At 52.6% G+C, this 121,896-nt stretch overlaps 6 protein-coding genes across 10 annotated transcripts in view; 4 read left to right on the forward strand and 2 right to left on the reverse strand.

Annotated features, from left to right (window-relative positions):
• NPTXR (neuronal pentraxin receptor) overlaps positions 1–4,928 on the forward strand; it is a 20,731-nt gene extending 15,803 nt beyond the window's left edge. The window contains exons 4-5 of the mRNA XM_032346254.1: positions 2,418–2,597; positions 2,964–4,928. Coding sequence (XP_032202145.1) covers positions 2,418–2,597; positions 2,964–3,188 — 405 coding nt within the window. The 3' untranslated portion in view covers positions 3,189–4,928. The remainder of the gene's footprint in view (positions 1–2,417; positions 2,598–2,963) is intronic.
• A 13,450-nt stretch (positions 4,929–18,378) lies between these two features.
• DNAL4 (dynein axonemal light chain 4) lies at positions 18,379–30,086 on the forward strand. 2 transcript variants are annotated; one of them, XM_032346255.1, is made up of 4 exons: positions 18,379–18,482; positions 26,037–26,247; positions 27,841–27,924; positions 29,278–30,086. In XM_032346255.1, exons 2-4 carry the CDS (start codon positions 26,179–26,181, stop codon positions 29,440–29,442), a joined length of 318 nt encoding a protein of 105 aa, XP_032202146.1. In that variant the 5' UTR covers positions 18,379–18,482; positions 26,037–26,178; the 3' UTR covers positions 29,443–30,086. The 2 variants fall into 2 exon arrangements, with proteins under 2 accessions (XP_032202146.1, XP_032202147.1); XM_032346256.1 differs by having other exon boundaries at positions 26,160–26,247.
• An 18,035-nt stretch (positions 30,087–48,121) lies between these two features.
• Positions 48,122–67,650, forward strand: SUN2 (Sad1 and UNC84 domain containing 2). Of its 2 annotated transcripts, none has more exons than XM_032346258.1 (18): positions 48,122–48,380; positions 51,162–51,320; positions 52,167–52,357; positions 52,718–52,846; positions 53,418–53,513; positions 53,903–53,996; positions 54,969–55,039; positions 58,135–58,259; positions 60,201–60,455; positions 60,826–60,903; positions 61,283–61,326; positions 61,869–62,034; positions 62,384–62,605; positions 62,910–62,994; positions 63,394–63,509; positions 63,659–63,826; positions 64,183–64,275; positions 65,977–67,650. In XM_032346258.1, exons 2-18 carry the CDS (start codon positions 51,199–51,201, stop codon positions 66,088–66,090), a joined length of 2,169 nt encoding a protein of 722 aa, XP_032202149.1. In that variant the 5' UTR covers positions 48,122–48,380; positions 51,162–51,198; the 3' UTR covers positions 66,091–67,650. The 2 variants fall into 2 exon arrangements, with proteins under 2 accessions (XP_032202149.1, XP_032202148.1); XM_032346257.1 differs by lacking the exon at positions 48,122–48,380 and adding an exon at positions 49,252–50,574.
• Positions 67,651–69,778: 2,128 nt separating this feature from the next.
• Positions 69,779–96,075, reverse strand: GTPBP1 (GTP binding protein 1). 2 transcript variants are annotated; one of them, XM_032346260.1, is made up of 13 exons: positions 95,701–96,075; positions 93,054–94,416; positions 89,832–89,943; positions 83,179–83,359; positions 82,243–82,591; positions 78,889–79,012; positions 77,944–78,058; positions 75,881–76,025; positions 75,570–75,752; positions 74,634–74,769; positions 73,841–74,019; positions 72,338–72,538; positions 69,779–71,435 (listed from the first exon to the last, which is right to left on the reverse strand). In XM_032346260.1, the coding sequence occupies exons 2-13, from the start codon at positions 93,243–93,245 to the stop codon at positions 71,343–71,345; spliced, it is 2,010 nt and encodes a 669-aa protein (XP_032202151.1). In that variant the 5' UTR covers positions 93,246–94,416; positions 95,701–96,075; the 3' UTR covers positions 69,779–71,342. The 2 variants fall into 2 exon arrangements, with proteins under 2 accessions (XP_032202151.1, XP_032202150.1); XM_032346259.1 differs by having other exon boundaries at positions 95,610–96,075.
• A 71-nt stretch (positions 96,076–96,146) lies between these two features.
• JOSD1 (Josephin domain containing 1) lies at positions 96,147–115,443 on the forward strand. 2 transcript variants are annotated; one of them, XM_032346261.1, is made up of 5 exons: positions 96,147–96,261; positions 96,525–97,363; positions 112,271–112,399; positions 112,505–112,699; positions 113,353–114,278. In XM_032346261.1, the coding sequence occupies exons 2-5, from the start codon at positions 97,179–97,181 to the stop codon at positions 113,450–113,452; spliced, it is 609 nt and encodes a 202-aa protein (XP_032202152.1). In that variant the 5' UTR covers positions 96,147–96,261; positions 96,525–97,178; the 3' UTR covers positions 113,453–114,278. The 2 variants fall into 2 exon arrangements, with proteins under 2 accessions (XP_032202152.1, XP_032202153.1); XM_032346262.1 differs by lacking the exon at positions 96,147–96,261 and having other exon boundaries at positions 96,346–97,363; positions 113,353–115,443.
• Positions 115,444–116,362: 919 nt separating this feature from the next.
• On the reverse strand, positions 116,363–118,351 carry TOMM22 (translocase of outer mitochondrial membrane 22). The gene is made up of 4 exons (XM_032346263.1): positions 118,198–118,351; positions 117,833–117,951; positions 117,263–117,380; positions 116,363–117,082 (listed from the first exon to the last, which is right to left on the reverse strand). The coding sequence occupies exons 1-4, from the start codon at positions 118,312–118,314 to the stop codon at positions 117,008–117,010; spliced, it is 429 nt and encodes a 142-aa protein (XP_032202154.1). The 5' UTR covers positions 118,315–118,351; the 3' UTR covers positions 116,363–117,007.
• Between the last annotated feature and the right edge of the window lie 3,545 nt (positions 118,352–121,896).

Consider the following 121,896-nt stretch of genomic DNA (forward strand, 5'->3'; position numbering starts at 1 on the left):
CCCCTGCACTGGGCTGGGTCCCAAGCATATGGGCCCTTTACATTCTCCTGCTCAGCAGGGTCAGCACATGGGAAATGCCTACTGAATGCCAGGCTGGGTTCTGGGGATACAAAGACAAACCAGACCTAAGGCTGGCTGAAGACGGGCTTGTAGCCAAGAGAGGCTGTAAGTGATGGCCTTTCCATTTACAGAGGAAGCTCATGGCCCTTCTCCAGTGACCCACCTGTGTGAGCATGGCTAGAAGGGTCTGTTCCAGGGCTCTGCTCATTCTCCTGGACAAGAAGAGAAGAGAATGAGGTCCAGGGACCTACCTAGGGAGGGAGTGCTGGAGGACTCCTCGCCCCTCTTCTTTCCTGCGGCCAGCCCCTCTGCCCCTTCCATCATTCAGAAAGTAGAATGGTGCCACGGTCAGGCCTGAATACTGGATTCGAACCCCAGTTCTGCTACTTACCTACTGTGTGACCTTAGATTGGTCATTTATCCTTCCTGTATCTCAGTTCCCTATATGCCAAGAAGGAAAAATAATAGTCTCTGCCTCATGGGGTCATGGTGAGAAGTGACTTAAATACATGTAAAGGGCTTTGGGCAAGCCTGGCATTTAGCAAGCTTGATACATGTGAGCTGGTATCATTCCATGCCTGTGCCAGTAATCACTTTACCCACATTATCACCCTCGACCCTCCCAATAGCATGGGGAGGTAGGCAGCCTTATTGTCACTGTTTTGCACATGGAGAAGCTGAGGTTCAGAGAGGGCAAAAATGCGCCCAGGCCACACAGCTGGCAAAGGGCTGGTGATATGGTTCATGGTCTTGGGCTGCAGAAACCTCCTCTTCACCTCTTCACTGTCCTGGCCTTGGGCACCCATTTTCCCCATCCCCACAGCCCTCCCTGGGCCTGTCCACAGATTAGGACTAAGACATGGGGGAAGTGGTGTGGGAGGGGCATGTGATTGAGCAGGAGAAGAGGGAGTATCTTAACATTCTCACTCTCCCCAGTATCCTCCTCAACCTGCCATACTGCTTTGGGATTTGCAGGCATGGTGGTCTTTACACCACAAATCACACCCACTCAAGACCAGCCCGCAGCCACATAGAGTTGCTAGGCAGCAGCTGTCACCCATCAGAAGCCAGCTCAGCAGGTGTCTTTCATGGGTGTCCTGAAGGAGGAGGAAGAAGGAGATGGGCCCAGGGGACAGTGAGTTTCTCTTGTAGCCCAGTAGGTCCTAAGAAGACTGGAGTAGCTGAACTACATCTAGATCCTGCTGCCATGTCCCCTTCACTCACCCCCTGGCTGCCATCCTTGGCCCTGCCCAAGCTCAGCACTCTGCTCTCCGTGGAAAGGATTCAGCACCCTGGACAGGGCCCACAATGGCCCTATAGCATCTTTTAAAAGTCGGCCTCCCAGATTACTCAGTTTTCCTTTTATTCCAGCCTCTCAGCCTTTGCTCCCGCTGTGTCCCCACCTTGCCTTGACTTGCAATGGAACACTCAGATCCATTGTCCTTCCCCCTGTGTTTGAATACCTCGTCTGCTGTCCCACACCTCCCTCTTCCTCCGGATCTCCCAAATGGCCCCGGGTTATTTTGCCTTATATCGCCCCTGAAGTTCTTCCCTCCCCTGCAGACTCAGCTCATTTATAGCTAGGGCCAGATCCACAGTGTCCAGAACAAGCCTGGCACTAAGTGGACCTCAGAGAATGTTGTATTAAAGCGTGATCTCACAGAACTTAGGAGATGAAAGAGCCCTTCGGGAGTCCCAAATCCACAGGCAGCAAGTACCTTTCATCTCACAGGCCAACGCTAATCAATCACCAGCAGCTTCCCAGAGCACTGTGGTAGGAAAGATCCCAGGGCTGAGCATGGGTTCATGACTGGTTAGCCGTGCCTGCCTTGGGTGGACGAGGCAGAGGTGGCTGTGTATTTGCCGCCCTTTGCTTGACCTTTGCATACTTTGCATGAGGAACTGAGACCCAGGGAAGAGAGAGCAGCCTCCCCAAGGTCCTGCAGGAGGTTGGGTGGCAGAGCCAGAGCTGGATACCAGTGCCCAGGCTCTGAGTCCAAGGCTGCTAGGACTCCCTGCGCCCAGCTGTGTGCCAGGCGCTGTGTGAGGTGTTCAGAGGCTGTGAGATGTGGCTCCCACCCCACATGAACTGACAGGCCTGTGAGGGGTTAAATAAGGTAACTGGAAACACCCCAAAACCAATATTGACTAGTCCCTTGCAATCCGAGAGAAGCTGCCTGGTTAAGTTGTGGGGAAAGAGGAAAAAGTGGTCAGAAAGGCACAGGGTTGAGAGGAAGGGGAGGATCAAGCCTTGGCTCAGTCCCTGGAAAGGACACGGGTCTCCTGATCCCCACCTCACTGGTCCAGCCTTGGGACTTATGACACCTCTGACCTGGGGTTGCGGGACCTATGTCCAGGTGGCCCAGCTGCCTCTGAGCCTGAAGGACAATGGCTGGCATCACATCTGTGTCGCCTGGACCACGAGGGATGGCCTGTGGTCTGCCTACCAGGACGGGGAGCTGCAGGGCTCCGGTGAGAACTTGGCCGCCTGGCACCCCATCAAGCCTCATGGGATCCTCATTCTGGGCCAGGAGCAGGTAAGCCTCAGGGTGCTGGGAGGGCTTGAGGCCTGAGTAGATGTCACACTCACCCAGGGCCCCTGGGAAGGAGGAGTTAGGTAGAGGGACCCTGGAAAGCACAGCAACGATCACTCAGTCTGACCCAGCCATTCTGCAGATGGGCAAACTGAGACTCAGAATGAGCAGTGACCTGCCCAAAGGGCTGGAACCTTGGGGACAGAGCTGGAGGCTTGGGGCGGAGCTAGAGCTTGGGGCGGAGCTAGAACTTCAGGGGCGGGACTTCAGTGGGACCTGGGGCCTGATTGAGTCTGTCTGCCTGTCTTTGCCGATGGCTCACTCCATGTCTCTCTTCTCTCTCCTTTTTCTGCTGCTCTCTTGGCCCAGGATACCCTGGGCGGCCGGTTTGATGCCACCCAGGCCTTCGTGGGTGACATCGCCCAGTTTAACCTGTGGGACCACATCCTGACACCTGCCCAAGTCCTGGGCATTGCCAACTGTACCGGGCCACTGCTGGGCAACGTCCTCCCCTGGGAAGACAAGTTGGTGGAGGCCTTCGGGGGTGCAAAAAAGGCCACTTTTGATGTCTGCAAGGGGAGGGCCAAAGCATGAGGGGCTGCCTCATCCAGGGTCCCTCCCTTGCCTGCCAGGGGACCTTATGGTGGGGGCACACATTCCCTCCTCGGCCTACCCACACACTGGCCTCCCCTCTCGCCCCACTCCTGGCCATGCCACCTGTTTCCCCACCTATACCCACACCTCCAGAATGTCCTGCCCTGCAGCGCCTGTCCCCTAACCCCACTTGGATGGGGACAAGCAGCTCAAGCCAACAGGCCAAGCCTGGGGTGAGTCCAGGGCCTGGTGGGGGGTGGCATCAGAGCCCCCCCCCCAGCACTGCCCACCTTCTCAGCATTACACTGGAGCTCTCTCTTACCCCCACCCATGCTGGCCCTCAGCCACGTCTGATTCCACTGATCTCAACAGCATGTCCCACGGGGTCGTGTATGAGGGAAGGACCCACTATCTCAGCAGCAGGCTTGGCTATCTGCCCTCCTGTCCCCCATGCAACAGGCCTGGCCCCTTCCCCTTCAGGGCCACAACAGACTCTAGAGCTGTCCCCTGAGCTGAGAGGGGATGACAGAGACAGGAGACTCAGACTCCTCCCTCCTCCATCTTTCCACCCGTGGCCAGCGAAGGGCCACGGGATCTTGACGGAGCCTCCTGCCCCTTCTCTCTTCCTCTTCCCTCGTTTCTATGTGTGCAGTGGTTTGAGTGTTGGTTCCATGCCTGGCCCACCCCCCCACGTCGATTTCCAGGACATCCCCTTCCAGCTCCAGCCTGAGGGACAAGACCCTCGGAGGCCCAAAGGCCATAGTCACCCCTTGTGCCCACCCACACGTGTGCTAACTGGCAGGTCACCTCTCCATGCCGAGGATGGCCTGGGCCACTTCAGCCTGGGCTAGGAGCAGTTTGTGTCAGAGACATGTGCCCAGGGGACCCAGGTTACAGCAGAACCACATTACCTACTCCCTCTGCATGGCCCTGCAGCCTCTGGGGAAAGAGGGGAGAAACCAAGTAGGCAAAGAGGGGAGAAGCATGGAGTGGTGTGCAGAGCACTGGATGAGAAGAAGCCCATGGTTCCTGGCTAGCCTGGCTGCTAACCTGCTGTGTGGCCTTCTGTGAGTCCCTGCCCTCTCTGGCTCAGCCTTCCTCATTTGTAACCCTTGCTTTGGTCATTCCGGAGAGCTCTCCAGATCAGACGTGAGGTGGTCTGTTGTTCCAAGTGGATCAGATGGGGCAAGCCCAAAGCTGCCCAGGAACCAGAGGCAGATCCTGAGAGTAAGTAGCAGATGGGATCTGGCTAGGCATGGGTCAGGATCAGCAGTGGCTTCCAGAAAGTCAGGGGCCGGGGCAAGGGCGAGGGACAAAGCGGACCAGCCTCATGCACAGATTGTAAAAACCAGCTTTTCTGGATTCCCCCCACCACCACCACAGCCTGGCACCCTTGCCTGTCTGAAAGGGCTGGTGGCTTCCAGCTCCCCACCCTGAGTCCTCACCAGCTCCCCCAAGAGAGTAGAAGAATGTAAAAGCTGAGAAAAACCACTCAGTCTGACTTCTTGCTTGTATAGATGGGGAAGAGCTCCAAGAGGTCAAGTGACTTGCACAGGATCACGCAGCACAATGTGGCAGACAGGACTAGAACCCAGGGCTTTTGACACTACCTTCAGTGTTTTTTTCCCCCTACACCATACTGCCTGGCCATGAGTGTCTTCACGTCCAGCCTTCACCTGAGAGGATGGACATTTGAAAGAGATCAGAATGCTTTCCAATATGAACATCTTCCTTTATGAAACACACAAATATCTTGGCATCCAGCCCCCCCGCCGCCACCCTAGGAAGTAGGGGGAGGAAAAGGTGATCCCCAGGCACTCTGGCAGGAATGGAAAGCAGGTGTCCTCTCTGCCAGTCACCTACAATGAGGTGTCTGGGCAGCTGCAGACTACCTGACTGGAGCAGGTACTGACGCATGTGCCCTGCTTTCTGCTCCCTATTTCTGCCCCCCACCACTACTCAGCCTGGGGCAGGAGGCAAGAGAGCAGCAGGCTGTGGGACCCATTGCCATGGACGCCTCCCCAAGACTTGTTGCCTCCAGCCCCCAGATGCTTGTTGCCAGTTCAAGAGCACAAATAGACCTTTCAGCACAACAGCCCCAACTCCCCCTAGAAGCAGCAGCTATGGCATGGCGTGCTTCCGCCAGAACCTGCTGAGACCAGGGTTGCCCTGGTAACAGCCAATGACATCAGCCCAAGTGCTGGGTCATGCATCTTTTAATGACATACGCTGTTGCTGGGGTGACAGCGGAATTTGGAACCCAGATTCTGGGGACACCGGGTTTTATTGGGTTTCCAGTACTGGTTTTAAGGAAGCAGGTTTTCTGGAGGCCTTGGGGGAAAGAAAGGGTCTAGGAGGGAAGGGACAGAACTTGAGCCCACCCAGAGGCATCCTCCCAAGTCCTTTATGCGTTGTTTTGGTGATGATGAGACATCAGACCTTGGTCCCCATCTGAGTCACCCTGACCAGCCCTCCAGAGGGCACAGGAACAAATTAGAGGCTTTGAGGTGCAGGCTGTGAGTCTGGGCCATTGGTGAGTGGCCTGGGTGCCCGTTTCCATTCAAGGAAGGTGAAAACCTGAAAGTCCCCACCCTTCCTTCCTTCACTAATGGTTCTTCACCTTTGCCGAGCACCTGCTGTTCGGACTCCGGCTCTGGTCTTGTCCAGCTGCTCCTGGGCACAGCCAAGAAGATGGGGAAAGAGGAGCTAGAAACGGTGCTCACTTGTGTCCTTGAGCTACCCTGGCTAACGGTGATGCTGGAGTCTGTTTGTTCCATCTTTTTAAAGTATCAGGCCTGTGCTGAGCACCTCACAGGCATCATCTCATTTATCCTCACAACACAAGCTGGGACTGTTCTCAGCCCCTGATCCAAGGGAGGGAACTGGGGCACAGAGAGGTTAAGTCACCTGCCCGGTGTCAATCAGCTGGCAGGTGCTGGAGTCCAGACTTTAAGCCAAGGCAGGTTATAGCCAGGACCAAAGGGACAGGCACCCCTACTCTGTGTGGAGTGAGACTCGAGCATCATTGCTCCCAGTGGGTTTTGTCCTAAAGAGATGTGCTTGACCCCATTCACTACCCTCCCAGGTTTGGTGATGAAGAGGCCCAGGATGGGCTAGCCCCAGGGCCAGGGTCCCCTTGGGTGAGGCCGTGGAGGGGTCTCTGCAGTGTGTCTGCTGCCTCAGCCCTTCTCCAACCGGCTCGAGTTTCCAGGAGAATCTAAAGGGAAGAAGAAGCTGGGCGGTCTCCCAAGAGTCCCAGGCAGGGAAGAGGGGAGATGATCTTTCTCAAAATTCTGCTTTGGTCAAGCCCTGCGCCAGGTGCTTCACAGCTCTGATCTGCCAGATTTCACCCCCCTTTGTGGCATGCTGTACCTCCAGTCAACATCCTGAGGGAACAGATCATCTTGCCACAGTTGTGCATGACCTAGGACCACAGCTTTGGGCAGAAAGGTTTCTTCAAGAGGCCCCAGCCTCGTTTTATAGATGAGGATGCAGGGGCCCCCGGAGGGTGAGTGGTTCTTGGGGCCACCCAGCCAGGACTTCTGGAGACCTGATCTCAGTTTTCTGACTCTCCACAATGCAGTGGTCCTCCCCCACAACCAAGAACTGGGTCCCTGGTTCCTCTCCATTTCCCAGCACCTTGCCTTGAGCAGACTGGGGAAGGGGTCCCCTCCCAAAGATGGGATCATTCTCCTCCCCTCTGTCCCAGCTGCCTGCCCCCCCCAAAAGCCCACCTCGCCCCTGCTGGGTAGGGAGGGGGCTCGCGTGGGCCCACGCTGAGCAGTGAGTGAGCACGTCCAACTGTCTGACACTGTGAAATTAGCACATCCCCTCCTCCTCCTCGCCCGGTTTTGTACATAAAGTGACATGAGATGCAACATGTGTGCGTATGTGTGTATGTGTATGAGATGTGTCCTGGTTTTTGTTACTTTTTTTGTTTTTGTAAATTTGAATGTTCAAAATAAACAATGTTTACTCTGAGGCTCTTCTTGCAAGGGTGGACCTAGCCTGGGGGTGCGGGGCTGGAAGGAGGCGGCTCCTTGGGGCAGGGCAGCGGGCAAAGACACAGGAGGCACCTGGGTGCTCCGCAGCCTCAGCACTCTAGCCTCTCACACTGATCGTTCTGCCAGCTCCCGGCGCAGACATACCCCGTTCGCCAGGATTTATGCAGGATGGATGTATAGAACACAAGTCCCACATGGAAAGTGTCCCAGTTCCGATAACTGGGTTTTGGCCTCATTCCCAACACCCGATCCCCACCTTGTGCCCCAGTTCTGGGAATGAGGTCCCTGACTTGTTCCCGGACACCCAATCTGCCTGAGTCACTGGACCCACTGCCTGGACCCCCAGAGCATCGCCTCCCTTGGGCCCTAGAGAGAGGGAGGGACTCTGGTGTATTTCAACCTGTCCCTGCTCCACAGTCTACCTGGTCCCTCTGACTTTGGCCTCTAGGCTGGCCTCTTTGGCCGTGTCAGGGTCTGCTACCCCTGCCCAGCCCTGCAACACCCTTCCCTTCCCTAGGAGGTCTTGATCTGGTCCCCAGCCCTCCCTACCCTCACTATCTTAGGGACACAGCCTCCGTCCTCCTGTTCCATCAATACTGTTTCTGCCTATCGTTGGACCGTGTCCTCAGACAGCCCCTGTGAAAATGCCAGGGGGTCCAGCAGGTCAGAGGGTCATGCCGGTAGGACAGGCTTCCAGAATTTTCTGAAGTTTCCCAAACTTCCCCCCTAAGTGAACTCACCCCATGAAGACCAGGGTGTATAGCTAGCAGGAAGCAGCCGTTGAAACAGGAAAAGCATATCTGAAGTCTACCAAGTTATCCAAAAACTTCGTGTGCTTGCTTCCTTCTCCAAAATGAATCCAGATTTGTTTTAAAATATTGCTTTTGATTACTTACCACGGAGCAAAATTAAGCTGCAGGCAGATACACTTTGTTTATCCTCTCTCACACTGATTTACTTAAAAACACCCTCTCTCCCTCTGTCCCGCTCAGCTGGCAACGTCCAACCCTGCTTTAATCCCACCATCCACCTGCTTCGCGCCAGCACCTGCCCAGCTGAACACTGATGCAGAATAGCTCAGGGCTCTGATGGGTGTTGAGATCTCCGAGGGGTGTTTCCGCCTGCCCCGCCATCTTAGCACTTTCCTTGTATGAGGACTTGTTCCCCTGAATAGCTAAAAAGCAGACCCTTTCTCTCCTCAGACCTCCTAGAGTCCTCCACAACCCCCCTCCTGCATGCTCAAGGGTGACCTTACCCCACAGTCCATTGAGGAAACAAAATGAGCATCGCTACACCAAATCTGTCTATGAACCCACACGTTCTCTAACTGCCCTCCTGCCACTCAGAACAAGTCATCCCTGCTCCTACTGGAGGCCCTTGTGACCTGGACCCCGTCCCCTTGCCGCCTCAAGAACATCTCTCCTGAGTTACCAACTCCCCCTTGTCTACCTTATCATTCCAACGGGCTTGCGATGATGTCTTTCTGGCTCCTCAAACCAGATCCCCCCACCCCAAGCCAGTACATACCCCCAGGTCTCATTCCTTCTCTGCTCCTATCACTGCAAGACTTCTCACAAAAGCAGGTGTGGCAGGGTCCCCAAGACCACCCTCAGGTTTGATGACACACTAGAAGGGCTCACGGGCCTCCAAAAAATTGTTCTTCTCATGGTTATGGTTTATTACGGTGAACAAATGCAGAGGGAAAAGGCACATTAGGGCAGAAATCCAGGAGAGACCAGGAGTGAGCTTCCAGGTGTCCCTTCTGGGGGGTGGGGGTGGGGGAGTCACGGACAACGCTCCCTTCTCCAAGCAGTGATGTGTGACACCTGTGCAGAAAATCATCATCCAGGGAAGGGGACGTGAGCCTGGGTGTCCAGGGGGTCAGTCATGCGGGCATACAGCACCTGTGAGTCCTCACTACTCGGGCTCCAGCCCCCACCCCGACAGGTCAAGCTGACACAGGGTGAAAAAAAAAAAAGGCAGGTGTTTTCTGTAAATCACTTTGTCAAAGGAAATCATCTGATATGGCCCGAGGTATATAAAAATACCCTTACCAGGTAGGATATTTGAAGGGCTCAGAAGTTATCTACCACCCACTGGTCAAGGCTCAGTTCTTTCTTTGGAATGGATGGGGTTTGAGCACCCTAAGCTGGCTGAGTTAACCCTTGACTGCACACGGGGTCGATAGCCTTCCCCACGCCCTCCCTCTCTCATTCACTCCTTCTCCAGCTCCCACTCTGCCACTGCGCCCACGGCTCACCGAGATCACACTCGTCAAGGCCAAGAGTGACCTCTACATTATGAAACTTCACGGCCAGGCCTGTGTACTCATCTGAGTTGCGCTTGCAGCTGCACGGACACATAATTAACCACTCCTTCCTTCTCTTAAGATTTCCTTCTCTTGCCTTTCAAAGCACACGTTTCCCCAGTTCTCCTTCCATTTCACTAGTTTGGCCTATAGTGCAATCCAAGACTGATGTCTGGGCCTCACCCCTGGTGTGTCTGAGGCAGCAGGGCTGGGGGTGCAGCCTGACATTCAGCACCTCTAACAAGAGCTAGGCGACGCAGTGGCCGCTGGTCCCTGGACGGCACTTTGAGAACCAGAGTTTGAATTCACTGGCTGCTCCTTCTCAGGCTCTTTCCGATTCCTCCTTATCTTCCCAACCTCTAAATCTGCAGTACCCCAGGCCACAGCCCTGCATCTCTTTATCCTTGCTATTTAGACACTCTCTGTTGGAAATCTTATCCAGGATCATGGCTTTAGTTATCATCTGATGACTTTCAAACCAGGAATCCTTGCCTGATAGGAATCTCCAAATTAATATATCCCAAACACCCGATCCCCCTCGACTTCTGCCCCAGCCTTCCACTTACTAAACAGGCCTATGAGCTGCTAGTTGTTCAAATCAGAAATGCAAGAATTATCGATGACTTCCCTCTTTCTCTTGCATATCCGTCTTCTGACTCCACCACTAACACGGATCTCCAGCCTGCTCACTCCTCTCTAGTTCCGCTACTGCTCTGTCCAAACCATCATCGTCGCTCAACTGTCTTCCTGCAAATCTCTCTCTAAATTCATTCTCTATACAGTACCCAGAATGATCGTGCTGCCATCAAAATATGTCCAAATTCCCCTTCACAAAACTCTGAAGCATGCCAGCACATTTAGAATGAAATCCATACAAAGCCCTATGGGATCCGACTCCCTCCCACCTCTCAGGTCTCATGCATTACCTCTCTCCCTTTCCCCACTTATGCTCCGGGACACTCAGGCCTTTCTCTGTTCCCCCAGACTGCCAGATCTGGGGAGGTTGCCTATGTTCCCTCCCTTCCTTCCTGGAAGGCACCTTCTCCTAGTTCTCAGAGGACATGCTCCTTCTGGTCATTCAGGTCTCAGCTTGCCATGCAACAATCGCAGATGTTTTGCTGACTCCTCAGCCTTAAGTCACTGCCTGGTCGCTTTCTGCCACTTGCTCAGTCCTCTCCTCCATGACCCCAGAATTGGCAACTGAGCCCTACTGACTCATCTTGGACCCAAACCTGTCAGGGTCACCTTCTCTATCATCTTCTCTTTGATAATGATCTTGTTTACTTACTTTTAATTGTGAGTCACCCAGAGTGTCAGCCCCGTGAGAGAAGGGACAGTATCTGTCTTCCCCACCACACGATGTATCCAGCATCTGGAAGAGCGGGGCTTACTGAGTATTTGCTGAATACTAATAACTGATCTATATTAAGTGCTTACTGTGCACTAGACATTTGCTGCTCTGATCACTTGACACCTCTTAGTTTATTTAACCCTGGGAGGGAAGTACTGCTAGAAAACAGGCACAGAAAAATGAAGTGCTTGTCCAAGGTCAGCCAGCTGCGAAGTGGCAACACTGGGATATAATCCTGTCTGACTCCAGCACAATCCCTCAGCGGCTGCATTATATGATCTGTGATTTTGGATTCCCCTTCACCTCTCAGGGATGGCAAACACTGGTTTGAGAAACAACGGCTGAGGTAGGAGATTTCTGTTGCAGATTAATTCTCCCCTGGAGAAAAGCTAGAAAAACCAAACATCACATCTGAAACTTCCAGGCATCACGGAAACATCAAGAGAGGTGAGAGAGTTAACCAGGTCCCACGGAGAACAGAAGCTCAGAGAAGTGAGCCTGATTGCGGGGGGGGGGGGGGCTACAGTTTTCCTCTTGAGGCACCTGCCCACTTATGACAAATGCCCACGTTGAACAGAGAGCAACAGTTGAGCAGCTTGTTAATAGAGTCAAGAGACTGTATGACAAATAGAGGTAAAGATTCTGGCTACAAATTGGAGCTCAAGATAAAGGGCTCTTGGTAAATGATCCAGACTTTCAGTGAGACCCCAAAAAGAGAGTCAGGTAAATTGGAAATATTCCAGCCCTCCAAAGACTGAATCTCAGCATCCAATCCTCTCATTCACTGATTGAATTAAGGTGTCTGCTCTTTCACCAACATCTTGCCAAAAGCAAAAGTAAGTTCTCTCTGGAGGAAGGATAACAACATCATTCAAACTCACATTACATTTTCGTTACACAAGGCTTGGCCTCATCAGACATGTCTGAAAACAAAACTGAATGACTAAAAATCAAGGGGAGAAAAAAATTTAAAGGCAAAAGACCCACACATGTGATAAAATTGCATGGAACTAAATACACACACATACACTCGAGTACAAGTAAAATGGGAACTCTGAATATGATTGTGTCAATGTCAATATCCTGGTTGTGATATTCTCCTATAGTTTTGCAGGATGCTATCATTGGTGGTAAGTGGATAAAGGATGCATAAGATCTCTCTGTATTACTTCTTACAACAGAATGTGAATCTATAATTATCTCAAAATTAAAGTCTAATTTTGAAAAGATATCTTTAGGGAATCCATATGGTGCAGTTGTGAAACATAGACCTGAAAATAATTATGGTTAATACATTTAAGAACTTAGATGACAAATAGAATTTCAACAGAGAACTGTAAACCCTGAAAAATAATGAAATGGAGATCCCAGAGCTGAAAAATGCATGAACTGAACTCATGAACTCAACAGATAAATCTAGTAGCAGGTTGGACACACCTGAAGAAGGAATTGTGAACTCTATTAATAGAGATCTCAAAAGAAATGAGCCAGAGCAAAAACTGAGGAAAAAGAATAGAAAGTGCTAGGGGCAGGGAGAGGAGGGAAGCAAAAGATTAACGAGCAACATGGTGAAAAGTTCTAACAAGTAAGGAGCCCCAGAAGGAGAGAGAGTAAATAAGGCAGAAAGAGGATTTGAATTAACATCTGAAGATTTTCTCCCAACTATTGAAAGACATGAAGCCACAGATATAAGAATCTCAGGGAACACCGGGCATGAAAAATGCCAAGAAAACCACAACAAGGACTTGGACGGTGAAACAGATCTAAAACCAAAGACAAGAAGAAAACTCTTCCAAGGTCCCACAAAAGAAAGATGCATTACTTTCCAAGGACCAATGGCTGGAATAACAACTACCTTCTCAGTAGAAGGAATGAGAAAGGAGGACAATAAAGTGATGATAGCTTCAAAGTGCTGACATAACCCCATTCTAGAATTCCCTATTCACTGAACAGTCTTCAAAAATAGAGGTGGCATAAAGATGTGTTCAGACAAAGAAAAAAGAACATATTCATCACCAATGGGTTTTGTTACCAACAGAGCTTCTCTGGAGGACAGACTAAAGGAAATCGTTTAAGAAAAGGGAAAATGGTCCTGAAAGGAAGCATGGAAATTCACAACAGAAAGGGGAAGCATGTGGTTAAATCTAAGTTAACACCAGGTGAAAAAAAAAATAACAATTATCTTGTGTGAAGCTTAAAATTCATAACAACAGAATAAAAGGTGGGAAGAGGTAAATGCAGTTAAAATGTTCTAATTTCCTTGCATTGTACTGGACATACTAAAAGTATTAATTTTATACTAGACTTTAATACCTCTAGGGTCAACATTTTATTTTCCTGGGTTATGCTAAAAGGACTGTAAAAGAATGTGTAACTAACAAGTACAATAGAAGAAAAAATAGAATAATAAAAACAATTCAAAAGAAGGCTTAAAGGGAAAGAAAAAAGGAACACAAAAAGGGCAGAATAAGTAGAAAATGAATAGAGAGTTGACTGCTTTAAACCTACATGTAATGGAAGTAGGTAATTACATTAATGTTAAAAGGGAACTAGACCAATAAAAATATTAACCTTGTCAAACTGGTATATAATAGGTTGAAATTTATTATTTTTTTTTAAAGATTTTATTTATTTATTTGACAGAGAGAAATCACAAGTAGATGGAGAGGCAGGCAGAGAGAGAGAGAGAGGGAAGCAGGCTCCCTGACGAGCAGAGAGCCCGATGCGGGACTCGATCCCAGGACCCTGAGATCATGACCTGAGCCGAAGGCAGCGGCTTAACCCACTGAGCCACCCAGGCGCCCAATAGGTTGAAATTTAAAAGACAGAAAAATATGTATTAACACAGCTTCATAATATATAAAGTAAAAATTGACAGAAACAAAAGTAAATTTGACAAATCCACAGTGGTAATGGGATATTTGAACACACCTCTCTCAATAACTTATAAAGCTAGCACACAAAAAGTTCAGTATGAGTATAGAAAATTTGTACAAAATGATTAACAAACTTGACCTAACAGAGCAACGAAAAGAATAGATATTCTTTTTAATTACATGGGAAAAATTCACCCAAACTGGCCACAGGAGGTAGAAAAATGGTCCCCCAAAATATGTCTATATCCTGATCCCCAGAATCTGTAAATATATTTTATCACGTGGCAAGGGGAAATAGGATTACAGATGGCATTAAGGCTGCTAATCATATGACCAGAAGATAAGGGGATTAACCTGGATTATCTGGATGGACCCACTGTAATCACAAGATTTCTTAGACGTTAAGGGGAGGTTGAAGAGCCAGGGTCAGAGGAATACAGAAAGTCTCTAGAAGTAGGAAAAGGGAAAGAAACAGTCTCACCTATAGCCTCAGGCAGAATGCAGCCCTGGGAACACTTTACTTTTAGCCCAGTGAGACCCATTGTGTCTGACTTCTGACTCCATAACTATAAGATAATAAATTTATGGGGTGTCTGGGTGGCTCAGTCAGTTAAGCACCCAACTCTTGATCTCAGCACAGGTCTTGATCTCAGGGTTGTGAGCTCACACCCCACAATGGGCTCAGCACTGGGCATGGAACCTATTTTTAAAAAAAGAAACAATAAATTTATGTTTTTTTTAGTCACTATTTTTCCAATGTCTCTTACTCGCAGCTGATCCAATTGCTAATTGATTCCAGGGTGTCCCCATTAGCCATGAGGAACAGCAGGAGCAGTACATGAAATGGTGTAGCTGGTGTAGCTGGAATATTGGCTGAATCTTGAGGATTGACAAGAGGTGAGTCTGAAGTAGGGTGAGATCCTATCCACTTCTGCGTACAATTGTTCATGAAACATTGAGTAAACACCTCCTCTCTGCTAGATCCTGTATGTAACACATTGCTTTAGAGATCAATGGGACAAGGTTCTTGCTCTCCAAGAGCTCACAGGGGAAGACAGAGAATTAAACCATGGAGAAGAGCAAAGACAAGAGCAGGCACCAGAGGAGATGGGAGCACAGAGGTCTCTTCTAGCTGCCAGTGATGGAATCCAAGTGTGGACAGTTTAGGCCAAATATGTATGTGCTCATATAGCCAAAAGGAGGAAGGCCAGAGAGAGAATGTGGCCAAGCAGATGTGTGAGCAAAGGCAAGGTGAGAAACAGGTTGGAGGGTGCGGAGGGCCAAGAGGGCTGGTGTAGCTGGGGTACAGAGCACAGGGGAAGGAGTAGCAAGAAGAGATGGAGGCACCCATAGACCACACCATGGGGGAGCCTCAAATGACAGGTCATAGGCCACACCATGGGGGATCCTCAAATGACAGGTCATGGCCTCTGGATATCACCTGGCAGATTATGCGGAACTGAGGAGAAAAGGAAGGAGTTATTAAAGAGAGGAATGCAGTGGTGAAATTTGGGGTTTAGACACATCACATTGACTGTGACTTGGATGATGTGTTGGAAAAGGGCAAGACTCAGGGAGTCCTTTTAGGAAGTTGTTGCAATAATACAGATGGGATCATACTGTACTGATCTCCATGCTGTACACATGGGGAGTTCCATGAAGATAGCCAGAAGGGGCTATAATCAGGACATAGGAGCCAAAATCAGGAGACTTTTGATTGACTTGATGTGGGTGATGGCAGAGGGAAGTAAGTAAGTATGAAGGACATGATCTCTGGTTTCTGAAGGAAGCAACTTGGTGCCATATATTGAGATGGGGGATACAGGGAGAGCAAGTTGGAGGGAGATGATTAATTCAGTTTGGGGAACATTGACTTTGAAGGGCTTGTGGGACATTCTGGTGGAGATGGCCAGGAGCAGCTGGATATTTAGGTCTGGGGCTCCAGTGAGAAGCCTAATCTGGAGAGAGAAACACAAGAGCCATCAGAATCTAGGACATTGACAACAGAACCATGGGAGTAGATGAGATTCCCCAGAGGACAAGACTTAAGGCAGTTAATTCTCAACAAGGTATGCATGGGATGACATATGTCCCTGGGAGGGTTTGGAGTCACCAGAGGGGCTTTACCAAAGCACCAACCTTCAGTTTCAGTAAATACCCTAGGAAGTGTGACCAAGAGAAACTCTTGTTGATGAGGATGTGACCTGGGGTAGGAAGAAATTTGAGACCCTTGGTAAGAAGAAAATAGAGTCAAGGTGGGCACAGACAGCAAAGGAAAAAAGGAGCCAGAGAGGAAGAGAGGTTTGAGAAGATCCGAGAGAATGCGGTGCCCCAGATGACAGAGCAGTGACTCTTATGAATGTCATAAGGAGCACTTATAACACGGATTCTTGTCCTTCACTGTTCTGATGCCATGGGGCCCTAGAATCCACATCATAAAGAGTCCTGCAGGCACTATTTCTGAAGTAGAGAATTTCACGAAGACAGGTGTGGTGGACAAGCTTACACCCCCAGAGGGGATGGGTCCAGCAAGATAAAGATCTGTTGGATTCCACTCTTCAGGAGGTCACCGGTAACCATGGAAGAGGTAATTTCGGTGGTGGCAGCGTGGGTGTGGAAGCCAGATTGCAGTGGGCTGAAGACCGAATAGGAGGTGAGAAACAGAAGACGGCAAACGTAGACCCCTTTTAGAAGTTTGGATGAGAGGCGGAGGCGAGAGCTTCAGCCCCCTCAAAGGCCAACTTCCATCTCCTGGAGAAACTTGGCAAAGAGGATTAGGGAAATCTGGAGGCTGAGTCAGACATTCCATGGACCTTAAGAACGCACCAGGAAGGCAATTTGGGAATCGGCAAGGGCCGAGCATACCTCAAGCTGCCAAATCACAGAACCAAACCCACTGTGCCCTCCTTCCGTCTACCCACTCCAAGTGAGTTCCACCACATTCACCACCCAAGTGATCGTTCCGTGACTCATATCTATCTTTCAAGTAGGGCACCTACTTGAAACTTCCCAACAGCTACTTTCCTCACTCTCACCCAAGAGAACACCAGGGAACACTCCCAGGGACTACCCAAGTCCCTGACCTTGGCATTCAAACCCCTTCTGACTCTGGTGATCACTTCTTCCCTCTGCATCTTCACCCCCACCTTCTTCACTGTCATCTCCCACTGTACCACATTCACCCTGAACCCAGTCTTCATGGAATCACTGGCAGTTCCCCAGTGAACTGTGCTCTCCCGCCCTCATTAGCCTACTAGTCAGCTTAGACACAGAAAACTCAAGTACCACCTCCTCTGAGAGTTAGTTACTCCCTCCTTGGAGAGATCCAGCACCTTGCCCACACCTATACCAGAATACAGATAAAAAGAGTCTTCTTATCAATTTGTACACAGCTGCCCCTCACTGGACTGTGTCTTCTCTGGAACCAAGAACCTCATCTTACTCTTCTCTGAATGACCAGCATCTGGCCAGGACTGAGTTCCCAGAAAGTGCCAGTAATGGGGCACCTGGGCTGCTCAATGGGTTAAAGCCTCTGCCTTCAGCTTGGGTCTGATCTCAGGGTCCTGGGATAGAGCCCCACATGGAGCTCTCTGCTCTGCGGGGAGCCTGCTTCCCTTCCGCTCTCTCTGCCTACTTGTGATCTCTGCCTGTCAAATAAATAAATAAAATCTTTAAAAAAAAAAAAAAGTGCCAGTGAATGTGAAGTGGGGTTTCACCTGAAGTACCCATCATGATAAAGTAAATGTTGAAATTACGAAGTCACCCTTTGATCCACCAATCAAGTAATTGAATCTGAAGTTTCTTCTCTCTTTCCCCTTTCCCTTCTCCCTAGTTGTACTAATACTTTCGGATTAAATTTTCCCTCCTAAATATAAGAAAAGGCAGGCTCTGGACAACTGTGTCTTTATTTTATTTTATTTTTTTAAGATTTTATTTATTTATTTGACAGACAGAGATCACCAGTAGACAGAGAGGCAAGCAGAGAGAGAGAGGAGGAAGCCGGCTCCCTGTGGAGCAGAGAGCCCTATGCGGGGCTTGATCCCAGGACCCTGAGATCATGACCTGAGCTGAAGGCAGAGGCTTTAACCCACTGAGCCACCCAGGTGCCCCACAACTGTGTCTTTAAATTAGATGGTACAGCGTCTCGTATGGAGCTACCGTGGAAAGGACAGCTGGTTCCATCTCAGGAAATTTTTCTTTAATTCTTTCCTTTAACAGGCTTCTTAACCTCTCTGAACCTTAGTGCAAATGGGGTTACGAATACCGTTACCTTAAAAAAAATTGTGAGAATCTGGTCAAAGACTCCTTGCAAAGCCTAGTTTTTGTCACGCTAGCTGTTATTAGGCTTCTGAGATCCCAATAAAGTAGTATCTCAGTATCAGGACACCAACAAACTGCATTTGTAATTTCAAATGGCCGAAAGATGAGCCAGGGTAACACCGCCCTTCCAAGTTCGTTTCTCTGAAACACGAACTTCTGTACCTCCGCGGGCTCCTCAGGCCCAGTTAAGACGACTATAACTGAAGCTCCGCCTCCATAGCCTCTAGCCACGCCCCTTTCCGTAAAGCCTTACGTTGTAGGGGCCTTTAACATTGATTGACACTTTTGTTCACCAATAAAAAGTGAAATTCCCGTCAACGTCCGGTGAGGGGGCAGGACTTCCTTGTTGTTGCTAAGACACTCTTGTTTCGCTCCTTGACAACCCTGGCGGGGGTGCGCTAGCTGCGGCCCCGGCTCCGGCCCCCGCGGGAGCAGGTGAGGCCCCGGGGCGCGGCGGGGAGCCGGGCGGGGAGGGCCGGCCCGAAGCGGGGCAGAGTGGCGTCGCGGGGCGGGTGGGGCCTCGGCCTCCGCGGAGGCCCCACCTCAGTCTCCTGCCTGCTGGTCCTGGTCCCAGATCCTCCCAACCCCCACCCCCACACTTCGGGGACCTGCGAACTCGGCCGTGACAGATTAGCGGTGGCGACTCTGTGGGCTGCTCCTTCCCCCACACACCCGAGGCCCCGTCCCGCTGCGCGGTCCCCCATCCTCCCCGACCCGGCTCCCCCCAGGACCTTGATCCCCACCCCCCGCAACCCCCACCCCAACACACACGTTTCGCGGAGTAATTCCCCCCTCCCACGGCTAGACGGGTGGTCGCCGTCGCATTGGCTCAGACTGCTTGACTTGGACAGTTGGTGACTTGCTAGAACTCCAGGCTGGTCAGCTCCTTCTTTGGGCCTCAGTTTCCCCATCTATAAATAGAAGCTGGGCTTCGTAAATAGAAGGCCTCTTCGACTCTAAAGTTCTAGGATGTGATTCTTTGACCCAGCTATCAGCTTCCCTGAGGATGTGCTACCCATCCTCAGTTACCGGGTGTAGTGAAAAGAACTTGGCAAACCCAGTTTGGATTCCCAGTTACAGGACCTTAGCAAGTTATCTAACCTCCCTGGGCTCCAGGCTGAGTTTATATGGAATCGGGGATACAATAGGGTATCTCCTTGGGGAATTTTGAGGATAGTAGGAATTGAAGTGTAAAGAGCCCAGTCCAGTGTGAATTTACTATTTGTTATTTCACTTCCTTTGTCTCTTACTTCCTCACATTCTCCCCCTCTGAGAAGTGTCACCAGTGCCCTTAGTGTCAGCTGTCATTTCTTCATGTGACCCTCAAATCCAGATCTCCTGCTCTGATCTTTCTCCAGGGCTTCAGTGGTTAGGGATGCTTTGGGGCGGCGGGGGCGGGGGGGGGGGTGTGAGGGCAGCCCGAGTTATATTGCTGTGCTGGTTGGACTCAACAGCTTCCCTTCTGTGACCAATGATCTGTGATTTGGTGATTGCCTCCTCCTCACAAGACACCTCTATCTGCATGTCTCACCAGCCACGTAAACTCAGAGGTTCCAAAATCAAACTGGCCCCCTTCTTTACTTGTCCATCTGTTCTATGTGACTTGCCCCGTCTTTCTCAGTGGCGAGGCCATCGTCTCGCTCACTCGGCCACTCTCCTCACACTCGGGCGGTTGTCAGTTTCCTTCAATTCTGCCTCCTCGAGGACTCCCCATCTTCTCCATTCCTGAAGCTGCCATCTTGGCTCAAGTCTTCAGTGCCTGTCACCTGAGCCAGTGCTGTAGCTTCCAAGCTGGTGTTCCCTACCTTTAGTCTTTTCTGTTTACCCATCCCACCAGAATAATTGTCTGAAAACAATGCAATGCCACCAACCCCAAAGAGACCTCCAAAGGGGTTCTCGTTCCCCACTAAAAATATCCACACTTCTCAAGCCTAGGTTTTAGAGCCCTTCTGTACTTCCACAACCCAACCCCAACATTTTTTTCCCAGCCTTCTTTCCCCGTTCTGTGCCACGTTCTGTCCTCTAGCCAAACTGGACCATTGGGCTGTCCCAGAAAATGCTTTGAGCTTACTGCTTGGTTGTCACTGTGTGTGTTCTTATCTCTGCCCCACCTTGTCCACTTGGCAGGATTCCCACTCAAATGCTGCCCCTGCCACCAAGCTTTTCTTGCTATCTTCTCCCCCATCCCTGCCCCTTCCAGAACTCTCCTCCTCTCTCTGTCTCTGCATCTGCCTTGTGACAGGTACTGCTTTCTGCCATGAAGCAGAGTTGGTTCCTGTGTATGTGTGTTGGTCTCTCCGACTGTAAGCTCCTTGAAAGTAGAAACTCTCTTGCTTGTAGTGGAGTCGTTGAAAAGGCATAACCTTCAAGTCCTATACACCTGAGGGACTCCTAGCTCCTCCGTTTGTTAGCTGGGTACAAAGTCCGTTTCTTTTTCTCAGCCGTCATGGTCATGTCTAACAGAGTACCTGTTTAACAGAGTTATTGGCAGCGGGGGTGGGGGGCGGACAGCAAATAAGATCCTGTATGTAGGACGTCCATCCTGTTGCCTTGCTCAAGGTCAGTGTTCAATAAATATCGAATGGATTTGATAGGTCCTCTCCCTTCTCAGGGGGCCAAATGAAATGTAACTTAATCACAAGATAGATATCTGATGGGCTTCTGCCATGTGCCAGGCACTGGTCTTTGTGCTCTGGGGGTCTACAGGAGAATAGATGAGGTTCTTCAGCCTCGGGGTGATTGATTGTCTGGACTCGCGACACATGGGTAAGTCGTGACTGGTTGTGAGATGTCACAGAAATTATCAATTGTGAATGATAAAAAAATATAATAGGGCACCTGGGTGACTTGAGTGTGTTAAGCCTCTGCCCTCAGCTTAGGTCATGATCTCAGGATCCTGGGATCGAGTCCCGCATCAGACTCTCTGCTCTGCCGGGAGCCTGCTTCCCCCCTTCTCTCTCTCTGCCTGCCTCTCTACCTACTTGTGATCTCTCTCTGTCAAATAAATAAATAAAATCTTTACAAAAAAAACATAATGAATCAGTGCTAACTCCCAATTTATTTCTGTAATAATGTCATTCTTAGTCCCTTACATTCAAATCTGTTCTCTCGAGTGGGAAGGAGGGGGTGGGAAACTTCGTAACCCACTGTCTGTGGGAAGTGTCTGTTCTTGTGTAGAGTTAATAGCTGTGACGGTTATGACTTTTTGCTGTACTTTGTATCTTGACCAAAAATGTTTGGGATTTCATCCAAATTTGGATATGTTGGTGAGGGGGTACCACGTGAGTCAATATTGCTTATCATATCAGTTACACATAGAGAAAATGTCTTCATCTCTTCATTTCTTTCTCTTCCTGCTTCCTTCCTTCGTCTTCCCTCCCTCCCCTTAGTCCAAGGCATAGCAAAAGTGTTCACTGGACCTCAGTAAAATAAGAAAAAATAAGGGCAGTGTTAAAAACACCAACAGCGGCAACATCGTGTATGTGTGTGTGTGCGCAGACGCATGCGCATCCGTGCTCCTGCATTTGTAAAGGTAAATGGCTTTTCTGAGGACTCTCCTTTTTTCTGCAAGCATCTCCTCCTAACTCTTAAAATCTTCCTTTTTAGTAGATAATGTGTTTAATGCTCTAGCTTAGCATAATTTAAGAATGCAATCCTGCGTTTGCTTTCCCCTTTCTAGACTGATCTGTGAAATGCAGATCTTCCATGTTGTTTCCTGACCGCACCATCATCTTGGGTGAATGGCCACAGGCCCTCAGGTTCTTCTCTCTTCCTCTTGCCAGCTTTGCTCTATGTTTGCCAGAAGGCAGAGGGTAGACGTGGCCCGGAAAGGCGGGAAGATGACCAAGGTACACAAGTGTGTATCCCAGATACGGCTGGAAGCAGGAGGTGTGCCTGGACAGGTGCTGGACTGGGTGATGCTGAGAAGTGAAGCTATTTGGATTTTGGTCTGTCTCCTGCTTGCTTGTGACTGGGGGAAATCGGTAGAGAAGGTAGAATTAGAAGATACGGGTTTGGATCCTGACTCTGTCATTACGGGTTGTTGTGGGGGAAATGAGACCTGAAGGAGAACGCCCAGTGCACCCACACCACTAGCGCCGGCCCCAACTTGTTCTCCAGAATTTCCTTGTGACTTTTGTCCATCTGTGCTAATGCTGTGGTTTGCAGGGTGACAACTCAGTAAGTATGGGTTGGTTTGGCTGAATGTTCAGATGTTCTGTGAGCCCGCATAGAGGCAGAGAGAGAAGAAAGACTTCGCAGGTCCCCTTCCAAGTGCTCCAGTAACAAGAGCTGACATTTACTCTGGAATAGTCTATGCTTCAGCCCCAATTTCTAGATGAGAAAACTAAGGCTTAGAGAGAGAAACACTTGTCTAAGACATGCGATGTGAAATCAGACCTGCCTTTGGAGCCTATACCCTGCCCCCGCTGTGTCCTGCTCTGTGTCTTCCCATCTCTCAGATCCTGGTGGTGGTACCCAGAGGCACCCCAGGGTCCACAGGCCAGGAGTGTTCTGGGCATTGAATGGCTGGGGACACCCCCAGGGAACTGGCAGACACTTTGGGCCTTCGTCTTCCCCATCCCTCTCACATCCCCTAGCCCTCTTCAGGATCCTTCTGAAATGCTTCGGAAGCAAAATAATACATAGCAACTGAGGTCAGTGTCACAAAAGAACAAGGCACAGACAGCAGGACAGGGGCAGGCACTGGCTGTTTCGAGGCGATGACAAGAAGAGCCCTGTCTGTGCCTCCTGTTGCCTGGGGGAAGCCTCGCAGCAGACACGAGCGAGGCTGGGTGAAGCTCACGGAGGCGCCCTGGGGCGGGGAGAAGAACAGGGGGCTGGAGAGAAGGCACAGCTGCTCCTGGCTTGGTGCACCAGGACGTCCTGGGACTGGTACCCAGCAGATTCCAGGACCCTGGCCGTGGGCACATGTGCATTATTAAAGGACTCTCTTTTAGGCCTGATGGGATGTCTTTCTGGCCTGGAGCTGTCAGGCACATACTCATTTGCACGGAAGATGGATAAGGTTATTAAAACCTCTGGGTCCGCTATTCTTGGTAGCGTTCTTCCAGCCGGGATTTAAATCGCGGCGGAATGACTATAGCTGTACTGTAATGATACGGCATCATAAAAGATTCTCTTACTTTTCTGTATTTGGCAGCATATCATCTATAACTGTTCCTTTTTATTCTGCAAGTCTCATCCCTTTTGGATCCCCAGAAGTACAGGTAGTGGTTAGGGAAAGCCATTTGCAATCGTGGTCCTTCGTAAATGTGCTTGGATCATGTTGATGATCTGGCAGGGCGGCGGTAAGAGCCAGGCTGTGAGAGTAGCGCGCAGGGCTCTGCCACTTCCAAAGGCTCAGAGGCCACTAATGGGTGCTCGCGCGCATCTCTGAGAACGAGAAGGTGGGTTGCTCCCATTTCACAGAGGAAGAGACCAAGGCTCAGGTTGAGTTACTTGCCAAGGCTACAAAACAAGGGAGAGAGCAGAATTCATTTTGGTTATAAAACAGGCATTCAACCATAAATACTCTGCCTCACGGTTCTCCACACTTCCCCGCCCCCCCCCCCCCCGCCTCCAAAAAATACCCGTCCAAGTGGCTTTCCCCCTTGGTTCCTGAAGAGTGGACTTTGGTAATACCTCCGACCCATCAGGATTCCGTATTCTGGGATCCACAGAATCCAGCCGCTGCCACCCTGGCCCGCCCCCAGGGCGCACACGTCCACACTCGCCTCTGGATTCCCTTCCAGGCCAGTCCAGGTCCGCACTTGTGAGCCCCGAGGAGGAATTGAATCGAATTGATATATTTAGGCAGAAGAGGCCCCAGCAGCTGCCGAGGACCTGGTGTTCAGCATTTGCAGCTGAAAATCTTGGGAGGTCAACAAACCTGAAAGCCCTTTGCCTTTGATCATTGCTGCGGCCGTCACTTCTGTCAAACCTGGATAATGTGGGGGTGGGGGTGGGGGTGGGCAAGCAAGTGGCCTTGGGGAAAGAAAGCCGGGCAGAGAGGATGGAATTGGAAATGGGCTTCATATTAAGGAGCAAAGACCAAACAATTCCCTAGATTTTGGGAAATAAGAAACTCGAGCAGAAAGTACAATGAGGTGGTGCCTGCTCGTTGGCCAGCTTCTATGTAGAGACAAAAATTGCTAATATCTGAGCACTCCAGATGCGCAGACTTGATGAGGGAGGAGGAGCCGTCTGTCCATGGGGAAATCGGGTGGCGGAGTCGGTGGCAGGCTCCCAGCCTTGTATGAGGGAGCCCACCAGATGGGGCCGTGCGGTTGGCCTGTGAGGCATCAGAGGGAGGAAATGGTGGGCGTGGCCCGGAAAAGCTCAGCACTCGGCCATGCAAGGGTTGAGTTCACGTTAGAACCCCGGTCACGGACAGACCGGACATCAAATGTGTACTTCCTGGCTAGGGTCATGGGAGCCGTGCTGCTGGCAGCTGGCTGGAGGCGGGTTCGTGGGCACCTCCCAGGCGACAGCGCTGTGAGGAGGGCACAGGCCGGAGACGGGCCCGGAGTCAGACCCCAGCCTGCTGCTCACTAGCTGAGATCTTGGGCCGACGACAGAATGGCTTCAAGCCTCCATTCGTGCAGGCCTCCCCACAGGGTCCCTGCAGCAGCGGGGCGCGAGGGACCGGAAGCCCAGCAGATGTCACCCATCATCACTGCCCGTTAGTTACTCTGCAAGGCATCTTCCGGCTTTGGAGGCTGTGCCATGACAACAAACCTATCTGGGACTGTGAGACGTGCTGGAGTAACGTTAGCGGGCGGTATCTGTCCAGCCTGGATGGTTAAATAGGGCTTGTAGCATGGTGGTTTAGATGCGTTTAGATCACTACTTCTTCTTCTCCACCCCCCCCCGCCCCCAAGGGGCAGAGGGAGAAGCAGACTCCCCGCCGAGCAAGGAGCCCACCGCGGGACTCGGGACTTGGTCCCAGGACCCTAGGATCATGGCCTGAGCCAAAAGCAGACACTTCACGAACTGAGCCCCCCAGGCACCCCAGATCAGTACTTCTGCTGAGATGAAAAAGTTCTTTGAATTACAGGATAAATTGAATTGTAGAATAAAGAGAAACCACCAGGATTTCTAGCAATGCTCCCAGACATTTAGGATCCAGGCTCTTCTCTTTAGGAAAAGTCCCATCTGTTATTATATAACTAGATTTGGGGGAAAAAAAAATCCAAACATATGTATTAGGTTTTATCCCTCTTAATTCATGTACACGCACGTTCTCTCATGTATGTGGCCACGTGCCGGGCCCTGTGTTGGCCGCTTTACATACATTGTCTCATCTGATCTCTTACAGCCCCAAAAGACAGATGTGACTTACCGAGTTAGTGCCGGTAAGTGTTAGTGCCGAGGCATTGGAGGCCCAGGGCCACGCTGCTGGTGACCAGTAGAACCAGCACTAATGCCCACACCTTCCACTTTCTGGACCAACTGGCCAGAATAGGGAGACCTGGGCTGGGAGCCGGCCATGCCCAGGAGGACACAGATCATCTCTGCTCCGGTTCCTTCCATAAATCAGCTCGGAGAGGGGGTGCCTAGAGAAGCTCGGAGAGGGGTGCGTAGAGAAGGAGGTACTTGCTTGTCCGCAAGACCAGGACTGTCGATCCTGACCTTGACACTTAGCTTTCTAACCACGTGTACGGGGAGGTGAGGCCCACGTGCATCAGGGTTCCCGCAGACTTGCTGCATTTGCTAATTGCCGGCTCAGGCTCCAGCCCCGGCCTGGCCCGCAGTCAGTATTTGTCTTGATAATGACAGTGTGGGCTTCTAGCAGCATACCAGTGTGTTCTTACCGGTCCCAGCAGCTCGCGTTGACTCATCCTCCCGTCTGCAGTCTTGCTGGCCATTTGGAAAAGGATGTGGAGGAGTTAAGACGGGGAGGTGTCACATTGTCAGTGAGACATTTCTAATTTGTGATGGATGGGTTTAAAGCCAACTCTCTCTCCTGGTTTTTCCTGTTTTCTACAGCACCCCTTGAGGAAAGACATTTTCTGCTCCCACCCAGTTGGCAGGGCCAGCTTCCTGAATCTCCCGGGTGTGTCTTAACTGCCAGTGCCAGCGCCTCCTGAAAGCCCCACTCTCTCCCTCCAGTGGTCACAGTGGAAGGATCATGGGAGAAACAGAAGGGAAGAAAGAGGAGGCTGATTATAAGCGACTGCAGACCTTCCCTCTGGTCAGGGTAAGCCGCAGGGGAGGGAGGCAGGGAGGCCGGCAGGGCCCGCACAGCCTCGGAGTGAGACAAGGAGCTCGTTCCCCGCAGGACAGCAGGAGGTGGAAGTGAAAGGCTCTGTGGGCTCGGGTCTGGAGGTCTGGGGGTCAACAGTGCTTCGTTCTGTCATCCATTCATTCATTCGACAAGTCTTTCCTGAGGCCCCCTACTACGTAGTCTAGGCACTGCAGTGAACAAGCCAGAGAGGCCTGGGTCACATGAAAGAGAGGCTTAAGGAACATAACTCAGGTAATCGGTGCTGTAGAGAGAAATAAAGCAGGTGTATGGAGCTAGTGGAGAGAGGTTAGCTTCTGGAAGGAGTTCTCTGATCTCTGACTTGAATAAAGCTGGGGAGGTAGCCTCGCGGATATCTGGGGAAGAGCATTCGAAGCAGGGAAAACGAGCACAGAAAACCCTAGGTGGGGGTGAGCGCAACATTTTGGAGAAACAGAAAGATGGGAGTGCTGAGATGGGTGACGGGGCGTGAGGCCAGGCCTCACAGGCGGGCCGGCCACCCCGACAGACACAGTGACAAATGTGGATTCTGTCCTGACTTCACAGGCGAACAGTGGATGCTTTAAACTGAGGAGTAACGGGATCCATTTGTTGTTCTTAAAAGCTCACTCCAGCTTCGTAGGAATGGATTTTCGGGAACAGAGTGGAAGTGGAGAGACCGTCACCGCAGACTGCACGGGCCCAGAGAGATGAGGGGGTGGCTGGGTCCAGGTCACGGTGTGGAGGTGCACATGGTCGCACTCAGGACCGATCTTGAAGGTCGAGGCAGTAGAAGACACTGGCGCCTTGGGTGGCAGGCACAAGGGCACGCGATAACCCAGATAACTCCCAGAGTTGGCTTTTTCTGGAACTTAGGAGAGAAAATGGTGTCAGTTACCAAGAGAAGGAAGACGGAGGAAGGGTAGGCTTGTGGGGAGAGTCGAGTTATCTTTTAGACATCTCAGGGAGTTGGTCAAGTAGACAGCTGGACGTCGGAGTCTGGAGACCCCGAAGGAGGTTGTAGCTGGAAATGAAAATGTGGGAACCCTCCACATGTAGAAGATGGAGTCACAGGATGGGGTGGGAGATTGTGGCGAAGAGAGAGGGCTGGAGATGAAGCCCAGGACTGTCCTGCAATCAGGGTGGTCAAGGGGAGATCCAGCAAAGTTGGCAAGAAAGAGCAACCATGGGAAGAAAAATCAGAACCATCGAGAGCAACCGAGGTGTCTCTTCAGGCTTTCAGAGTGAGATCCAGCTGCATTCTGGGCCTGCTTCTAAGTTATTTTCCATAACCCGCCTCTCTCCTGCCCGGGCCAGGCTGCTGGCTGGAACGCGGTGTTCATGAAGCTTCATGCCCTTGCAGAGGGGCCTGGGTGTGAGAGCCCGCTTGGTTCCACTGGACTCCACACCCCAAGTCTGGAGATGGGTCACCTCTCTGGGCTATGCCCAGGGCTGTTCTGGGGCAGCTCCCCAGTATCCGTGCCTTAACCTTGGGACAGAGAGGCCCAGACCACAAGGCCAGGTCATGGGCTAAGCTTCTCTCTGTTTGTCCCCCTGCCCTGTCCCTAGCACTCGGACATGCCAGAGGAGATGCGAGTGGAGACCATGGAGCTGTGTGTCACGGCCTGTGAGAAATTCTCCAACAACAATGAGGTATTGCCGTTGGTACAGGCGGCCTCTTGTGCCTTTGGTGACCCCCGTGGGTGAATCAAGTGGCCCCTGTCCCCACATCCAGCTCCAGAGAGCCATAATGGGACCTGGCTAGCACCTTCCTTGGAAGGATTTGAAGCCCGTGGAAGGCCAGGAAGGGAAGGGTCTGGTGCTGTGTCCCGGCACTGGTCTGCTGGTCACAGCCAGCCCTAGAGGGCTCTCCGTGATGCCCCTGCCCATGCTTCCTGCCTCAGGCAGGTGTTTCTCTGCCCAGTAGATTACCTTTTTTCCCTTTGGCTCCATCCCAGTAGAGAACAGGACCCAGCCAGGCATCAATTCATGTATCCACTCATCCATTCCGAAAAGATGTCAAACGCCATTTCTCACACTAGTTGCTGTTCTAGGTGCTGGGGACATGGCCAGGAGGCATTGACGTAGGAACGTTGTTCGTCAGTCTGGTGATGACTGAGAAAGTAGCATGGCAGCCGAGAAGAAGCCAGGCCCTGGCCAGTGAGAGCCTGGGTTTGAGCCAGCCAGGCCTAAGTTCAAATGCTGTCTCCAGCCCTTGCTGGCTCTTTAACCTGGGAAAAGCCATTTCTCAGCTCTGCGCCCCGGTGTCCTGATCTGTAGTGGGGAGTCAGATGCTGTGTTCGTGCTGGGCACTCGGGAGGAGGTGTGTGCCGAGGCGGCGCAGGCCAAGCGCCTGGCACGCTGCGGGGAGGCGCTCAGCACACAGCTGAGCCTGGGACTCCCCCAGGCTGCAATCAGGGTGGGTCCTCTGCCCCTCCCTAGACTTCTCAAAAGAAGCTTCTTGAAAGAGCCAGCACAGAAAGGAGTGGGGGCTGTTGCCATCAGTGAGGGAAGTAGTCCAACTTCTCTTCCAGGAGCCCCTCAAACCCATTAGGGGAAAGCTTCTCTGTTCCCTGAAGACAAAGCTGGCGGCTCGCAATGCTGACAGTCGCATACAGTCTGCGGAGTGCTGTCAGGCATGTCACTGCTCAGTGTCATGTCCCCAGCGCAGCCTGCCGCTGAGGACACCAGAGACAAGCACTAAGTGGCAGAGCCCACACTCGGACCCCCGGCTCTGTCTGCGGACCAGTGTCTGCTTCCCCTCCCTCTCCGGTGTCTTCGTGATGCTTGGGGTCATGTCTGTTCTTCTGTTCCTCTGTAATAGCCCTGCCAGTTGGGGGGGTGTGCTGTGCATGTGGGGCAGTGTGGAAACCCTTCCTGAAGGTTCCAGGAGCAGGAGAACAACAGTAGGGCATCGGGCTCTGCTCTTGCCAAGATTCCCAGAGAGGGGGCTGACCCGTGCCCTCCCCTCCCCGCCCCTCCTGATGAACGTCCTCTTGACTCCAGAGCGCTGCCAAGATGATCAAGGAGACGATGGACAAGAAGTTCGGCTCCTCGTGGCACGTGGTCATCGGCGAGGGCTTTGGGCTGGAGATCACACATGAGGTGAAGAACCTGCTGTACCTGTACTTCGGGGGGGCCCTGGCCGTGTGTGTCTGGAAGTGCTCCTGACGCGGCCCCTCCCCAGCCCCCGGCCCAGGGGGGCCCAGTACTGCCGGCAGGTGTCACTGTCCTGGTCTTTATCGGCCATAGGCAGATGGCCCCAGAAGCAGCCTGTCTGCTCATGGGACACTGGCAGCGTCTCCCCTTGTCCTCTGGAGAAGTGATGCCCCCCGCCCCCCAGAAGCCCCTTCCCCGATCGGACCCCCAGGCTGAACAAACCACTGCATCTCATGGGGCTGGTAGCACCCTAGTCCCCCAGCTTTGGCCTGAGGACCAAGCGGCCTTCCCCGGTCCTCTCCTCTCCCCACCCCCAGCTGCCAGGCTGTGAGCCTTTTGTACCTGCCTCCACCCCTGTACTTGCACTTGGTAGCCCGGGGCGGAGGGTGTGGACATCACTGAGCCTCTGCGAGGCTCCGGGGCCAGGAGTGCACTCGGCCACGAGGCCTGTTTGCAGGGAATCCTGGCCTGCCGGCTACCAATCATCAGGGACCGCATGCTAATTTGTACTTCTTATCTCTGCTGGGTTTTCTATATTCTTTTTTGAGCGTGGGGAGAAGGGTTTTAGTAGAAGGGTGAATCCTATTTTACACAGCGGTCTTATTTATATAAATGTCTTGGTTTTTACAATTAAAGTAACCAAAAATGGACCTTGATCTATAGCCTCTTGAGGTTTTGGGGGGATGGGCTCAGCATCCCCGGGCCGTGGTGGGTCCCGGGAGCCTAGGGAGCCTTTGGGCTGAACAGCAAGGCTCCTGGAATGTGTGCCCAGGCACAGCCCCGCTCTCCCAGGCCCTGCTCCCTCGCCATTGCGTCCCGGCTGGGGGTCACAGGCTGTTGCTGGGGCCACGCGGACACTGACCGAGACTCCCTCGGTGGCCAGACTGAGCTGCCATCGCCATAAAGACGTTTTCAGTCTCACATGATGGAGTTTTAGTTTGAAGGTGTTCGTTCAGCGGCTGCTGAGGTCCAGGTCCCGGGGCCGGGGACCCAGGATGGAAAAGACCCAGACCCTGCCGCCTGCACGTTCCCGGTCTCACGTGGTTCTGGAGGAACACTTGAACTCAGTTGTTTCAACCAGACAGGAAAAGTGATGTGACCGGAGCTAGGCCAGGGCCCTCTGGGAGGAGGAAGGCGAGCCGCCACACCCAGCCCAGGGAGTGAGGGGGGCCTCTGGCGGCTGAGGCCTGAAAGTGACTCTTGAAGGGCGGAAGGGGGAGCTCCCTGGGGGAGGGATTGTCCCAGGCCAGGAGGCAGTGGGAGTAAAGACACAGGCGGCAGAGTGATTTGAGCACGAGGGGGGCACACTGAGGGGCTGTGAAGCCCCTTCTGCTCAGGGGCTGTTCCCTCCATTCAAGTTCTCAGACCCTCAGATACTGGGCGGAGCTGGGGCAGCCTGTCCTCTGCAGCCCTAAGTGCCCCCTGCTCAGGGGACCTTCCTGTGATGGCCCACCTGGGACCCTGAGGCCTGGCAGTGCCCGCCCCCTGCGCCCTTCTCCCTTCTGAGGCTGAGCGTGTTTGTCCCCAGGTGTGCCAGCAGGTGTGCTGGGCGGTGTGGTGCGCTCGGGCAAAGACCGCGTTGGCTGTCGGGTCGCTCATGGACATAAGTGCTTGCTGAGTCGGTGCCCCTGGGGTCCTGACCTGAGTGCCGTGGGGCAGACGAGAACTGGACGTTGAGGTCCCCGCAAAGGCTGACCCCAGGCCGGAGAGATTGGGGCGCACAGAGAGGAGTGACAGGAGAGGGGACGCCGAGGCCTGGAATGGCTGGGGTTTATTAACCCGCCGCTTTGCGTCTGTTCTCGCCTCCCATCTGCCTCCGCGGCTGCCAAGCAGGGAGGCTGGCTCAGCCTGCGACCGAGGTGGCGGGGGCGGCATTGGGGAGCGTGGGCCCTGAGGTCCACAGATCTGGCTCAGGCCTGGCCCTGCTTCCTAACCTCTCTGTGCCTCGGTGGTTTTGTCTGTAGAATGGGGATAAGAAGCACCAACCTCCTGAGGCTGTTGGGAGTCTCGGGCCTGCCTCTGGAGCAGGAGAGCCCCTGGGGCTGTGTGCGGTTCCTGTCTGCCCTCCTGATGCCCAGCCCCTCGGGCCGGGGTGGAGACTCCATGAGCTGCTCGGTCAGCGGCTGGCCCTCGTGGGCATGTGATACAGGGGTGCTCCTCGGCTCCAGGCCGCGGACCCGCTCCCCACTTGTCGCCCCACTTCTGCTCCCACAGAAGGCCTGGTCACTGTCGGGCCGGGTCTCAGGTGACCGGGCACTGTGGCAGCTGTGTCTCCCAGGGATTTCTTCCTTCTGCTTGCGGAGGCCAGCGCCAGCCGTGGTCACCCTGGCCTTCCTCGCGGGGCCCTCCCCACCCCCGGCCAGTGGCCCAGCAAGCATCTGCGGGCAGGGGCTGAAGAGGAGAGGGACTGAAGAACGCACCGTCCTTGGCAGTGAATGGCTCGAGGTCTGCTGAGGGGGACAGACCCGGAACAGAAAAGCAGGATGCTTTGAAGTCATCCACGAGGAGGAGAGAGGGGCAGCGTTCACGGACATAGAGGGTTCAGGAAAGGAAGCAATCCACTGCCCAGGGCATGGGGAAAGCTTCCGGAGGAGGGGGCATTGAGCTCAGCCCTGGCATTTTCCAGGGGTGGGGAGGCAGGGGAAGGTGCCATCTGCTGGGGGAGCAGCGTGTAGCACGCAGCCCAAGGACACCGCTGAGAGGCTCGGGGAAGGGGCAGTTGGGCTGGAGTTGCCCAAAGGGCGGGAGGGGAAGGGAACGCGCGGAAGGTGAGGATTTGGCTGGGGTTGAGGAGGACGAAAACACCGTCTGTCAAGTGTGTCCCACTTGGCAGGCACCGGGCTCCCTCCCACATAACCAAAGTGTCCTGTATCCTCGGCAGACCTCCCAGGGGCAGCCACTGTCCCCGTTTACAAATGAGGAACCTGAGGTGGAGAGGATGAGGCGTCTTGCCCCGGGTCCAGCGGGGAAGCCACGAGCCAGAAGGCGAGCCTCAGCCTGCGGGCCTCCCCCGTCCCTCCTTGTCTCTGCGCGGACTCCACTGTCTCTGCGCCCCGCCCGGCAGAGAGCTGGGTCCCCACGTCTGTCAGGGCCTCAGTCTGCCCACTGTCCAGCAGCTGGCGGCTTTCTCCCACTGGCCTCGGGCCTCTACCCGGCCCTCTGCTCAGACCAAACAGCCCCGGGCAGCTGCTTAGTGGAAGCAAGATACAGCCCTGCAGCCCTACAGCCCTGCAGCGCCGCGGTCCTGTCTCTGCTGCAGGGAACCGGGCTCACCCGCTCACACCTCCGTCCCTGCGGCCAGGCCCAGCCGGAGTCAGGGTGGGAGACGCTGGCAGCCTTGTTGAGAGGCCGGCTGCCAGGGCTCCGTCCCTCTGCCTGGGAGAGCCGCGAGCCGCGGCTGGGCCCCATCAGGCCCCTGCCGCCTGCCCAGTGCTGCCGGCACAGCCTCCAGAACCACAGGCCCTCCAGAGTGGGGGTGCTGGGGGACCATGGGGCACTGGGGCAGTGTCTTGGAGAAGATGAAGGGGGAGGACTTGGTGTGGGGTCCCTGGCGACCACCACATGCCACTTCCAAGGGGACAGGCTGCCTTTGAAACGCTCCGTGTGGCCTCATGAGAATATTTCATGTCCTCTTAGCAGGGAGGCCGAGAGGCTCCAGGAGCCCACTTAACCTACTTCCTGCCTCTCTGGAGAACAGGCAGGCAGGGGGGTGTCCCCCCGGGGTTGTGGGGTCCCAGCACAAACCAGCATAAACCCCCTCACCCCCCCAAGCAGGGGTGACTGAGCCGGGAAGCAGGCTTCCAGCTCCTTAAAGAGAGAAGCGGGCAGCCTGAGTGCACCCTGGGGACCCTCCCCCGGTTCAGGAGGGATCGTCAGGAGGGGGATCATCGCCCTGTTCTATTTTCCTTTTGTTCTCCTCATCTCGTATTTAAAGCAACCACCTCCCACTGCCAGCTGCTGTCTTCAGTCCTTCGAAAGGGCCCGCTAGGGGGTGGGGGGGTGGAAAGCGAGCACGCTCAGGAGGCGGGAGCTGAATTCGTATTAATAATATTCCCAAACCACCAAGCGTGCCAGGCACTTCCCTGAACATTTTCCAGACTCGAGCTCATTTAATTCGTCCACCCACTCTGAGGCGTACTGTCCACGCCCCTCTCTCCACATAGGCCACCGAGGCGCAGAGCGGCGAAGCTCCAGGTCACATGGGGTTGGGGAGGCAGAGCTGGGCTTCGCCCGAGGCCTGGGACCCCAGAGCTCCCACATCTAAATCTCTCCAGCGGTCTGCGCACTGTCTCCTCGCCTGCACAGCAGGGCTCACGGCCCCTGCGTGCCTCCTTCCCAGGACGACTGTCAGGCCCTAGGGAGATGCTGGCCACGGACATGGAAGTCCTTTCAAGTAGGAAGGGCCAGTCCAGAATTTGGGTCAGAGTGTGTCTGGGGTGCGGTCCTGCATCCCTGGGCCTCCCGGTCCCTGTAGACATCGGCCCACAGCCTGGAGCTTGAATCGCAGGGTAACCGCGCATGTGCACATGTGCACGTGTGCAACCACACTTCCAGTGACCAAGGACCCCAAAGAGCTGGACTAGACACTCCCCCCACCCTGAGCCAGGGAAGAGCCAGTCTCAGTGACAAGTGCCTGTGCGGGCTCCCCGGTTGCCCAAGCCCTCTCTGAACTGTGTCTGTCCTTCCAGCATTAAAACGGCCCTGGGAAGTAGGGTCCCCGCCACCACCAGCAGTGGGGAAATGGCTTCGCAGGGAACTTGTGACACGCCGGCGGCGAGGACTGGCCCCGGGCTCAGGTTTCCCTGTTGCACACCCACAGCCTGGGAGATGTGGTGAGAGTGACAGGTTCTCCGGGACACCTTCCCCACTGCACCTTCCGGATCCCCCTTCTAGACCTTCACTCCTTGTCCCCAGTGCGTCGCATCTTCTGTCACGGTGTCTACGTCTGCTACACTTTATCGACTTGATGGCAGGGACCGTGTCTTCTCTGTCCAGCACGCTGCCTGCTACGTATCGAAGATGCTTTGTGATGAGTGAGGGAGTGAAAGGATGGATGGATGGACGGACAGATGGATAGCTGATGGGCGGATGGATAATGAATGGATGGGTGGGTAGGTAAATGAGCGATAAGTGAGGCTGATGGATGGGGGATGGGCGGACGGACGGACAGATGGACGGTGGATAATGGATGAGTGGAAAAGCCCTGAGAAACCGAGGGCAGCAGGCACACGAGGCGGGCATATCCGCCATGGCTGAGTCAAGGCCCGAACCTTGTCCCTTGAGTTCTGATACCCTCTGCCAAATGTTCAGACCCCTCACGGGAGGCCGGGCTGGGGGCTGGGGGCTGGGGGGGCAGGCCGACACCAGGATGGAAGGAAGGGGCCAAACAGAGGGAGGCGACAATGTGTGGTCATTCACCAAGCGCTGGGATCGCCCGTGTGAGGAGGCGTGAGGTGCCTCAGTCTCTGAGGGCTGGTCCTCACTTTCCCCACCACCCCAGCTCAGAGCCCCCACGGAGTGGGAAGGGGCAGCACTCCCTGGGGACAGACCAGCATCTTTGGAGGTTTGTCCAGGGCTGGGGCAGGGAGGTAGACATTCTGTCACTGAGTCATCCGGAGGCCAGCTCTGCCTTCCCCTGGGCCCTTCTCTTATCAGCACTGATAACTGACCCCCCACCTGGCCAGGCCTCTCCCCCCACCCCGGCCTCCACTGCATCTCGGGGCACTTGGGCCCTCCCTGGACGACCCATCTCGGAGATGATCCCAGGCCCCAGCTGGTGGGCTCCCATAGATGCCGCCTCTCTCTGGCCAGCCTCGCTCACAGCCATCAGCGCCCCCTTCCAGGCTGTCGGCCCAGCCCAGCTCCATGGCCCTCCCATGGTTTCCATAGTGGCACCTCCGCGGCCGGGACTCGTCAGTGGCCCTGCAGCTGCGCTTGGCTTCTTCCTCTTGGGCCCCTTCAGGTGGTCTTGTCATATTCAGGGCAACCCATGCCTGGCCCCCCACCCCTGCTCTGGAGCTCCAGGAGGTCCTCGGCTTCAGGAGCCAGGGAGGCTTCTGGATTCAACCTGCCTCCGGGAGTAGAGGAGACGCCAGGCCGCAGCCTTCCAGGTGGCCGAGGGCAGACACCAGACACCCCTGTGTGGCACCCACGCCTGTCCTGGGGGAGGACAAGCTCCTCCAGGTCACCCCAGAAAGAACTTCTCGCTGACTAACAGCAAGAGAGGCGAACGGAAGTGGTCCAACTCCTGGGTGATGCCACGTTCCGCGGCCAGAGATCAAGCCTCTCCCACTGCCGCATCGGGGTGCGGAGTCTGGAGGTCCCTGTGCGGCTGGCACAGCTCAGACTCCAGGATGCGGGCTGCTCCCTGTGACTCAGGCTCCCTTCTTTGCTCTCCTCCTCGTCCCTCTTGAGTGTTCCATCGGCTGCTGAGCCCTGGGACCCTGGAAACGGCCAGTCCCTGCCATTAAGCCGTGTTCCCTACCCATCGGGGCCTTGGCCACAGACCTCGATAACTGGTGAGAGCTGAGCTTCCACGAGCTGGGGGTGCCGGGGAGAAGCCTCCATACCCAGACTGGCCCACAGGGTTTCTTGGAGGAGGTGGCGTTTGAGCGGGACCTAGGAGGCATTGGCATAGGTCCCAGGGTGGTGAAGAGGGGTCAGGCCTTGTAGCCAAAGAAGCTGGGGCTGAGGAGTGGGCAGAGCTGGGGCTAGGGCTGGGTCAGCCAGGAGTGAGCCACGGGGTGTTGGGGTGGGTGGGGTTCTTGCGGGATCGTGGCACCACGGAGTCGGGAACAGAGGCCCTTTCTCTCAGCCCTGAGGGCTCAGGAGAGGCAGCTAGGAGCCAGTAACCTGCTCTGCTCCACAGGCGCAGGAGAGCTGGGCTTCCTAACCCAGCCCCCCACCCCCATCCCACTCCCCCCGCAGCAACCAGAAGGACCACGCTACTCCCCAGCTTACCCCCACCTGACAGTTTCCCCACTGCCCCAGGATAAAGCCCAACTTCTCACCCTGGCCCACCAGGCCCAGCGTGGCCTGGCCTCACTGCCCATCAGCAGGGTCCAGCTGCCTTGACAGCCAGGGCCAGGCCTGGTCCTCAGGTTGGCAGAGCTGCCAAGCCACACCCTGGGGCACCCACCCCCACGGCGGTGCTTCCACACCTATCAGATGAGCTGTACCCCAGCACGACTGCCAGACTCCCCCTGTTGTAGGAGGTGCCTACCAAGACGATCGTGGCCTTGGCTGTGGTCAAGTCCACCTGCATGCCCCCCGCCCCACATTCCCCATCCCCCACCCCTGCCCACCCCAACGCTGTCTCCTCCTTGCAGTCTGTCTCAGGGATCCCAGCTGAAGCTAACCCCAATGTGTGCCAACAATGGTATACTGTCTTCAAACCCGTGAGGCGAGACCAGGGAGGGGAACTCGCTCTGCCACGAGCTGGCTGTGTGTCCCTGGGGCCAGCCACCCCCGTCTCTGGGCCCATCGCCTCCTCTGTGGCCAAGAGCTGATCTCCCACATAGTACAATTCAGCCCTGCTCCTGTTCAACCCCCACCACCCACCCCCAGTCCACTCCTGTGCGGTCCTATTTCTCCAAGATGCGTTTCCTCCTCTATCGCTAGGAGCCCCTCTGGGAGGCTGTTCTCCCGGGGTTGGCGGTGCGCGGCGACCTCTTGTGGCCATATGTGGGCATAACATGGCTCTGCTGGGACTGTTCCCGCCGGGTCCACACGAGGGCGCTGGGAGGGCAGGAGGGGCTCTGCCTACCCCTTGCTCCTCTCCCAGGCCCGGCCAGGCCCGCTCAAGTTCATCAGGCCCAACTGGGAAAAGATGGGGTGGCGCTGAGTCAGCTCCAACTGCCTTCTGATCGTCATTCACAGACTTATATTAGGCATCTGCTGTATGCCCTGCCTGTGTGGGTGCTGGGGCAGCGAACAGAGCAGGCGGGTCCACATACTCCCTGGAGTTAGGGACCAACGAGGCCCCAGCCCCTCAACTTCAATTTCGGAGCCCCGTATCCCCTGGAACCGCGCCGGCTCCACAGTCCCCACAGGGCCAGGCTGCAGGGGTGGGACCTGGCCCGGGGCAGACCTCGGAGATGCAGCCGTTCCCCACCCACCTGCGCCTCCACCCAGTCCCACCCCCGCCCTCCACCGCCCCTCCGTGCAGAGGCTCCTCCCAGAGCTTCCACGGAGACACCCCCCCACACTCGGAGCACCTCCTTCCACGCTGGGGCGCCTCCTTTGGGAGATCAGGTTGGTGCTCTCACTTTACCCTCCAGGGAAGGGGCCAAATGAATAGAATGTGGGAAGCTTTTTTTATGGAAGATCCTTTTGTAGAGCGAGGGAGCACTCTAAAATTTATCTTTTCAGCCCCTTTGGATTTTCTCCTTAGAGGGTTCCCCCCCCACACTCCGGCCAACACAGACAGAGGGCTGGACACAGAGGAAAATGAAGGCAGGGTCAGCTCCTCACAGTCCCCAGGGAGCCCGCCTGGAGAGCAAGAAGGGAGACCCCAGCACGTCTCCATTCCGTGCCTGGAGCGTTAACTCCAGACCAGAGACCCCCCCGCCCTGACTCTCAGTCCCCCTGGGAAGGGACATTTACCAGGCCCCACGTTCTACCCACAAAAGACCAAAACAGGGCTTTTCTTCCACAGCCACTTGCATATCTGTGATTGCACCTGGAGAGGCAGAGTGAAGACCCGAAGGCACAGAGAGGTTAAGTACCTTGCCCAGGGTCACACAGTCACTGGGAGCTGAATAGAGGGGTGAGTCCTGGGTCTTCAGAGACCCCATACCTTCTTCGCTGGACCATCTGTCTTGACTTTCGAAAGGCCCTCCTGTGGACCACTTTTGGGAGGAAGCCAGAGGAGGGAAGGCAGCTAGCATAAGGGCCAGGCTCTGGGCCTCATTATCATTCCGTCCGCACCGTGGTCCATCAGAGATGAGGAAACGGAGGCCCAGGGAGGCAAAGTACCCACCTCCCCCCTCCACCGGCCATGCAGGTCTCTCACAGGTGCAGGATTCTGTCTCTGGTGCTGTGGTCAAGAAGCCAAGACACCCTCCCCCCACCCCCACCGGGACCAGCAGGTCTCTAGCCTAGCATGAGGCTTCCAGCTGCTGGGACCCGGGGCAGAGGGCCTTTCTGTCTCGTATCGGGCTGACCCAGAGTCAGGAGGCCCCTACCCGCCTCTGTTACTTCTCTGACTTTGAGCAGCACAGTTCGAAAGGGCAGCTTTTCTCCTGGCTAGGGGACCCTCTGTGGCCAGCTCTCTTGCAGCCCGGGGAGGGGGAGGGCCAGAGCACAGCCCAGATGGCAGGTCTCCTCAAGCTCCCCCTGCCCCTGGATGTCCCCGCCTCCCACCCTGCTCTCCCTGGGCAGATTCCGCCCTGGCGCTTGGTTCAGAGGGCGCCAGTAGAAAGGGCACCTGCTTTCAGACCCTCCGGCCTTACCATCCACCAGACGCTTACCTTGGACAAGCCACTCGGTTTCTCCAAGCCCAGCTTCCTATAAAGGTGACGATCAAACAAACCTTCCTATAAAGGTCTCAGAGTAATTTAACTGAGCTTACAGGTGTGAGGAAAGTGCGTAGGGCCTGGCCAGGGCGTGTCCTTCTTTGCCTATCTTCGGGGACAGAATCCTGGAATTCTGGAGCGTTCGCCCAGCCATGGGCCGACAGCTGAATAATGAATGTCAGGGTGATATGAGGTGGCCCTACTGACAGAAAGCTCTGCGGAATCTTCTTCACGGGGCCGCAGCCTGGGGAAGCAGTAAATCGAGAGTCTCCTCGTCTGAGCGCCACCCCCCCACACACTGTCCTCCACACGGACTGCCTCCCCCTCTTCCTCCCGGAAACCCTGTGTCCAAAGTAGACCCAGACCGCGCCCGCTCTGCCTGTGAGCCTTCCCTGCGCCAGCCCCAGCCAGATTCTTGTACGCTGACCCGTCTCTGATGGGGGACAGGGGACAGTGCCAGTAGTGAAGGCAGCAGAGGGCACAGAGTCCTGTGAAGGGACACAACCCCACCCTCGCATCTGGGGTGGCTTTCTAGAGGAGACATCATGGTCACTAGGATTTGAAGGATTTAAGAGGGTGCATGTGAATTAGTGGCATGTTAACCCAGACAGGAAAAGTGAGATGGGCCACCAGGTAGAGGTCACAAGGGTGTGGAGGCTGGCCGGTGCGGGAACCGTAGTAAGTTGCCGAGGCTGTAACTGGAAATTGAGGAGAGAAAGCAGCAGACTGGGGACCCGGACATGGGGGGAGGCCTTGGGTGGGGCTTGCTGGCCTGAGTCAGTCCAAGGTAGGGGTCCCCTAATCTTGCCTCCCAGGTAAAGGACAGGGGCCCTTTTCATGTGTCCTGCCCTGTGTTCACTTATGCCCTGGACAGTGAGCCCCAGGGGCCGTGGGAGGTGGCTGGCAGGCCATTGGTCCATGGCTGAAAAGGATCATGTGTTCTGTGGGCCATCCAGGTGTCGCCCTGTCCCTCAACTTCTTCCAGGACGCACAGGAGGCCCGAGCCGACTCCAGCCCTCCAATCAATGCCTGTTCTCACACTCAGCTCGCGCTCTGCAGCTGGCCGGGTCCAAGTCCTGGCGCCCCACTTACCAGCAGGAGCCCAGACCGCCTGTTCATGTTGTGTACTTGCTGGGTCTCAGTGTCCTTATGGGGGAACTGGAGTCAGGAAGACCTGTGTGCTGAGGCTCATAGGCCATGCTCATCGCTGTGAGTCCCCTTCCCTGTGTGGCAGGACCTCCCTCCCTACTGAGGCCAAGGGCAGGGACCTAGGCTGGTGGTGCCCTGGTGGACACAGCCGGGGGAGGAGGGCGTAGGCACAGAACCAGATGCAGGTTGGGGGGGTAGGGTCAGGGGAGGCCATGGCATCCACCCACAGGGGCAGTCTGGGCACGTAGCTGCCAGGGCTAGGGGTGGGCATCTCCCTGGGGGCCACGGGGCTGCCCTGCCAGGCAGGGAGCTCAGTGAGGAGGAGTCGGGAACCAGGAGCCCTGGGAATCCAGGCTGCGCTGCTGTCAGGGATGGATACGTTTGCTGATCCCTAGGGTGGGTGATGAGAAGGAGCGGATCCATTAGTCACTTTGCCGGGATGATCCTTCCCTCCCCTCAGCCACCCCAAGTAAGGTTATTGCGCCCATCTTACAGGCCAGGAAACGGAGTTTCACCTGCCCCTGGCCAGTTACAGAGAGCAGCCAGGTCAACAGAATCTGGGCACGGGTGTATCTGGATCTAGGGAAAGTGGCAGAAATCCGAGGTGGTGTAGAGCCAGAGCCCAAGGGAGTCACCGCTTTAGGGCAGAATGGGGGCATTGGTCCTGCCCACACCCCATCCCCAGCCATTGAGTGGGCTGAGCCCAGTAAGGGACAGGAGCCAGGCTGCCTCTCCCAGGACTGCCCCCCGCCCCCAGCACCACCTCCGGCTTTGCTCCTCCTGCAGCAAGCAACCGTGTGTACCCCTCCAACTCCAGCACAGAGCCCGAGCTGACTGGCAGCCCCCCACATTGGAGGGCACCATGAGCTTCTTTGTGCCCAAACCAGCCTGGGCAAATATGCGTGGTGCCACCCCCGGAGCAAGAGCCGGAAGGCCAAGTGAGCGGGGACAGAAGAGCTCTGGTCAGGGCTGCGGGCTGGGGGTGTCTGCCGGCCACCCCCCCTGGTACGCACGTGGTTCTTATGAGCCCCAGGGCAGGCACGGGCCAAACAGAAAGAGAAAATGTGCTCTGGGTTCAGAAAGCTCTGGTTTTATCAGTAACCGGCTCTGTGACCTTGAACAGACCAACCACGTCTCTGAGCACAAATCCCATCAGATTTTTTATCTGTAAAATGAGGACAGCGAGGCCTACCGGGGATGGTGGTTATTCGTTCCTGCTGCTGGTGTTCGCTGAGCACCTGTGATACTAGGTGCTGGGGAAGTTGCACCACGAGTCACTCTTACTAGTCAATGGTGGGCACCTTCCAGAAATCCCAGTTCCCAGATGCCAGCCAAGGGCCAGCCCTGAAGGCGGGCCATTGTCCCAGGCCTGCTGTGTTCATTCTTTTCTGTATAAGGTGGAGAGGGGAGGCCATGAGGCTGGGGAGACAGGCGCCACGCCATGGGGGCCTTCTAGGCCGGACCGGACTTGACCCAGGGTTTGATGGAGCCATGGACAAGTGGTAAGCTAGAGGCAGCTGAAAAGCTCCAGCCTGTGCTTAAGGAAGATTGTTCTGGAAGCTTTGTGGAGGCCAGCAGGAAAGTGTGGTGTGGGGGGAAGCTAGGAAGCTGCAGAAATCATTCAGAAATCAACTCTGGAACTGGGGTTCCTTGGGGACAATGACAGCATGACAGGCCTTAAGGGGCAGAGGGACTGTCCAGTGGGGGAAGGGGCGGCATGGAGCTGAGGGGTCCCAAGGGGGAAGGTTGGAGCCTGGGGAGGGGTGCTGGATCCAAGCAGTGGGTCCTGGGGGGGAGGCTGGCCGTTAGGGGTGAGGTGTGGGCTGGGGCAGGGACGCAGTTTTGAAGAGTCTGGGATGAGGGTGACAGCTGGGAGGGGCCGGAAGAGGAAGACCGAGAAACTGCCTGAATTTCAAATAACCACAGCCACTTCGCCCCAAGAGGAAAGCAGTCAAGAATCCAGCACAGGAGAAGGAAGAGGAACAGAGAAGAGAAGTGGGGGGTGAACAGGATGCAGGGGAGAAAATAGAGGAGTTGGGAGCGTTCCAGACGTGAAGGAGAAAGAGATGCGACCTGCAGGCCCCTCAGAGCCTGTGTGGCAAGAGCGTGGGAGCCAGGCTGGGGTAGAGGGAGGAGGGAGGCCGGAGCAGGCTCAGGTCAGCCCCCGACTGCTGACTCACCACATGCGATGTCCCCCGGGTGGCAGGCAGGGGACTGGGTGCGCAGACAGGTACCTCCCTGTCCGTCCTGGGGGCAGGGCAGCTTCAGGCAGGGGCGGCCAGGGCCCAGGTTGGGGGGGCGGGGGGCAGCCATCGTCAGCCAGGAGGGCCGAGCCTGGGATGGATTCTGGAACGGATGCCTGCCGTGGCCACAGGAGCACCCCAAGGCTTGCCTGATGCCATGTCATTCCCAAGTGACAGCCCGAGCCAGACAGAGGACTACATGTGGCCCCAATAGTCCCTGCCCCACCCATGTGCCACCAGAGCCAGCTGGATGGACCCCCCCCCAACACCTGGGGAAGTACAGACCTTCAGGAAGTGGGCCGTGGGGGCAGAGAGGAGCACAGGAGAGCGGAACAGACTGGGTCCCCAGATCGAAGTGCCCTCAGCCATGGGCAGAGGCTCCCGAGTCCCGCCTTCTATCTGGGAACCACACCGAGTGACTCATGATGGAATGTTCTTCCCCATGCCAGCTGCCGTGCTGACAGCCGGTTGCTGCGTGAGGAGGGCCCCTCTGAGGTTTGTCCCTGCATGTCCCCACTGTGAGCATGGCTGCCCCTGGGGTCCCGTGCAGCTCAGCTCATCCTGGCCATGGCCACCTGAAGGGCAGGGCAGGATGGTATTCTGCACCCCTACCTAGCAGTGGAGCAGGCTTGGGCGGGGGGGTGTAGCCCTGGAGGAGCGGCCTGGGTGAGTGACTAGTGGTAGAGGGTTTGTTGACATTGGGGAGGGGCTGGGGTGCTGCTGCGGTGTCTCAGGTTACCGCAGGGGACAAGAGCAAAGAGTCCAGTGACAAGGCTGGGAGAGGCGGTCCCCACACGATGTGCCTGGTGGGTCTGGCCAGGTCCTCTGAGCTGAGTGCTCCCTCTGCTGTCCCCTCTGTCCCCTGGCTACTCCTCTCTCCGATTCAGGTCACTGTCCCTGGCAGCTTCCCTGACTCCCCAAATCTGGGCGAAGGGAGTCACAGCCAGTCCCTCCCTTACACACGATAGGCACCGTGCCAGGGCCCACAACACATTTAGGGCCTGCAGACATGTCTTCATTATTTTTTCAATGAGAAGAAAAAAAAAATGAATACAAGCCAGCCCGGATGATGTTCCCTTTTATACCAACACAGCCACAAAATAGAACTTTTAATATTTTTGTGGGGGTCAAATAAATAATCTTTTTTTAAAAAGGAAAGAAAGGAAGAGGCTATCTTTCAAAAAAAAACAAAAGATATTTTTATGGAGGAAAGGGCCCAGGAAAGTGATACGGAGGCCTTGATCATAGGGGCCCCAGAGGCCTGGGTTCTGTGGGGGGTCGGGGGGGCACTGTGTGATCCGATCACTCACTTCTTTCTCCAGCAGGGCCGAGTCCTCCTCACCGGCCAAGCAGGCATGTTTTGTAAATTAAAAAGTAATGGACGTTGACACAGCACTCACTCTGTGCCCGGCAACGGGCTAGGCTTCTGGGAAGTAGACACATCGGTGTCATCCCCATTTTACAGATGAGGACACTGAGGCTGAGAAAGCCTACCTGATTGGCCAGCGCTGTTCACCGGGAGCGTCTGAGTGTCAAGCCTGCGCTCGGAACCATCAGCTGACAACGTCCCACAGCAGCTGGAGCAGCAGGGGTGGGTGTCAAGAGGCTGAGAGTCGTTTTGAGGAGAGACGACCTCATGGGGATATCAGGCCAGTCCCTGTGGATAAGCCCATGAGTCAGGAGCCGTGGAGGCCCCAGCGCCGCCCCCGACTTTCCTTCTGACCCCAGAGGCCCGGCAAGCCATTCCTCCATGCGTCCAGGCGCCGAGCAGGGGCCAATGAGTGGCCATACAAGCTTACAGCGAGGGCCGGGCACGAGCCCTGCCCATGCGCCTGTTGTCCCTAGGGGCCGTGGGTGACTGTTATTCCAATTCCAGAACACAGCGTGGGACGTGCCTGGGTAGAGGGGGTGGGGACCATGGGAACATGGTGCAGGAGCCATTGCTTCTGCCTCGGGAACTTGGAGGCAGGGAAACAAGCCTCTGTGGGAGAAGCGCCATCTGAGCCCATCCCTGAAAGCTTCGTAGTGTCTCATCAGGCAGAGAAATGGGGAAAGGGCATTCTAGGCCAGCGCAGAGCCTGAGCGAATGGGCAGGAGTGCGGAGGTGGGGAGGGGGCGGTGCACACTGGGTGAGGCCAAGGAGGGCTCAGCTCTGGGGAGCACAGGGGGGGCGCCAGGGAGTGGGGTGTTTGAAGCTCTGAAGACCGGGGAGCTGCGGTCAGGCAGGCAGTTGATGTGTGTTTATTGAGCCTGGCCCTGTGATAAGCGCGAGGGGACAGAGATGACCTCAGGCACAGTCACCCATGAGAGCCCGGCTGGCCTGATCGCTAACCTGGATCCAGCACCCTTCCTTCCTCGGACTGGCCTTCCCCTTCCCCCTTCCATAAAACAGGCTTTACTGCGCTTGTCACCAGGTGACAGAGCTCTTTGAGGTACTGGGATGAAAGATCCCATAAATATGAAGCCCTGTCGCCCGTCGGGGCAGGGTGTGGTAGGGAGCCCACATCAGATCCCCGAGCGGCCCCTGGGGGTGCAAGGGCACCAGGATGCTCTGAGGTTACCCACCCTCCCCATAGCTGCCAAACGTGTTCCTGCTGCAGGTAAGCCTGGCATTAAAGTCCTCCCCATCCTGCCCCCAGCAAGGACACTGTGCTTGGGGTGATTAAATGACAGACGCCGACACCCTGGCTGCTGACCTAGGCTGACAGCAGTGGGGAGAAGTGGAGGTGGCCTTGGCAGCAGCAAGGCAACTGGAGGCTCCACTGTCGCCCATGTGTTCCTCTGACATGTGCACATGGAGTCCCCGGCACATGAGTCATGGAGCAGGCACATAGGTACCTGGGTCATCCCACCTCCACATGAGAGCCAGGGTCTCTGGAAGCCCAGAGAAGCTCCCTGACGTGACCATGACCATGAGTCCAGGACCGACCAGCAGCCCAACCTCCTCATCTTCCCAAAGATCTCCCGTAGCAAAAGCCCTTCGTATCGAAGCAGTTTCTCTACTTGCTTGACCCCACGCATGAGGAAAGAGGCCAGGGGGCCTTGCTGACTTGCCCAAGGTCACACACAGGATGTTATTATTTCAGGTGAGGAAAATGGCTCCGAGAGGCCAAGTGGCCACCCCAGGATCACAGAGTAAGCGAGGAAGACACCCGTCTGGAACCTGGGCTGCTCCTTGCTTTTTATCATCGGTGCACTGACGTGACATTTCTGACACGAGGGGCCACCTTCTCTATTAAGCAGAGCAGGCAGGGCACGCAGAGCCCACGGAAATGTTTTCATTTTCATCCTTTTAACATCAGAAGAAAAATTCCATATAATAATAATATTTACGAATGAATCACACCTGGATGGTGGTCATCTTTCTACCTATGGGATCCTAACATACGAGTTTAAATACTTTTATTATGAAGGAAGGGGCCATCAAGGCAAAAGTGCCCCGTGACAAAGAAAGCCATCAATCATGTGGCCCCTGCTGCTGGAGCTGCGTGGTCAGCCACTGAGACCTTGTTCCAGGGACCGAAGCCATCCGCCTCCCACCCTGCCACTGTGGGAAGATTGGCCACAGGAATGGCAGCTGAGCCGGAAAGAGCCCCCGAGGGCTGAAGTTGCTGAGTGAGTCCAGGGAGACAGCCAAGGGGCCGAGAGAGTGGGGAGACGGGTCTGCGTGTGAGGACTGGCACCCATGATGAAGGTCAGGGCGGACAGAGGGGCACGGCACAAACACAGGAGAACCGAACTGTCTCTTACCTCTTTCCTGGGGCTGCTGTAACAAGTCAGCACCCATTTTGTGACTTATAAGCAACAGAAACATATTCTCCTACAGTTTGGAAGGCCAGAAGTACAAAATCAAAACCTGCTGGACGGAAATCCCAAGTGTCAGCAAAGCCAGGCTCCCTCCCGAGGCTCCAGGGGAGAATGGGGTCCTCGCCTCTCCCAGCTTCTGGGAATGGCCGGTATCCCTGGTCTCATGACAACACCGCTCCAGTCCCTGCCTCCGGGGTCATGCCGCCCTCTCCTCTTCCCTAACGCTCTGTTTAAGAACACTTGTAATTACATGTACAGTCACCTTAATAATGCAAGATATTCCCCTTATCTCAAAATCCTTCATTTAAAGGTGTCTGCAAAGACTCACCACTTTTGCTAACATGCACAGTTTTGAGGGGTTAGGACCTAATAACCTTGGGGCCATTATTCACCTTCTGCTGGCCCACGGAGGTGACATGGTCTAGGAGGGACCTCTGCCTCCAGCAGGCAGAAGGCAGGCCCCAGGAAAGGGTCCTTCCGCCAGGATCCTAGGAGAGTGAAACAGGCCTGCAGGGGAGATGGTGAGATACAGACACTCCAGTGAAACTGACAGGATTGGGGAGATAAGCGGCCGGGTGAAAAGGTGTGAGAGAGGCCCTGGGAAGCTGGCCCTGCATCTGATTTGCACTTTCATTTCACACATTCCACCTCCAGCAGATACTCAGACATGAGCCACGCCCCATGCGAGGTCCTAGAAAGCCAGCCCTGTCTTCAGGGGGTCTGCTGTCTAACCCTTGCCTTCAGGATACTACCAGGGCAGGTGAGACCCCTCTTTTCCAGGGGGAGCAGTAGACGCCCAGGAAGGGGTTTCGTTTTGCTGCAGTCAGCTTAGCACAGGGCTTCACTCTTCATGCCCCTACCCTCCTTTGCCTTCCTGTCCTGTCGCAGTGGTTTTGTAATTTCTTGTCTCTTCCTCTTGGTGCTTTAAAAGTGAAAAAAGCACAGTTACCCATAGAAGAACTTGCACAGGAAAAGACTCTTCCCGAGCAGTGCCCTTGCTACAGCTGTGAAGTTGGCTGGTGGCGGACTGCTGGAGGCGGGCAGCATTTGACTCCCTCGGTTATCTAGGTATCTATGTATCTATCTACACACACTTGAGTGAGGCCGAGGTAGAGGTAACCAGCCCTGCCTTCTCAATACCAAATGTAGCAAATTCCCTCCTTAAAGTGGACAAAAACTTCGCTGTGAAGCTTGGGGGGTGGGGTGGGGGCAGACCCACATGTGACGGAGCCTCTGGCCCCGTCTGGAATCCCAAAATCAACCCTAAAGCAGAAAAATCAAACTCACATGTAAAGAGAAGCTCCTAATCTCAATTCTGCCTCCTTCAAGCTGTGACTTTAAGCAAATCACTTAAAACCTCTGTGAACCGGTCTCCTGATCTCTAAAATGGGTGCAGAAATGCAAGGCTGAAAGGATCATTACGCATGCGCCAGGCATTCGGCAACCCTTCAACAATCGTAGGAGGATCGGTCCACTAAGGGCTAAGGACTCGCTCCCCGTCCAGATGGGCCTGAGGCCAGGGGTCTTCTACTCCCCTTACTCCCCACTTCCCCGGGCCATCTTCAGAGAGGCTGTCTCCCCCGTCACGATGCCTTTAAGGCCCTGGCACCCCGGCCGGCGGAGTCGGCTTGCGGAGCACTGGGACGCCGCGGCCAGTAGGTCACGGGTGGGACGAGGCGCAGGAGGCAGCGCTGGGAGCGGGATCAGGTGTTTAGCACCACCAGGCCCGGCGTCAAGTGCGCAGCCAGGCCCGGCCGAGCCCCCACCTGCGGGCTCCAGCAGCGTCCTCCAGATGCCGCCGCCGCCCCCGCGCCTCCCACGCGCGGACTCCAAGCAAGGCGCACGGGCCTCCCCCCCCCCCCGGCCCACGCGGCGGGCGGAGCGAACCGGAGCCTTTGTGTTCAAACCGCCCAATGGGCGGTGGCAGTGGGCGGTGACGCGGGCGGGGCCCGGCCAATGGGCCGCGGCCTGTCAGCGTTGATTGGCAGGCGCACACATACACACTCGGCCACGCGCGCGCCGGCCGGCCCCACTCGCGCAGCGCGGTTCTGCGCGGGTCGCATTGTCTGCCGCGCGGTCCAGCCCGCTGGCCTCGTCCGGCGCCGCCGCTGCCCGCGCGCCCCTGGCCTCTCACCGAGCACCGCTCGCGGGATTCCGACGCGGGAAGGGGGCGCGCCCGGGCGGCGCAGCGGGCCTCGCACGCCCCCGGCCCCGCACGGAGCAGCCGCGGCAGCAGGTAACCGCCGGCCGTGGGCCTCTGGCGGGCGGACGTGCGGGGCAAGGGCGCGGGGCCGGCCTCGCTCGCCTCCCCGCGGGCCCCGGGCTCCGGGCGCGCCGACTCCGGGGTCAGCGTCGGGCGGCTCCGGCCAGGGCCGAGCTGCCCAGGCCTGGTTCTTCCTCTCCCGGCCAAGCTGGGCCGGGCTCCAGCCCCGCCCGGCGCACGCCCCTGGGCCGGTTGGGAAGGGCCAGCGCCGCGCCGGGGCCAGCCGCCCTGACTCATCTCCGCAGCCCGCCCACTGGCCGGCGCGGAGGGCGGATGTCTCCAGGCGGGACTTCCCCGCGCAGGACCTCCCCGCGAGGAGGGGAGCGACAGCCGGGCCACCTCCGACCGGCCCAGGGCAGTGCCCGTGTTTTCGTGCCAGGCAGGCAGTTTCCAGGGACAGACAGTTCCCTGCCTCTGCCTGTCAGACTCTGGGAATAGGAGGAAGGCCCATTTTGTTCCGTTCTTAAAAAAAGAAACCAAACAAATAGGAGGCGGGAGTGTGACTTAGAACAGAGCGGCAGGGAAGGCGCGTGGTTGGTTTAAAAAAAAAAAAAATCAAATGCCTGTGGGTTCAGCCCGTAGGGAAAGTGAAGGGAGAAGGGAGTAAGCACCGGGAGGGTTTTACAGGTCCCACGAGGCAAAGTAGTGTGAAAACCCCCCCCATGGAAGATGCCGGAGGTCTAGGTTAAGTCTGCAGACTGGCAGCATCCCATCTAAGTTTGTGGCGGGGGGGGGGGGGGGGGGGTGATGGGGGAAGGTGCCGTTGAGAAAAGGATGTGGTTCAGCTCCGAGGTGGGGAGGGATGTTGTGTTCGAGGGTTTCTTAACTGGTGTGTTTGTGTTGGGGAGGGTGGGTTCTCTGCTGATATGCAAAAGATTTGAGCTCGCAGAGGCTCTTGTTTTGGAGGATTCCGGCCTTGACCTTTCTTACCTTTGAAGCCCAGACTCAGTTGCAAACTGTTTGGGGGCTACCAGAACTGCGGGAAAGATGGGGAGGGTGGAGGAGGGTGCCGTCTGCTCTGTTTTCACTAGCCCCTTCTACCCGCGCCCCCACCGCACTGGTTCTGTCTGAATATTTATATTCTTGCCAACAGCGGCTTGAGTTTGGCAGAAACATTGTTTTGTTTCTGTCCCAGGGTGCAGGCTTCATTCCCTTCAGCCTGCAGGGTTAGAAGGAGGAGCCTATCTGGGCATGTGGAGCTTTCAGGTGGGAAGGGCCGGCAGGGGTGGAATTACCTTATAAGGAGTGGAATAAGGGCAAGGACCCAGGCCAACTTCCTGCTTCTGCTACCACTGATCAGTCCCTTTGCCAACACAGGCTAAAAACCACAGAGTGATGCCAGGTGGGCATCCTACCTGGGAGGATGCCAGTAAGACCAAGACATGGAAGTGCTTGTTTTTTCAGAAGAGAACTTTCTAGAATTCTCCAGCTAGACTAACCAGACCTTCTGGTTTCCACAGTCTTGAGTTGGGAAATGCTAGAGTCGGTGCCCTCTGTAGACATAGGGAACAATTGAAGTATCACCCAGGAAGACCAGAAGGGATAATAAGTCACAGGTACTGGGGACTCTTGAGGGGGCCCCATATGTGTAACAAAAACTTTGTAACGTGGGCAGTCAAGGGCACCACATTGAGACTCTTCTCGTTGGTCATCTGGGATTTTGAATTTGGGTTTGTTTTTTTTTTAATCTCCAGAAGGCTTCTTAGTCCTCCTCGGGTTGTAGAGCGCTGCCTTTTGCCCGGTTTCCTCTCCTTGGCCTCCGCTCAGTCTTCCATATCCGTTCCAGAGCCCCGAGTTCTCACCCCACGCGCTGACTTGTTCCCTCCAGCAGAGACGACCTAATCCCACCCCGCTCTACCTCCCCGCTTTGTTTGTTAACAAGTACTTGTTGTGTGACAACTCTATCTACAGCCTGTTCTGAGCATATTTGAGGCTATTCAGGACTCTAGTTGGGGACACATGACACATTCCGAAAGCACCTTGAAAACTTGACAGTAGAGGGGAACGACTCAGGCCGTGCCACCTGTCATTCATAGGCTAGGTGACAGTGGGCAAGGTCACTGATCCCCCTCCCCCACCCCGGTGTCCCAGGATGCTCTCTTGGACGATGGCAGTAGCCGTGTCTCCCATGCTCACAAGGATCAGAGATGGCTGTGTAAGGAGCCAGGTACCTAGGAGACCTTTAACAAAGTATTTTGTCATCACCATCCCAGTCCTGTCAGGATGTTCTCACTGGGGGAGACAGCACACAGACCCCTTCAGGGACTTACTAGGAAAAAGTTTTCTCCAGTTCAGGTTGGAGTGGCACCCTGAATCAGAGAGCATAGCCACAAGGAAAAGAAAGCGTGTCCCCTCCAAGAGAAAGAGCTGGAATGAGTGTGCACACAACTCTAGGGGGAGGGCAGCATCACAGGCTGGGCGAGGGAGCAGCGATCAGAGGCATTCGGTTAGCATTGGGGTGGAGTGCCTGTCCCGTCCTGGGTGCTCAAAGGTTGCAGAAGGTCCGGTTCTGCCTCATGCGCAGCTCAGCATCCGGTTAGCCGAAAACAGGAGAAGCTTGTAGGAAGCAGTGGGAGAGGCCTCCCGGGGCCCGAGTGAGCCTGAGGCTGGGCAGGGACACCAGCAGGTTGGGTGCCGGCTGCCCCATGTCCCCACCTGTCAGGCTGGGTTGAATGCACGGGGAGGGTGGGCTGGTCCCTGGGAGCCAGGGAGGCGCTGAGGACAACCCTCACGTGGCCTCCTTTCTCTCCCAAGAGTCTCTTCAGCAGGAGGGTCCCCAGCCTACCTTGCCATGTCTCGCCGAAGCCAGCGCCTTTCACGCTACTCCCAGGGTGATGATGACGGAGGCAGCAGCAGTGGAGGGAGTTCGGTGATGGGAAGCCAGAGCACCCTGTTCAAAGACAGTCCTCTCAGGTAAGGGATTGCCCTTGTCCTCCCCTGCCCCCACCGTGGATCACGCTGAGCAGAGCAGAGGACTCGGGCAGGTCACCGCGCTGCATCTTCCCATTGTCCCCTCAGTGGGCAGGGATCAGACGCCCTCTTCCAGTTGAGCAGGAACCTTCACGCCTTTGAAGATGCCAGGACCTAGCCCTGCTGTTCCTTCTCCCTGTGTTGTGAGCCCGGCCATTGCCCTCATGTTCAGAGGACAGGACGTGGGGAGAGGTAGCTTCAGGATTGGAAACCCCAAAAAGCCAGAAGCCCCAAAAGGCCAGAAACCACAAAAGCGCAAGTGGGGTTCACAGGAGCCCCTTCTGCTATGGATGGGTGTGCCCTTCTGGCCCTTGTCCCCAGGCCCCCGTGTATGGTCTGTGGGGCTACAGCAGGAGAGGCCCGTGTCGGAGGGGCACGGTGAATGAGCTGAACCAGGCGCCTGCCCCGTCGTGCCCCGCTGACAGATAGCGGGACCACATAGCAGCTCTCAAGTCTTCTGCTAGTCCCAGGAGGCCCTGTCGGGTTGGTCTGGGTTTCTAGGGGGTGGGAGAAATTGCTACTGTGGTAAGAAGCCCAAGAGGAAACTGGCTTCAAGGTTAAGGACCTGGCTTTGAATCCGGACCCCATCACCTAACTGCTGGTGAGGCTGAGAGACTGTGGGAGAGGAGGAAGCACCAGTGGTTGGCACCTAGCTCGGAAGCTGTTTCCTAGCAACAAGGCTGACCCCCTCCCCCCCACTAGAGACGGGCAGAGTGGCTTGCTTTCCTGTTCCTCGCTGGGCTCACCTGCCTGTTTCCGGCCTCCCTGCTCCTGGTTGACCCCCCACAGGACCCTGAAGAGGAAATCCAGCAACATGAAGCGCCTGTCCCCAGCGCCCCAGCTGGGCCCCTCCTCTGATGACCACACCTCCTACTACAGCGAGTCGGTGGTCAGGGAGTCCTACTTCGGCAGCCCCCGGGCCGCCTCCCTGGCCAGGAGCTCCATCCTCGACGACCACCTGCACAGTGAGCCCTACTGGGGTGAGTATCTCTGAGACCTTTCTCCTCCGGGCTTTGCTTCTGGTGGAAACGTAAGGTCCCAAGTGTTCCCTGAGTGGGTTCCTCACCACTGTGGGCCAGAGGAGGGGTTCGCTGTCTTCAGAAACCCTCAGAAGGGGAGCCGAGTGTCTGAACTCAAAGGCCACATCAGGCAGCAAAGCCCTCATGGGGCTGCTCCTGGCCAGAGACCCTCCTGTGGACCCAGGGAGCTCAGGAGAAGCGAAAGGCAGTGCCGTCTGTCGGTCGGAGGTGCTTCTCGGGGTGTCCCCACGAGGCCCTCTGGCATAGCCTCCTGGGCGCAGCTCTCTTTCCCTGGAGAACCCCGCACTCTTTCCTGCGCAGGTGAGGACCTGCGGGTGCGCCGGAGGAGAGGCACGGAGAGCAGCAAACTCAACGGGCTTGCTGAGAACAGGAGCTCCGAGGACTTCCTGGGGTCCTCCTCCGGCTACTCTTCCGAGGATGACTTTGCAGGTAGGCCAAGGCCTGGGGCGGGGGCCGGGGGAAGGTGGGGGGTGGGGAGGCCCGGGGAAGGGGCCCCCTGACAGCCCAAGAGCGCGCGGTATCTGGCAGGCCCCTCCACAGACCAGCCGGGCATCCCCCCGTGCCACCGTGGCTCCCGAAACGCAGGCCTGGGGTGGCCCTTAACACACTGTGGCTGCCCTGTCCCCACCTGTCAGAGCAGCCTGTGGTCAGCTCCATCGTGTTTGACTTGTTCCAGCAAGTACTTCACGTGGGGCTTCACATCGAGGAGGGGCTCGAGGCCTTTGGTCTAGCTGCGAATGGCCGTCTGAAGGACAGGTGGCCAGGGGACGGACGCAGACGAGGGGCCCAAGGGAAATAAAATGTCAGAAACCTACCCCTTTGCTCCTTTAACGGGCGTTTACTGACCGAGAGGCCAGACCCGTGTGATGCTCCCGGGATGCGAAGGAGAATGATGGGGGGCTCAGCTCACAGTCTAAAGGAGACAACTGATAGGCAGTCTCCCCGCCCTGGGCCTGTGAGAGTGAGGACAGACTGAGCTGTGGCCTCTCTGTCCCGGCAGGCTACTCGGAGACGGACCACCAGAGTTCGGGTTCACGGTTAAGGAACGCCGTCTCCTGGGCAGCCTCTTGTCTCTGGACGCTTGTCACTTCTCCAGGTGGGTGCTGGCTGCTCTGTGCACCATTATTTCCATTCTCTACAGCTGCCCCTTCCCCCAGCTTCTCCCTGGGATGGGGTAGCCCATCGAGAGACCGTCAGGCCATCAGGGAAAGCTCATTCTAGAATAATCACCGGAGACCAGGAGCTGCAGTAACACTCTGGCCTTCTCAGGGTGGCAGCAGCTGTGGAGCTGGATGGAGGGCGTTGGCAGACAGGCAGGTGGGATCAGAGGAACGGGGTCACCTCGGATGACAGAGGTGCCCCGGCAGCTCAGTGCTGCGGGTCGGGGCGGAGAGGGCGGCAGGTGGACAGAGCGGCGATCTGAAACCATGACCTGCAGGCCACTGGCTCAGGGTGACACTTAGGACTTGCCGGTCCCTCTTCTAGGCCGGCTCTTTGGCCTCCTCTACTGGTGGGTTGGCACGACCTGGTATCGCCTGACCACAGCTGCCTCCCTTCTTGATGTCTTCGTTTTGACCAGGTGAGCGCGACCCCCACTTTGACAAGGAACCCAGAAGCCCAGGGACAGAAGGGACCAAGAGAGCTCCTAAACCCACGTATGCTCTCTCTGAAGGTGGTCGTCCCAGTTCACACGTAGCTTTTATCACTGAGCAGGGAGCGGACCCCCCAGAGCAGCCCCTCTTTGCCCAACAGATGAGGGGCCTGGGTCAGGTGTTGTTTTCCAAACCAAGAACTCTTCAGGGAGGATTCTGGAACTACAGGTTCCTTAGATTGTCTCTGCCAAATGCCAGCCCCCGCTGGCCACTTCCGTGTCTGCCGAGCACGGCTTTCCTCCTGTTGGTCAGGTTTTGGGCTCCAGCCAGCAAGTGGTGTGGCCAAGAAAGTTGGGCTTTCCTCTTGGCCTCATGGCAGTCTAGAACCCAGTGTTCTCTGAGGCGTGTTTCCAAAGCCAGGAGTAGGTGCTGCGTGAGGGGGGCTGTGGGTTTATTTCCCAAATCCCGGACCCAGCAGAGCCAGGAAAGACCGAGCCAGGAAGTCAGGGTCCTCTGGCTGTAATCCTGGCTTGGATGGCTGGCCAGCTGGGCTGAGCGGAGGGGCAGGGGTGGATCTGTGTCACCAAAAGAAGATTCCTCGTTTTCTGAAAGAATGTTGTTTAAGGAGTTCTGTTGTTGTTGTTGTTTTCTAGAATTGCTTGCTTAGAGAATCTCTTTGTATGAAAAGGTTTTTCAGAGACCCCCACTTCATTTGTTTTTAAATAACATCCATAAAATTCAGAGAGTCAGAATTCTCCCCATTATTCCAAGAAAGTAAAGTTCTAAAGTGTCCAATCCAGCCCAGGGAAGATGGGGCACTTCAGGGCACCCCGTCCAGCTCGAGTTTTGCACTTGGGAAAAGCCTCTGCAGACTCCCCATGGGGATGAAGGGCCCCTAATGCCCTCTTGACATCTCTGCACCCCTTCTCCCCGCCCTGCTGTCCCCTCCTATGGTGTAGGCGCTTCTCATCTGTGAAGACATTCCTGTGGTTCCTCCTGCTGCTGCTGCTCACGACTGGCCTGACCTACGGTGAGCTTGCCGGGCTTGCAGGGGCGGGGTAGGATGCGCGTGCCAGGCTCAAATGGAGCTGGCGAGCCAGAGGGGCAGGGCAGGGTGTGGGTGGGGGTGGCGCTGAGCGGCGGCGTGAGAACCAAAGGGACGGTGATGACCTACAGGGAAGGGAAGGAGGCAGGGTGAGTGGGATCAGACGGAGCCTGGGCAGCCCCAATCCCTTGGCCAATCCTGTCTGGCTCTCCCAGGCCCTCACTGACCCATGTGGCATGCGCAGGGCACCCAGTGGGTGAAAGGGAATATGCCCCGGTCCACTGATTTTTGTCCTGTTTGGGTGGCTGCGCTGGACTACCTTGGCATGTCTAGAGCATTCTTGGAGCCTTGTGGCTCGGGACCTGTCCTGGTATAGGAGCACTGTTATTAGTAGTCACTTTCCCTTTGTTCAAAAGCAGGATGTCGTCGGGGTGAGTGAATTCTTGTCACCAGTCTGGTTCAATCTTTAGCTGTCTTTGGTTCAATCTTTAGCTGTCTTTGGTTCAATCTTTAGCTGTCTTTGAGATCAAAATGGTAAAGTAGTAAAGAGAAGCTTGCCCTTTTTTTTTTTTTTTTTTTTTTTTTTTTAAAGATTTTATTTATTTATTTGTCATAGAGAGAGAAGCTAGAGCGAGCACAGGCAGACAGAGTGGCAGGCAGAGGCAGAGGGAGAAGCAGGCTCCCCGCCAAGCAAGGAGCCCGATGTGGGACTCGATCCCAGGACGCTGGGATCATGACCTGAGCCGAAGGCAGCCGCTTAACCAACTGAGCCACCCAGGCGTCCCAGAAGCTTGCCCTTTTTAAGATAGCTCGTTTACAAGACGCTTGACGTTGTTCTGGTCTCTATCCTAGGATGATCGCGTGTGTTTTACGTGGTTGTAACCATTGTGTGTATGTATTGTGTGTTCAGCTTGTAATGAATGGAGCAGCGCCACTGGGGGCCCACAGTTCCACAGGAGCTGCCTCTATGGCCTCTGGGCTGTTCCCCCCGCCCCACCCCGGCTGTTTTAATGATTGTGCCCATCTACAATTAATTGATAGAGACCATGCTTTATTCTATTTTTAGAGTTGATTTTTTAAAAGTTTTTATTTATTAGATACAGAGAGAGAGATCATAAGTAGGCAGAGGCAGGCAGAGAGAAGGGGAAGCAGGTCCCCCGCTGAGCAGAGAGCCTGATGCGGGGCTCGATCCCAGGACTTTGGGATCATGACCCAGGCCGAAGGCAAAGGCTTAACCCACTGAGCCACCCAGGTGCCCCAAGAGTTGATTTTTTTTTTTTTTTAGCTTTTGTTTATTTATTTGAGAGAGAGGGCGACAGAGGTGCGAGAGAGAGCACGAGTGGGGAGGAGAGGGAGATGCAGCGCTCGATCCCAGGACCCCGGGATCATGACCTGAGCCAAAGGCAGACGCTTAGCCCACTGAGCCACCCGGACGCACCTAGGGTTGGTTTTATAGGGTTAGCGTCGCCTCAACTTGTATTTATTGAATAGCGAGGTGGAAAATTTTTCCAAGTGTTGATTTCCTTTTTGTTTCCTGTTATAAGAACAGCTTGTTCATGTCCAGTGGAAACTGGGCATCACCCGTAAGATAATAATGATCTTTTACAATTGGATCGTGCTTTGTTCACGGGTTACCTCTGCTGAGTTTCACCGGGGCCTCGCGGGGTTGATGGAGCTGCTGTCCCAGTGGCGTCGTGGAGAGAGGCGCGTGGACAGTGTGAAAGGCCGCTGGGGTGGCCTGCGCAGGGAGGGGAGTGCGGGAACTGAGGCCTGTCCACAGGGGTTGACTGAAAGCCTGGGGGGCGTGTGCTTCCTGCTGTGCTTGCTCCCAGCCCCCGGCTGAGTGGCAGCTGTGGGCCTGCTCGGATGGACACCCATATGGCTTTTCAGGTGCCCTCACCACTGCCCCCCACACAGACACGCATGTGCAAGCTTAGGAGCGAAAGCTCCACAAGCACGTGACCCCTAAAGCAACATACACGTGTCACTGTGGCGGTGGCCGTCTTAGGTTGAAAGCACCTTCTTAGCAGGTGACTTGTTTTAGTGATTCTCAGTCACAGTCCCCATGGGTGTTCCCTGGGGAGCTTGTTTTTTGTTTGTTTGTTTTTATAAATAGGATCCCTGCCAGACAAGGAGCCCATTGCTGGACTTCAACTCATAACCCTGAGATCAAGAGTCAGGCACTTAAACCAATGGAGCCATCTAGGTGCCCTTTTAAGCTTTTAAAGACTTTTTATTAAAGACTTAAAGAGCTTTTAAGACTCACCTACAGGGGCACATGCTGGCTCAGTTGATTGGGCATCCAGCTCCTGGTTTCAGCTTAGGCCATGATCCCGGGCTCGTGGGATGAAGCCACGTATCAGGCTCTGAGCTTCCACACAGAGTTTGCTTCTCCCACTCCCAACTCCCTTGCTCTCTCTCCAAAGTATATAAGTAAAATCTTTTAAAAAACGAAAACACCTCACCTATAGAGGGAGCCCCCAGACCAATGAGTTCATGCTCTAGAAAGTGGGGCCAGATATTTTGTATTTTGTTCTTTTATTTTTTTAAAATATTTTACGTATTTATTTGACAGATCACAAGTAGGCAGAGAGGCAGACAGAGAGAGAGGGGGAAGCAGGCTCCCTGCTGAGCAGATTGCCTGTTGCGGGGCTGGATCCCAGGTCCACGAGATCATGACCCAAGCCCAAGGCAGAGGCTTAACCCACTGAGCCACCCAGGCGCCCCGATTATTTTGTATTTTAAAAGCTTCCTGGGTGATTCTGATGGCAGTTGAGGGTGGCCCCTGGTTCTATCTGGGATCATTCCTAGCTCCTTACAGCCACATTCTCTTGCCATCCAGAGAAAGATGAGGGCTCCTGAGGGATGTGAGAATGCACATACTCCGGGACAGTGCAGTGGAAGCCTCCATCTGAGAATGACGGGAACCTCCATCCCGCATCCTGATTTCCAGCAGAAAGCCAGCGCACAGGAACGGCAGGCTACCAGGAACCCATATTGACTGGGCCGTCGTCTCCAGCAGCTTGTGCCTTCTTGCACACGGCCACTGGCCCAGATAACCCCCTCTCCTCTGTGTACAGGTGCTTGGTATTTCTACCCCTACGGGCTGCAGACCTTCCACCCTGCTTTGGTTTCCTGGTGGGCTTCGAAGAGCAGCGGCAGGCAGCAGGACGTGTGGGAGCCCAGAGACTCCTCCCACTTCCAGGTAAGGATCTGGGGGTCCTGGGTCCTCGCCCCGCCTGTGTGTGTGGCTGATTTCCCTGCAATTAACACTTTACGGGGCTCTGAGAAGGGGCATGGTCCACACGGGTAAACTGCTTTGTCTCCCAGGACCCCCCTCTCTCTACTGTCTTGGGTGCAGTACGGGGGGAGCCGTTTGCTTGTGCTTCAACAGGACTTCAAACTGCCCCGAAGGTAGTTGCCATCTTAAGCACCGAAAACCGAAGGAAAAAAAAATGGGACAAATCGTTTTGTCTATTTTTGTTCCTTTGCGGTATAATTTCATAAATATTTACGAAGCATCCTTTACGAATAAGGTGATCATGTTGGTCAGTTACCACAAGTAAATCACCCCTAAAATCAGTGCCTTAAAGCTACAAGCATTTGATTAGCTCCTGAGTCTGTGGCTTCTCTGGTCTGAGCAAGGACAGGCTGGTCTAGGCAGGGCTCCCTGCTGGGTCTGCAGCTGGCCCGTGCATCAGTGGGGCGGACCGTGCCCCACACGTGCTTCCTCCTTCAGCTCGCCTGCGCTTGTTCTGTGGTTCCAGGAGAGCAAAATCAGGCCTAGATTCAGAACTGTCCCTTCTGACACATTCAAGGCCGAAGGCCATCTCACAGCCAGTTTACATTCCAAGAGGGGGACAGAGACCCGACCTCTTGTTGGGAGCGCCTGCAAGGCCACACTGCAGAGGGTGTGGATACAGAGAGGAGGGTAGCCTAGGGGCCGGTTCTGCAGCCCAGGCTGTGTCCTCAAGGAGGCTGCAGTCCAGTGGGGCAGTGGCGGGTGGTGACAAGTGCCCAGATAACCAGAATGTGTGCATGCGACAAGGAAAACTTAAAATTCTTTAGTCCCTAAATCTATTTGAATTTTGCTTGTATCTTGCCAAAGCTGATTGGGGTAACCATTTATTTTGGTAGATATTACTTTCCTGACCATCATGTTATCATTTCATAAAACAATGACCTATTTTGGCATTAATAACTTTCCCTTTTGTAATCATTAGTAAAGATGTTAAATACAATTTCAGCACCAGCTTTTCTGTGAAAAGGGAGAGGAGATCCTTGTGCTTGCTTGTATGTGCAGAGACAGGACTGAAAATCATTGCTTTGTTTGGGAGTGGCTGGTGGCTGAGGGCACCAGGTGGATAGGGACACAGGTTAAGAGAGTGACCTCTTACTGTTTGCTTTTTGAGTCCTGCACATGTACGGCCTACTTAAAAAAATTTAAAAATCAGAAGCAACTTCTGCGCTCAGGAGGCTCCTGTCTTTAACTGACAGTTGACAGATTATATCTTCCCTTGACAAAGCTTTTTGTTTTTAAGCCAGCAGGTTTCTCAGAATTCATGGCACGCTATCAGGAACAACCCCCAAATGACTCCAAATGACTTCTATTCTGTTTCCTTTGTGGGCCTTCTAATTAAAGAGAAGAAAGCAAGCCTTTTCAAATTATTTTGTCTTTTAGCCCCGGTTCTCTTGGACAGACTTAGTGGGAGCTGCTGAAGTCAGCGGCTAAACCCCTCAGCCCCTCACTTTCTGGCATGTTGTGCATCCATGCAGCAGAGGGAAGGGGGCTGGGGTCAGCCCGGCAGGCCACCCAGCCCCTTGCAGGTCCCTCCTCACTATGTCCCCACTCACCTGGCCGATACCCACTCCTCCTTGGGGACCAGACCCTTTTGGGCCACGTGTGTCCGGCATCCTGTGCTGAACGGTCGCCACATGTCAGCAGCTTTATGGCACCCCAGCTGCCTGCTGGTGTCCACCCCCCCCCCCCCGCCCCCAACTGCAGGGCACAGAGCATCCTTGAGCCAGTCCTCTGAGCCAGCAAGGGTTCACATTCGCACGTAGCTGGGATTCTCTTCCTTTCCGTTGGGGAAGCTCTGCGTCCCAGGTCCCTCACCTCCATGGCTTTCCCTCCCCACCCCACCAGGCCGAGCAGCGCATCTTGTCCCGAGTCCACTCTCTGGAGCGGCGCTTGGAAGCTCTGGCCGCAGAATTTTCCTCCAACTGGCAGAAGGAGGCCATGCGGCTGGAGCGGCTGGAGCTGCGGCAGGGGGCCGCCGGCGGGGGGGGCCACGTGGGCCTGAGCCAGGAGGACACGCTGGCGCTTCTGGAGGGGCTGGTGAGCCGCCGTGAGGCTGCCCTGAAGGAGGACTTCCGCAAGGACACCGCCGCTCGGATCCAGGTCTCTGAGCGGGAGCGGGGAGGCGCGTGGCTGGCACCGTGGGGGTGTGGGGTGGAGGGGCGAGGCCCTGCGCAACCTGACACGACAGCCAGCACTGTGCCAGCTGACAGCTAGCTTGTCTAACTAAGCCTTAGTTCCCTGTAAAACGGAGGCGCTCCAGGAGCGTGAGACTGTAGAGTGCCAGGCACAGGAGGTGTGCGGTAGACATCAAGGGAGATGCGCGGGTTTCCAAGGGGCACCGGAGCAGAGAGGCTGGGGCTGAAGTTCATGGACAGGCCTGGTTCAAGTTCCAGTCCCACCACGTTCTGGTTGTGAAGTTCCCTCCGCCTGTATCTCTGGGAGTCCTGAGCCGCTCTCCTCTCTCCGACAGGAGGAACTGGTCACCCTGAGAGCAGAGCATCACCGAGACTCCGAAGACCTCTTTAAGAAAATTGTCCAGGCTTCCCAGGTCGGTGGGGCCCTTATCCTGTTCAATGTCTGCCCGTGGCCTGAGACAGCATGGGTCTCCCGAAGGGGCTGCTTAGACACCAGCCGGGGTGGGGGCCGAGCCCATGGGCCCCGGAGTGCTTTGCAGGGACATGCTGGGGCACACTTGAGGAAGGGTGGTTTTCAGGAGGCCTCCTGTGCTGGGTATGACGTGCCGAGTGCATGAGTGAGTGAATGAATGAATGCCGAGGTGTGCCAGCTCGGGGGTTCTCCTAGGGACCCTGACCAGGCGGTTTAGGTTTGCAGGGGTGGGGCTGTGGGGAAACAAAGACTCCTGCCCTGGGAGACCGGTCGCTGTGAGCGTGGCATTCACTGCATCTGTGCCTTCTTCCTGCTTACAGGAGTCTGAGGCTCGACTCCAGCAGCTGAAGTCTGAGTGGCAAAGGTAATGGGTGCTGCCGTCTGGCTTAGGCCTGCCCCTCCCCTCCCCGCACCCAGGCAGGCCTGGGGAAGAGCGCTTCAGAGCAGAGTGGGGGTGGCTGAAACCTGGCTCAGGAACAGCTGCTGAGAGCCTGGCCTCGGGTGCGAGAGAGGTTGGGTAGGGGAGGCACCGCAAGAAAAGTGAGATTTGTGGGCTCACGTGGAGACTTAACGTTTTTTTTTCTGCACACACGTGCAGGCTGCCTTCCCAAGCCCCAGACAGCTGGATGTGTGGAGGGTGGGAGAGGCCGAGGCAGGGGCTTAGAAAGGGAACAGGATAAGAATTCATTCCTTGGGATCGTAGGCACCGGGGCTGTGCTCTGCAGCCGGGGTCCCCAGGTGTTAGGCCTCACACGCGCCCGCGGGAGGTGGGCACACACTTCTGTCGGGAGCCGGGCACACACTTCTGTCGGGAGCCGGTGAGGGGATGCTCTTGTGTTCTTCGTCACGGCCCCACCCCTCACCGGAGACCCAAGGCTTACTCTTCTCTCCTCTCTTTGGGAGTAGGATGACCCAAGAGGCCTTCCGAGAGAACTCTGCGAAGGAGCTGGGGCGGCTGGAGGGCCAGCTGGCAGCCCTGCGGCAGGAGCTGGCGGCCCTGAGCCTGAAGCAGAGCTCGGTGGCAGACCAAGTGGGCCTCCTGCCCCAGCAGCTGCAGGCTGTGAGGGATGACGTAAGTTGGAACCAGGCAAAGGCCCTGCTGAACAGCCTGTCCCCTGAGGGCGCCAGTCCTAGGAGCCCGCACGGCCAAGAGCCCGATCGTCCCGCCGGCCCCTGCTGGGGACCTGGCACAGATGCGGGCTTGCTTTGACCGGAGTTCTTCCTGTTTTGTCTTCAGTAACGTGGACGGTTGTGCCTGACTCTTCCCCCGTCGGTCAGCGGGGCGTGCTGGGCCGGCCCTCCCCTCCCAGGCTGGCTTGTGCTCCTTCCCTACCCCCTCAAGCCGGCTGCCGCCCTGGCCTGGGCCGCCAGAGCAACAATGTCCCTGTGAGCTCCTCAGAGACCTTTTCTTCCGTCCCTAGGTGGAGTCTCAGTTCCCTGCCTGGGTCAGTCAGTACCTTCTCCGAGGTGGGGGAACCCGCGCGGGGCTCCTGCAGCGAGAGGAGATGCAAGCTCAGCTGCAGGAGCTGGAGAGAAAGATCCTCGCCCACGTGGCCGAGATGCAGGGCAAGTCCGCGAGGGAGGCCGCGGCCAGCCTGGGGCTGACGCTGCAGAAGGAAGGCGTGATCGGGGTGACGGAGGAGGTGAGGACTGGGTGGCCCCCGGAACAGCCCCACCCCTGACACAGCGGTCTCTTCCCTGGGAGCCACCCACCTGCACAGTCCCACACTGTCGGCTTTCTGGTATGTTCCAAAGCCTAAGGGACATGCGAGAGGCTCTCACGTGGGCTCTCATGTGGGCTTTGGGACTGGTCGGGGGGAACATCTAGGGAAGTGGCACATGTGGCCGGACGCCAGTGTGTGGTGCAGGCGGGGAGGGGCCCCCAGGCATGGGCGCTCAGGTGGACAAGTCTGCAGCTCTTGGCAGCCGCCCTGGGGCTCCCTTTAGCAGGTGCAGCGCATCGTAAACCAGGCCCTGAAGCGCTACAGCGAGGACCGCATCGGGATGGTGGACTACGCTCTGGAATCGGGAGGTGCGTGGGACTCCCCACCCTTGGCAGAGCCGGGTCCTCGTGCTGGCGGACCCTCTGGCATCGGCCCGGGCAGCCGTGGTGCTGGGGCTGGGCCTTGAGATCAGCACACCGTCACTCACAACAAAGGCTAGTTAAGAAGCTTGGAGAAGTCTGGGGGAAGAGAACGCCGTTGTTGGCCAGGGAGAGGCTGACGCTCGGTTACTCTGTAATCGGGTAGAGCTGAGTGGCACAGCCGGGGCCCGGGGCACGTGCCCGCCATCCTCAGAGAGCACCTGGCAGTAGCCATCCCCACCTGGTGCCCTGGGCTGGCGAGGTGCGCTGGTGTCTGGGTCTCCCACCCTCCCTCTGCTGCTGGGGTCCCGCTCCAGGTGCCCACACTGCCTTGCTTGCCTATCCTAGGGGCCAGTGTCATCAGCACCCGGTGTTCGGAGACCTATGAGACCAAGACGGCCCTCCTCAGCCTCTTCGGCATCCCCCTGTGGTACCACTCCCAGTCCCCCCGAGTCATTCTCCAGGTAGGCACCCAGAGAGGGCAGCAGCGGGGGACCCGAGCAGAGTCACCCGGGTAGCTGGGGGACTCCCGTCTTGGATCACCATGAGCTGTGCTCAGGGTGGGCTGTCCTGGTCACCGGCCCTATGCTGACCCAGCTTCCTTCCCCTCCAGCCAGACGTGCACCCAGGCAACTGCTGGGCCTTCCAGGGGCCCCAGGGCTTTGCCGTGGTTCGCCTCTCTGCCCGCATCCGCCCCACTGCTGTCACCTTAGAGCATGTCCCCAAGTCCTTGTCGCCCAACAGCACCATCTCCAGTGCCCCCAAGGATTTCTCCATCTTTGTGAGTACCTTTTGGCGGGGGGCGGTGGCAAGGGGGTGGGGGACTGAGAGGGTACAGGACCCTGTCAGGCTCTACCGAGGATAAAGCTGGGATCTGTTCTTTGGGAGGAAGGAAGCAGGTTTGGAAGAGAGTAGCAGGGTGCGAAATGGTACCCCACTCCCAATTACCTTAGGCTGCACTGGAAGAAACCAGGTCCAGGGCTCAGGCCACCTACAGCCCCACCAAGGCTGCTGCCTGATCTGCTGCTGTGGGAAGGGACCGGTAGGGGAGCAGGAAGGAGAGTATTGCTTCCTGGGGGGAGCCGAGGCACTCCTCTAAGTGCAAGATTTTTCCTCCATCCCTTGTTCTCTTTGTAGGGGTTTGATGAAGACCTACAGCACGAGGGGACACTTCTTGGCCAGTTCACCTATGACCAGGATGGGGAGCCCATTCAGACCTTCTACTTTCAGGTACAGGACTCTGCTGTGCGAACGGACATAGCCTGTTCACTTTCTCACCCACTCAGCAGACAGTTTCTGAGCACTCAGCCTGGGCTTGGCACCGGAGGTTTGGGGCAAGCAAAAGTGCAGCCCCCGCCTCCTGAGAGCTCCAGGGAGAAAACAGGGACAGCTGTCCAAGGTGGCATCGGAGAAGTACCAGCTAGATGTCAGCACAGGGGAGGGGCCCAGCCCAGACAGGGAGCATGGAGAAGGCTGCCTGGAGAGGGCACGTATCTGAGGGCGGCCCAGCCGGGCCTCAGTGCAGCAGGACTAGGGCGTTTAGGTGGGGCATTTGCCTCAACCTGAGTGGGCATCAGTCTCCCTGGCCCTTGTTAGAAATGCAGACTCCCAGTCTACACCCCAGGAGGTAGGCTGCCGGGTTCCAACGGTCCTAAGGAATCAGTGTTCTGTTTTGTTTTGTTTTGACGGTTTTATTTGAGAGAGCAAGCGAGCATGAGTGGAGGGAAGGGGAGAGGGGGGAGAAACAGACTCCCCGCTGAGCAGGGAACCCAATGTGGGGCTCGATCCCAGGAGCCCGGGATCATGACCTGAACTGAAGGCAGATGCTTAACCGACTGAGCCACCCAGGCGCCCCGGGAATCCATGTTCTAACGAGCAGCCCCGAGTGAATGCCGTGCAGGGGGCTTGAGAGCTACAGCAGGGGTGAAGAACCAGACAAGGGGGCAAAGGGACGGTGGCGAGAAGGGAGGCCGGAGAGAGGCAGGCCTGGCTACCAGGCCAGACACCTTTGGCTCTGATGGGCACTGCCATGTTTCAGGCAGAGAAGTGACCAGACCTTACAGTATCACTGTGGCCGTGTGGAAATGGTGGTTCGAGGGGACAAGACCAGGGAGGAAGTGGCTGCAGAAAGAGGGTGTGAGGAGGGAGAGGTGGATACACAGTCGGGAGGCCAAGGGTCCCGGTGGACAGAACTGCAGCAGAGGCGTGAGGGGCATGGCTCCAGGAGCCAAGAGGCAGGCTGCTGCAACAGCGGCTTTGGCCACCAAGTCTGAGGCACCTGTGGGCTGGTCCAGTGGAGCGATCAGGGCAACTAGACACAAGGACTGAGCGGTCAGCCCCAGGGAGGTAACTGAGGCAGCGGAGTGCTGGGGACTTCACAGGGTTGGGTGCAGACGGAGCCTTGAGAAGGTAGAGGACGGGGGGCTGTGTGGAAGGCCAGAGGGAGACAGGAAGAGTAGGACAGCGCTGTGCCTACTGGCATCAAAGCAGGAGAAATTTGTTCCAAGAGCTCGCTCAAAAATTGTGGCTTTTTGAGCATAGAGGACAGAGGCCTGATGAGAACTTGAGAGAGAAAAATCCTGCCCAGTTCAGAGTAAAAGGATTCTTTTCCAGCATCAACATCAAACCTTTCATGAAGGTAATTCTGTCCACTGACAGGAATAGCTCCTGCGAATGTGTCAGTCTGGGATGAACCCCGCTGGTCCTCAGCTACGAGGCCATTTGTACATGGCTGTGGCTCAGTGGCCCCTGGAGGACCTATGAAGCTCCTGGGGCACCGTGGCTCGCAGGCTGGAGGCTCTGCTCCATGGGCTGCAGACAGGAGCTCTGAAGCCCACTTTTCTGTAGAGGCTGACGGGGCGGGGGGCTGTCTCCCTTCCCACCCTCCTGTCAGTGAGGCTTGAGGACTGAACCCCTTCTTTCTCTACCCAGGACCCTAAAATGGCGACATACCAGGTGGTGGAGCTTCGGATCTCGACTAACTGGGGTCACCCCGAGTACACCTGCATCTACCGCTTCCGGGTGCATGGGGAACCCGCCCACTAAGCCTTCTCTGTGCTGCGGCCAGCCAGCTGGGAGGCCAGCCCCTCAGCGTGTGCCCCTTTCTCTGGGAGGGGGAGAGCAGCACCCCTGCCACTTCCCCACATGCTTGACCAGCACACAGACTTCCAGGAGCAGGAACCCCTGGCCTGATGGAGCTGAGAAGATGCAGGGCTGTCCTAGCAGCAGGACAGCTCGAGGGGGACAGCAAGCTCCAGTGTCCCTTTTCTTTGTCTTCTTTGTGCCAGGCACTGGGGGTCTACTTCCCCCTCTTGGAAGGGTGTATATATGTAGCATATCGTGGGGGATTGAGAGACAGGGAGAGAGGCAGTGAGTGGACAAGTTCCAGCAAAGGTGGGTGAAACCTGTCTGCCCTTTAGCCAGGGGCTGGCACCGAGGGAGCTGCCGTTGGTAGGCGCGTGCATAAAGCAGGTGCCAAAGCCGTGGGTGGGCTGTAAGTGAGGGCCTGGAGCAAGTGAGCTGCCCCCAGCGGCTGGCGGGGAAGTGAGGGCCTCCAGGAGGAAATGTGCTCGTGGTACAGGTTAGGATTGAGCCCCAGGCGGGCAGCTCCTTGTACAGGGTAGCCGGGCTCTTCCAGAAGTCTAGTGCCATCAACCTAAGGGAGCTTGACCCATGAGGTCCCCCAAAGGCCTCGCCACACTGTACTTGTTCTGGGTCAAAGTGGGCCCTTGGGCTTTCCATACCCCTCGAGGGTCTGGCTCCTGTAAGCCTCTGAGGGGCGAGGGGGCCGGCCTGTCCAATTCCCCCTCTGCTGGGGCTAGTTGCTTTCTCTCTCCCGATGCTGAGACCGAGGTCCACTCTGCTCCCCATTCCTGCTAGGCCTGCCTGTGTGCCAGAGCAAGCTTGTCACATTCCCCCAGGGTGCAGGGAGCCCAGACCAGTTTTTTGAGGCCAGAAGCAGCTGCAGTCAGCTTAAAAGGGTGGGGAGCAGGGTATGCCCCCAGCTCTCATGGTGGTCCCACGAGTATGATAGTGACATTGAAGGTGTCACGGTGGCAAGAGGTCTGTCTGCTGTGGGTCCCCATCCTAGTCAGGCCCGAGTGTAAGGGCCCTAGTTCTCAGCTGCCCCCTCGGGACTCTTCCGGCTCTTGCTCAGTTTGTTTCCTTCTAGCTCATTTTCTACGGGGGTGGCGGCATTCAGGGGTGGTGGGCTGGGGGAAGAGAGGGCTCTGCTGTATTATGTATATATTCTTCAAGGTCTGATTCTTAACTGAAAAGCTTTGGGCTTGATCCCTAGCCCCGCTGTGTGGGGCACGGGCTGACTCAGCTCCTCCTTACCCAGCTGCCACAAGGGGCTGCTGTGGAGGCAGGCGCCCTGGGAGCAGGGCTAAGCCCTAGATGGGCTCCTGGGGGAGGAAGCTGGGAGGAAGCTGGGAGTAAGACGAGGCCCGAGGCCACCTGCAGCCCTCTGGCAGCAGCCCCAGCCCTGACAACCAGGTTTCATTTTGCGCTCTCCTGTCACAAATGCTGCACTATCGGTTCTGAACTTTTTATCTCCAGATTCTAATTTATGCCTATGCAAAAAAAAATAAATTATGCCCAGGATTCATGGCATGTGTAGTTTTTATCTGGCCCTGGCACAGAGACTCTGCTCTTGGCAAAACAAGAGAATGAACACTGAACCAAAACAATGCCCCAAAGACTGATCCCGAATTTCAGAAACCCTGGTTTCTCCCCTAAAACCCAGCTGGGTTGGGGGAACGGGGCCTGAGGCTGGCTCTGCTCTGGGATGCTGGGCTGGGGGGTGGGGGGGGCGATGTGGAGAAGGAAGGGAGGCGGCTTTATTGCCCCCCGTGCCCGGACATCCGGTATAAGTACGCAGCTTTGCCTGCATCTCTCGCTGCCACTTCAGCGGAAGGTAGAAGAATTTACCTGTCTCACTACTGACCACGTCTGCCTTCAGTGTGGGACTGGTCTCCACCGCGGTAACTGGACATTTGCCCCTTGTACTTATGCTGGGATGGCATAAGGAGATGGGTTCCCTGAAGAGCCAGAAGCTGCCAGCTCCAAGGGACAGGTCCTGGCCCTCCCTTTCCAATGTGTCCCCAGATTCAGTGCCTCCGAGGATCTGCCTGAAGGGCTGGGGTGCTTCCACAGCCACACTTTCCAACATACTCTGCTTCTAACCATGGCACCTGATCCAGGGCCGGTGCTCACCACAGCTGAGAAAACAGGCTGGGACAGGTCAGTAGGGAGGGGCGGGCGTGAGCGGCCGCAGGAGCGGGCACTGGGCGTGTATGAATCCGCACTGAGGCCTTGGGCCAGGTAACCCCTCAGCCCTCCGTGCCAGGAAAGAGCTGGTCCGATGGCTCCCTCCAGTGACCGCTCCATTTTCGTTACTTCACTCAACACCTGCTCTGCATCTAGAACAGTCAACAAAGGAGATATCCCCCAGCTGCTCCCCGAAACGGCTGCCTGGGACTGAACACAGTCAAGGCTCAGTGCCCCTGCTTGTGTGCTCTAGGCCGGACGCGTACCCTCTGCGCATCTGCACGTGTTCAAATCCTCCGGACCCTCGAGGCACAGCTCTCACCCCGTCTGCCATACCCCCAAACCCCCCATACCATGGCCTATTCCTGTTCCCTTATTCTGTGCCAGGGAGGCCTGTAAGCCATAACAGGGGTCCTAACTGAACTGAAGATACCACAGATGCTAGCTGTACATACAGAAGGGTCAGGACTGGCCATTCGAGATGATTAACAACTTTATTCTTTGTCAGCTACAAAAGGGCTGGTGTTTTGTTCCAAAGTGAGAGTTGGTAGGGCTGACACCCCTAGAGGACCTGTGGAGTCCCAGTGAACCAGAGTAACACGCTGTATTGTCAGCCCCCGTTAGCAGGCCAGACCAACCACCTACATGTCTGAGGGCAGAGGCCAGAGCGGAGACCAGTTTCCAAATGTAAAGAAAGTGGTTACTCTTAGAATTCAAACCAAACAAGGTCCCACCCCGGTGAAATCCTGGGGAAACACGGACTCCACAGCACCTGCCACGGGGACCAAGAGCAGAGGGGTGCGCTGTGCTGGAGCCTTCCTCGTACAACGGCACCAGTGGGCAGCAGCCCCTCTAGGGAGAACCAGAGTCAAAAAGCAAGAAGGAAAGAGCACACAAAGGCTGGGGCCAAAGGCCATGGGGCAGAGCGGCCACACACCGCGGATGGGGTGGGTGGGTGGGGTGCTGGCCCCGCTGCTCTGAGCTTCAGCTGCCTTCACTAGGAAAACCGACTGCCACCTGTCTCCTAGATGGTGGCTTCAAAATCAAAGCGCCTAAGTGAGGGAGACACCCAGCAGAGACATGTCAACAGCCCCTTTCTCCCTGCACAATAGCCCACGGCCTGGGGAAGCAGCAGGGGCTGGGTCAGTGGCGCCTCCCACAGGCGGACGCCTTGAGCCTCGCCACACACTCTCTCGCAGAACCCTCGCAACCCCCACCACACAGGCATTTTGTTTAACTCTCGCTCCAGATGAGGAAGTAGGTTCGGGGAAGACTGGCCACTTGGCCTGTGTCACATGTGCCACAGAGGCCTGTGTTCTGAAGCCATGCAGGCCTAAGAGAAGCTGGGCTCGTCCTGCCCCTGCCCTGCACCGCAGCAGGGGGGGGCTCTGGGGCAGGCACAGCCAGCGCTCCCGGTGGTGCACCTCCACCTGGAGGGCCTGGGCAGGGAACAGGACACCATCAGCTTGAAACAAACTTTTATTTTTTGTGCTGGTCTGGTCAGTCCATGGCCATGGGTCAGTGGTAACTGGAAATAGTTGGAAGGAGGGGAGGTGAGGGGACCAGCAGTCCAGAAGCAGGAAGAATGGAGAAGGGTTAGGAATGGGAGGGAGGCAAGGCTGAGGAAGGGCCCAGCCAGCTGGGTGTCTGCCCTGGCTAGGAAGAACATCTCCACCCACCAGTCCACCCTAAACCTAGGGCTTCTGGCCACAGTTCAGGCCAGACTGGTCTGGGCCCCACAATGCCCTCACTGGCCTGAGTGATCCCCACTCCATCCCACCCCAGGAAGTGAATCTTCCAGAGGTTTTAATGCTCTGCGCTGGGCCTGGAAGAACCTTTTCACTACCCCTACCTGCCCTCTCACACCCCAAACGGGGCCCAGGCCCTTCCCTGTTGTGCTCCTGTAGCAGCCATGATGGGGCAACATGGCGGGGCTGTAGTGGGGAAGGAGGGGTTCCAGTCCTGGCCTGGCTCAGCGGAACCCCTCGCACCCCCACCAGTAAGAGGTGCTGGTGACCGGGACCCAGAACAAGCCAAACCCAGTCCAGGTCATCAGTGCCCCAAGGCCCAGGAAGATTCCTATCATATAAAGTTCGAGGACCAGAGCCTCCAGCTCAAAATCAACACCATGGGAGTTGCCCTGGCCTGGCCAGGCAAACACAGGATTGTCTCCATAGGGAAAGGAAAACCACCAGCTGTCTTTGGGTCAGTGGCAAGGGTCAGAGTTAGGGGCAGGGAGGGGTCCTACAATCCAAGTGCCTCTCTCCTCCACACATCTAGAGGCTACAGTTTAAGAGCTTTTGGCATTACCTGTTTGGGGATGTAAGAGGGGGAAGGAGAAGAGAGAAAAAGGCCAGCACTCTCCATTCTGTTAAAAGCCCCCCAGTCCCAGAAGGAAGGCTCCCTGCTCTGGCAGAACTTCTGAAGCCCCCAAGCCCTGAGTCCGGCTTTGTGGAGGGCCCTGGGTGCAGAGGAGTGAGCACAGGGGAGGACGGTGAGCACAGGGGAGGAGGGTGCTCTTTAGCTCCTGAAAGCCCCTAAAGGTTGTCACAGAGACACACAGACGGATGGACAGATGGGCAGGCAGCCAGCTCCTAGAGGCTGGTGGCCAGCCACAGAGGGAAAAGGGAGAAAGACTGCCAGGGCCCTGACCGGCTGCACTTCCGCACCACCATCCTTCTGCACGCACACACACACACACACGCACATACACACACACACTAAAGAGAGAGAGAGAGAGATAATAAAAAGAATAAAAACTAAGGGCCCAGATGTACAAAAAATCTGAGTTAAGGAAGAAGGCGGGGAAGAAGGTGGATGATGGTCAGTCCTCCGGAAGTCTGGCCACCTTCCTCAGCTTATAAATTACAACCCCCCTGGAAAATGGGGGTGGGGGCGGGGAATGATGAGGCTCCAGCTGTGGCCCGGGGGGGGCGGGTGGTGGTCAGAGCTGCTCTGGCCCATGTGGCGGAACAGTGGCCCGAGTACAAGGATCCCTTGGCTGGTGGGGGTGGGCCAGGGAGATTTCAGCAGCCGCTGGCAGGAGTCACGCAGGCCCCCTGGGACTTCACTTTGTGCCGCTGGCCCCCCCGTCGCCGGCCCCCGCTGCTGGGCTTGGGCTGAAAGGGAGAAAGAAGGAGCTTGAGAAGTAGTGGCCCACTGGGAGCAGGGTAGGACAGCAGAGGGGCAGGGGCGCAGGAAAAGGGGTAGGAGAAAAGCAAGCAGGAAGGACGGTCCTAGCCTAGCCTGAACAGTCATCTACTACTATGTGACTTGGAGCCAGGCACACCCCCTCTGTCAGATGGGAGCCAGCACCCAGCCTGCCTTCCTAGCAAGCGGGGCGCACATGATGATGGGCTGAGACAGAGGCGCTGCAAGAAGCACTAGGACAGCAGAAAGCACCACCTGCCCCCGCGGAGAGGTGGAAAGAGAAAGGCCCAATGTGGGAGAGAGAACAGAAAGGACAGGTCCACACAGGCGTTTCCTTCTCCAAATGGGGGTCAGAGAGAGATGACCCCGGAAGGAGCAATATGAGGGGGCAGCAGGACAGAAGCAGGGGACAGAGCTAACAGGAGACGCTGAGTGCGAGCCGCACGAGTACGGGCCCACGGCCTCCTCTACGCCCACCCAGGAGGACCGTCTTCACCTTTCCGACGACCTTCTGGACCGCCACACACACATCCTAGTCCCACAGGGAGACCACGCACTCGCTCTTGGGAGATGGAAACCCAGACATTTTCTATTGCTTCATTATCAAATGCTAATCACGACCGACTAAATCAGCTTTATGCAGGCCACACCTCACAGGTCAGAAAATACTGCCCTAAGAGACAAACAGTGCTCACTTGGCACTTATGTGCTGAGAGTTGGGGGAGACACCTTCTATGCTCTGCAGACGTGGGAGCGAGACCCAGGCTGCCTGAAGCTGTCCTGTCACCTCCACCAACTAGAGTATCAGTCACCCTCCTACTCCCACCCCGAGGTGGTCAGGGGACCAGCCCAGCCCGAGCCACAGACTCACCTGTGGCTGGAGACTGCTGGACACAGCCGGCTGCACAGTCCCCAGAGAGCAAGCTTCATCTCCAGGTGGGGGCGCCCCTACTGCCGGCCCTCCAGAGGGACCTCCGTCTTCTCGTTTCGTTAAGGGACCCTTTTTCGTTGACTGCATTTTAATTTGCTGGGGCTTTGAATTCATCGGGGAGTTGTTGGTGGTCTGGAGGAGCTGCGGGAGGCGAGGAGTTAAGGATGAGACCGGAGCTGCAGGCGGTGGCATCGGCTCGGCTGCCCAGGCCCCAGGCCCTGGCCCCCGGGGACTTCCCACGCCCTGGCCCCTCTGGTCCTGAGCAAGGTGGATGGCAAGGGGGCCATGACAGGGGTGGTGGGCTAGAGAGATGTCTTCATCCCCATTCAGTGTCCCAGGGCAGCCCCTTCCCCCGCTGAAGTCTCACCTGCCTCAGCCCAGCCCGCTCCGTCCTAGTGCCTGCCCCAGCTGCTCTGCCCACTGACAGCCTGTGCATCTTGGCCATCTCCGACCTGGCCAAGCTCCTAGGCTCGAGTCTGGCCCGCCCAGAGCCTTGGAAGGACCTTGAGGCTTCCCTGCTAAGCTGGCTGAAACTCCTCAGAGCAACAACTCCATCTCTCCCACTGCGCCCATAACAAGAGTCTGCGGCAATTTTAACTTCAGGCCTCCCAAAGAGACCAAGTGAATGTTCGGCATCTAGAAACATTTAGAGCGTGGCTATCAGATATCCTAACTGCTACCACCCAGGAGGGACTGATTTAGCGCCTTCCCTTGTGGCCCAGGTTCAATCTCAAAGCAGGAGGGGGGACTGCCATACCCCCAAGGGCACTACAGCACGTGCCGGAAGCTTCTGCCGCTCTCAGTCAGTCCCAGAAGCAAGTGGCCTTCAGGGACATGATCAGGTCTGCATGGAAGGGCCTGAGGAAGGCTGTTCTGGAGGCAAGGCCACCCTAAGGCTGATCCCAAGATTTCACACAGGCTGTTTGGAGTAAGAGTCAAATCACTCTGTCAAGCGCCCCTACCCAAAGCCACGAGTGAAGTCTGCAGAGGGCATGAAGTGGGCTCCAGGACACACAAACAGCTCAAGCCCCAAGGGAACTCACGCCTAGGCCCCCCTGCTGTCCAACATTCACTCTGACCTGACCCAGTGCTGTAAGGGTAGCACCCCAGCCAGGCCACTGGAGCCTGCACCTGGGGCATCTCAGAGGCCAACCACAGCCACGTCCAGATACCACTGTTTCCTATGAGGACAGACAGGCCTCAACCCCACCTGCTCTCCTCCAGGGTCACCACCAAAGCCCAGGGAGACCTCTCAGGGGGAGACAGAAAACGGCACTGAGGCCACACTTCAGCACTGTTCCAACTCTCCTAAGGCAGGAACTAGCACTTCTGTCCCTGGCAGTTAGGGGCACTTTGTAGGGCTTCCCCTGTTGCGCTCACAGTCTGCAACTGCCGTGACCTAGTGCTTCCTGGGGCTGGGTGAGGAGGACTGCCTGGCCATACCTTGGTGATGGTGCCCACAGCCTTGGTGCGGCCTTCTCGAAACACCAGCCGCTGGTCTATGTGCAGGTACTCAGGGGTCTTAATGAAGCGGAAGTGCACAGTGGCCTTGTCCCCGGTGCGTAGACAGTCCTTGTCCATGCTCAGAATGGTGGCCGTCTGCCTGATGCTCCCACAGTGCACTGCCAAGACAACCAGGGGGTCACCACAGAGCTGATAGAGCCAGGGGGTCACAATAGAGGTCACTGAGCTCCCCAGTGGCCTCTGGGCAGGAGAGACAGGAGTGAGAATATAGAATATGCTGGAGCTGTGGTCCGCTAAAGGCTTCAGGGGGCCGCGTGTGGCCAAGTGAGTTGGAGGTCCGCTCTCAGGTCTGATCCTGCCCTACACACCCAGTTAGCCCCTGTCCCGGGACCCACGGTCCTGGTTCTGGAATACAGGGCACTCTGTTCACATGTGTGCCTTCTCTAGACTGTTGGCTTCTTGATGGTAGATCCCCTGCCCAGCACTGTGTCCCCAGCGTCTTAGCAATACCACATGGAATACAGCAGCATTTTGAAGATGTTTGCTGAAGGAATGAAAGTGAGGTTCTGGGGGCAAGACTGGGTCTCCAGAGCCCGGCCAAGCCGGCACTTGGTTAATGTCTGCAGAACTGAATAAACACGGCAGCTTACGGGCAGGAGAGGGAGACCCGACTCTCGGCTGCAGCTGAAAGCTCGGGGTTTGGGTAGCTGCAGTACTCTGCTGGGAGAGCTAGAGCAGAGGGCCTCTGCTGACAGTGCCCTTCGACACCTACCCATGGCCTGGTAGCGTGGGCTAATCGTGGTGGGGTGGTGGAGGACAAGGATCTCGGCCTCAAACTCCCAGGATGCTTGGGGATTCAAGCGTGGGGAAACCATCACCATGCCCTTGCGGATGGACGAGCGCTTGATCTGAAAGAAAGAGGGAATGCCAGACCTCAGGGGCAAATAATGCCCAGGGCTTCTCTCCTCTGGTCCCAGAGGACCAGGAGTTCTTTCTGGGAATGGAGACCACCCCAACTCAGCCTTGACCTCCTACTGCACTAGATCACAGGCCTTTTAGGGTGGATAATGCAGGGCCGACCTGAGTTCTGAGTGGGAAGCCTAAACACCGCTACTGAGGATCAGGAATGGCTTTGGGCAGGAGCTGGCACTTCAGCCAGGTTTTGAAGGATGGGTAAGAATTAAGCAGCGGTGAGAGGGCAGAGGTAGGCAAGCGTTCAAGTGGAAGGGACAGGGCGAGCATGATATGACTGTTGGAGAGGATAAGGAAAGTCCCACTCTGCTGGTTAATGTGGTTGGCAGGGAAGTAGGTGACCCTAGAGCTAACACTTACCCCAATTCCTGAGGGACAGAGGACTGACTAGGAGGAGGACTTGGCATGGACTCCAAGGATCCTACCTAGAGTGACAATCTGCACAGGAGGGTGGTGTCTTTCTGATCTTACCACTGAGCTTGGAGCACCTATCTCAGGCACTAGGAGAAGGAAAAGAGTTTTTAGAAGGCAGGCAGGCCTGGGCTCAAGTCCTGGCTCTAGAACTTACTAGCTGTGTGTTCCTGGGCAAGTCACTGGGACTCTCTGAGCCTGAGTTTTCTGACCTATAAAAGTGAGGTCAGTAATCCCCGCCATATGGAACAGCCAGGATGACTAGAAATGGCCCCGAGTCTAATGTAAGAATCCGAGGGGAGTTCTTGGTATTCTGGGCACTCACCTTCTTCAGTGCAAAGGAGGCTGTCTGGCCCCCTCGCACCTCCTTAACAGGCATGCGCTTGCGGTGGATTGATTTGACAGCAATGGACAGGAAGTTACCCAGGGGATCTGGGCCAAGCAGCAGTGTGTCATTCAGCTTGATCAGGCCTCTCAGTGTTGTCCCCGACACCACTGTCCCCACACCCTGCAGAGAAGGCCAGGGTCCAGTCAATCGATCCCACTTAGGTCCTCCCCACGACCTACTTGCCATGATGTCCCTGCGGGAAGCACCCACGCAGCCTCCTACTGTTCAGTCCTCCAGAAGCTACTCACCGGCACAGAGTAGGTGTCATCGATCTGAAACTCGGCAGGCTCTTCCTCCCGGTAGCTGGTGCGGGGGGAGAGGAGGTTGAGGAACATCTTCAGCAGATCAAGGTTCTCACCTGTAACGTTGGAGATCTGGAATATCGGGCACATCCTAAGTGGAGGGTGAAGAAAGACAAAGGAGCTCAGGTGGCCAGCTCCTGTGGGACAGGGTGGGAGCAGAAGACCTTCTGGAACATGTGAGGCAGCTAAGGGCCCCGCTGCCCCCTCACCAGCCTCCCAGGCCTGGGCTCCACTCCCTGCCCCAGCCTTCCAATTGCTGGCCAGACCACTCTAAGGCCTTCTTCTTCTTCTTCTTCTTCTTTTTTTTTTTTTAAAGATTTACTTATTTATTTATTTGACACAGAGATCACAAGTAGATGGAGAGGCAGGCAGAGAGAAAGAGAGAGAGGGAAGCAGGCTCCCTGCTGAGCAGAGAGCCCGATGCGGGACTCGATCCCAGGACCCCAAGATCATGACCTGAGCCGAAGGCAGCGGCTTAACCCACTGAGCCACCCAGACGCCCCTCTAAGGCCTTCTTCTTTCATTCAGTTTTATCTCTAACATCTGTCCCCTTGTCTCTGTCCCTCTACCACTGCTGTATTTGGGGTTCGTATGGCTGCCTCTTCTTCCTAAAGCACACACATTTTCTTTCTTTTTTTTTTTTAAATTTTATTTATTTATTTATTTGAGAGAGCTCACGCGCATGTGAGGATGTGAGGGGAGGTCAGAGGGAGAAGCAGACTCTCCACAGAGCAGGGAGCCTGATGTGGGACTCAGTCCCGGGACTCCAGGATCACGACCTGAGCTGAAGGCAGTTGCTTAACCAACTGAGCCATCCAGGCCCCTGAAGCATACACATCTTAAAATTCTTAAATTGGCTTAGTTCCGCCTTTCCACTGCAAAGAAGTCAGACAGAATTTCCTCTTCCCAACATTTCTGCAGGTTTATTCCTCTCAAGTTCCTGTCTGCCAGGCAGACCAGAGAATCCTCTCCTCTCCCAAAAGCTTAGTACTTTTTTGCTTCCCGGGTATTTCTTTATTCTGATCCTGCTGCCTCAACTCCTTCCCTCTTACCCAACTAACAAGTCCTCCAGGGCCCATTTCCAAGGCAGATTTTTCCAGGAAACCCTTCTCTGATGGACACTCCTGACTCCTCCCAGATCTAGGGAGCACTTTTTGCATTTCTGTTACACATAATTACACCTGATTTTCCATCAGTCATCACAACAGTCTCTATGTCTCCTATCCAAGGTTAATCACACTCTTCAAGATCAGGAATTGTAATACTCCCCACTGCTCCCAGAATAGCACCTGCACAGAACAGGCCCAAGGAATGAATGGAAACGCACCCCCTCTGCTGGCCGCTTGACGGTACTGAAGGCAGCGCCGGGACACTGCCACAGGCCAAAACGCCGGCCTGCTCCAGGTGCTGCATACCCACCAAGCCAGGAGGCAGATGGCTCCAGAGCACCCCAAGACTCTGGGAAAAGGAACAAACTTAACAAAGTTCACTATCATCAAGAGAGTATCTCTGACCAAGGAGGTGACCACCTTGAGGAAAAGGATTATACCTGAGTCCACTCTGAATCCTCAATGCCTCAAAGACCTTAGTACAGAACATCTAATAAACACGTATGGAACCAAAGGATTCACTAATGAATAAATGCCAAATGCTACTCTGTGATTAGAGAGTTTCTGAGAGACAACAGTATAAAAACTTATAACAGTTATAAAAAGGGCTGTGTATGTATCACACGGCAGCCAGCCACAGTGCTAAGTGCTTTATACACATCGTTTCTAACACTTCTGAGGACCCTGTGGGGAAGGGAATACTGTTCCCACTTCACTCGTAAAGACACTGAAGCCTCAGCCAGAATTCCAATTTCAGCAAGGCCAGCACGTCAGAATCTGGGTTGCCTGATGCAGCTCCTAGGCAACATTGCCAGCATGGGAGAGCTTATACTGAGACCAGAATCTTCTATTCCAACCAATCTCTGCCTGCTCAGCAGTGAGTGCTCCCTACCCCATTACCTCTCAGAGCTGAAGTTGGAGGCCGTAACGATCACATCATCCTTGCTCTGTACCAACACAGGGATCTTCCGGCAGCCTGGAGACTTCAGCAAGCGCTGTAACAGCTTCAGGGTTTCTTAAAGGTTGAAATGGAACACAATTAGGGGGACACAGCTTTCTCTCTGGCCAGGTTTCCAGGTCAAGACTGGTCCACTCCTTGCTGAGAGAAGCAGGGGACAGACGGACCAGTGTTATGCCATGCCTGGAGAAGCAAAAGGAGGATCAAAACTTGGGGTGGGCACATGCTTGCTAGAGGAGAAGGAACACAGATACGGCCTGTCTGGTAAGGTTACGAGTCTGAAATTTGTCATATTTCTCCAGAGTCTCTTAAAGACCCACATCCTGTAAGAAAGCGGGTCCATGGGAAAGGCAATGTTCTTCTCAGAATGCTCTGCTTCCTGGATAAAAAGTCATCCGACAAAGGATCTCTAGGATATTTACACATCTGCAGAAGCCCTTATGAGGCATTCCAAAAGGACACCTCTCCGTTTCTCTTCTACTATCTGTAGGAATGAGGGAGAAATGTGAGGCTTTTCTGAAACATTTGTTGGTAGAAGGCAATCAGACCCTCTGCCCAAATGCCTCCGTATATATACCATTCAGATGGTAAAACCCAACACCCTGGCCCTGGGACCATCTGAAAAAAGATGCCAGATTAGGAATCTCAAGGATCCTATATTTGGAACCAGAAGGAACAAAGAGCAGGGGATAATTCTAGGGTGCTTAGACCAAGAGCTAAACAGGGAGGAAGCAGAAAATTCTGGCTTGATGAAAACTCAGACCAAGGTCTGAGCACAAGATAAAAAAAGCAGAAGATTTGGGCAGAAGCCCTGGCAGCACCACCAAGGAGCCACAGTGGGTGACAGCCCCAAACGGAGATTGCTACTAGCCGCAGGCTTCACTTACCTTGCAGGATGTTGGCAGGACACATGTCAATCTTGGTGACCACCACAAAGACAGGCACATTGAGTGCCAATGCCAAGCCCAGATGTTCCTTGGTCATCCCCACGATGCCAGCATTGCTGCCCACCTGCCCCAACACAGAAGGAAAGGTCAGGACAAGGGAGACAAGTTGATGCTGGGTGGGCACAGGGCCTCAGAGAAGGCTGGGTTAAGAGAGAGCTCTCCTCTGAAGCCCATCTGAGGCCTCCATCAGAACAGAACACATGGAGCAGAAGTCTTAGGCCAGAAACAAAAGATCCGTTGATGAAAGTGTGGCTGGGCACAGATGGCTTTAACCTCTGATTTAATGATGTGGCCTGTCAAAATCTGAAAAGACTTGGAAGCAATTAAAAAAAAGACAAACCCAGACAGTCCAGGGAAACAACTGTCTAGCGTCATCAAGGCAGATTCAGTCTAACGCCACTGGCCCCCAGTTTCCCCATCTGTAAAATGGAGGAATAATAACATCCCCTTTAGAGGGTCTCCTGAGGTTTAAGTGTCAGAACGTAGGTCAAAGGTCCTGTGCATGCCCAGCGTGATTTAGATACTTAGGCAATGGCAGCTCTCTATTCCCTCCCAGAACAATAAATGTTTTAAAATATCACCATAGGGGCGCCTGGGTGGCTCAGTGGGTTAAAGCCTTTGCCTTCGGCTCGGGTCATGATCCCAGGGTCCTGGGATCGAGCCTCACATCGGGCTCTCTGCTCAGTGGGGAGCCTGCTTCCTCCTCTCTCTGCCTGCCTCTCTGACTACTTGTGATCTCTGCCTGTCAAAGAAATAAACAAAATCTTAAAAAAAAAAAAAAAAAGATAAAATATCACCATAAAGGTTGGCTAAATAAACGCGGGCATGGGTGTAAGTGTGCCATACAAAATGTACAAAATGTGCCATACAAAATATACAGACAAAAAAGAGGAAACAGGGGCACCTGGGTGGCTCAGTGGGTTAAAGCCTCTGCCTTCGGCTCAGGTCATGATCCCAGGGTCCTGGGATCAAGCCCCGCATCGGGCTCTCTGCTCAGCTGGGAGCCTGCTTCCTCCTCTCTCTCTGCCTGCCTCTCCACCTACTTGTGATCTCTGCCTGTCAAATAAATAAATAAAATCTTAAAAAAAAAAAAAAGGGGAAACAGATATCTATTGACATGGGATAATCCCTAAGGTATGTTTTTAAGAAAGGAAAAAAAGCAAGGTGTATAGCATGCTACCATTAAAAGGGTGTAGAATGGATCACTGTTTGAAAAAGCGGTTGTGAAGAGCTGGAAGACATCTGGGGAACATCTGAGATCATGGAGGCACGTACAGCCTAGATATTAGGGAACTCTTGTTCATCTTCCCGGCCGCTGTACCAGCAGGAGATAGTTCTTATTTTTGGAGCTGTGTGCTGAAGGATTTGGGGGTCAAGAATCACAACTCCTATAATCTATTTTCAAACGATTCAGCCCAAACAAAACAAAAATAAACATACGCATCCGAGACATAGAAAGATGAACAGAGCAAACGTTAGTGATTGCTGAATTTGAGTGGTGGGTCTATGGGATTTATCATATTATTCTTCCAACTTTTCTGATGGTTTTGAAGCTGGATGGAGAGAATATATCCTCATTTGCTGGTATGATTACAAAATCTCTTGAGGAATACCTAAGAAACCGGAAATAATGGTTGCCCTGAGAGGAAACCGGACAAGGGAGGAAGGGAAACTTTTTACTATAAGCCCTTTGGCATCTTTTTGTTTTGTAGCACATGAATACCACATGTACCACATGAATGAATGTTACAAAAACAAAACTAAAGTTGCCATAACACATTTATATAGTATTTAATACATTCCAGAAGGTTTTCAAGTGATGTTCTCACTTGATCCCAAGTCACAGGTGAGCTGCTATCCCTCCAACACCAACGTCCCTTGCATATTCCCTTCTGCCGACACCAAGATACCTCCTCTCTCTGCCTTCTAATTCTTCTTGTTTCTTCCAAACACCTTTCCTATCCAACCCAGACTTGCTTTTGTTCTTCCCAACTGGGATAAAAGAAGTCTCTATCACTCAGTTGTCTATATATTTTAAAGCTTTTTTTCCCGCTCTGGAAATTGATTGTCATGAGGCAATAATAATTTCAGTGTTTTCTACAGAAAATGTTTAATATTTGGATTACTGCCTAAAAGTCAGATAATACAGAACATTTCATCTAGGGTGAAAGTATTTCCTTTAATTGGCTTCGTTCCCTATAGCTCAGTTGGAAAAATGCTCATTTGAGACTGGCTTCTGAACCTTTCTTAATACAAACTTGACAACTGCCCCCAGTACACCCTACGGCTCCTCCTCTGAAATCCCTTCTCATAGAACCACTTTCCTTAGCCAAGTTGGTGGTGGCCCCTCGAAATGCTCAAGGATATGGGAGATGAAATCGTGCTGAGATCCCAGGAACCTTGGGCAGAGCGCTGACAAGAGCGTTCGCACATATGCTCGGCCTCCTTACTCTCCAGTCTGGGGAGAAATTGCCTGAGAAGCCGTGTTTGTGGGGCAACTTGATCAACTCCGCTCTCAACAGATGCCCGTGTTTACTACACTTATTAATACAGGCAGCTGGAGGAACTGGGAAATGGGGAAAGGCTTGGAGAAGGACTTGTCAAAGGAAAACTTGCTCACTTGTGCTCTCCGTGAAAGCTGTGAAGCTGCGTGCAAGGCTGTGGCCCCCCCAGACTCCCACTCTCTGTCCACAGAAGATGAGTGGGACCCGAAGGGAAGCTCTGCGGCATGATCCAACATGGAAGCCTCCGCTCCCTCCCCTTCTCAGGTGAACTACAGGATGAGCTGCTGGAAAATCTTACTAGACTCAACTGCTGTATCTCCAGGCCCAACTCGGTGCCAGGCACTCAGCAGCCTCTCAACAAGCACCCTGAACTGGCTTTCACTCCTCCCAGGCTTTGAAAGAGGCCACCTCCCTGCCCCTCTTGACTGCGGTCTGTGCTCTCCTCCATGTCTTCCAAGGCCTCCCCTTCTCTGGGCAGTGCCACCTGGTGTCACCTCCACAGAGCAGCCTAACCCCAGGAGAAACGTTTCTGAAGGTAGTAAGCCAGCCCCACAAGAAACCCTCCTCTGTGCCTCTCTAGAAAATGAAAGAGAACCGCAAATGGCACCAGGAAGAGAGATCAAGGTACAGCCCTTGAGAAGGTCATAGCGCTCAGAGGACTGGGCATCCCTATAAAATGTCAAAGCCCCAAACCAAGAGGCCTCCGTCGCAGCACAATTTCTAACACTTGCGCATAAGCACCCCCAAACAGCCACGGAGCCTCCCCTCGTCAGGAGCGCCTCACGCTTACCATGAGCATGCAGAAGTCCGGCAGATGACCCGTCATGCCGAAGACCGTGGTCTTCAGGTATTTCTCGTGGCCAGCCAAGTCGATGAAGGTAATCACCTTAGTGGACTTCTCACAAATCTTTGTCCATTCCAGGCTGCCACCGTGGCTGTCCGGCTTGTTCACCACGTTGCCTTCACTGTCAAAGCCCAGAATGTCGTTGCCCACACTGCTGGTACGACCGGATTCAATCTCGTGTTTGTGGCGGAAGAGCTTCTGGCGGGCAAAGCCTCGGCCATTGTCCAGCTCCCCGTGTGTCAGGACCCCCAGAAGTGTGCTTTTGCCAGCATCCACGTTGCCTACTACTGCTACCCTGCGTGTACATGAACCCAAAACGGCCTTGTGAGAGTCAGCAGCGGAGCAAAAATGAACCCAAGTAACTGGATTTCTAAGGACAGACTTGCCCCTGAGCCCCTCCAGCTCCCGCCCCTCCCATTCATGGCTAAGCGCGTTGGGGATGGCCCTGGAAGGACACCGAGAGCAGAAAGAATTATTCAGGAGGAACTAGGCTCCTGTCCCAATGCCTTTCTCTCTTAACTTCCTCAAGCCTCTTCAAAGCTGCCAGAAAAGAGCCCAAGAACCAAGAGAGGAACAGAATGCTCTCCTCCAAGACACTGGTTTTTAGTCTTACAGGCTGACAGGTAAGAAAACGCAGCCCACGCAACGGCCACAAATGTACGGCTAGCCTCCCACTCTGACCAAATGGAAATATTTAGGGATGGGCAAGTACGGAAATAGCAAATGGGACGATCACGTCTCTGGACACTCCTTCCGTGCCTCAGAAGGGGAAGGAGTGAAGCTGGGATGCCAGGCGCCGAAGGCTCCAGCACCGTTCTCTCGAAGCCCTAGACCAAAGGTCACGCTGCAGAAAACCCCTGAACTGTTCTGAGGCCTCCTCACCTGACCTCCAGGAAGTCATTGTCTCCTACTCGTTTCCGGACCAGGTAATCACGCACACGGCCCCCAGCCTCTTGACGTTCCCGCAGGAGGATGACATCAGCCTCTATCTGCTCCGCCATGCTCTTCACCGTGGCGTAAGAGGCCTCCATGTCGGCTTCACTGAGCCCATACTCAGTCCCATCTGGTGACAAGAGCCCAGACATCAGCCTGCCAACAAGCCAGCCGGTCAACCACCCCTACCAAAGGCCCCACCCCAGGCACTGGAGAAGAACATGGCTCTCTCTACCAGACACTTCAAAAACTTGGGCATACATGGAGTTAATAAATAATCGTGCCATGGGCTTCCCTTTCAAGCAGGGTGCTCATTAAATAGTAATCACTAAGACTCTCTGAGGTTTTATGCCAAGCCTCATGCTGGGTACTGGGAATACAGGTGCCCTTGGTGAGCTCCCAGCCCAGCAGGAGAGACAGAAAATTAATTAATTGTAATACAGCTTAAGTGCTTTACTATAGAACTGTACAAAAAGAATGTAAAGCGTGAGCAACTGGCATTGCCTGAGGAAGCCGAGGACAGCTTTGCAGGGTGCTGACTCCAAGCCGGGTCTCTAAGTATGGAAAACGGACCTACAGAGAGAGGAGTAAAAACATCCTAGGCAGAGGAACGAAGCATGGAGCGTGGCAGATCACGGCACATTCAGGGACCAGTAAGCAGCTCGGTATGTTGGGGAGCAGGATGTCACGTGGTGAGAGACCACACAAGAGGTGGGAGCTGTTAAGCAGAGACGTCAGAGAGCAGCAAAACACAGCATGTACCAGGCAGTGGGAAGCCTTGGGGGTTTAGGCAGGGGAGTAACATGACCAGATTGCTGTGGGTTACGAAGATGTCTGGAGCAGCAATATAAAGGGTGCGCTGGCAAGCGAGAGACCAGAAAGGGGGAGCCCAGTTAGGGGATAATACTAATAATCCAGGTAAGAGATCAGGAGGACAGGAGTCAAAGAAAAACGGGAAGAGAATTTAAGAATGATTTTAGTTAGGGACAGATTTTTTAAAGGAGGTAGCTCAGGTGACATATCCAGCAAGCGGCTGAAAAAATAAGTCTGAGCTCAGGATGAGGAAGGGCGTCCAAAGGAAAGTCAATGGACCAGGCACTCCCTTGAGTGCTTACTGTAAGGCAATCCCGGCAAGGTGCCCTCCACATGGTGTCATTCAATTTCCACAACTGCTCCCTCAGCTTTTCCTCCAGGCTCAGGCTCTGGGTCTCACAGAGCACCTCCACTGCTTCCCTAGGCTGACCCCCGCAGCATGAGCCCAACCTCTCTTCTCTTATACTGTCTCCCGAACACCTTGCAGTACCTTTTCTTACCTCCTCTTCCCTCCCTCCATGCCTCCCCTTCGAAATGAGCTCATTCTTAAACCACGAAAAGGAAACCCACCCCCTCTTCCCTTGCCCCTGCTTACTAAGCTACCATCTCCCCGGTTCCTCCTCTTCCCGCCAAGCATCTCAAAAAAGTGACTGCACCTGCTGACTATTATTTCTGATGACTGCAGAAGAAACTGGTTTTCAAGATATAAACGGACTTCACCCGCTCATCTAATGCCCTTTTCTTGACCCCTCCAGCATCCGACACCGCCGGCTATCCCCCCCCCGGCTACCCTCCCTGCTATCCCCCCCCCCCCCCCCCCGCTATCCCCCCCCCCTACCCTCCCGTAACCTTTGCTTCTTGAAGCACTTCCCTCCCACTCCGCTTGCCTATTGCCTGAACTCTCCTGATTCACCTCTCTACCCTCTGCTTCCTTCTCGGTTTCCTCTGGCTGCTCTTCCTGCTCTGATCCCCTAAATGCCAGTCTTTTCTAGCAATTAGTCAGTGGCCCTTTTCTCTAGCCTCTAAACATTTCCCTTGGGCACCTCATTCTACGGTTCAAACTGTAGTTTTGCAAACCACAGAAACATTCATTTCTAGCACTGTCCTCTTTGCAGAGCTCCAGACTGAATTTCCAGTGGCTTGGATGGACGGTAACTCTTCGAAGCCTGGCATCTAAACTCAACCACTCCACCACCCCTTTCAAACAACAGCACAAAAACTAACAGCCCTAACAAAGCATTTGAGACCCCCGCCCCCCCGCAATCCTAAGTAGTAAGCATTACTGTTCCTATTTAGCAGTGGGATAAACAGAACCCACAGAGGTCTCAGGGTTGTTAAAAAGCCAAGGGGCTGCACGAGCTCTTGGGTCTTCTGATTCCAAACCTAGAGCCTTCTCCTCTGGCAAGGATTCCTCCTTGTGCCCGACTAGTTCCTCCCTTGCCTTCCTTCATTCTGATGACACCACCACCCTCCCGGTCACCCCAGCTCAATGCTCATCCCTCCAGTCCTGCTGATTGTAGCTTTAGGCCTCGCCCTTCCGTCCTTGTCCTTGCTCTCTTGTTACCAATCCAGTGCCACCAGCCTGATTCAGGGTCTGTTCTACCTCATCCCTGCAAGACCCCCAGCTTCTCCTAGAACACCTGGGCTCAGTTCCCTGCAGCCCAACCTCCATACACACAAGCTTAAGCTACTAATCCAGCCACAATTCTGACATTCTCACTTCTAACTCAAAGCTCTGGAATGGCTCCCCCAGCCCAGCACCATCTGGTTCCAATTCCTTAAAGGAATCCCACACCCCCTCCTCAGTTTTGTCCCAGTGTTAGTGGCCCAGTCGCCACCCCCCATGTTCCCTGTACTTCTTCAGCTTTACACCTTTACTTAGGTATTTGCCATCCTAGAAAGCCGCTCAGTGCGCCACATCCCACCCCTTGTGGAGCAGTGTTTTGGATGCATCTACTCCCCTACTATACACAGGCATCCTGAGGACAGGGGGTATCTCAAACATTCCCCGGATGCCCCATGAGGGTGCTTCTCTTCCATCAGGCCCTCTAATGTTTGCAAAATGCAAAACAAATGAACAAAGAGGGAGCAGTTGGGCTGAGGAGTTTCCAAATACATGGCCAACTGAGTCTGGAAATCTTCTGGTTAGAGAAGGGCTTGTTGCAAGTGTTCCTAAGAGGAAGTCTGCTAACCCTACCATTCTTGCCAGACCCCCAAGTTCTATCCAACCTTCCCTGTTTCTGGTAAAACAAAATGCTTTCAGGTCCTGTTCAGGTCCATGATTGCCGGGGGCAATCATGAGTGTTGCCCTGTCCATCTAGAGCTCCTGGAAAATGCTCCCAGTCACATTACCCTTCACCAGCACGCACTGCATTCCTCACTCTGGAGGAGTAGAGACAAAGGTCAAGGAGAAAAGCTGCAGAGGTCCAATTACCTAACACCACATATTCAGCCATGTCTGAACCTAATCAGATCTCTGTCCTGCCATCTGACTTACCTTTTCTGTACGTACTCTCCTGCTCAACATGCGTTTAGGATAGAAGTCTTCACTCTTTGACATAGTATTCAGAAACCATCAAGATCTGGGCCCTGCACGGGCTCTCTGCTCAGCAGGGAGCCTGCTTCCCTCTCTCTCTCTCTCTGCCTGCCTCTCCATCTACTTGTTATTTCTTTCTGTCAAATAAATAAATAAATAAATAAATAAATAAATAAATAAATCCTTTAAAAAAAAAAGGGGGCGCCTGGGTGGCTCAGTGGGTTGAGCCGCTGCCTTCGGCTCGGGTCATGATCTCAGGGTCCTGGGATCGAGTCCCGCATCGGGCTCTCTGCTCAGCAGGGAGCCTGCTTCCCTCTTTCTCTCTCTCTCTGCCTGCCTCTCCATCTACTTGTGATTTCTTTCTGTCAAATAAAAAAAACAAAAACAAAAACAAAAACAAAAACAAAAAAAAACCTTTAAAGATCTGGGCCCCGCAACCTGTCCAGCCTTCACCCTCCTGATACTCCCAACCTCACACTCTATATTCCCACTTTACAGAAGTAAAGTAAATATAGTGGGAATATGGGGGCACCTGGGTGGCTCAGTCGGATAAGCATCCAACTCTTGACCTCAGCTCGGGTCATGATCTCAGGGGGGTGAGAGCCAACCCCCTGTTGGTCTCCGCACTCAGCAGGGAGTCTTCTTGAGATTCTCTCCCTCTGCCTCTCCCCCAACCCACTCCCCTACAAGCTAAGATAGATACATTTTTAAGAGAATCACTTTTGGTTCACCAAATATTCCACAATCACCAATGCCTCTGTGTTGTGCATGTGACTTTCTCTGCTCACTTACTACTGCTTCCATTTACCTAGAAAACTCCTATTCACCCTTTAGTACCAATTCAAGGAGCACCTCTTCTTTGAAGCCCTTCCTGACTCCCCCAGAAGGACTTAACACTCCTCCTATGTTCCCTGAACTTTTAATATAGTAGCTGGCTCTTGTAAGCCATGACTTAATATGAAAAATGAACAAAGTGGTTCTTGAAAGAAGTCTCATGGTAAATCAACTATAACTTGGAATCCTTAAAAAATGATTACTGCAAATTACTAATGCTAGGTACACATTTATATAATGCTTACTGTATGTCAAGTATTAACCTTCACCATGACACCATGGGATAGATTCTATTATTAACCCCATTTTAAGACAAGGAAAAGAGCCAACAGGCAAATGCAGACCTACCAGGCTCCAGACCCTGAACTATCAGGTCAGGCTGCCACCTTTTAAAATTAGGAATGTATACTTAAAGAGCACATTACTCTGCTTAGAACTTTTTAACACCTAACTTATCCATACAAAATCTCTCTGAGGTAGGGTAAGGAAGTATGTCATTATCCCCATTTTACAGATGAAGGATGGGATAAACAGAGGTGAAGCACCAAGCACACACAGGAAGTCAGTAATGAAGCTGACCCCTGGGGGCCTCACACCTGGTGTAGTCTTCTGATGTTCAACTTGTTTAACTAGTTATGATAGCCTTCTCCCTCTAAAGAATTCCAGCAGGAAGGAGTCACTGTGAATGTAACAGCGTCCAATTGGTAGATGCAAAGATAACACTTGGGTGTGCAGATGCAACAATGAGCATCTCACATTTTCCTATGCTTCGCCATTGGATGGTTAATTAGTTGTGAGTTGCCAAGGCATGGTAAAATTCACTGAGTCCACATTAAAGAATAAAGGGGAAAGGGTGGCGTCTTAAGAATTTAGATCAACAAAGAACAGTCCCAACACTTGTCAAAATCGATCTAGATGAGGTTCCTTCAATGCTACAAGCATGGCGTGGCATTGGAGTGGTTCATCCTGTTACAGTAGGCCAGATGTGCACCTGAACAAAAGCTTTCAAAAAGCTACCAACAATGCCCTAGCCACCAAACAGAACAGCTTTTTCTGAACCTGACTCTCCTTAATGTCTTTAGCACTTGACAATGTTGACCAGTTTCCTCCCTTTCTTGACAGGCAACTTCTCAGTCTGCCTATCTCTCTGACCACGCTTTCTTTAACGTGATAAGCCCTGAAACGGGAAGGTGGCAGCAAGGATAGAATGGAAGGGATAGATAGGAGAGACAGTTCAAAGGACGGCACAGCAGTATTTGGAGATCAAACCTTTCTTCCAGGTGTCAGTCTTGAAGCATTTCCAAATATTATTTTCTACTGAAGTTATCTATTTATATGCCATCTCTCTGGGACAGAGACCGGATTATAAGTATCCAAAAGTACTTTGCAACAGTATCAAGCCCTTAGAAGATACTTAATAGATATCTGTCAAATGCTTAAAGAATGATTTTGAGATTTCTCCATCTTAGACTAACAGGAATTACTACCTGCCTTTACAAAGCCTACATTCAGCAAAGAACTGTTCTTTTAATGATCCATCAAGGCCCACCAAGGCTTCCTGCAAAGATGACAGAGACAAGTTCTGGTACGAGCTAAATCTCTGATTGTTAATAAGCCCAGCTGCCATTTCAGCAAAGATAATGTCATAATGAAGCAAGGGTAAGTGGGCCTTGTATCGAGGTTATAAACTAGAAACAACCCCCCCAAAACTCCCAAAGCCCCAAAAAACAAAAGTCCAAGATATAATCTGCAATGTGGACGGTCTTTCTCTAAACTGGTGGGCCGTATTACAATGCAATAAGCAGGCGGGAGGACATTAATCAGCCCCTTCCAGAACAGTAACAAGGCTACATGTCTGACAGGATCTCAGAGAGAGAAAAAGAGGACTTCTGTTATCACAGCTATGCACACTGAATGGTCACTGTGGTTTAGGCAAGGTAGCCTCGCAGAAGAGAGGAATTCTGGGTGTCCCTTTCTTGCAGATGTCAAGAAGAATCACAAAGGTTCTCTGCAAAGCAGGCCGTTAAGTAGCAATGGGATCTGTAACCTGGGCCTGGAGAGGTAAGACCTAGGGCTGCCCAAGGCAGGCTTAACTATAGATCTAACCAGGACTTGTTCTATTACCTGAGATAAGAAGTTTCCTTGCGTTGTACTTTCCCTTTATACAAATTGAGAGTACTGGAGGTAGAAAAGAAGCACCTGTAAAACCGCCTGGAAAGTGAATCTTTGAAGTGAAGCATATTATGACCACTAAGGTGGGAATTAGCATTATCATTTTGTACTTTAATGTCCTCCAAACAGTTCTGCGGACACTAAAGAATCACTGTGACTGAGACACATGAACAGGAAATCAATAAAAGAGGGAAAATGTGCTCTAAATAATTTTGTAAAAATAAAGCATAAGGAAAACTATGCTCACCTGATCCCTGCCCAATGACATATATGGTCTCTCCGCATCCCTCGTCCATCCTCTCCCACATCTGCCGAAGTAGGCTGTCATACTGCTCTGATGTAGGGCTCACTAGAACCAGCTAGAAGAGAAACCAACAGCCTTAAGACCACACTTACTACAAGAGCACCACAGCCAAAGTAGATCAACAGCCTGACCAAAGACCCTGACTGAACCCCATAGCACCCTGACCTAAAATAGCTACACAACCCCCTCATGCCCTCTCTGCCTCTCCTGAAATAGACTCTGAGCCTAAGCCTTCCATGAGTTAAGTTATATGATGGACTAAAATGAGTATGTCTGAACCACAACCCACAGAAAAGAGGGTGTGAGGAGCCTGCTTCCTGCTGTTAACAGGAGGGGCGGGACCCACAGTGACTGAGAATCTGGACTGTGGGCAGAAACTGATGAACACTGCTTTACTACCTACATGTCAAAGTCTCCCCCCTGCGGCTTGCAGTTCACAGGACACAGATCTCATGCACTGCCATGCACTCCCCCCAAGGCCAATGGTTCTTACAGTAACGGGAGAATTCCGTGCCATCTTGCCTTGGCTGACCTGATTATTTAGGAATCGGCAGTTAAAACCGCTGCAAGACTCATCTTCATCAACAAACCCCATTACACTGAGATGAGTATTAGCACCATCACTTTGCAAATTTCTGCCAGTAACATTAAAATAGGAACTACTTATTTGGGGAGGCCAATTACCAGTAGGTATGTCAGATTCCATCCTCTGACTACTTGTGTGTGACCTTGGACAAAGAACTCAACCTTTCTGAGTCTCAGTTTTTCAACCTACAAATAGATATTATACTACCTACATCCTAAGCACACTGTACAGACCAAGTGAGGTAACATGCAAAGCATCTAGTCCACAGCTCAATAAATGGTAATTAGTTTCCTTTATCAAGTCATTCCTAGGAAAACCTTCTTGGATGAAACTAGCCACTACAGTCAGCTAATTGTTTCTCCCTTTGAAAGCTCTCAGAACTTTTGGTCTTCCCTGCTAACTGTAGCAAGTATATAAACTTAGAGCTTCCAGTCCTTTCCTCAGCAATCAATCTATTCAACACAGCGCTTCTTCCCCTCCACACAGTTTTTCTTTTCAGTATCATCAAAATTTATATATATATACACATATATACATATATATGTATATATATACACATATATGTATGTAGGTTCTCAACTTTAAAACAGTAAGGAAGACTTCCCCAGACCTGAGATGAAGTAACACTTCCCTATCCCGGGACATTAAATAAGTTGGCCAGGAAATGAAGGTACTATTCTCTTTGCAACTCTGCCTTGAAATTTCCCACTATGTTTTCAGGATTCTCCAGCATCTTGACCATGATTTGATATCCAACTCATCTGCTTTTGAATCAAGTGCATTTCTTACAATTTCCTGAGTTGACTCACTAGGGCTTATACTTGTAACCTGGGTGCTGCCTGGGTGTTTTGCATCATGTCACACCACCTCACACATTTCCTCTGATCATCCCTCTCTCTGAGCTTGGCCATTCTCGTTGTGGCAGTAGACACATCAGACAGGAAAACTGTAATAAGGCAGATAGCTGGTTTCTAAATAGATAGTTGAGACTAGAGGGAGAGAGAAAAGTTGAAATTTGGCTGCCTAGGTTGCAAGGGAAGTTATCTCCAGTTTGGGTCAAGTTTCATGCTGTTTTGCCACCACAGACTCTGAAAAGTCACAAATGTTTTCAATGTTCAATAAACGTCTTTTTATCTTAACTATCCAACAGTCAGTAGGAGGTGGCATTGGTGTTCTCTCTTCCATAGGCTGCTATTTAATCTGCACAGGGAATTATCAGTTATTCGGCTCACTTCAAACATTTACTGAGTACTATGTATTAGGCACTGTACTAGGTGTCTGTTAGAAAACAAAATTCAGTCGAGTACATTTCCAGATCTAAATGGCTTTATTCTAAATTCATGAATCAGGCAGCACTCTACTGAGCAAGGAGAAAGGAGTTCCAAGTAGCTGTACAAAACCCTAAGATTTTATAGGCAGAAAGGGGGTGAGACAAGGTTATCAGGGGAAGAAAAGAAAGGATCATCTCAGGCACGGTTATCTTCCCTTTGGGAAGGGCAGGAGGTCCTATCCGGTAGATTACCTCACTAGTATTGACCCAGAAATTTCACTCCTGGGGAGAGAATGAAGCTGCAACTAAGTACTGCTTTGTAGCCCAGGGGGCAAACGACCCCATCTTGGGCCTGTTGTTATCGCTGCCGTTGTTTTAAACATCATATACATTTCTCATTTTTACAACACATCTCTACTTTTAAAATGATGCAGCTGGAGAAGCGAGAGGTTAAGAAACTTTCCCAAGGTCACAGAACCTTTTAAAGTGGCAGGGCAGGAAAGGGAACCCAGCCCTGCCTGACCCTCAAGTTGGCATTCTTTCCTTTAGTGATGTTTAAGCGCCATCAAAACAGCAGTCACATCTTATACTTACTTCTTCATCCTCCCAATGCCAAGGAGAAGCTGAGCCCTTAATTCCTGCCTACCTTCTCACAAGCTCAGAAGCCCCGATTCCAAAGGTCCTTCATTATTCCATTCATACACGATGAGGTCCCACTCCCAGCATGGCGAGGCTATGGGTCCTGCCCATCTTTCAGTTTTGGTTTGGGAAGGAATTCCTCCGACAAGCCTCTCGGCGACTGAGCGACTACTTTCTGTCTCCTACTCCGACACCAGGAAGAGCCCGGCCGCCTTCCGCTCCCCGTGGGGTGATCGTCCCGCGCCTCCGCTCCCCCTGCCTCGGCCACCTTCCACTCTCGGTTGCCGGGGCCAGTGCAGGGAGACAACCACCCACTAGGGCTCGGGGGAGTCGGCACTGCTCGGGGACGGCCATCGCGCGGGGCGCTCCGGGCGTCGGGCGCCCCCGTTCCACGTGGCGGAGCCGAGGGGTTGTGGTCTCGGCGGGAGCCGGACGGCGGGAGGCCGGGGTAGGCGCCGCCGGGAGAGGACCGCGGTGCGCGGGCCTCGGGGGCCGCCCCTCTCCGGGGAGCCCCAGACGCTTCCCGCACCCGCAGGTGGGCGGGCTCGGCTCGGCCCCTCCCGCCTCCACCCGCGCCGTCGCCGTCGCCCCGGAGACCGCTCGGCCTGCCGCCCCGTCCCCTCAGCGCCCGCCGGGTCCCCTCAGCGCCGGCGCCCGCGCCCGGGCCTACCTTGCTGGTGAGGTCCAGCTCCGGCTCGCCGTTGAGCGCCTCGCCGTCCTCGCTGCAGTCCGAGTCGAAGCCGCCGTGGAGCCGGGCGGCAGCCGCCGCGGCCCTGGCCGCCCCCGGGGAGCTGGGCTCGGGGGCGAACATAGAGGCCGGGACCGGCGACTCCATCGGGGAGCGACTCCGCTCCGCCGCCATCTTTAATAACTTAGGCTAATTCGTAGCCGGCCTCCCCTCCCTCCTCGGCCTATTTGCTTAATCTATGCGCAGGGGGGCCCCGCCCCGCCCCTCATCGGATAATTTATGCGAAACTTCTCCAGCCGCGTAGAGGGTGACACGTATCTCTAGCTAAGAAACAATCGACCAGGCCTCCCAGCCACCAATCACTGGAGCCCTTTCAAGTACCTAATGAATAATTAATGAAGTCCAAACCCCAACAACAAATGTCTGAGACGTCACGCGCCCGGTTCGCAGCTCGGGAGGGGCAGCACCGCGTCCACGCTACCTGCCTGGGGCCTTCCAGCCAACGAGACTGGGCAGGGTATGATTGACACAGAAGCCATCCAATGAATGGGGAAGTACACACAACGTTTACCCTCACCTCCCTCTTTTCCATAGGCGGTGCTCAGTTTCCAACTCTTACGGCAAAACAGTCTCCGCGGAGTCCTTTCCGATGATGGACAGGGGCAAGGCCCAATCTAGTCACCGGATAGGTCCCGCGCCTCGGGCCGCGGGCGACCGAGATAGTAAACTGCACAGGGCGCCTCCCTCCTCTCAATTTAGTGACTCCCTCCCTGGCTGTCCTGGACAGATCGAGGTTTGACGATCTGGCAACCTCCAGGCAATTTTAATAGAAGGATCGATGCCTGGAATACTGTAGCAGCCAAAGCGAGGCAATTAATTAAACGCTGACCTTAGGGAGAATCTTCCATTCACTGCCTCTGCGGAGAGAGCAGTTACAGAGCCAAAAAGAGGCAACCAGCTAAACGCAATCCAAAAGTGTATCACCACATTTGTGAACTGTGAACCTGAAATCTAGGGTCTCTTAGGGAAGTTTCTTATGATTTTTCCAGCGTATCATCAGTTTGTAAAGTCCCAATCCACAATACCATCAGCACAAGTTTTAGAGTCTTTCCCTAAAAGACCCTAAAAGGGAGGGGTCTTTCCCTTTCAGTCTCAAAAGTCTGAAAAGCTTCATAAAATAAGGGATTAGCCAAAACTCGCATAATGCTGGCCGTGGCCACCAGTCCCAGGCAGCAATCAAGAAAGAGAGGCCATCGAGATAGTAACATAGCCAAGATTAAGGGTTTGGAACACAGGATTTATTAAGAGTCAAGGTTCAAAACGGCCTCCGGTTTCAGAGATCCACCTGAAAGAAAAAAACAGGCAATCTCTGCTTTCTCTTGTTTCCAACTACCTATTTTTGGTTTTGTTTTTAACACAATTAAGTCTTATGTGCACAAACACAGCTGGGAATCTGGGACGAAAAGTCACGCAACTCCAAAGGTCTTGATAATAGCTTTTCCAATGTGTTTTTGTTTTTTTGGTAAATTGCTCATCACTGTCCTATATATTCCTCTAGGAGTAAGTTAAAAACATTAAAATCTTGATTTGGCAGAAAAGCCAAATATCATGCCTTAGTAGTCTAGAATAGTTGGTATTTACCATATTACCAGCTGGCTCTTCCAGAAAGAGCTCAAGTTCAGAATGTGCTGACACCTATTGGTAGACTAAAAAACATGTCCTTCTCACTACAGGGCTTGCCCAGAAAAAAACTCTCAAGAGTAGGTGCTTCTTGAACAGAGAAATCTAAAATTACATTTTGGGAAGGGAATTCCCCACCCATTTTTACATCCCCTTTCTGAAGACGGGTTAGAGTTCAGGTTCAAATTCTGGGTCCACTACTTACTAGCTGTGTGATCTGAAACAAGTTAATTAACTCTGAGATTCGGTTGTCTCCTCTAAAAAAAAAATAAATTAAAAAAAATATATATAAATACATATATGAAACAGCCATCTCATGGATCTCACGGCATAGTTAGCAGTAAATAAATAAACAGCGCTTTCAAGCCTCCATTAACTAATCTTATGAAAATATAACTGCAACACTTAGGCGGTTTACAAATTACAATAATTTAAAATAATCCAAAAGTTGTCTGGATTAGGGCAGAACTACCAAACATATGGTAAGCACTCAAGTGTGTGGTGAGTGTAATGGTGTTAGGACAGTCTTGTTAAAGAAATGCCTGAATTATGTAATCTGTTTTTTCAATTTTCTGCACAAAAATCCCAAAGAAGGGCAGCTAGGTTAGATAATGTCTTCCACATGACCTAGAGGTAGGTAAAGGGGAAGAAAGCTCTTGCGGAACTGGGTGTTCACCTTCCTGACACACAAAACACCTTGAGAAAATCCAGGGAGTAAGGTTGTGTCAGCCACCGTGAGACCAGGTGGAAGCCCGAGGGCAAGAGGACCGTGGTCGGTGTGTTGTGCACTGAAATTCGACGCCGCTGAAACAGGACTCTCCAATCCACCTGAAATGTGACTCCGGGCGAGGCACTTACCCTCAGCGCTCCCGGGGAAGTGCAAGGCGGCCGAGCCCACTAACCAACGCAATTTACGCCCGAATGCATCAGTAAGGTTCTTTGAAATCACCTGGTGAACTGCGCGCTAGACAAACATAACACGGTCAACGCCGGAGTAGCTAGTCGGGTTCTCGAAAGCACTCCGCTGGAGGCCCGGCCCACAGAGGGAAAAGGGAGGGGAAGCCGGCGAAGTGCAGCCGCAGGCCGGGTCGCCGCCCCGGAACGGCGCCGCCGCCTGGGGAGGGGTGGGGAACGGCTGGCGTCGAGGCGAGACTCCCTCGGGCCGCGCCGTCCCGCTCTACCAGCCCCGGAAAAATACCGAACCTAGGAGCCGAGAACCAGCTCCAGAGGCCACCGCCACAGCCCCCAGACGCCGGCACCCGGCCGCCTCCCCGCGACACCCATTCAACCGACGGCTGGCAGCAGTAGCCTTAAAGCCGGCGCCGCCTGACGACAGGCTGACGTCATACGTGACGCTGCGGCGGGCGGGAGCGGGGACGGCGCAGGAGGGCGGTTCCGGAGCACGCGCCCGGCGAGGGCAGCTGACGTCGGGCTCAGGTGCGCGCGCTTGCCCGCCCGCCCGAGCGCCGCCCAGGTGGCGGCCCGCAGCGCCAGGTGGCGGCCGGCAGCGGTGAGGGGGCGACCCGCGGGGCGGGTGGGGGCAGCGGCGGAGGGCGTGCCGGCTTGCACTCACGTGACGGGCGGGGAGTTGGGGTGTGGGCGGCGGGGCGAGCCGGGTGGGCCCGACCCCACCCCTCGCGGGCCTGCCAGTCGCTGCGCAGGACCTTCCCTCGGGCTGGGGCCGGACCCGCCCCGCCACTTACCCCGCCAGCCTAGTCCTCCGCGGCGGTGTCTTCGACCGCAGGAGCTGATCGGGGCTTGTCTGCTCCGCAGGGCCGCGGCGAGAGGGTGAGAGTCCGCGCCTCCGAGGGAGCCGCCCCCGCCTCGGCCCGCGCCCTGCGGGGCCCCACCGCACCCGAGGGGATGGAGAGCCGGCCCCGAGGCCCCAGCTCGGCCCGCGATCCCACGCTGGCCGGCCCTCGCTAGCTGCTCGAATTGTGCGTTTTACCCACCACCTTAGGCCTTGTCTCCTGAGTCTGTGGCGTTTGCGGTTTGAAAGAAATGGAAGAAAAGGAGCGATGTGACCAATTCCGTTCAATCCTCCTGCATTGAGGCCTGGTTGGCATTTGCAGAGAGGAAAATACGGCAAGAAAATTGTGGGTTTTGTTTTGTTTTGTTTTGTTTTTTGAAGGGGAGGGTGGGAGAGGGGAAACAGGGTCTTAGATCCTCTATGATTTTTTAAAAATTCTGCACTTTGACAGTGGTGGCGAAATAACACTAATCCAAAAGTGATCTTTTCTTTTGATGGAGGTGGATTTTTGTTTTTCCTTTTGATTCCAACCTTTCTCTCCGTGACAAAGCATAAATCATGGACACCAGAAAATAAGGTGGACCTCAGGAATCCTGTAAAGACTGAGAAGCTTACATTCTTCCTCTGGAGGGAAGGGTGGGGTGTTTTTAGCCCTCTCTGGAACCTAAAACGAAAACATGAGTTGCGTGCCATGGAAAGGAGACAAGGCCAAATCTGAATCTTTGGAGCTGCCCCAGGCAGCACCCCCACAAATCTACCATGAGAAACAGCGCAGGGAGCTTTGTGCCCTGCATGCCCTCAATAACGTCTTCCAGGACAGCAATGCCTTCACCCGGGAAACGCTGCAAGAGATTTTCCAGAGGTAGGGGACCCCTTCTCCTTGGCATTTTTACACTTCTTGCTATTTCTGAATTTCTGTGGGTGGGGCAATGTCTCTGCTACAGAAACCTTCAAACCAACAGGTAATATTAGCTAGATGTTGTTAGCAGGTGTAAGGGACACAGAGATGGGGAAAATAGTCACTCTCGATCACTTACACAGGGAAGGCACAGTGCTAAATCCCTCAGTTGTGTCATCTTGTGTAATCCCCTCAGGGATCCCATGGAATATGTGCAGTTTCCATTTCACGGACTTAGGGCTCAGAGAAGTGCAGTGATTTGTCTGAGGTAACATGACAAGAGATAGAGCAGAATTTGAATTCAGGTTTGTATCTGTGTTGTTGACCACTATGCTGTAAGGCCTCTCAAGTCTTGCCCCCAAGAGGTTAGTTACAGTCTGGAAGGGGGAGGGTATCTGTACACACTGTCACCTCTCATCAGAGGTGAAATGCTGTGGGTTTTATAAAGGAAGGTGCTCAGCTATACACAGTGATTAGTTTTTCTATGAGGTTCTGTGGTGGCCTTGGTGCTTTTCCGGGTTGCTTCGTATAGCCCTCCCCAGCAGTTATTTTACTGATAGAGCAACAGGCAGAAAAGTCAGGTAGTTTTTCCAAATGGCTTCTAAGTAGCAGAACTATGATTTGAAGCCTATTCTCTAGATCTCTTTCCCTTTCTGCTTCGTTCTCGATGGCCTTTTTTTTACCCATTTTGTTAAATGCTGCCTGACAGGTTAATAGAAATTCATCTTTTTCTCTCTATACTTTGATGTTCTAAAATTCTTTTTTTTTTTTTTAGGATTTTATTTATTTATTTGACAGATCACAAGTAGGCAGAGAGGCAGGCAGAGAGAAAGGGGGAAGCAGGCTCCCCGCTGAGCAGAGAGCCTGATTTGGGGCTCCATCTCAGGACCCCGGGATCATGACCTGAGCCTAAGGCAGAGGCTTTAATCCACTGAGCCACCCAGGTGCCCCTAAAATTCTTTTATCAAAGGGTTTGAGAATTAGTTCTGCAGTGCCTGCTCTGCTACCTCCTGAGTATTGGCACGTCAAGCAATAGTATCATCAGTATCCTTTCCCCCTGCTCGTAGGTCGGGCCTGGGTCTAAAGATATGGACTATGATTATAAGCTGTTTGTGGTTAATTGTTGTTTGTGGATAACTCTTTCAGTTGTGTTTTCCCTGAATGAAAGAATGCTGAGTATTTGCTAAACACTCACATGGAACCAGGTTCTATTCCTGGCTACTAAAACTAGCAAATTGGTACTACACTCTCCAATTTACTATCAGCACAAGGTAAAGATCCATCTTTCAAAGTAATAGCAGACCAGTACTTAAGAAAAGGTACTCATTTTCCGCTCCAGAGGGGGAATTCTGTGTAGAGCATTTTGTATGGAAACATTTGGTATGGGTAAATAGAAACAAAGATGCATGAAAGGGATCAGAGGAGAGAGGAAAGGGAGAAAAGGTGAGGAAGAGAAGATGGAATTTTATAAACAAACATTCACTGGCGGCCTGCTGCATGCCAAGCACTGCTAGGCACCGTAGAGAAAAACTGAACAGCACTCAGCTGCTAAGTACATCCCAGAGCTCTACATTGACCAGACCTTGAGAATGAACTTGAGTGAAGTTAGAACCCCGGAGTTAAGAGCTGTTTGAAAGGGAAAAGATGATCTCTTTGGATCTTAATGGAAAGAATAGTAATGTTGGCAGGTTAAACCAGATAATTGAAAATTCCCAGATACAAGGTTTTATGCTCTTTTGAAGATGGGGCTGATAATGGGAGAAGTGGGAGAAAAATGTTGACAAATGCTGTAGAGAGGACGTTCATCTGAGCAGTCGGATTTTAGCCAGATAAAAGCAGAGAAATACAAAAGCAGGGTGGAGTTTCAGTACCGTTGTGGATATGAGATGACTCATGTTTGGAACAGAAATGAGTAGGGACTGAGGAAAAGCTAAAGCCAATGGCCCAGCAGCATGGGGATGGGGAAGAGAGGACTCAAGGTGGCAGTCATTCCAGGATTTGAACATAGTGGTCACAACCACAATGATGGCAGAAGAGGTCACTGGTTTGAAAAGGATCAGTTTTCAATATGTGAAATTCGAGAAAAGCTCAGAAACTGGGCAGGCATCATCATGCAGCTATACAGATGTGGATGTCTTGATCTCGCACATCTCATCCTGTATGTGCCTGTGCTTTGAAAAAGGAAGGATGTAGAAGTCAAATGATGTAGTAGCAGCTTTGCTGAATTGTTTGGAAAATCCTCAGCCTCAAACCATTTTCACTAGACTCATCTCAATTGTTTAGTGATTAAACGTTCTTGCAGTTAGGTATGCCTTCTACCCCCCCCCCCCAAAAAAAACTGTTAAAATCTAAATAGATGAAAACAAGGTCGGTACCCCTGGAAAAGTCTAATGCAAGCTAAAGGGACAAGAGATTTTAGATATTGGTGAACAACCAGCATTCTTCCACCACAGAGAAGTCTAGCCTCCCCATTAAAAGGTCCCCGAGCATGTGGAAGGAGCCACATTTAAAGGTGCGGTGGTGGTAAATTGCTAAAAGGTGTAGAGTGTTCACCTCTAGAGATTTAGAGATTTAAATCATTTTGTCCACGGGCCAGGCAAACACATCATCATCATTGCCAACACGTACAGAGTACATTGATGTGCTGGACCCTGTAATCTGCGCTTTATATATTTAATAATTCAAAGACACATGGTGAAGTTCTGAGACCTACTTTCTAAAGTCACATTTCTTGAGACCTGATAAAAGGAAAATAATAATTAGGAGAGAAAAGTAATATTTTTTTTTTTTTTTTTTAAAGATTATTTATTTATTTATTTGACAGAGAGAAATCACAAGTAGGCAGAGAGGCAGGCAGAGAGAGAGAGGAGGAAGCAGGCTCCCTGCTGAGCAGAGAGCCCGATGCGGGACTCGATCCCAGGACCCTGAGATCATGACCTGAGCCGAAGGCAGCGGCTTAACCACTGAGCCACCCAGGCGCCCGAGAAAAGGAATCTTGATGAATGTCTCCACATCTCCTTTTTGTTAAAATCTGAAACCCTCACCATAGCCAAACACGGGAATAACCACGAGGGAGGACCAGGAACTCAGCTGAGGGCGTAGGCATTAGTGAGACCTGGCCTGGAGCCCATCTTCTTACTTGGAGATCACTTCAAATCCCGTGGCTCCAACCTGTGGCTGTTGACAGAAGTGAGAGGCTTGCTTTCTAGTCCAGAACTTCCATCCAAATCACGATGGCTATCGTGAAAGGGAGTTTGCCAAGGAGTCTCAAGAAAATCACGGATGCCATGGAGGTCAGTGGGACCAGTTTGTCGAACTCGCTGGGAGACCATTGAGTGTATAGGTGGAGCACAGCTCTGGCACTCACCAGCTGCATGGGGCTGTGCAAGTCACTATAGCCACACTGTGCCTCAGCTTCCTTATTAACCCAGTGGAGTTACGTTCTGTTTAAGACTGCTGGAAAGAGTCTTAAGACTTGGTGGAAAGAGATAAAGCTCTTAAGAGTAGCTGACACAGTGGGCACCTGGTTATAGCTCAGTAGAAGTGAGGACTGCTACGATGGCACACTGGGTGGACCCCACTGGCTCGAATGCCCGCTCTAGGAATGAGATGGAGGCCATTCTCCGCATTCCCTAGAGTGATGTCATCTAGGCCAACACATGTTTATTCAGTTGCCAGTGTTCTGCTGTGAGGGCTAAGAGAGGAGAAGAGCCGTCCCCTGTGCTTTGGGAATTTGCTCTCTGGTCGGACATGAGTGAGAGAACGGAATTCTTTAATGGTCGTGTAAGGTGCGGATCATCCCCATCGCTGCAGATAAGCCAGCAGACACGAGCATTAAATCGCACAGTTAGTATTGGTGCTGCTTGCTAGGATAATGTGTGGTCCTCCCCATCTTCCTGTATTTTCTACACAGAAGCCAGGAAGGATTCCATGGAAGAGGTAGGATGTGACATTGACCTTGAAGAAGCTTTCGCATTTGGCTTGGAACAGGAAACAGGATGAAAGAACACAGGCCGCGTGGTCATGGTGTCTGAAGTGCACTAAAAGCCCAAGGAGAGGAGAACACAGGCCCGGGAGGGCGGGGAGGGTGGGAGTTAGCCAGTGGGCAGCTGGCTGCAGCAGCAGTTCCTGCGTGAGAGAGTGAAATGGTGACTTGGGGAATGTGGCAGGGACATATAGGTGACTTGGTGGAAGGGGAGTTTCGGAACAAGGAGATCAGTTTAGCAGCCTGTTTCGAAAGCTCAGATATGAGGCAAGGAAGCTCCATTTTGGGGAGAGTGAATGGGAATAGAACAGAGAGGGTTGGAATCTGAGATCGAAAACGTGGGACATTGGAGTGCTTGGGTGGCTCAGTGGGTTAAGCCTCTGCCTTCGGCTCAGGTCATGGTCTCAGGGGTCCTGGAATTGAGTCCTGCATCAGGCTCTCTGCTCAGCGGGGAGCCTGCTTCCCCCTCCCCTCTCTGCCTGCCTCTCTGCCTACTTGTGATCTCTCTGTTTAAATAAAGAAATAAAATCTTTTAAAATAAATAAATAAAACCTATGAAATGGGGGCACCTGGGTGGCTCAGTCGTTTAAGCATCTGCCTTCAGCTAACGCTGATCCCAGGGTCCTGGGATTGAGTCCTGCATCAGGCTCTTTGCTCAGCAGGGAGCCTGCTTCTCCCTTTACCTGCTGCTCCCCTGCTTGTCCGTTCTCTCTCTCTGACAAATAAATAATCTTAAAAAAAATTTCTCTTAAGCCTATGAAATAGAAATAATTTATAATTTCATAGGGTTATTTTGGAAATTAAATGGGATACACAAAAAACCATCTTGCATTGGGCATGGCATGGAATTTTTCAATAAATGGCGGTTATTGTTACAGTAAAATACAATTTGGTTTGCAGAGTGAAGTTTAGTGTCCTCTGATCCCCTTCTTCGCTAGCTCTGGAGACAAGCACACGAGCTCTTTTTAAGGGTCTGCTACCAGTGTTTACAAAGAGAGAAGGTAGCAGAGTAAACATGGCAAACATGTCAGTAAACATTTCTCTCCTTTTTCTTTAAAATTTTATTTGTTTATTTGACAGAGAGAGAGATCACAAGCAGGCAGAGAGGCAGGCAGATGGAGAAGGGGAAGCAAGCTCTGTGTTGAGTAGAGAGCCCGATGTGAGGCTCGATCCCAGGACCCCGGGATCATGACCTGAGCCGAAGGCAGAGGCTTAACCCACTGAGCTACCCAGGCACCCTCAGTAAACATTTCTTAAGCACCTCCTGTATGCCAGGCTCTCTTTGGGTCCTGGTGATAGAGTCCCAACAGGATACCCAAGGCCCCTGCTGTCATTCTAGTGTGGGAAGCAGATGTGTCTGGTAGTAACGAGGGCTGTAATTAAAGCAGGTGGAATAAAATACGGTGCCTGGAAGAAACTGAAGATCGGGTGGTCAAAAAAAGCTTTTAAGGCACTAGCATTTGAGACTCAAATAATAAAGGAGCGAACCAAGTGTAGATCTGGCAGGAAGAACATTCCACATTGCTGAAATGGTGTGCAGAGGTCTTCAGGTGGGAAGGGTTTTTTGTTTTTGTTTTTGTTTTGTTTTTTTAAGATTTTATTTATTTTATTTGGCAGAGAGAGAGACAAGAGCTAGAGAATACAAGTGGAGAGAATGGTCGAGGGAGAGGGAGAAACAGGCTCTGCACTGAGCAGGGAGCCCAACGTGGGGATCGATAGCAGGACACTAGGATCATGACCTGAGCCAAAGGCAGACACTTAATCATTTGAGCCACCCAGGGGTGCCAAGAAGGAGTTTTGTGTGTTAAAGTCGTAGGGAGCAGGTGTGTGTGTTAAAAGAAGTGGGGTTGAGGTCAGCAGTGTTCTGAGGGCCTTGCAGGGAGAGGAAGTAACCTAGACTATTTAAGTGCTTTGGGAGCCATTGGAGGGTTTAAGCAGTGGAAGGATATGTTTTATGTTTGAAAAATAATATGCTTGCTGTGTATCAAGAAGTTTAAAAAAAAAAACTTTTTGTAAGATTTCTTGAGTGTTTAGAGTTGACCTAGTCATGATTCTCTTCTAGAAATGGCTCTTTAAAAAAAAAAAAAAAAGATTTTATTTAATATTTATTTGACAGATCACAAGTAGGCAGAAAGGCAGTCGGGGCGGTGGGGGACGGGGAAGCAGGCTCCCCCCCAAGCAGAGAGCCCGATACAGGGTTCGATCCCAGGACCCTGGGATCATGACCTGAGCCGAAGGCAGAGGTTTTAACCCACTGAGTCAGCTAGGCGCCCCTAAAGATGGCTCTTAACAGCCTCCTGGACTTTTATTCCTGAGAAACTCACCTAATTTCCCTTCCCCTTCACACCAAGGTGGAAGCAGTCTACCCCATCCTTCAAGATGGCCTTTTCCTCAGTCCTAGGTAACAAGCCTGTAAAAGCAAAATCACAGGACCAGAAACACCTTTAGAGCTGCTGTCCTTGCCTTGACTTGAAGGCTAATAAGGCCTGGCTGAAAATGACTTACGGGCGGGTGGGCAAGTTTACTTTTGTTTGGTACATTCTTCCCCTCCCCCCACCCCAGTTAGTTGTGTTTTAATTGTCTTTAATTTTTTATTCAATCATTTTATACACCTGTATATTTGAAATACTATAGGTGGCTTATATGTTCCGGTTTAATATAGGCCTTACAACTTCCTACTGCTTTAAATTTGGCTCCAGTTCATACATTTATGTTACCTGCCTGAGCCTCTGCATGCCTTGGAGTGTTTAAGGATTAATGATTACCAAGTGTGCCAGCCTTAAATAGAAGGCATCTAAACTGTTAAAAAAAAAAAAAAAAAAAGGAGCGAGTCCAAGATGGCAGAGATGTAGGAGACCTTAGTCTCATCTGGTCCCAGGAATTCAGCTAGACTGCTGTCAAACCATTCTGAACGCCTGCAGACTCAACTAAAGATCTAAGAAGAGTAGCTGCAACTCTACAAGTAGAATAGTGACCGCCTTCAGCAAGTTAAGAGATGCAGAGAAGTGAATCCGGGGCGAAACATGGGAACATAAACCCTGGGGGGAGGGAGCCTCTGTAAGCTGGCCCAGGAGAGTGATATGGCAGCGGAGCATAGAATCAGAACTTTAAGTCTGCTCCGGTGAGGGGTGTTGCTGCCTGAAAGATGCTTGTGTGGCAAGGTGAGCAGGAATCCTAGCTGGGACTGTGTGGTCTCAGGGGTCCCAGGAAGACCAGAGGTGCTTGAGTGCCGCAGAGCTTCCGGGCATGGGGTGGGGAAGCTGGCCGCAGTCATTGAGCCCAGGATTGCCGTAAACCATGAACCGCAGCACAGTTAGCTGACCCCTCTCCAAGCAGGGGCCCAGTGAGCAGCAGAACCTAGACAAGACCCTCCCCCTTTCCTCCCCAGGGGAGGAGCGGTGCAGGTGTGCACCGCAAGAGTGTGCAGGGTTTGGGGACTCAAAAACAGGTCGTGTACCTGAGACAGAGACTCCTGGTCACAAACTGGGTGAGCATGGAGTGCAGACAAAGACTGCTTTTCCTTGAGGGTTCACTGAGGAGTGAGGCCCCAAGCTCTCAAAACCAGGGTCTCTCAACACTAAGGTCCAGAGATTAGGAGACCACCATTTTCATTCTGTCTCTAAAGCTGCATGGAAAGCCTTCAGGGAACAAAAGACACAGAGAGCAATCCATTTACTTAGCCTGGCCCTAGGCAAGGGTGGTGCATTTCCACCTGGGGCAAAGACACCTGAGAATCAGTGCAACAGGACCCTCCCTGAAAGAAATGAGCAAAAACGTCTGGCTAAGACCAAGTTTACTGATGACACAGAACTGCAAAATGCCGGGGCTAGGGGAAAATAGTATATAGAATTCATGGGTATTTCTCAGGATTCTTCAGTCTTTCAATTTTAATTTTTTTTCTCTTTCCTTTTTCAGCCAGTTTGTTATTTTATCAGTTCTTTTTTTAAATTTTCATATTTATGATTATTACATTTTGTTCTCTCATTGCATTTAACTTTATTTTTGTTTTTCTTTCTTTACAATTTTGGGATCTAGTTTTCTAACAAACAGAACAAAATAGACACAGGATCCCAAGTATTGCTCTGTTCAGTTCATCTGTCTGATTATATTCTCTTTCCTTTTTAATTTTAACTTTTTTCCTTCAGTTTTGGGTCTCCTGATTTGTTTAGTATGTACTTCTCTGGTGTCACTGTTGCCATTTTAGTATTTTTTTCTCTTGTTCATCTGTTTTTTTTCCTGGACAAAATGACAAAGAAGGAAAAACTCACCTCAGAAAAGAGAACAAGAGGCAGTACTGACTGTCAGGGACCTAATCAGTATGGATGTAAGATGTGGGAACTAGAGTTAGTAATGATTATACTAGCTGGACTCGGAAAAACACATAGAAGACACAAGCGAATCCCTTTCTGGAGAAATAAAAGAACTAAAATATAATCAAGTTGAAGTAAAAAAGGCTATTAATGAGATGCAGTCACATATGGAGGCTCCGACTGCTAGGATAAATGAGGCAGAAGAGAAAATTAGAGATATAAAAGACAAAATGTTGGAGAATAAAGAAGCTGAGAAATACATAAACAACTACTCGATCACAAGGGGAGAATTTGAGAGATAAGTGATACCATAAAGCAAAACAGTATTAGAATAATTGGGATCCCAGAAGAAGATAGTGTGGAAAGTATACTGGAGTAAATTATGCTGGAAAACTTCCCTAATCTGGGGAAGGAAACAGGCATTCAAGTCCAGGAGGCACAGAGAACCCCCGCTCAAACTCAGGAAAAATACATCAGCACCCCAACATAGTGAAACTTGAAAATCCTGAAAGCAGCTTGGGACAAGAGGTCTGTAACCTACAAGGATACAAACATTAGACTGGCAGCAGGCCTAGCCACAGAGACCTGGCAGGCCAGAAAGTACTGGCATGATGTATTCATGGTGCTAAATGAGAAAAATATGCACCCGAGAGTACTTTATCCGGATAGGCTGTTATTCAAAATAGGAGGAGAGAGAAACAGTTTCCAGAACAAACAAATTAAAAGAATTTGTCATCACTAAACCAGCCCTGCAAGAAATATTAAAGGGGATCCCTTAAGTGAAGAGAGAGCCCCAAATTAAAGTAGACCAGAAAGGAACAGAGACAATATACAGAAACAGTGACTTCACAGGTAATATAAAGGCACTGAATTCATATCTTTCAGCAGTTACTCTGAATGTAAATGAGCCAGATGCTCCAATCAAAAGACACAGGAGGGGCACCTGGGTGTCTTTGTGGGTTAAAGCCTCTGCCTTCAGCTCAGTTCATGATCCCAGGGTCCTAGGATCAAGCCCTGCATTGGGCTCTCTGCTCGGTGGGAAGCCTGCTTCCCCCCGCCACCCCCGCCCCTCTGCCTACTTGTGATCTCTGTCAAATAAATAAATAAATTCTTGAAAAAAAAAAAAAAAAGACACAGGATATCAGATTGGATTAAAAAAAAAAAAGCAAGACTCATCAATATGCTGCCGTCTTAAAGAGACTCGCTTTAGACCCACACACACCTACAGATTGAAAGTGAGGGGTAGAAAACCATTTATCATGCTAATAAAGCTGGGGTGGCAGTTGTTACATCAGACATAGACTGTAATAAAAGATGAGGAGGACACTATATCATAATAAAAGGGTCTCTCCAGCAAGAAGTTCTAACAATTGTAAATATTTATGCCCCTAACATGGGAGCAGCCTGTTATATAAACCAATTAATAACAAAATTAAAGCAACACATTGATAATAATATAGTAGGAGACTTTAACACTCTGCTTGCTGCAATAGACAGATCATATAAGCAGAAGATAACAAGGAAACAACGGCTTTGAATGACCCACTAGACCAAATGGACTTCACAGATATAGTCAGAATATTTCCATTCTTTTTTTTTTTTAAGTTTATTTATTTATTTATTTATTTTTAGATTTCATTTATTTGGCAGAGAGACATCACAAGTAGACAGACAGACAGGCAGAGAGAGAAAGACAGGAAAGCAGGCTCCCCACTGAGCAGAGAGCCCGATGCAGGACTCAATCCCAGGACCCTGAGATCATGACCTGAGCCGAAGGCAGCGGCCTAACCCACTGAGCCACCCAGGCGCCCCAGAACATTTCCATTCTAAAGCAACAGAACACACATTCTTCTCACGTGTACATGGGACATTCTCCAGAGTAGATCATATACTGGGTCACAAATCGGGTCTCAACTGGTACCAAAAGATTGGGATCATTCCCTGCATATTTTTGTACAACAGTGCTTTGAAACTGGAACTCAAACACGAGAAAATTTGGAAAGAATTCAAATATATGAAGGCTAAAGAGCATCCTATCAAAGAATGAATGGGTCAACCAGGAAATTAAAGAAGAATTTTTAAAATTCATGGAAATAAATGAAAATGAAAATAAATGTTGGGGATGCAACAAAGGCAGTCCTTTGGGAAGTATATAGAGGGAAGTATATGTATAAGTATATAAGTATATAGAGGGAAGTATATAGCAGCACAAGCCTTTCTCAAGGAACAAGAAAGGTCTCAAATACACAACCTAATCTTACACATAAAGGAGCTGGAGAAAGAAGAGTATTAAAAAAAAAAAAAAAAAAGCCTAAGCCCAGCAGGATAAGAGGATTGATAAAGATTAGAGCAGAAATCAATGAAATAGAAAACAAAAGAACAGTAGAACAGATCAACAAAGTAGGGGCTGGTTCTTTGAAAGAATTAATAAGGTTGATGGGGCGCCTGTGTGGCTCAGTGGGTTAAGCTTCTGCCTTCGGCTCAGGTCATGATCTCAGGATCCTGACATCAAGCTCCACATCAGGCTCTCTGCTCAGCAGGGAGCCTGCTCCCCACCCCCACCCCCACCCCCCGCCTGCTGCTCTGCCTACTTGTGATATCTCTCTCTCTCTCTCTCTGTGTTAAATAAATAAAATCTTTAAAAAAAAAAAAAAAGGAATAAGATTGATAAACCCCTGGCCAGACTTACAAAAAGAAAAGAGAAAGGACCCAAATAAAACATGAGTGAAGGAGGAGCGCTTACAACCAACACTGAAGAAATACAAATAGTTATAAGAACATATCGCGAGGGGTGCCTGGGTGGCTCAGTGGGTTAACGCCTCTGCCTTCCGCTCAGGTCATGATCCCAGGGTCCTGGGATTGAGCCCTACATCGGGCTCTCTGCTCTGCAGAGAGCCTGCTTCCTCCTCTCTCTCTCTCTCTCTGCCTGCCTCTCTGCCTACTTGTGATCTCTCTCTGTCAAATAAATAAATAAAATCTTAAAAAAAAAAAAAAAGAAAAGATTCTCCACGTCTTAAAAAAAAAAAAAAAAAGAACATATCGTGAGCAATTATATGCCAACAAATTAGTTTGGAAGAAATGGATGCATTTGTAGAGATGTATAAGCTACCAAAACTGAAACAGGAAGAGGAAAACCTGAACAGACCCATAACCAGCAAGGAAATAGAAGCAGTAGTCAGAAGTCTTCCAACACACAAGAGCCCAGGGCCAGATGGCTTCCCTGGGGAATTCTACCAGACATTTAAAGAAGAATCAATACCTGTTCTTCTGAAGCTGTTTCAAAAAATCAAAATGGAAGGAAAACTTCCAGACTCTCTTAAAAGGATTATTCACCACGAACAGGTGGGATTTATTCCTGGGCTGTAAGGTTGATTCAACATCCACAAATCAATCAATGCAATAAACTACATAAACAAAAGAAAGAATAAGAATGAACCTTAGGATCCTGTCGCTAGATGCAGAAAAAGCATTTGACAAAGTTCAGCATCCTTTCTTGATTAAAACTTTTCAAGGTGTAGGGATAGAAGATACATATCTCAATATCAACAAAAGCCATCTATGAAAAACCCATAGCGGGAGCACCTAGGTGGCTCAGTTGATTGGGTGGCTGCCTTCAGCTCAGGTCATGATCCCGGAGTCCCAGGATTAAGCCCTGCATCAGGCTCCTTGCTTGGCAGGGAGCCGCTTCTGTCTCTGCCTCTACCTCTGCCTCTCTTCCTGCTTGTGCTCTTTCTATCTCTCTGTCAAATACATAAATAAATAAAATCTTAAAAAAAAAAAAAAAAGCCCATAGTGAATATCATTCTCAGTGGGGAAAAACTGAGAGCTTTCCTCTGAGGTCAGGAACACAGCAGGGATGTCTGCTGTCACCACTGCTGTTCAGCATAGTACTAGAAATCCTAGCCTCAGCAATCAGACAACAAAAAGAAAGAAAAGACATCCAAATCAGCAAAGAAGAAGTCAAACTCTTTTTGCAGATGACATGATACTCTATGTGGAAAACCTAAAAGACTCAACCCCAAAATTGCTAAAACTCATACAGAAATTCAGTAAAGGAGCAGGATAGAAAATCAGTGTACAGAAATAAGTTGCGTTTCTGTATACCAATGAGCCAGAGGGAAGAGAAATTACGAAGTCAATCCCATGTACAATTGCAACCAAAACCATACGATAACCTAGGAATAAACCTAACCAGAAAGGCAAAGGAGCTGTACTCAGAAAACTATAGAACACTCATGAAAGAAATTGAGGAAGGCACAAAGAAATGGAAAAACGTTCCATGCTCATGGATTGGAAGAACAAATACTGTTAAATGTCTAATCTATCTAGAGAAATCTATACGTTCAGTGCAATCTGTATTAATATACCATCAACATTTTTCACAGAGCTGAAAAAAGTAATTCTAAAAGTTGTATGGAACCAGGAAAGTCCCCAAATAGCCAAAGGAATATTGGAAAAGAAAACCAAAGCTGGTGGCATCACAATGCCAGACTTCAAGCTGTATTACAAAGCTGTAATCATCAAGACAGTATGGTACTGGCCTGAAAACAGACACATAGGCAGGGAACAGAATAGGGAACCCAGAAATGGACCCTTAACTATATGGTCAACTAATCTTTGAAAAAGCAGGAAAGAAGGTCCAATGGAAAAAAGACAGTCTCTTCAACAAATGGTGTCGGGAAAACTGGACAGCCACATGCAGAAGAATGAACCTGGACCATTTCCTTACAGCATGCACAAAAATAAACTCAAATGGATGAAAGACCTAAATGTGAGGCAGGAATCCATCAAAATCCTAGAGAACACAGGAAGTAACCTCTTTGACCTTGGCTACAGCAACTTCTTGCTAGACATGTCTCCAAAGGCAAGAGAAACAAAGGCAAAAATGAATGACTAGGACATCCATCAAGGTAAAAAGCTTTTTTTTTTTTTTTTTAAGATTTTATTTATTTGACAGAGATCACAAGTAGGCAGAGAGGCAGGCAGAGAGAGAAAGGAGGAAGCAGGCTCCCTCCTGAGCAGAGAGCCTGATTCGGGGCTCGATCCCAGGACCCTGAGATCATGACCTGAGCTGAAGGTAGAGGCTTTAACCCACTGAGCCACCCAGGCACCCCAAGGTAAAAAGCTTTTGCACAGCAAAGGAAACAGTAGATAAAATAAAAAGACAACCCACAGAATGGGAGAAGATAATTGCAAATATCTAGTATCCAGTATCTATAAAGAAGTCATCAAACTCAACACCCAAAGAACAAATGACCCAATTAAGAAATGGGTAGAAGATATGAACAGACATTTCTCCAACGAAGACTTACAAATAGTCAACAGACACATGAAAAAATGCTCAACATCACACAGCATCAGGGAAATAGAATCAAAACCACAGTGAGATACAACCTCACACCAGTCAAAATGGTTATAATTAACAAGTCAGGAAACGACGGGTGTTGGCAAGGATGCGGAGAAAGGGGAACCCTCTTATCCTGCTGGTGGGAATGCAAGCTGGTGCACCCACTCCAGAAAACAAAATGGAGGTTCCTCAAAAAGTTGAAAATAGAACTACCCCAGAACCCAGCGACTGAACTACTGGGTGTTGTGATGTGAAGGGGCACCTGTACTCCAATGTTAATGGCAATGTCTACCAGATGTAGCAGAAAGGTCTACAAGAGCCAAACTATGGAAAGAGCTCAGATATCCATCGACAGATGAATGGATAAAGAAGATATGGTGTGTATATAGAATTGAATACAGCTCAGCCATCAAAATAATCTTGCCATTTGCAATGATATGGATGGAACTAGAAGGTGTTATGTTAAGCAAAATAAGTCAAGCAGAGAAAGACAGTTATATGATCTCAGTTATATGTGGGATTTAAGAAACAAAACAAGATCATAGAGGAAGAGAGGAAAAACTAAAACAAGATGAAATCAAAGGGAGACAAACCATAAGAGGCTCTTGATGATGGGAAGTGGACTGAGGGTTTGCTGGAGGGAGGAGGGGTGGGGAGATGCGGTGACTGGGTGATGGGCATTAAGGGGGGTATGTGATGTAACGAGCACTGGGTATTATATAAGACTGATGAATCACTGAACTCTACCTCTGAAACTAATAATGTTAGATGTTAATTAATTGAATTTAAATTCAAAAAATTTTAAAACCTGTAAAAGAAAAGAGTAGCAACAAATACTACCCATGCAAATGAAAATATCAATTACTATTTTCTAACGATAAAATGGCCGTACTAAGGCAGGAAGATCAGCAAGGAGGAAGACTGCACAAGTAGGTGGACTGGGGGTTTCATAAATGAGACCTCTTGTGGAACATGGTTTGGGTCCATTGACTTTCTGAATGACAGCATGTAGGCCCCACCGCTGCTGAGTTAAATGTTCTACATAAAAAGAAGGGTAATCTTTAGGACGGTAGGAGCCCAGACTATAATACTTGGGTAAAAAAGTGGTTACCTTGTACTGAATGGGAGACAGAAGCTTCCAGGGGTGGTGGTGGATGGTGCCGTGGAGTGCCGGGCAGGAGGGGTTGGACAACCCACACATCTTAGCCCTCCTCCTTTCACATTTGTAGGTTGTCTCCAAACACCATGGTGACCCCCCACAAGAAGAGTATGCTGGGAAATGGGAACTACGATGTGAATGTCATTATGGCAGCACTTCAAACCAAAGGCTATGAAGCTGTCTGGTGGGACAAACGCAGGTAATCTGAACCAGGCTCGCCTTGATGAGAACCAGCACTCAGGCATGAGTGGGGAGGTGCTTCTGACGGGAACCTCGGGGAACTGACGCGGTTTCTCTCCTGCAGGGATGTCAGTGCCATTGCTCTCACGAATGTCATGGGCTTCATCATGAACCTGCCCTCCAGCCTGTGCTGGGGTCCACTGAAGTTGCCTCTCCAAAGGCAGCACTGGATCTGTGTCCGAGAGGTGGGCGGTGCCTACTACAACCTCGACTCCAAACTGAAGATGCCCGAGTGGATTGGAGGCGAGAGCGAGCTCAGGTAGCGGTTGTGAGTGGGCCGGGCTCCTTCCTTTGCTGTGTTGGGGAAGTTGAGCCCATCTTTGGTTATTTGACAAAGGAGACGAAATCCTAGCTCTTTGGATCCTCTCCCCACCCTGCTTAGAATCAGGGTCTCAGACTTGAAAGACCTGTATGTTTGATGGCTCGTGAGGGTGTGAAGTCCCTTTGGTAGAGACGTTCCAGCAGCCAGAACGCTGGCTTCTGGTCTGGTGGGACTGGCATCGGAACATTGTCTACGCTAGACAACTGGGGTGGTCTAGATGCCACTTCAGAAGAAGGCAGACAGACATTTAGACTGGAGAGGGCTAAATTTTCCTGAGACCAAAGAAGCAGCTATTTATTTATTTGTTTGTTAAACAATGAGAAGTCCCTTGATTACTTTGGGGCAGCTCTGTTCCTCACAGAATAGATGCTGGTGGCAGTTGTATGAGGAGGAGTGGAAATTCAGGGTGGAAATGAGCTGGGCAGCTTGAAGGGGGAGCCACATGTGGAACCCTGTAAGAACAGATCCCTCCAAGAGGGTCGGAGGACTGCCAAGGGCATAAATGAGGTCACTGGGGAGCACATGGCCCCGAGACTGGAATGTGCAGTTTTACCAGCATTTCATTCTCTCATCTACCTTTGTTCCCGTAGGAAATTTCTCAAACATCACTTGCGAGGAAAGAACTGTGAACTCCTGCTGGTGGTGCCAGAAGAGGTGGAGGCCCGTCAGAGTTGGAGGGCCGACGTGTAACGCAGTGCTACCCAACCTTCCCTCACCTCGGCCCCCCAAGTCCTCTGTCATGTGCTGTGGCCTCTGCAGTGGGTCTGCCCTTGCCATTTCCCCAAACATCTCACTGGGTTCCCCCTCAGATGTGACAGTGCTGTAGGACAGACAGACGTGTGGGCTGTGACGAGAACCGCCATCCAGCATGACATGGGACAGGAAGGGAGGAGCTCTGTGGGCTTAGGGCAACCTGTGGAAGACCCTTGTTTTATTTGAGAGGAGAAAGGTGGGTCCTAGCTTATCTTCGCCATTCCTGCGAGAACTTGACAGAGGCTCTGCTGGAGTGCACTGCTGCTATGACACCTCGAGATGCTGCCTCTACTTCCCCTTTCCTGATCTGGAGACACAGGACGTGCGAAGCCCATGTGACTGGCTGGACGGACCCAGAGCATGAGGGCCTCTCAGGAAACCATCTCCAAAACCCCAGCAGTGGTACAGCATGCCATCTCCAACCCTTAAGGCCACCCATTACCCCCATTTTTGAGGGTGGTTCCTGGCCATCCTTCAAGTTTTCTAATGAAACACTCTCTAATATTCCATGTTGGGTGGTTGAATCCTGCGACATCCTAGTATGACAGGGTGAGCTAGATACCGAAGAGGCTGTGGTGGAAGGCAGCCTGGGGCAGGCGCAGAGGGCCTGTCGCCTCCCCCCAGCATTGTCCCTGCCACTTCACTACACTAATTTCCTCTGGGGCACAAGACAGGCCAGAGGGCAGTGTTCCAGTTGACACACACTGGCAAAATCAGGAAACGCCTGAGTCTGTTCTCAATATCCACTTCCACTAGTTTGAGAAACAGTTGAGTGAGGAAAGTATTACAAAAATAAGCTCCTGAGAGATTAAGAGCAGCTAGAATTGGCAGAAGCCTAGGCTCCGAGTCACTGTGGTGACAAGAATCAGAATCCTCAAGTTGGGTGTTTACGCGCATTACGTATGGCACCTGGACTCGTCATCTTTATTTAGTTTCCTTTACAAATCAGCGAGAATCCATCCACCCCCTACCTCTTTAAATAGTTGTAGCCCACTTTTCTCCTGTAACTTTGGAAAACAAGAGAAGGGGAGGGGAAGTATCCCACCACATTGGGTGTCACCAGGGTGGTTGTGGTTGCCTCAAGGCAGGGGGACAGGCAGAGACGGCCTGTCTGCCCTTTCCACATGGGTGGTCTTGGCGGGTCTGAAAGCTGCCCCCACAGGCCAGACGTCTCTCCAGCAGCAAAGCCAGCCTGGGGCTTGCATGTCAAGCCTGAGCAAGCTTAACAGGATGAAGCTGAGGCTTTCTCCCCACTGTGACTGGAGTGCATGTTTACACCAGCACTTTTTCTGCACATGTATCTTCAATCCAACGAGGCCGTTTTTTATGCTGAATAACTGAGGCCACCAAGCGGCTACTGCATCACACCTTCTCGGCAACTGGCTGCAGTCTCTTCTGCACCGTTTTCCATACCAGACCTGCTTGGCACCACAGGGAGCTCCTTACCCTTGCACAATGACATTCCAACCACCACCAGCCAGAAGTTACAGCCAACCTGATTGTCACAAGCAGGACCTTGGGTCCATGGGCACTGTCAGTGATAGTAAGCCATTTCCTGGGAGGAGGGGGAAACTCCTCTCCACCCATCTGCTTGGGCCTGTGCAAATGGCACTTCAGAGGAGTCCCTGTGCACTTGGGAGTCCATGAGCCAACGGGATATGCAAAGACGCTTAAACATTTCAGGGCTGGTTTCTCTGTTCATATCCAATTTTGGTGCTTAGGAACAGGGACCCATGCTGATGCCCAAGGGCAAAAAGCCCACTTCAAGGAAGGGGGCAGGCCTGACCCTGATGCCCAATAAGGGGCAACCCTAGGCTTTTTGTTTTTCTTGCTTTTATTCCTTTTTTTGTTGGCCTTGTGCTGGGTTTGTTTACAAAAGATGTATTTTGTTTAACCAAATATTAAAAATGGAAAACTCCGTACATAAATCACATCTGTCTGCCTGAATTCTGTAATTATGTGGAGAGAAAAAAAGTAAACTTTAGTATGATGATCTATAGAAGAAAAACTCACTACCATCATAAGCCATCTTTTAGAGCTGTATGGTGCTTTGGTCAAATCTCTCACTTCAAAAACCCAGAAAAGATACTCACCTAGCGGGATTTGGTTCAAAAGCCTGACGCATTTTTCATTTTACAAAAACTAGACTCAACTATCTGAGGAATCCCAATTTAAGTACAAGTTTTCTTTACCAGCACTGACAAGTGACCAGTGTTTTTCGCTGGTTAACAAGGTGAAGGGCACAAAGCAGAGGGCCTGCTGAGTATGAATTCAGATCTAGCATTTCCTAGGCAGTCTGGCAGATCACTTAACGTTTCTGTGACTGTTTGCTCCTCTGTAAAATAGGAATAGTACTATCCCCTAAACTGTACAGTAATATTCTGATAAATACAAAAGGCTCTGTACTGTTAAGAGCACAGTACTAATAGAAATTTTTGTTAAATGGAGAAACTGCAAAGTTAAAAGGGCTACAGTTGGATTCATGATCAGCTCAGTGCAGCAATTATTTAAAAAAAAAAAAAGTTCTATTTGCTACTCTTCCCTCCCTAGGCCAGAAATCAGTACTATGTCATTCCCTATAAATCCTTTATGACTGTGTCCCTGTAGACTGTACAAGTACATGGACCCAGTCCCTTGTGGATCTGAAAATCATGGCCTGAATTAGGACAGAGATTACTATTAAGAGGTTCTTGGCCAGAAATGAAACCCCTTTTTCACTTTTGCAAGTCTGACTAACTTGGACAGTGAGGGGTCGAACTGTTAAAAGATGGTGCTAGCTGAGCTGAGAGGAAATGCGAGGACCAATCTGAATAAGTGATTTCGAGGTGTGGATCACAAGTACATAGATGACAGTTTCCATTGGAATCGTTTTTAATATTTAAATACAAAAAGTGAGCACTTACTTTGTTTTCTTTTTTAGACAGACACACAGGTCTCTCATAGCCAAAATGGGCAGAGGAAATGAGCTCCTGCTTTGTCCTCCACAGTCCCCATCCTATGGTTGCAACTGCTGCCCGGCCCTCCCTCCTTTCCGACATAGAAATTCACAGTGGCTGCTTTACACTATGGCTGTAACGCATAATGTATTTCATATCGTGTGCATGTCCCTTCCCAACATCTCCATGCTTAAAAACAAAAATGGTCATGGGGATATCCTTCCCAGTGGCGTCAGTTCCTATGCCACAATGGGACAGTGAGATCTTCTGGTCATGAGGGATTTAGTGAAAGGGGTGGGACGGCCAGAGCTGGAGTAACCGTCTGCACTGCTGCATTCTGGCATCAGAGTGAGAACAGAAGAAATGGGACAACGTGGAGGGCACAGTTGCAAGTTGGGAGTCTCTGTGAGACAAGGGAGAATTCTCCCCACCAGGTTTAGATAGGTCAATGTGCCAAGGTTTAAAAAAAAAAAAAAAAAAAATCCAAATAATCAGCAGTTCAAACACTATTGAATTTTCAAACTTGTCCCATCAAGACAAGTCTAGCAGTAGCAATCTAGATCTTTCCAGGAAGTGAAGGTAGAGCTCCTGGCATTCCTCCTGAGAGCCCTGTGTTAGGCCCTAGAAGTATCTGAAAAAGAAAAGGAAGGGTATAAGGCATCATACAAGCCTAGGGACCACATTTCCACCATAACGGACAGGGCAGACAAGGTCTACACACACCAGTGAGCACAGTGTGGTTCGTAAAAGAGCAGGGGCTGGATCCCAATCTCAACCCAGAACTGCTGGTCTACCCAGGGGCTGGGCTCACCTGCCGCTGCTGCAGTTGTTGCTGTTGCTCCATTTGCAACTTCTCCGTCTCAAAAACAACAGGAAGAACCAGGATCATGAAGGAAGTGGTCCCAATCCACAAGGCTGCCCTGGAAAACCTGCAGAGGGAGTGTGAGCATGACAGCCAGACACAAAACCAGACTGCTTCACCAAGGAACCAGCAACCAAAGCTCTCACACTCCCATGTTTTTGATAGGCATGTTCCACCCAACCCTTGCACCATACTCCTACCAGAAACAAGACCGGCAGTTCTGCTGGCTGTTTATCTAATGCCAGCAGTACTAAGAATCTGTGTTCTTACAAAGCTACTTATACAGCACAGTAATTACCTCACATGATGTGAAACGATCCTCCCAACGACCCTGTCCCATAGGAATTACCACTTTAAGGAAAGGAAATTGAGACCAAGAAAGGTTAAGGTCCCCACCAGCCCAAGGTCACTCCGATCTAAGTGGCAGGCTGGCCTCCAACTCCCGCCTCCTACTCTGAAAGCCCACGCTCGTTCAGTCACCCCAGAAACACCCCCAACGTCTTTGCCCTCGTCCCTTACCTGTACATTTTCTGAGCCACAAAGAGGGAGAGATCAAAAGTGGCTCCAGCCGCGGACCGGACCCTCTCTGGGAACATCTCCGTCAGACCCCACAGTCTCTCCGATAGGGTCTCATCTAGCTGTGGTGGAGGCGGCGCGGGTCTTCACCGAAGCAATAGCAACCACCCCGTGTGGATAGGGTATCCCGCCCCCACCCACTGGGGGCCATAACCCCGCCTCCCGGAGAAGACACCTCCCCTCCGACCTCTCCGGGCTCCGCGACGCGCCTTCGTCCGAATCCCGCAGCACGCGGAGCTCACACCCCCGGGCGGGCCGCTGCCCGCCCGTAACCTCGCACCCCGCCCCACACCACAGGGCCCCAGTACCTCCTCGTCGTCTTCCTCCTCCAACTCCTCCTCAGTCTTCTCGGAATCGCCTTTCGGAAGCAATTCGTCCGGGGACAGGGGCGCCCCGGGACCGCCAGCGGCGGCGGCGGCGGCCATGGCTGCAGGGGAACACCGGAAGCGGAAGAGAGGAGGCAAGTGCAGAGGCCCTGGCGGACAGAGGTACTCTTCCGGGAGCCGGAGGCTGAAGCGCTGTGGAAGAGCGACGCCTCCTGGCCGGCGGACTTCGGCTTTCCGCCAAGTCAGAAACACCTGGGAAGTTTTGTCCAAGTATAGAGCCGTGGTGCTTCCGCGGTAATTCTCTTCGGTTTACGGTGGGCCCAGATACCCTCATTTTAATAAGGTCCCACGGGTTACCCTGAGACAAACACTAATGCAGTCTCATTTCCCGGAGGTGTGTGTTATCTGGTAGGTGTGTTACCTGGTAGGTAGACACTTGGAGGTTTATTGGTCTTTTGGGGAAACGTTGAGTGAACAGTACCAAAGTACTAAGACAAAAGCAAGAATTGGCACTTAAATACTTGAGTACCAGACATTGTGTGTGTGTGTGTACTCATTTAATCGTCACAGCAACCCACTGAGGTAAGTACTATCATCCCTGGCTTAGAAATGAGTCAGCTGAGGCACAGTAAAGGGGTGCGCGGCAAGTCCTTCTGGAGGATAGATTTCTAGAAGGAAGTTTGCTGGCCAAAACGTATGAACATTTAGTACTTTGCCAGATATTAGATAATTGCCCTCGAAATCATATACTTTAATAACTGTAAATGGAAGTGTTCTTTTTCCCACACTGTTCCCAGCATTAGGTATTATCCATATTTTAATTTTTTGCCTTGCTGGATTAAATGCTTTTTATAATGTGCCACCACGCGTTTTTTGTGTTTTGTTTTTTTTGTTGTTGTTTTTTGAGAGCGCGCGCCCACAAGCAGGGGTGGGGACAGAGGGAGGAGGACAAGCAGACTCTCCGGATGTTCAAGGAGCTGGATTGGGGGCTTGACCCCAGGACCCTGAGATTGTGACCTGAGCAGAAGGCAGGCACTTAACTGACTAAGCCACCCAGGTGCCCCTCACACAAGTTTTTAATACAAGGGTGATCTGATAAACACTTCGGCCAGCTGACCATGGAATCAGAGACTCCTGGAACTGAACAGTCCGGGTCTCTATCTGATGCAGGACCATGTCCTTCGTTCTGTGCTTAGGTAACAAGGGGCAGGCATGTTTGCACTTCCTTCAACAGTCCTTGGTCCTTTACAGCTCCCAACAGGGCAGCACTGACTATAGAAGGTTTTTATGTCCAAAAGGGTGAGTTCAAAACCTGGCAAAACCAATCTATGCTGTGGATTAGTGGTTCCCTTTGAATACCTCGGAGGGGCTAATATTTGGTAAGGGGCAAGAGAGTGGCTTCCAGGGTGCTGGTAAAGTTCTGTATCTTGACCTGGGTATGTTCATTTTGGACACTCTAGCAGGCTGTACACTTACGAATTATGTCTTTTTGCATTTGTTAAAAGCATTTATGTTGGCTTGCACTGTATAAATGCCAGGACAGCTTAAGAGCCCAGTACCAATGGCTTTCAGTTCTTTTGTGGGCTCTTTTAGGAAATGCTGGAAGACCAGCACTCTTGAAGGGAGAGAAGGCAATCTATTTTTTTTTTTCTTTTTTTAAGTAGGTTCCACACCCAGCCTGGGGCTTGAATTCATGACCCTGGGATCAAGAGTTGCATGCTCTACCAAGTGAGCCAGCCAGGTGCCCCTAGAGAAGGCAATCATCTGTGGAAGCTACAGGCATTAATGCCTTCAAGTTGAAAGTCACAATACTAATGTGGGGAAGTTTGGGGAAAACTTTAACCAAGTAATTTTGTTTGTATTCACAAGAGCAATACATGATCTAAAAAGGCACATGCGGGGGCACCTGGGTGGCTCAGTGGGTTAAAGCCTCTGCCTTCGGCTCAAGTCATGGTCCCAGGGTCCTGGGATCGAGCCCTGCATCGGGCTCTCTGCTCAGCGGGGAGCCTGCTTCCTCCCCTCTCTCTCTGCCTGCCTCTCTGTCTACTTGTGATCTCTGTCAAATAAAATCTTTTTTTTTTTTTTTTTTTTTTTTTTTTAAAGATTTTACTTATTTATTTGACAGAGAGAAATCACAAGTAGACGGAGAGGCAGGCAGAGAGAGAGAGAGGGAAGCAGGCTCCCTGCTGAGCAGAGAGCCCGATGTAGGACTCGATCCCAGGACCCTGAGATCATGACCCGAGCCGAAGGCAGCGGCCTAACCCACTGAGCCACCCAGGCGCCCCTGTCAAATAAAATCTTAAAAAAAAAAAAAGAAGAAAAAAACTTTCAATAATTCTGTCACTGCAGAGGGATAAGAAAAAAGGGAATCTTGCAGAAAAGGCTTTGGAGAGATGTGATGGTCTAGAAAAGGCAGAGTGAGAAGGGAGGCCAGAGGCCAGGACCCTACAAAATCAGACATTTGAAGGTCTGTGAGTACTTAGTGGTAATCATAGACTGTAGACAGGTGGTTGGTTGCCAGGGGCTGGGGGAGGGGAAACCAATATGTATATCCAAAAAAGTAACAGGGCAGCTAAAGCAGCTGAGAACCTGCTTGTTCTCAGAATGCTGTCTACCACCATGTATCCAGAATTTTCCTGCTTGACACCATGATAGCCAACTGTTAATTTAGTTGTTTTGCAGAAACACAAGGTTTCATCCAGAAGCCAACTGGAACCAGTCAGGATACTGACTGCCCCTTACAGTCCAACAAAATGCAGTTAACCCTCCCTTACTTCGTATCTTCCTTGATCTGGTTTTTGGGTCATCTAACTCCTCTCCCTTTTACTCAGACCCTTTTCCACTCGCTTTTAAAAAAATCCCTGGCTCTCCTGCTTCAGGGAGGTGAATTTGAGGCTTGTTTTCCCAGCTCTCATTTGGGAGCAAGAATAAACCCTTGCCTTGTTGTACCCTCGAGCCCTCAGTGATCAACTTTACTGTGTCGGACACTTGAACTTGGGTTCAGTTACAAAATGGGGAGTTACTGTTTGATGGGTAGAGTTTCAGCTTTACAAGATGAAGCGTCTGGAGATGGATGGTGGAGGGGTGGGGGCACAACGTTATGAATGTATTCAGTACCACTGCACTAACTAAAAATGGTGACGATGGTACATGTTGTGTGTATGTTGCCACGATAGAAAAAATTTTAAATTAAAAACAAGTAGAAAATTCTAACTAAAAAAAAAAGATAGTGGGGAAGGGGAGCCTCAAGGGCTTCAAGGAGGAGGTGCTGGAGAGGAAGATGGGAAATCGGGGGATTCGCTTTACTGAAGGTTTGGAGGAGAAATGCAGGGAAGATATCAGGCAAGAATGAACCCGGCCAGGGGGCCTGTGGGAGGGTAAGGAGACAAGCACCGGGAACAAGTGAGTGTGGATGCCCCACGCAGACACACAGCTGACTTTGACATTTGGATGGAGATGGAGTGTTCTGGAACCCCAGCCTCTGGCTCCTCTCCGACCCCATCCCTCAAGTCCACGATTCCGCCTTTCCTTTTCTATCCTTTCAGAATTCACAACTGGTGATATAACCATTTTTTTTTAAAGATTTTATTCATTTATTTGACAGACAGAGATCACAAGTAGGCAGAGAGGCAGGCAGAGAGAGGGGGAGGAAGCAGGCTCCCCACGGAACAGAGAGCCCGA

Source organism: Mustela erminea, chromosome 6 (assembly GCF_009829155.1).
Source record: "Mustela erminea isolate mMusErm1 chromosome 6, mMusErm1.Pri, whole genome shotgun sequence".
In the NCBI taxonomy this organism is placed as follows: domain Eukaryota; kingdom Metazoa; phylum Chordata; class Mammalia; order Carnivora; family Mustelidae; genus Mustela; species Mustela erminea.

Coding starts and splice junctions, on each gene's coding strand:
- DNAL4 (XM_032346255.1), top strand. CDS start 26,179: ATGGGAGAAACAGAAGGGAAGAAAGAGGAGGCTGATTATAAGCGACTG. Junction 26,248..27,840: donor AGACCTTCCCTCTGGTCAGG/GTAAGCCGCAGG, acceptor CCCTGTCCCTAG/CACTCGGACATGCCAGAGGA. Junction 27,925..29,277: donor AATTCTCCAACAACAATGAG/GTATTGCCGTTG, acceptor TCTTGACTCCAG/AGCGCTGCCAAGATGATCAA.
- SUN2 (XM_032346258.1), top strand. CDS start 51,199: ATGTCTCGCCGAAGCCAGCGCCTTTCACGCTACTCCCAGGGTGATGAT. Junction 51,321..52,166: donor TTCAAAGACAGTCCTCTCAG/GTAAGGGATTGC, acceptor GACCCCCCACAG/GACCCTGAAGAGGAAATCCA. Junction 60,904..61,282: donor AAATTGTCCAGGCTTCCCAG/GTCGGTGGGGCC, acceptor TCCTGCTTACAG/GAGTCTGAGGCTCGACTCCA.
- GTPBP1 (XM_032346260.1), bottom strand. CDS start 93,245: ATGGCGGCGGAGCGGAGTCGCTCCCCGATGGAGTCGCCGGTCCCGGCC. Junction 83,360..89,831: donor TGTCATTGGGCAGGGATCAG/GTGAGCATAGTT, acceptor TCTTGTCACCAG/ATGGGACTGAGTATGGGCTC. Junction 72,539..73,840: donor CTGTGGGCACCATCACCAAG/GTATGGCCAGGC, acceptor CGCCTCCCGCAG/CTCCTCCAGACCACCAACAA.
- JOSD1 (XM_032346261.1), top strand. CDS start 97,179: ATGAGTTGCGTGCCATGGAAAGGAGACAAGGCCAAATCTGAATCTTTG. Junction 112,400..112,504: donor GTCTGGTGGGACAAACGCAG/GTAATCTGAACC, acceptor TCTCTCCTGCAG/GGATGTCAGTGCCATTGCTC. Junction 112,700..113,352: donor GGAGGCGAGAGCGAGCTCAG/GTAGCGGTTGTG, acceptor TTGTTCCCGTAG/GAAATTTCTCAAACATCACT.
- TOMM22 (XM_032346263.1), bottom strand. CDS start 118,314: ATGGCCGCCGCCGCCGCCGCTGGCGGTCCCGGGGCGCCCCTGTCCCCG. Junction 117,952..118,197: donor AGGAGGAAGACGACGAGGAG/GTACTGGGGCCC, acceptor CCTCCACCACAG/CTAGATGAGACCCTATCGGA. Junction 117,083..117,262: donor AACAACTGCAGCAGCGGCAG/GTGAGCCCAGCC, acceptor TTTCTTTTTCAG/ATACTTCTAGGGCCTAACAC.